At 42.4% G+C, this 144,179-nt stretch overlaps 5 protein-coding genes, 1 long non-coding RNA gene and 2 pseudogenes across 27 annotated transcripts; 5 read left to right on the top strand and 3 right to left on the bottom strand.

Annotated features, from left to right (window-relative positions):
* The window catches only part of LOC111848768 (interferon-inducible GTPase 5-like), a 1,786-nt pseudogene extending 28 nt beyond the window's left edge, over window positions 1–1,758 (top strand).
* A 27,032-nt stretch (window positions 1,759–28,790) lies between these two features.
* Window positions 28,791–34,390, top strand: LOC111855623 (interferon-inducible GTPase 5-like; annotated as a pseudogene).
* A 4,631-nt stretch (window positions 34,391–39,021) lies between these two features.
* Window positions 39,022–115,965, bottom strand: smg9 (SMG9 nonsense mediated mRNA decay factor). Of its 3 annotated transcripts, none has more exons than XM_023834811.2 (15): window positions 115,960–115,965; window positions 52,096–52,129; window positions 51,635–51,784; window positions 48,936–49,061; window positions 48,510–48,741; window positions 48,029–48,126; window positions 47,195–47,307; window positions 46,810–46,921; window positions 45,660–45,755; window positions 43,056–43,141; window positions 42,276–42,382; window positions 42,087–42,194; window positions 41,706–41,831; window positions 41,475–41,619; window positions 39,022–40,887 (listed from the first exon to the last, which is right to left on the bottom strand). In XM_023834811.2, exons 3-15 carry the CDS (start codon window positions 51,776–51,778, stop codon window positions 40,809–40,811), a joined length of 1,572 nt encoding a protein of 523 aa, XP_023690579.1. In that variant the 5' UTR covers window positions 51,779–51,784; window positions 52,096–52,129; window positions 115,960–115,965; the 3' UTR covers window positions 39,022–40,808. The 3 variants fall into 3 exon arrangements, with proteins under 3 accessions (XP_023690579.1, XP_023690581.1, XP_023690580.1); XM_023834813.2 differs by having other exon boundaries at window positions 48,987–49,061; XM_023834812.2 differs by lacking the exon at window positions 115,960–115,965 and having other exon boundaries at window positions 51,635–51,781.
* LOC111855615 (uncharacterized) lies at window positions 58,308–68,398 on the top strand. Of its 8 annotated transcripts, none has more exons than XM_072716601.1 (6): window positions 58,312–58,564; window positions 59,111–59,149; window positions 59,460–59,562; window positions 61,081–61,204; window positions 64,085–64,232; window positions 65,241–68,398. In XM_072716601.1, the coding sequence occupies exons 5-6, from the start codon at window positions 64,098–64,100 to the stop codon at window positions 68,211–68,213; spliced, it is 3,108 nt and encodes a 1,035-aa protein (XP_072572702.1). In that variant the 5' UTR covers window positions 58,312–58,564; window positions 59,111–59,149; window positions 59,460–59,562; window positions 61,081–61,204; window positions 64,085–64,097; the 3' UTR covers window positions 68,214–68,398. The 8 variants fall into 8 exon arrangements, with proteins under 8 accessions (XP_023690573.2, XP_072572702.1, XP_072572701.1 ...); XM_072716600.1 differs by lacking the exon at window positions 61,081–61,204 and adding an exon at window positions 60,188–60,244 and having other exon boundaries at window positions 58,313–58,564; XM_023834805.2 differs by lacking the exon at window positions 61,081–61,204 and having other exon boundaries at window positions 58,308–58,390.
* On the bottom strand, window positions 69,435–92,339 carry kcnn4 (potassium intermediate/small conductance calcium-activated channel, subfamily N, member 4). Of its 2 annotated transcripts, none has more exons than XM_023834810.2 (9): window positions 91,710–92,339; window positions 87,435–87,530; window positions 83,959–84,440; window positions 83,113–83,224; window positions 78,680–78,790; window positions 76,583–76,704; window positions 71,999–72,068; window positions 71,045–71,193; window positions 69,435–70,708 (listed from the first exon to the last, which is right to left on the bottom strand). In XM_023834810.2, the coding sequence occupies exons 1-9, from the start codon at window positions 92,127–92,129 to the stop codon at window positions 70,705–70,707; spliced, it is 1,566 nt and encodes a 521-aa protein (XP_023690578.1). In that variant the 5' UTR covers window positions 92,130–92,339; the 3' UTR covers window positions 69,435–70,704. The 2 variants fall into 2 exon arrangements, with proteins under 2 accessions (XP_023690578.1, XP_023690577.1); XM_023834809.2 differs by having other exon boundaries at window positions 83,089–83,224; window positions 91,710–92,338.
* LOC111855624 (maternal B9.15 protein) lies at window positions 93,600–106,008 on the bottom strand. Of its 2 annotated transcripts, none has more exons than XM_023834819.2 (5): window positions 105,826–106,008; window positions 101,802–101,980; window positions 101,132–101,269; window positions 100,539–100,692; window positions 93,600–95,552 (listed from the first exon to the last, which is right to left on the bottom strand). In XM_023834819.2, exons 2-5 carry the CDS (start codon window positions 101,972–101,974, stop codon window positions 95,358–95,360), a joined length of 660 nt encoding a protein of 219 aa, XP_023690587.1. In that variant the 5' UTR covers window positions 101,975–101,980; window positions 105,826–106,008; the 3' UTR covers window positions 93,600–95,357. The 2 variants fall into 2 exon arrangements, with proteins under 2 accessions (XP_023690587.1, XP_023690586.1); XM_023834818.2 differs by having other exon boundaries at window positions 100,539–100,863; window positions 105,826–106,003.
* On the top strand, window positions 103,963–105,150 carry LOC111855625 (uncharacterized). Its single transcript, XR_002840936.2, has 2 exons — window positions 103,963–104,428; window positions 104,845–105,150. It is a non-coding gene; the product is annotated as an uncharacterized lncRNA (long non-coding RNA).
* LOC140592674 (uncharacterized) lies at window positions 113,879–136,206 on the top strand. Of its 11 annotated transcripts, XR_011993063.1 has the most exons (7): window positions 113,879–114,786; window positions 118,239–118,276; window positions 121,682–121,797; window positions 123,653–123,762; window positions 132,880–132,988; window positions 133,211–133,331; window positions 133,833–136,206. XR_011993063.1 is itself a non-coding variant. In XM_072716606.1 (6 exons), exons 1-6 carry the CDS (start codon window positions 114,535–114,537, stop codon window positions 132,888–132,890), a joined length of 585 nt encoding a protein of 194 aa, XP_072572707.1. In that variant the 5' UTR covers window positions 113,879–114,534; the 3' UTR covers window positions 132,891–133,200. The 11 variants fall into 11 exon arrangements, 6 of the variants coding, with proteins under 6 accessions (XP_072572707.1, XP_072572706.1, XP_072572705.1 ...); XM_072716606.1 differs by lacking the exons at window positions 133,211–133,331; window positions 133,833–136,206 and adding an exon at window positions 132,200–132,257 and having other exon boundaries at window positions 132,880–133,200; XM_072716605.1 differs by lacking the exons at window positions 133,211–133,331; window positions 133,833–136,206 and having other exon boundaries at window positions 132,880–133,200.
* The last annotated feature ends 7,973 nt before the right edge of the window (window positions 136,207–144,179 follow it).

The raw sequence follows: 144,179 nt of genomic DNA, 5'->3' as shown, positions 1-144,179 counted from the left end.
CTGATGAAGAAGTGGAAGATATCAGAGAGGCACTGGAGAAGGGCACCTTGGCTACAGCAGCTGAGAAGATTCAAGAATATTTTAACCAACTGGATAACGTTACTCTGAACATTACTATCACCGGAGAGTCTGGTTCTGGGAAGTCCACCTTTGTTAATGCTTTCCGAGGGATTGGGGATGATGATGAAATCAACTCAGCCCCCACTGGTGTAGTGGAGACTACCATGGAGCCTAAATCTTACCCCCACCCAAAGTATCCCAGTGTCCAGCTGTGGGATCTACCTGGAATCGGAATCCCCAACTTACACTTACCTTCAGGATGTTGAATCTAAACGCTATGATTTCTTCATCATCATTGCATCAGAGCGTTTCAGGTCCAGCAACGTACAGCTGGCCATAGAGATCCAGAAAATGAAGAAGAGGTTCTATTTTGTGCGTTCCAAGATTGATGAGAACATCCGTGCAGATAAAAATAAAGAGAACCTTTGACCATGAAAAGGCATTAAAAAGAATCCGAGATGATTGTATTAAAGGTAAGGTCTATGAAAATCCTTACAGAAAAGTAGGAGAGGATAGAATGAATAATTCATGGAAAATCATGGTAACAGTGATTACAGAGGTTAGGTGTAAAACGTTTTTCTGTTATTTTTTTATTAGAGCTCTACAGAAATTTTAAGCAGTTTGACATATTTCCCCCCTGTCTTTCAGGCCTTCAGAAACAGGGCTTAACTTCCCCCACAGTCTTCCTGATTTCCAGCTTTGAATTGGGAGGCTATGATTTCCCTTTACTTGAAGGGACCATGGAGAAGGAGCTTCCCAAGCACAAGAGGCATGTCTTGCTGTTGTCCCTGCCAAATATGACCCTAGAAATCAATGAGAAAAAGAATCAATGGAAGATAGCCGTACTATCAGGCACAGTGGCTGCCATACCCATCCCAGGCCTATCAGTTGCTGTTGATGTGACTATTTTGGTCAAAGAGATCTCCAGATATTATTTGGCATTTGGCCTAGATGATGATTCTTTGAGAAAGCTCTCTGACAGAACAGATGTACCCTTTGAAGAACTGAAATCGGTTCTCAAATCTCCACTTAATAAGGAAATATCAGCTGATGTGGTCATTAAGCTGCTGACCAAGGCAGCTGGAGGTGGATTAATGGTTGTTGAGTACCTGGTCAGCAATATTCCTGTTTTTGGATCCATGTTAGCTGGTGGGATTTCTTTTGGGACCACCTACTCCATGTTAAACAGCTGCCTGAATGAGCTGGCTCAGGATTCACACAATGTGCTGATGAGGGCTGTACAGACTGAAGTCTAACACATTGTACTCACCCACCAAATTCATTTCCTGCATAGAGTAAATCTAACACACGTTTATGCTACTCCATTATGTGTATGACATTGTTATTGGAAAGAGGGTTTGTATGTATTCGGATATAATAATTTAAAATAATTTTTCCTTGTTTAAAAAGTAATCACTTTACCATTCTGTTGCTTCTTAAAATGCCAATTCATCTGCATCTGACTGCTCTTTTTGGACAGTCATGTGGCTCAGCAGGCTAAGCTTATTTTTATAAGCCTGTGGTCATAAGGTTACTAGTTCAAGCCCAGCTTTGGCAGTATACTCACATGTTTGTGGGCTCTTGAGCAAGGCCCCAATCTCCTGGTCACCCTTAGCTCTGTGAGCCCTGCTGCTGGTGGCTGCCCTTCATTGCCAAGCTTACTGTCATGTACATGTGTGTCATAGAAAGCAAGATGGATTCAGCAAAAATTTTTTTAAAAAATCCCCACAAGGATCAATAAAGTGTCATCATGTTATAAATAACTGGGTATCACTGTATTTGGTCATTTTATGTCTTATTAGTTACCCATCTGGAGAATTATTGTAGGTCGCTTGCCATTTTTTAAATAATTACATTACTGGTAAACATTCAGATTTTGTTATAAAATATCCTGATTGTATCAAGGTGAAATCTAAATAAAATAATTTTATAAAATGACCATGTCCACATTTTGTTATGTTAAAATAAAAATATTAGATTTCTTTCCAGGCGTATGCGCTGTAATATCTGCAGCACAAGATAAGAAGTTCAGTCCATTAGTATTTGAATTATGCTATTTTTCAATATTGTCCGAAATTTCGTCTGAGAGAATCGTTACTGTGACATATGACTGATGTAGGTTTACTGTGACTGTCTGCCATAGCTGTCCACCACACACTTCCATAGAGAGCGTGCTTTTTCTTCTCAAGCACAGTAGAGGTGAGGTTGGGGAGTGCCACGAGAAGAATGTGGCGCTTGTGGCCCTCCAATTCACTCTCCAGTGTGGTGTGCAGCAAAGGGAAGCCAAAGAGATGTGGCTGGAAGCAAGAGATCAAGAACACATGAGGTTTTTGCTCCCTACTCCTCCTCAATGCTGCACTGCTGTCATTCTGTATCTGATTCAGTATGGCAGACGGCTCTGCGCCAGACTGTGGCCTCTAGGTCATTGTCCACTTTGTTGAATACAAAGTATCTATTTTGGAGCCAAAAACAATTGTTTAAGTTTTTCTGGCACATCCATTCATTGATTCATTCAATGCATGTATTCAGTGAATCTAAGGAACGATAGTCACATGGTGACATTGTAATGTAGAGTTGTGTATCATCTGCATACTTATGGTAAGAGTTATTGTAATGTAGCTGTTACGACTGGCGGGCGGGCGAGTAGGGAAGCAGGCGAGAGAAGCCAGATGACCAGGTAAACAGGGTTTAATCGGACTTGGAAGGCAGACACTCACGAAACGCATAACAATACAATGACGGATCTGGGGAAGACTGACTCAGAGGAGGACTAAATACAAAAGACAAGCTAGACATAACAGGACTCAGGTGATCACAATCAGGGCTGAACACGAGGTAACGAGGTGGGCGTGGCACACATCGGGATCGAACGGAGCGGATCGTGACATAACCCACCCCCAAAGGGGAGGTGACGAAGGAGACGAAACCGGGGAAACAGGACCTGGAAAACAAGAACAAAACCATTAACGAGACCAGGGAAACAGGACCGAGACACAAAACAGAAACAGGGACGAGAAGAAGGACAAGACACGACAAAGAACAGGAAACGCGGACAGGCAGACAGAGAAAGGAGACACAGAGGGGACAGAAAACGGAGGAACAACAGGGCGAGGAGTGAACACAGGAGACACCGAGGGACGAGGAGCAAAGACAGGAGGGACAAAGGGACCAGAAGGGAACGGAGGAGACACAGAGGGACGAGGAGCAGAAACAGGCGGGACGGAGGGAAAGGGAGGAGGAACCAGGGGAGCCCGAAGGAACCCAGGCGGGCGACGGGCAGCGGCCGGAGGGGCCGCAGGCGAGAGGGAGGAGGGAGCAGGAGGGGACCACCCAGGGGCCAAGGGAACGGGACGAGGGAGTGACGGAGGGGACACGGAGGGAGCAGGAGGGAACACCGACGCAGGCAGGCAGGAGGGGGAAGCTGCGGTAGGCGGAGGCGCAGCCGGAGCCGGGGAAGGCGCCGTCCGATGCCAAGCCGGAGCAGGGGGGCCCGGAGGCGGCCGACACGGAGCCGGAGGCGGGACCGAGGACCGGCACCGAGGAACCAGGGGGGTACCTGGAGGAGACCGCCGACCCCGAGCCGGAGGACCCGCAGGCAGCCACCGAGCCACAGCCAGGGGCCGAACGGGCGAGCCAGGGGGCAGGGTGGGACCCGGGACCGACGCCTATGTCCCTGTCCCTTACGGGACACTGAAAGGCGGGGTCCCGGGGGGTGTCGGCCTTGTTGGGGCAAGGGCGAGGGAGTCATCACACGGCCAGCAGGGGGCGCCTTGGGGGGCGCCGCCATCACGTGGCCAGCAGGGGGCGCCTCGGGGGGTGTCTCGTAAAGAGCGTCGGCAGCTGCAGCAGGCGGTGCAGCTGGAGCTGCAGGCAGGATGGGAACAGGCAGGTCAGGAGCAGGCGGGTCCGGAGCAGGCTGGACCGACGAGCAGGGCTGGACGGGCAGAGCGGCGGCCCCAGACAGGGCCGCGGGCAGGACAGGAACGGCGGCCTCAGGCAGGGCCGCGGGCAAGACAGGAACGGCGGCCTCAGGCAGGGCCACGGGCAGAGCGGGCATGCGGCCTACAGGGGGCGCCTCCGCAGGCACCTCTGGCGTGCGGCCAGCAGGGGGCGCCTCCGCAGGCACCTCAGGCGTGCGGCCAGCAGGGGGCGCCTTGGCAGAGCCTTGGCAGAGCGGCGGCAGCAGCAGCAGGCGGTGACGCGGGCAGAGTGGCGGCAGCAGCAGCAGGCGGTGCCGCGGGCAGAGCGGCGGCAGCAGCATCTGGTGCTGCAGGCGGTGCCGCGGGCAGAGCGGCGGCAGCAGCAGCAGGCGGTGCCGCGGGCAGAGCGGCGGCAGCAGCAGCAGGCGGTGCCGCGGGCAGAGCGGCGGCAGTAGCAGCTGGTGCTGCAGACACGTCCGGAGCCGTCAGGTCCGCGATAGGCGCCAGGATCGGCGCCGGGCGTACCGGCGCTGCCCCTTTAAGGGCCTTGGGGATCCGGGGAATCGCATCCCAGACGGCCCTGATCCCCTCATATTCCAGTTGGCCACCCTGGAATATGGAGGCTGCTGGTGACGGCGACTGCGTGGCTGCAGAGATCCCCGCTGGCTTCTGTGTCGGGAGGGGTTCCTCCCGATAATCAGCGGGGAGAGAGGCTGAAAGAAGAGAGCAAGCCCCCAAGTAAACGGTTGGGGTCTCCTCCAGTCCTTTCCCCTTGCGCCTCTTCTTTTTTCGCCGGCTTTGGCTGGGTGGTTGCGATGGGGTTGCCCCGGAGAGAACGAGCGGTTGGAGCCGCTTTTCTGTCACCCCCTCTACCAGCTGCCGGAGATTGTCGCGCACGTCGCCGATGACGTGCGCGCCAGTGAGCGCGGTCATCTCCTGAAGGACCATCCCGCTTTTGCTGGCTAGGTCCCTTAGTTCAGGGTCCTCACGGACCTCTGGCAGGTTCAGCCAGTACAATACCTCGCTGAGCAGTTCGAGGTGTTGTTCCTCGATCTGCGGAGGTGAGTCCTCGAGATCCATCATTCTGTTACGACTGGCGGGCGGGCGAGTAGGGAAGCAGGCGAGAGAAGCCAGATGACCGGGTAAACAGGGTTTAATCGGACTTGGAAGGCAAACACTCACGAAACGCATAACAATACAAGGACGGATCTGGGGAAGACTGACTCAGACAAGGACTAAATACAAAAGACAAGCTAGACATAACAGGACTCAGGTGATCACAATCAGGGCTGAACACGAGGTGGCCGTGGCACACATCGGGATCGAATGGAGCGGATCGTGACAGTAGCATAATTTGAGCATGGGGGAGCATGTAGATGTGAAATAATAGTGTCTCGAGAATGGACCCTTGAGGAACTCCACATGTGATTTTTTTTTTTTTTTAGCTCAGAATCATAATTATCTATTGACACAATGCAATCCCTATCTTATAAAAAATATTTAAAACCAGTTTAACAGGACGCCAGATAGACCCACCCACTTTTCTGGTCTTAATAGTATCAAAACTGAGATTTCTGCAGTCCCGGTGCTGTGGAATGGTTGTAATCCAGACTGAAAAGCATTAAAGCAGGGGTGCCCGACCTTTTTTAACTCAAGATCTACTTTTCAAGTGGCCAGTGTGCCGAGATCTACTAGTTCAAATAGCGAGCCATAGCTATTACTCTTTTGCTCTATTATTACTCTAGCTAATGCCTTTCTACATAGTTAACACGCACACAGCAAATCCAGGTAATTCTCCAAATTGAAAAAGTGTAAATAAATGTATTTCTCTACCTTAGTGGGATCGCTGGCACTGGGAAGCTATCGTTGCAGCTTTACTTTTGGTGTTTGGCTACTTTACTTTTGGTAAAAATTGACTGCTGTGCTGTGTGACTTTTCAATTCTTGCACATTTCGGCTGCGTACGGCTGTTTTAGCAGGGAACTCCAGTCTCAGTTTTTGTGCATCGTTTTGAAATGCCACTCCAAATTGCCCTTCTGCCATTTAACTTTCAACTTTTTTCTACAAAGTTTATTTCAACTTTTCAAGTTTTAACATTTAACATGGTTATTCCTATTTAATCATTACCAAATGCTTGGCAAGTTTTAACTACAGTATGGACAAACAAATAAATACAGAACTTAATGACATTATGCATTCAACAATGAAATTAATTACAAGAAGTATCTTTGTGTTGCCGCGTGGCATGAAGCAGAGAAGAACGATCCACGTTGCAGCTCCAATAAGCAAAGCACTACAGTATATTAGCTCAAAAAAACACAAAACAATAGGTACACAAGGGGTCAATACAAAGCAGATAAATGACAAAACTAAGGCAGGGAGCAACACAAGAAATTACACTGGGACAACGGTAGCAAACTTGGGAAACTACCAAAGCTACAAACATGCAGTAAGAACCACACACCTGCCGCTTGTTAGCCTCGTTATCCATGTGTATATATATATATGTCTGTATTAGCCCTCTTTCTTGAGTTGGTCATTGTGTGGTTCTTACTGTGTGTGTCTATAGCTGTTATTGCCATGTGTTTGCTATTATTTGCTATGGTTGTTTCTGTGATGTTCCCTGCCTTAGTTATTGTAGTTTCCCTACTTCCCCACCCGTCATGGTCCCTTTGTTTTCAGGTACTGCCTTTGTGTTCTGTGTCAAAAAAGCGAGTGAATCGTTAGTTAAAATTTTATGATTTAATAAGGTATATTTCTAATAATTAGTAGATCATCAGGAAGTGTCATTCACCTTTAAAATCTAATTTTGGGAGTTTGTAATTTGTTTCTTCATTTGTTTAACTGTAACACATCTTGGCAAGATCAAAAAACAAGTAAGTCTGTGACAGTCTAAGTCTTATAATGGATAATAATATCAGTTTACTAAGATATGTATATACATTTATAAATTCAAAAGAAAACATAGGCTTCAGTTGGTGAGGCTTAAAGTGGGAGGCTAGTGATGATAATAATGTTGTACATCAGGTAAAACAGGAACTGAGAATATAGCACAGGAGTTTATCACATTGAAAAACATAAATCTTGTTATGTGCACAGAATGGCATCAGGATTCCTATGGGCTAGGATGTACGTCAGTGAACGTCAGTAATAATCCTGTGGTATCGGTTTTATGGAAGCATTGTATCTAGACATGTATATGTTCTCACACGATGCGTTAATCAAACAGGTTACACAAGGAAATGCATGGGGGGGATTAGGGCTGCCTGAACACCTGCCCCTTTGCCCGAACAATTGAAAGTCTCCCCTCCCCTCCAGTGCGAGCACCTGCCCCTAAAAATACCTCTGTACAGATCTGATGTTAAAATATTATATTATATTATATTATATTATATTATATTATATTATATTATATTATATTATATTATATTATATTAATGAATCCCAGCTTCTGTTACTTATACACTGCTGGAAAGCAGTTATCAAAAACTTTCAAAATCATGGTACTGTAGTTCCTTCTATATTTTAGTTTTCATAATGATGCTTTAAAAATAAAATGAAAGTGAAATTTGAAAAGATCTATAATGTCTTTAAACTGAATTATTATGTAGCTGTAAGTTAATGTTTTTGAGTTGTGATTGTGTATTCAAGATCATATTATGTTGCTATACTTTTGTGTCTGAATGTCATGTATATTTGAAAAAGTTTTCAAACGTTTGTCTCCCTTGTACCCGGGCCTGGCCTGGCCAGCACCTCCCTCACCACGCTAGAATTTTAAAGGAATTTGGTCTGTTTCACCTTATATTTATCCCCCACTGAAAAAAGGAAGTAATGGTTGACTACTTAAAAGTTCCAAATCAAACCAGAGAAATTAAAAATATAAAATATGACTGGAAATATTCTTCAGTTAGATTTTAATAATATGATTTTGTAGGAGAGGAGAGATGTAAGGAGTGTGTGCTGGTACAGTGCGTTGCTGCATGATAAACCACCTCACAGATGTGAACCCGAGTGCAGCTGTGTGGCAGGTGATGCCTCAGCACCACACTAGTTTGAATGGAGTAGAACAGTGAGAAGTTTTTTTCTGCTGGCTGGAGTGCCAATCCTGCCACCAACCCCCAAAATTTTCACTGGAAGTTGGAGGACTATTTTTGTAGGGGTGCTACTAAAAGTATTTTTTTAATAAAAAATATTTATTTAATGTCTACGTTCTTCTTTCATTAATTTTACTTCATATAAAAAGAGTTTTGTGAATATTTTGAATGAAAGGCCAAGAGGATAAACAGTCATTTTTTTCCAGGCCTATGTTACTTATACATTAAGGGTGCTAAAAATTCTGGGGGGGGGGGGGGGCACTATACATGCAAACTGGTGACCCTGAGAGAAAGTTTGGTTTGTTGGTAACACTTTACTTGAAGGGGCACAAATAATATAGTATTATGCTCTGACTTGTGTATTAATTAACCACAAACTAAGTCTTAGTTACATACTGAACTTGTGTTCGTTCATCATTAATGTCCCATCCCTTTCTTTTATCTCAAGCAATTACTATATTTGTTGCTAGGCTATTTCTGTTAATTCTTTTGTGAACTACTCAAGGAACAAATAATGAATTACAGATGTGAAATTCAGATCTGGCTGGCACAGTGGTGCAGTGGTTAGTACTATTGCCTCGTATATCTGGGACCTGGGTTTGAGTTTCTGCCAGCATTCCATATGTGTGGAGTTTGTATGTTCTCCTCATGTTGGTGTGGGGTTTTCTCCCACAGTCCAAAATCATGCTGAGGTTACTGAATTGTCCAAAGGTGTGTGTGTGTGCCCTGCAATGGGTTGGGGCCCCATCCTGGTTTGTTCCCTGCCTTGCACCTGTAGCCTCCAGGATAGGCTTTGGACCCCCTGTGACCCTGAACTGGGTAAGTGGTTTTAGAAAATGGATGGAAATACAGATCTCATGTTTGTTCATCATTAAAACATCATGCTCATGTTTTATGTCAACCAGTTACTATATTTGTTACTAAATCTAATTCTGTAAACCTTCGTGAACTACTGAAGGAACCACTATGAAATTACTGAAGGAACAAGTAATGAATAACACGTGAAATACTGATCTCATGTTTGTGCATCATTATTAAACCGTGGCACATTTTTTTAAGTAGCTCCTTTATTTGTTCATTTTTTGTACTTCAGTAGCAACTAAGTATCTGTGCCTCCTTATGTAAAGTGTTACGGTTTGTCCAAAAAATCACTAGATTTATCACGAGTTGTTTTTTTAGGGGGGGGAACGTAAAAAACTGAAAGTTCCTAATGTAGCAATTTGATAGTACGCTGCATTAGTCTGCTTCTGAGGTGGCATTTATGCAGTAGCTAGGTATATACGCTAGGTATATACGCTAAAGCCCTGTACATATTAAAAGGTAAGGTCGGGTTATTTCATTATTTAAGAATCAAAAACATATTAATATCGTCATTGTAAAATCTTGTAAACAACATGTAAGGTTGCAAAGTAATTGGGGATGAACCTTGAGCTTAGTAGCTGTCATAAAGAGTGAAGACAACTGATGGAGGGAGTGGTGGGCGGCGAGTGCCACCTTGTGGACTGCGTAGGAACTGTAGTTTTAAGTTTAGCCCGCTGCGCTATCTGTAGTTCGTCATCATAATTAGTGCGGCTTGCTCAGTTCAGGAAGCGTGTGCGTTCAAAGAGCCGTAAGTTTGTGTTTGGTTAACGTTTGTTCCCTTTACTGTAATCCTTTATTATATGTTTATGGTTTAAGTTTTGTATTTTAAGTATGTTTAAATACCTCATTTATGAGGAATGGCATAACATTATGTCGCAAGTCTCGCCTCCGGAGACCCGACAGCCAGATTACTGTAAATACAGGAAAACAAAAGAGAATCGGGAATGTTTCTGCCAGCTCCTCTATATGTATATTTATTGACAAATATTCAGTTTTCAACATGAAGAAACACATAGGGTGTGTCCGAAATCGCGCACTTGCCTCAGTGCACTGAGATGTAGTGCGTAGTGCGCACTTCCTTCTGTAGTGCACACTACCATGGGTAAGTGCTGCCCTAAATGGAACACTAACGTTTTGCACTTACCGGAAGTGACGGACTAGCATTTGATCGCGATTCTCTAGCACGCCAAAATATCTGCCGTGTTTTGTTTACAATGAATTTCCTTGTGGTTTTATTTGCGTGTATATAACCTATCTACTACCGTCTAACCGGCTAAAAAACTTCTAACATTTACGTGTGCAAACTCTTTTATGTCGATATAATCGCAAACTCAAATTATCTATAACTGTCATCAGAGAGTGACAGGCTACACACCGCAGTATACATCAGTAAAATAATTTTATTAACGTTACTTAGATTTATATGAAGCAGTTGCCTCCACCTGGGCTTACGTGTCTGTGTTATTGTCCGCCTTAATTTAACAATGAAAACTTGCCGAAAGTTCCTCCCCTTCCGCTATGTAGTCAAAATGGCGTCCGTTTAGTGCGAGTAGTGTCCATCATTCTGCACTGTGTTTTCTGGCCGTTTTCAGTGCACCATCCGGGTACTTTCAGTGCACTGAATTTTGGATTAGTTGTCAGTGTGAACGCCCTACGCCCTAAAATCGCGCACTAAAAGTGCGCAAGTGCGCGATTTCGGACACACCCTTGTTCTTTTTTTTTCTTCACAACAAAAGAAATAAAGTCTCAGTACTACTTTTCATCGTTTATCTCTTCTATTCATTCTCTTGACCCTGTATTCTCCGCATTTTGTCTACTTTTAACATTAAACAATCTCTCATTCATATCCTTTCTGTTATAGCTAGTATTAGCTTACTCAGATGATGCGCATAAAGGCAAACTTAAACTCTGTTTTACAGTTTAAAACATTTGTGACATTTCACATTTAGTTCCGGTCTTTGACAGGTGACGTCACACTCACTATAGTCGCAGTGTATTGTGGGTCGAATCGCCATTTTGGAGGTATATAACTCAAGAGCATGCGTTTGCGTCCGCCTTTATCCTTCGTAAGATGGGATACTCCTGCTGTGTGAAAGGCTGTCATACTGTCACAAGGCAGAAAGGTGGACCACAACATAAGATTTTTTCTGATTCCCACTTGGAAAAGAGGATATGGACGGCAGGTAGAGGAGGTGTTAAATTATTCCATGTATTATTATTTATTATGCATTTGTAAGGCTGTCTACATGATTACAGTTAACTTCATCATATAATTACTAATAACTTAACTTGAACATAAGAACATAAGAAATTAATTGAAGTAGCCATTTGGCTGCATCCAGACCTGTTAGAATCTAATATGCCTGGACCATGTCCCCCCTTAGTCTCCTTTGTTCGAGGCTGTACAGATTTGTTTGCAACTTGATTACAAACTAGCGTACCTTTGCAGTGACGATTGTGTTGTCGCAGTACTGCGTTAAAATTGTGAACAGATCCTGTACCCAGCCATTGATGAAATGTCAGTGGGCTTCAAGAGATTTATAGTTCTTGAACTGTTCATATGTGTAAGCGCTGATACCATAGACAAGGTAGTTTGTTATATCCAGAGATGAAGTTAGAGGCAACAATGTCGCGTCGGAATTCCATTTTTTTTTGTGTGAGATCATACGGATCTATATTATTGATTGTTGACAATTTAGCCAAATGCCGATCCCTGGCGTCATTCGTAAGTTTTTCTCTGTAAGGATTTTTCTCGTTCTGCTTTTTCTTCTCCATTCCTAGTGTTTGCGTCCGCGAATACCTTAAAAATGGCGAATGGGGATGTGTCAGACAGTGTGTAACGGCCACTAGGGCATTTATGGTAATTTTGTGAATGATTGACAACTGGGCGAGGCATAGTGCGCGTCAGTACAAGGTGACGAGATAACTTGCTCTACCGACAACATTATTTTCTGTACCCTTTCTTTTATTTGGTTCTTTTCTGTTTGTGACCTGAGCGGAGTGTTTATGTACATTCTTTTTCCCCTTCTCCTCACTCGCTCCCCATGTATGTGGACGAGTGTGCCAGCGCTTGAGGCGGTTTATAAAACTCGGGAAAGTACGCCATCTTCTCGTCTCCCGTGCATTATTAGCACCACACTGTTCTCCATCTGGGCTACATAACATTACAAACTCAGTGTTACAAAGTCGCGCCCGAACAGTTTGGATCTACCAAGGTTATCTCTTTTCTCTGTCCCTCCTGACGGCTGCTGGTTATCGGCGATCGTGATCGTGGTACTGCAGGGTAACGTGATTAATTTAAAGAAAGATCGCTAGCAGGCTAGAGAGGCCGCGCGGATCCCGGGAAGGAGCTGTGGATGGTGTTCTGTGGATTTTCTGCTGTTTTTTCGATGACTTGTTCTGGATCGACGGGAGGGAAGCAGTTCGTTGTACTTTGGGGGAAAAAAAAAGAAGGACACACTGAGACAAACTAAGAAGGAAAGGACACTTGGAAGATATTGTTGTTTTTGTCTCTTCTTTCTCTTTGGATTACAAACGGATATTTGTTTTTTGCCAGATTGGACATTTTTGATTCAATGATGTAGTACTGGTTGTGGCGACGTTTTTCAACTCATTTCACGTGGATTGCCATTGGAAAAGGGAACGCGGATTATAGAAGAAAAAAAAAGAAAAAAAATTATAATAATATTTTTTTTCTCTTCTTTTTCAGGTTGTATTTGTTTTTTTGTGCAAATTATCTACTCTAGTTTGTTTGTATTTTAGTATACAGTGGGAAACCTGTACATATTTTAAAGGGAACAAGCAGGGTTATTGTTTATTTTGCTTATTTACTGGTTAACTAATTGTAAATTGGGTATATCTGTGAATAATTTTGTTTTATATTTGTTTTGATATTTCTAAATTGTTCTACTAAAGGGGGGATAAGATGGCCACAAGTCGTGAACTGCTTGATTTACTGACACGTTCTTTGACTAGACAGGATACATCTCCAAGTGGGGATAGAGACTTGCGGTCTCGGGTGCGGCTCCTGCATGATGAGGTTGCTGTACTGCAGCGGTGTCTCCGTGACTCGCTGGACCTGCAAAGGAGTGTGATTGATTGTATGGGTTCTGGTGATGGTACAGTTCCTGTTAGGCCACGACCACAATCTAACCCTTTGGCCACTTCTACGCCGTTTGTTCGAGGACAGCCTCCTCCAGGCGTTACAAGGTCAGGTTCCACAAATTTGCCTAATGTATGTGTGCCCGGGGCGGCTCAAACGGCCTCAGCTGATTTGTCAGTTACGTCTAGGGTCTTGGCTTCTGTCCTTCATCAATCACGCCTTGAAACTCTCATCTTTGATGGTGAAGGAAAGGTGAGTCTAGATGACTGGCTTCAGTCTGTCGAGATATACAGGTCTTCCCTAGATCTTACTGACTCCCAGATTTTACTGGAGCTCCCACGTTTCCTTTCCAAAGAACCAAAGAAATGGTTCGATGTCTTGAGTTCTCATGTTTCCACATGGGCCCAGTTTTGCGATTTTTTTTTTTAAGAAGGTTTTTTTGCCATCTGACAATCAGGAGCGCATTATGAGGGGTATCCTAGGCAGGGTTCAGATGCCGAACGAGCCTCTGCCTACGTTTGTAGCCTATATGCTGGGTGAATTTCGCAAATTGAGAAGTCCACCACCTCAATCAGAGCAAATTGAGCTTATTTGTAAGCACTGTCAGGATTCAAGGTCGGGCGAGCCAGAAAGCAGGCGATCGGAGCCGTCAATACGGACAAACGGGGTTTTATTAAGAGCGGGAAGGCGGACAGGAACACACATCCAAACAATACAATGACGGAACTGGGGACTACTGACTTAGACACGGACTAAATACACAAGACAAGCTAGACTTAATAGGACACAGGCGAGCACAATCAGGATTGAACACGAGGTAATGAGGGGGGCGTGGCACACATCGGGATCGTACGGAGCAGGGTGTGACAGAACCCCCCCCCAAAGGCGCGCACACCGGGCGCGCCAGAGGAGAGGCGACGGACGAGACGAACCGGGAAAACAGGACCTGGAAAACAAAACAGAACGTCAACCAAAACCAGGGAACAGGATGGAGACACAGAAGAAGACCAAGGACGAGAGGAAGGACAAGAGACGACACAGAACAGGGAAGGCAGACAGGCAAACAAGGAAGGGAGACACAGAAGGGGAGACAGGCGGAACAAAAGGGCCAGGAGTGAACGGAGGAGGAACAAAGGGACGAGGAGCAGAGACAGGCCGGACAAACGGAAAGGGAGGAGGAACAAGGGGAGCACGAGGGAGCCCAGGCGGGCGACGGGCAGCGGCCGGAGGGGCCGCAGGCGGGAGGGAGAAGGGAGCTGAAGGGGACCACCCAGGGGCCAAGGGAACGGGACGAGGGAGTGACGGAGGGGACACGGAGGGAGCAGGAGGGAACACCGGTGCAGGCAGGCAAAAGGGGGAAGCCGCGGCAGGCGGAGGCGCAGCCGGAGCCGGCGAAGGCGCCGTCCGACGCCCAGCCGGAGCAGGGGGGCCCGGAGGCGACCGACATGGAGCCGGAGGAGGGACCGAGGACCGGCACCGAGGATCCAGGGGGGGACCCGGCGGCGACCGCCGACCCCGAGCCGGAGGACCCGCAGGCAGCCACCGAGCCACAGCCAGGGGCTGAACGGGCGAGCCAGGGGGCAGGGCGGGCGGGACCCGGGCCCTACGCCTATGTCCCCGTCCCTTGCTGGAGACGGAGAGGCGGGGTCCTGGGGGGCGTTGGCTTTGCCGGGGTAAGGGCGAGGGAGTCAGGAAGGAGGTGCCCGAGGGTGTAGATTCGGGCAGAGCAGGGGGCGTGGCTGCAGGTGATGCAGCCGGGGCCGCGGGCGTGGCCTCAAGCGGGCCGGGCAGGACTGGAGAGGCGGCCTCGGGCAGGGCCGCGGGCAGGTGTCCAGCAGGGGGCGCCGCGGTGGGCGCCACCTCAGGCAGTTCAGGCGAGTGGCCAGCAGGGGGCGCCGCGGGCAGAGCGGCGTCATCCTCCGCTGGCGTGCGGCCAGCAGGGGGCGCCGCGGGCAGAGCGGCGTCATCCTCCGCCGGTGCGACTGCCGGTGAGCAGGGCTGGCCGGACAGGACAGGCGAGACAGGCAGGACAGGAGCCGGCAGGGCAGGCGAGACAGGCAGGACAGGAGCCGGCAGGGCAGGCGAGACAGGCAGGACAGGAGCCGGCAGGGCAGGCGAGACAGGCAGGACAGGAGCCGGCAGGGCAGGCGAGACAGGCAGTTCAGGTGCCGGCAGAACAGGCGAGACAGGCAGTTCAGGTGCTGGTAGGACGGGCGCCGCCGTCACGTGGCCAGCACGGGGCACCTCAGAGGGCACCTCGGGTGTGCGGCCAGCAGGGGGCGCCTCGGCGGGCACCTCATTCGGAGCTGCAGCGGGCACCCTTGGTTCCTGGTCACCAGGGGGTGCCGCCATCACGCGGCCAGCAGGGGGCGCCGTCGTGGGCGCCGCCCTCACGCGGCCAGCAGGGGGCGCCGTCGTGGGCGCCTCCATCACGCGGCCAGCAGGGGGCGCCGTCATCACGCGGCCAGCAGGGGGCGCCGTCATCACGCGGCCAGCAGGGGGCGCCGCCATCACGCGGCCAGCAGGGGGCGCCGCCATCACGCGGCCAGCAGGGGGCGCCGCCATCACGCGGCCAGCAGGGGCCGCCGCAGCGGGCGCCGCCATCACGCGGCCAGCAGGGGGCGCCGCAGCGGGTGCTGCAGCCAGAGTGGTGGCAGCTGCAGGAACTTCAGGCAGGTCAGGCAGGACAAGCGGGTCAGGTGGGTCAAGCAAGACAGGCGAGTCAGGCTGGACAGGCGGGTCAGGCAGTGCCGCGGGCAGAGCGGCGGCATCAGCAGCAGGCGGTGCCGCGGGCAAAGCGGCGGCATCAGCAGCAGGCGGTGCAGCCGCGGGCAGATCGGCGGCGGCAGCAGGCAGCGTAGCCGCGGGCAGATCGGCGGCGGCAGCAGGCAGCGCCGCCGCGGGCAGACCGGCGGCGGCAGCAGCAGGCGTAGTCGCGGGCGGATCGGCGGCGACAGCAGCAGGCTGCACAGCCGCGGGCAGATCGACGGCGGCAGCAGACAGCGCAGCCGCGGGCAGATCGGCGGCGGCGGCAACAGCAGGCGTAGTCGCGGGCAGATCGGCGGCGACAGCAGCAGGCTGCACAGCCGCAGGCAGAGCGGCAGCAGCAGCAGGCGGTGCTGCGGGCAGATCGACGGCGGCAGCAGACAGCGCAGCCGCGGGCAGATCGGCGGCGGCGGCAACAGCAGGCGTAGTCGCGGGCAGATCGGCGGCGACAGCAGCAGGCTGCACAGCCGCAGGCAGAGCCGCAGCAGCAGCAGGCGGTGCTGCGGGCAGAGCGGCGACAGCAGCAGCAGCAGCAGCAGGCGGTGCTGCTGGCAGATCCGGATCAGGCAGTTCCGGAGCAGGCAGGAGGGGTGCCGAGTGCGTTGGCGCTGCCCCTTTAAGGGCTCTCGGGACCCGTGGGATAGCGTCTCTTACGGCTCGGATGCCACCTAGACCCGGGCGCTCCGGCCGATAGACATACGCCTCCAAAGGAGGCGGCTTCTCCGGGCGGAGGCTCACCAAGCGGGCAGCGGCGGTGTCGTCACAGGCAGGGAGAAGAGAGCAGGCGCCGAAGAAGAGCGTCGGGGCGGCTTCTTCCCTCTGTTCTATGCTCCGCTGTTCCCGGTTGCTCTTCAGGAGCTGGTTCAGGCGGCTAAGGCATTTCCGGGCTCTTGTCAGCGGGTACTGCTGTCCGGGAGGGCGATCCTTCGCCAGGAGGTCCACGCCCTGCTGGGCTAGTTGCAGAGCCACGGGGTCCTCCTGGACCGCGGGCTCTGATCGCCAGTACACAAAATCTTGCAGGAGACCGAGCCGGTGGTGCTCGGTCTCCCGCGTTGTGTTGTTGGAGAGTTCCGGCATTCTGTCAGGATTCAAGGTCGGGCGAGCCAGAAAGCAGGCGATCGGAGCCGTCAATACGGACAAACGGGGTTTTATTAAGAGCGGGAAGGCGGACAGGAACACACATCCAAACAATACAATGACGGAACTGGGGACTACTGACTTAGACACGGACTAAATACACAAGACAAGCTAGACTTAATAGGACACAGGCGAGCACAATCAGGATTGAACACGAGGTAATGAGGGGGGCGTGGCACACATCGGGATCGTACGGAGCAGGGTGTGACAAGCACGCTGTTGAAAAATACAGGGTAGCGCTCTATGGTACAGCGGTGACGTCTGTGATGGACCTTCTTTTGCGTGCGCATGAGTTGCATGCCGTGTTGGGTCCATGTGGTAAATATGTGCCCGAGGTTCCACTGGAAAATCCAGTTGCAAGAGAAATTCATTGTTTTAAGTGTATGACGCCAGGGTTCACTCCCCGTAACTGCCCAAACTGCAGGCAGCAGATTAGCCAAAATGTGCACTCTGGGGATTTAACCAATCGTCAGTCTGATCAGACTACCGGAACACCTGGTTCTGTAGTCCTGAGGAACAGATCTCGGAAAGGCCTGGGTGTTTCAGTTAGGCCCAGGTCGAGAAACTTCAGAGGGGGGAGGACTTTTCAGAGGGGCAATCCTTCCCCCCCGAGACAATAATTGTGCCTCACTCACCTGACTCATCCCAGACCACTCAACTTGCTCTTGGCCATGTGGAAGACCGCACATCATCTTCTTATTGGAACACACCTTTTCGTGTTCAGGTCAATTTTCATGGTCAGGTTCTGGACGCTACCCTGGATACGGGGGCTTCTGTTTCGGTCGTGCGTGCTGATGTGTCACGATTTCTTCCAGGGGGGACTTTCAAAACAACAGCGTGGTCTGCTTCGCCATTGCAGCTTGCTGATGGGGGAATGTGTTGTCCAACCGGTTTAGTTTGGTTACAGTTTGGGTTCATGGGTCAACGCTTTTACCATCGCTTTGCAGTCATTCAAAATCTTTCAACCCCGCTTGTTTTGGGCATGGATTTTATGATGAGAGCTTCGGTCGTCATCCAGGTTCCTTCCAGAACTGTTGTTCTGGGTGATGTGCCTGAGGTTGAACTGGAGGGTGTTGATGTATTGACACTGAATCACAGTCTGCTTGGCTTGTAAGATGGTTCTTCTTGTTTGTACATGAAAGTTGATGGAGCTGTTTTGAATGAGGACGTCCTGGCTAGGCTGAGATCTGCTGGCCTGTCAATCAAGTTGGACAAGTGTCAATTCTGTAGAAAGGAACTTACTTTTTTGGGATATTTGGTTACGAAGGATGGTATTCTACCAAATGTGGAGAAGGTGAAGGCTGTGGTAGATTTTACTACTCCAGTAAATGCCAAGCAAGTGAGACAGTTCTTAGGCTTAACCAGCTATTACCGACGTTTCATTCATGATTATGCCCCTCATGCTGAACCTCTTTTTGCTCTAACACATGCCAATGTTCCTTTCGTGTGGACAAAAGACTGCGAAAGTGCTATGGGGGCTCCTTAAGGATAAACTGACATCTGCACCTGTCTTGAGATTTCCGCAGTTTTCACTTCCGTTTTTCATTCACGTAGATGCGTGTGATGTTGGTCTGGGTGCTGCTTTAATGCAAAGGGATGAGCAGGGTAGTCTCTGTTGGAGTATTATCATGATCATCCCATTGCAGGTCACTTGGGTGTGACGAAAACTGTGACAAGACTTAAACAGAGATTTTTCTGGCCCAACATGCTATCAGATGTGTGGAGTTATGTGGGTTCTTGTGTCATCTGCCAATTCACTAAGCCATCGCAGAAAAAGCCTGGTGGTTTCATGGTTCCAATCTGCCCCCAATTTCCCTGGGAGTATGCTGGGGTAGATTTTGTGGGCCCTTTGCCCCAAACACCAAGTGGTAATGCATACATTCTGGTGTTTGTGGATTACTTTTCTAAATGGATTGAGGTGTGTGCAATGCGGGAAGCTACGGCTTTGGTGGCTGCCAGTAAGCTTCTCAGTGAAGTGTTTGCTAGGCATGGTGCTCCCAGGTACTTGATATCTGACAGAGGTTCTGTGTTTATGAGTGATCTGTTCAAACACACGGTTTCTGCTTTGGGTACGGAGCACAGGCTTACAACAGCTTACCACCCGCAGACAAATGCGACAGAGAGAGTTAATCGAACACTGAAAACGGCCATTAGAGCGTATGTGGGAACCAAGCACACTTCCTGGGATCGGTTTCTTCCCCACATTTGTTTTGCCTTGCGGACAGCTCAACATGACAGTACGGTACTGAGTCCATCAATGGTGTTATATGGTCGTGAACTGTACACGCCTTTGGATCTGCTTTCGGAGCCCGATGCTTTTGGCATGGAAGAGCCAGGGGTGACTTCTTTGGATGCCCTGAAGCATTTGCTCCAGGAGGCATCTGATCATGTCAGGAGTTTTCTAGACACAAGTCACTCTAAGAAAAAACACTACTATGACAAGAGGCGTCGGCTTGTTTCTTTTTCCATAAATGATCTGGTGCGGGTCAAAACTCATCCAAGGTCTGATGCCGCTACGAATTACGCTGCCAAGCTTGCGCCTCTATTCACAGGTCCTTACCGTGTCACTCAGAAGTTGTCTGATGTAAATTATAGACTTGCTGATGTGACTACGGGCAAGGACATGGGAGTGTTTCACGTGGTAAACATGGAGAATTTTCGTACGTGGAATTCGGGGAATGTACCAAAAGTGGTGCCTGTGGCTTCACCTCCAGTAATTGGGGAGGATACTTTGTTGGGTGGGGAAAACTCCTGTCATGCAAGTCCTGATGAGGCAGCCAGTGACTGTCCAACTGACAATGTCTGTGATCTCTTGGAAACTGACGCCAAGGTTTCTTTGTCTGATTTATTTGGTGATGTCACTGACGAAGGTGTTAGTGAGGGGGGTGATCCTAACATTTTCTCTGACTCGACAGAGAGTCAGGCCAGTTGTGTGGATCAAGGATATAACCTGCGACCTAGACTTGCACCCAGGATTACTTCAGGTTGGGAGACCAATAAGTGGACCAATCCATTTCACGCTGGTCGTTTGGATTTGAAATGAGTCTGTGACTGGAGTATCTGGTGTGTATATTTCTATAAGTCACCACAATGATATAGCAGTGTTGTGTAATGTTATTGGGTTTTGTTGACTGTTTCTAGGTTAACCAGCACTGTTATGCTTTGTTCGTATAAAAACAAACTGTATCCTGTAAAATGTATTTTACCACGGGTTTTAAAATGCCTATTTTCTTTTCTGTTTGCTTCTACTATTTCCTTTATATATTTTCGAACAAAATGGGTTTGGTCAGGTAAAAACTGTCATGTTTGATGGACTTTCTCATCATGTACCATTGCTTTTCTTTTTGAAGGGAATATTTGCAACTATTCATGTATGAGGTTGTTTATGTCCTAGATTTTCACAATGTTGTCGGCTGAGGACAGCCAGTTTCTTCCAGGGGGGACTTTGTAACGGCCACTAGGGCATTTATGGTAATTTTGTGAATGATTGACAACTGGGCGGGGCATAGTTCGCGTCAGTACAAGGTGACGAGGTGACGAGAAAACTTGCTCTACCGACAACATTATTTTCTGTACCCTTTCTTTTATTTGGTTCTTTTCTGTTTGTGACCTGAGCGGAGTGTTTATGTACATTCTTTTTCCCCTTCTCCTCACTCGCTCCCCATGTATGTGGACGAGTGTGCCAGCGCTTGAGGCGGTTTATAAAACTCGGGAAAGTACGCCATCTTCTCGTCTCCCGTGCATTATTAGCACCACACCGTTCTCCATCTGGGCTACATAACATTACAAACTCAGTGTTACAAAGTGGCGCCCGAACAGTTTGGATCTACGGCGGATGGGCTACAACAGCAGAAGACCCCACCAGGTACCACTCATCTCCACTACAAATAGGAAAAAGAGACTACAATTTGCACGAGCTCAAACTGTCAAATTGGACAGTTGAAGACTGGAAAAATGTTGCCTGGTCTGATGAGTCTCGATTTCTGTTGAGACATTCAAATGGTAGAGTCAGAATTTGGCATAAACAGAATGAGAACATGGATCCATCATGCCTTGTTACCACTGTGCAGGCTGGTGGCGGTGGTGTAATGGTGTGGGGGATGTTTTCTTGGCACACTTTAGGCCTCTTAGTGCCAATTGGGCATCGTTTAAATGCCACGGCCTACCTGAGCATTGTTTCTGACCATGTCCATCCCTTTATGACCACCATGTACCCATCCTCTGATGGCTACTTCCAGCAGGATAATGCACCATGTCACAAAGCTCGAATCATTTCAAATTGGTTTCTTGAACATGACAATGAGTTCACTGTACTACAATGGCCCCCACAGTCACCAGATCTCAACCCAATAGAGCATCTTTGGGATGTGGTGGAACGGGAGCTTCGTGCCCTGGATATGCATCCCACAAATCTCCATCAACTGCAAGATGCCATCCTATCAATATGGGCCAACATTTCTAAAGAATGCTTTCAGCACCTTGTTGAATCAATGCCACGTAGAATTAAGGCAGTTCTGAAGGCGAAAGGGGGTCAAACACTGTATTAGTACGGTGTTCCTAATAATCCTTTAGGTGAGTGTATATAATTGAAGCTGATGTTTTGCAAAGCCTAGCTAAGCTCAAAATAAATAAATCACAGGGCCCTGATGGCATCTTACCTATAGTGTTAAAAGAGATGAGGGATATTATTTGCCGACCCTTAACATTACTGTTTCAAAAATCCTTATCTGAAGGTGTGGTACCTTCTGATTGGAAGCATGCCAACATAACGCCCATTTTCAAAAAAGGGGATAGAAGTAATTTGTCAAACTATAGGCCAATCAGTCTAACTTGTATAACTGGTAAAGTTATGGAGGCTATAATCAAAGAGAAAATGGTAGATTACCTGGACTCAAATAACATTTTGAGGGATAGCCAGCATGGATTTAGGAGAGGTAGATCCTGTTTAACAAATCTGTTGGAGTTTTTTGAGGAAGCTACTCAGGAAGTTGATGATAAGAAGGCCTATGATGTCATCTACTTAGATTTCCAAAAGGCTTTTGATGTTGTTCCCCACAAGAGGCTCTCACTTAAACTCAAAGCAACAGGTATTTTAGGAACTGTAGCGACCTGGATTGATAACTGGTTAACGGATAGGAAGCAGCGAGTAGTTATAAGAGGCTCAATGTCACAGTGGGCCTGCGTTCATAGTGGGGTACCGCAGGGTTCAATTTTAGGACCACTTTTGTTCCTAATTTACATAAATGATATAGACACCAATATATACAGTAACCTGGTGAAATTTGCAGATGACACCAAGGTGGGTGGTGTAGCAGATACTGAACTAGCGGCTCAGCAGCTACAGCGGGATCTTGATTTAATTAGTGACTGGGCTGACACCTGGCAGATGAAATTTAACATAGACAAATGTAAGGTACTCCATGTAGGGAGCAGAAATATAAAGTACAGGTATTTTATGGGACCTACTGAAATAAAGGTAGCTGATTATGAGAAAGACCTTGGTCTGTATGTAGATGCTTCCATGTCTCATTCTCGCCAGTGCGGGGAAGCAATAAAAAAGGCCAATAGGATGTTGGGGTATATCTCCAGGTGTGTGGAGTTTAAGTCAAGGGAGGTAATGCTAAGATTTTACAATTCCTTGGTGAGACCTCACCTAGAATATTGTGTACAGGTTTGGTCACCATATCTTAAAAAGGACATAGCGGCCTTAGAAAAGGTGCAGCGTAGGGCCACAAGAATGATTCCTGGTCTTAGAGGAATGTCATACGAGGAAAGGTTATTTGAGCTAAATATGTTCAGCCTCAAGCAAAGGAGACTGAGGGGGGACATTATCCAGGTCTATAAGATTCTAACAGGTTTGGATGCTGTTCAACCGAATAGTTACTTCAGCATTAGTTCAAATACAAGAACTCGTGGCCATAGGTGGAAATTAGCGGGAGAACATTTCAAACTGGATTTAAGGAAGCACTTCTTTACACAGCGTGTAGTCAGAGTATGGAATAGTCTTCCTGATAACGTAGTGCAAGCTGAATCCTTGGGTTCCTTTAAATCAGAGCTAGATAAGATTTTAACAACTCTGAGCTATTAGTTAAGTTCTCCCCAAGCGAGCTCGATGGGCCGAATGGCCTCCTCTCGTTTGTATAGTTCTTATGTTCTTAAGTATCAGATCCTGTGTGACCACTTGAAGTTTGAGGAAGCTCTCCTGATAGCAGACTCTTATGTCAGCTCCCCATCCCCCTGCACCGACACAATGGCTTCACTGACTAGACAGTATGGCAAACCTCACCAGTTGTTGTTAAGGCGAATATCAGAGTTGATAGATGAGCCCCCCATACGACCAGGTGACATAGCAGGGTTTCATAGGTTTGCCTTACGAGTTAGAGCACTCGTGGGGTTGCTGAAGCAGTTTGGGGAAGATGGATTGATTGAGCTGCAGTGTGGATCTCTGTTTCAAAAATCCTGTCCTCACGTTGCAAGGTTAATGAGGAAGCTGCCACCAGATCTCCGTGCAACCTTCTGTCAATACCTCTGTTGGAGACAAGATGGAGTCCCCTCCCTATTAGACTTTTCTTACTGGTTGGAACAAGAGCTTCTTGTTCAAGAAGGAGGGGACAGCATGGATAGGATAGAGGAGGGAAGACGTAAGGACTACAAACCCAAGAAAGATTATAGCAGGGAGGGAAAGCCCAGCAGGGTTGCCGCAGTTCTCCATGGCACCACAGAGGTCCACCCTGCTGATACTTCCGGCGGACAGACCTCAGAGGTGAAACCCAGAGTATACTGCCCATACTGCTGCAACAACCAACATTTCCTGGATCAGTGTGTCAATTTCAAGCAGCTCTCCAGAGACCAGAGGATAACCTGGGTGAAAACCAAGAATCGATGCTGGCGATGTGGACGCCAGCATCTGACTGCTCAGTGCAAACTGAAATTGCAGTGCAAGATCTGCAGAGGCAAACATCTTGAGTCTTTGCACGTTGTTAATGACAGGACTGCTGCCGAGCAGAAGGATGCCAACCCCACTTCTTCAAAGGGTCCAGATCAGCCCACTGATATCTTGTATCTGGATCGACGTGCTGGCTGCAACCAGGTCCTTCTCAAGATCAGTAAGGTGCTCCTGCGGAGTGGTGATCACTCTTTGGAGACATACGCCATTCTGGACGATGGTTCAGAGAGGACGATTCTACTGCCAGAAGCTACACGGCACCTGAAGCTCCAAGGTCAGCCAGAGAGTCTGACAGTGAGGACAATACGTCACGACGAGAGAACATTGCAGGGCTCATCAGTGACATTTACTATTTCTCCAGTTAATCACCCAGCCAAGACATTCACAGTTGATAAGGCATTCACTGCAGCACAGCTAGGTTTAGCCGATCATACCTACCCAGTAGATGGTTCGAAGAGGAAGTTCAAGCATCTTAAGTCACTTCCGCTTGAGCCTTTTTACAATGCAAAGCCACTCCTTCTGATTGGGTCAGATCACCCCCATCTCATAACACCCATTATGCCAGTATGCCTTGGACCACCGGGTGGCTCTGCAGCAGTGAAAACAAGATTGGGCTGGACTCTTCAGGGGCCTGTAAGTCACATACAGTGCAATAATTCCCAGCAGTGCCTCTTTCTGTCCACATGTTCTCCTATGTCTGAGCTGTACAGCCAAGTGGAGAAACTCTGGCAGTTAGACACACTCCCATTCCAAAATGAGAAGCTGGTGACACGGTCACATAGAGACCAGGAAGCTATAGAGTTGCTGGAAGCTAAGACTCCACGTGTTGAGGTAGATGGTGTTCGTCGTTATGCCACACCTCTGTTGAGGGTTGTAAGTATGCCCACCCTGAGAGCCCCTCCCCAAGCAGTACTGCCCCACCTGCGAGCGATAGAAAAGCGACTCATGAGAGATCAAGTTAAAGCTCAGACCTATAGCACTGAGATCAGGAAGTTGGAAGAATCAGGTTACATACGGAAGATCAGTCCTGAGTCAGAAGCGACAAGTACACAGTCTTGGTTCATTCCCCATCATCTAGTGACACACAATGGTAAGAACCGTGTTGTGTTCAACTGCTCCTTTGAGTATGAGAATCAGAACATCAATAAGCTTCTGCTGCCAGGCCCGAACCTGGGGCCCTCAATCCTTGGTATCCTGTTGCGCTTCCGAGAACACTCCATTGCCATCAGCAGTGACACAAAAGGAATGTTTCATCAGGTGAGACTGCTGCCTGAAGATCGTCCACTTATGCGTTTCCTTTGGCGCGATCTAAAAAGAGACTCCCAGCCTGATATATACGAGTGGCAAGTCCTGCCCTTCGGGACAACGTGCTCACCATGCTGTGCCATCTACGTACTCAGGGTTCCCCCTGGAGTTTGATTTCAATTCTTCACTTTTCTTTGTATTTTTGCTTCTACTAATCAAATTCTTCACTTTTTTTCAGCATCCGTTTTTTTTTGTCACTCTCTCGCCGCTTCTTAATAAATTAATCATTAAACTCACTGAATATACATCTCTTCTGACAATCACACTGTGATCGGTCAACTAACGGCATAGGCGAGTCACGAGTTTACTGAATAAGGTTGGGAGAATCGTGAATACTGTGTAAAAATTTGCGTGCTGGCATGCTGAAAACATGATGTACAGTATAGTACGCATTTCGGAAATAATGTTCTAATTACTATATATATATAAGGTAAGCTAATACTTTCCCGGTGTTTCATAGTACCTTTGAGAGGGACATTCTAAAACACTTAATATGAAAACGCTTAATGTGGTTTAACGTACCAAAATAGCGACCAATAATCACCAAATTTCGCACATACACATCTGGTCATAAAGACTTTCACCTGACAAAAAATCAAAACTGAATGAACTACGGAAGGCTGTGATTTGTCTGCTGACCACGCCTACAGCTAGTATTAACTTACCTGACACACATCAGTACAGCACCTTTAGTGATCTTGTTGCTGAGACCGCACGGTGTTTGCATGGGGCGGCACCAGAGGCAGAGGGCAATCCGATGGCAGAACATTACAGACAGGCGGAACTTAATGTCTTGAGAGCGGTGCAGTTGGAGAGTTTCCCCGATGAGGTCCGGTGCCTAAAGGAGGGAAGGTCGCTCCCCATGAGCAGTCGCCTGTTGACTTTGGCACCAGAATTGGACCATTCTCTGCAGCTGATATGTGTGGGTGGTCGTTTGCGCCGGTGTGATAAGCTGGAAGCAGACACTGTCCATCCAGTGTTATTAGATCCAAAGCACCCAATTACTATGCTCCTTATTCAACAGACAGATAGAGAACTGAAACATCCAGGAGCCGAGCGTCTGTTTGCTGAGCTGAGGAGGAAGTATTGGATCCTGAGAGGCCGAGAGGCAGTAAGGAAGGAACAGCAATGCTGTGCCGAGTGTCAGAAATGGAGGGCACAACCCATTGTACCTAAGATGTCAGACCTGCCTCCTGCTCGTGTCAGACTGTACCAGCCAGAATTTTATTCCACAGGAATTGACTGCTTCAGTCCATTGCAGCTTAAAAGGGGGCATCGCACAGAGAAATGCTGGGGACCGCTTTTTAAATGCTTAACCACAAGAGCAGTCCATATTGAAGTGCTCCTTAGCCTGAGCACTGATTCATTCCTCATGGCCCTGCGAAGATTCATCTCACTCCGTGGGAAACCCATGGAGCTGCTGTCTGACCAGGGGACTAACTTTAAGGGGAGAAACAGGGAGCTCCTGGAAGCCTTTCAAGCCCTACATCCATCCCTGCAGTCACGGTTGGCAGCACAACAGATCCGATTCTCATTCAAGTTACCCTGCGCCCCGCACTTTGGAGGAGCCTGGGAGAGGGAGATAAAGTCAATTAAGTCAGCCCTTAATGCCAGCTTGGGTTCACAGATCGTCACCTCAGAAATTCTGGAGACCACCCTGATAGAGATTGAAGGGATCTTGAATTCTAAGCCAGTAGGCTATGTGTCATCGGACATCGCTGACCCAGACCTGGTCACGCCAAATCTCCTGCTGATGGGGCGGCTAGACCCATCCATGCCTCAGGTGCTATATCATGATTCAGAGGTACGAGGCCACCGACCATGGAGAATGTGCAGGTGTTAGCTGATCGTTTTTGGACACAGTTCCTGCGGCACTACTTACTCACGCTGCAGACCAGGTCGAAATGGCAAGCCGGACAACTTGTCGGATTTAAGGTACCTCAGTTTAAATGGCCTTTATCTTCATTCATTTACAATTAACCCGAACTACCTTAAATCCGACAAATAATTCGACTAATCGTGAAATCCAATTCTAGCCCGGTTAATTGATAACCATTGTTAGTAATATCGCTTGATAACACATTACGCACGGTGCTTCACGTATAAAACTTCGTAGCAACACGTCCACATATAAGTTGGACGGTATAGTGTGTGCGACCGATTTAATGAGCCACAAATGAGAAGTAGTGCTTAAACAGAATAAAACTACAACTTTCCCTTCTGTTGATAAAGGGCGCAGCCATCTTGGATTCTGAACTCGGGATCCTCTGCGTTATCCGAGATATTTCTCGGATCTCCCACCCACCAAGAGTGTCCAGCTGCAGACGCCTGTAGAGTGGAGCTCCACCGGAAATACGTCACCTCCACAGGAAATACGTGATTTTAAGGGGCGTAAAGTGGAGCTCCACAGGAAACACGTGACATGGAATTATTTTTACATGCCTGTGTTGACCAGCGGGGCCTCCGGGTTAATGCTGTCTGTTATGAGAAAGATTAAATTACTGCCACATGAGTGTGTTGATTGATTTTTTTTTTATTTAATTCTGTTTGTTGTTGCTGTCTAAATAAATTTAGCAGTTGATTGAATATAATTGTTACATGTTGATCATCATTTATACAACACATACAGGGCTGCATATAACTGGTACGCAAGTACGCATTCACCTTTAAAAGCGATACGTGCGGCAATCGATTGCTGTGACAGTGCAAATGCTAATGTATTTTATGTGCATTTGCGCTGATATGACAAGAAAATACCGTGCATTTCAACCTATATACCGCAAATGAAGTACGAATTAGCATATACAGGTTAAAATGCACAATAATTTCTTGTCATATCAGCGCAAATGCACATAAAATACGTACGCATTTGCGCTGTTCCAGCAATCGTATATAGTATATGTTTATAACAGTTAAGGCAAGACCAATATATATATTAGTAATGTGTATGGAAAGTAACATAATAGCAATTGCGTATGTATGGCATGTTTATAACTGCTCATCTTATGACCAATATATATATTCCACAAACTAGATCAGACCAGATATATATATATATATGTGTATTATTATTAATAATTTCTCTAGCGTATAAATGAACAAAAACATACTTTTTGAGAATTTTACAACTGAAATTCCGCTGTAACACACAGTTTGGTCACGTGTTTCCTGTGGATCTCCACTTTACGCCCCTTAAAATCACGTATTTCCTGTGGAGGTGACGTATTTCCGGTGGAGCTCCACTCTACAGGCGTCTGCAGCTGGACCCTTCTCCGGATCTCCGAGAAACGGGAGCGCGCATGTCATCACTTCCGACTTCAAAACTCGGAATCTGACTCGGAATCCGAGTTCCGAGGGCAAATGGAATGCAGCAGTATCGTGCGGCTTGCTCAGTTCAGATAGCGTGTGCGTCGAAAGAGCCGTAAGTTTGTGTTTGGTTAACGTTTGTTCCCTTTACTGTAATCCTTTATTATATGTTTATGGTTTAAGTTTTGTATTTTAAGTATGTTTAAATACCTCATTTATGAGGGATGGCGTAACATTACATTCTCAGTGCTTATAGTTATATAGTTAGCCCATGCTAAGATGGCTGCAGAGCTATTGTGCTAACTCGTTTAAATATTGTATAAATATAAAAGAGGACTGTTAATTTGTAATTACGGAATTAGATAATCTCTGTTATTTGGAGGGTGTGTGATATTTACCAGGAGTTCAATTTGTTGCAGAACCACGCATGTATACCCACGAAAGCAAGCGGCTGTTGTTAATAAAGACTGGTGGAACAACGGACTTATGCATTCTGACCGATGCACACTCAGTAACCAGCATTAATATGCAGCAACTCCTTCTTCACAGTAGCCAACAATGTTGTTTGAAAGATGGACGTTTGGTTATTTGTAAACGTGTTACATGTGTGTCGATGTGATTGAATAAGTTTGTTTGAACAGTCAAGTTTACCACAGTAGTTTCATTTCGTTGTAGGTTACGGTACAGTACGATTGCTCGTACGTACGCTGTTTTATTACACTTTATCTTTTTTTCTGATTTATCACATATAATGAGCTACTACTTTAGACATTAATATCAGCAGACTCCCGTCGTTTATCGGGACGGGCGCGCCGTGCTTAGTTTGAGCCTGTCGATCATCGAATTCTGTGACCCTAGAGGCGCTGCTGCACATGTTCGCGAGGTTCCCGTTCACAGCATTCTTCGCATTTTACGGAATGCAATTTAACTGCGTGTTCTTGCAAAATATATAGGAAGCTATATACAGTAAAACACTCGCGGGACCAGCTTAAAAGTGACGACTTAGAGAATTGACGAGATACACCTAAGTCGACACTTCGGCGACTTATGTCTATCTCACCGTTTTGCCGACTAGTAAATATAACACCATACCTCTACTACACCGCACTGTACACGCGAGACTTAAGACCAGGGAGCGACTAGTGCGATAGGTGGGGATTCCCCGTTTCTACATTGCCGTGGTGACAAGCAGGCGGCGGGAATGCAGCGATTGGGGTGTCGACTTACAGGTAGGAAAATCCATTCATTTGTGGTGTTCGGGATTTAGGTGACGACTAAGGGAATTTGACGACTTACAAGCGGCGATTTACACAAGGAATTTTAAAGGAAACATCATTAGGAAAAATCGGGACTTTTGCTTGAGCGTGGACTTGTGCACATTGACGAGTTACAAGCCGGCGACTTAGACCAGTTTTACTGTAGTGGGTATTCCTGAGCTCCGAAACACATCGGCAGTGCTGTGTCTAATTTCCCCGTTTGTTCGGATGAAAGTAAAATACAGTATTTAATTGTATTATGCTTCATTTTGTTTTGTTTTTCTTTTTAAGATATATTTTTAAGAAATTTCAAAGACATAACTGTGAAAAACAACACGATAGACAAAGCAGAGGGATATGGTGCCGAGGTTTTCTGAATAGATTTAGGGTATTTCGAGGGTGCTGAATTAAAAAATCCCATTACTTTGACTGAATTGGTTCTAGTTTTTGAGATAATGGACATCCATGAAAATAATGCATTCCCCCAATGTGACTTGTGTGTGATAACAAATGCAATAGCTTTTGGTCTGTCTATTGACTCTTTAACAGTGTCTTAGGTAATGAAATGAATTATGAAGCATTGAAGGAGAGTCTGAAAATAAAATTAGAGTTAAGTTCACATGTGCGTGTTTGCATGTTCATTTATTGTTGTTGTTAATGTGGCGAAGGAATTTACCCCGAAGGAAGGACATAATGGGAACACCTGTCTGGTAAATGAAGTGACACGTTATTTCCACTCTTCCCAAACTAGGAAGTGAGCAGCTACTATGGCGACACTGCACACAATAAGTGAGGCAGAGATCCAGGACATCAGCAGTAGCATCACATCACGGGTGGTGACAGAGGTGGTGGCACAGCTTCAGGACAGACTTTGAGAGCTGAAATCCACCACACTTGATATTGTGGTGACAGGAGAGTCTGGTTCAGGAAAGTCATCCTTCATCAATGCCTTCTGTGGTGTGGGCGATGAAGATCCAGAAGCAGCGAAGACTGGTGTCACAGAGACTACCAGGGAGGTCATCCCCTACGTGCACCCCAATATGCCCACAGTGCGTCTGTGGGACCTGCCGGGCATCGGGACACTGGCTTTCCAGCCTAAGACCGACCTAGAAGTTGTAGGTCTGTATCAGTATGACTTTTTCATCATTGTAGCTTCTGAGCAATTTCTGGAATATCATGTGACACTGGCTCAGTGTATAGGGCAAGCAGGGAAAAAGTTTTACTTTGTACGCAATAAAGTGGACAACGACCTGGAGGCGTCAGTCCGGCAAGAGGTGGAGAAATATCTGCCATATTGAATCAGATACGGGATGACAGCAGTGCAGCATTGAGGAGGAGTGGGGTGCAACAGCCTCGCGTGTTCTTGATCTCATGCTTCCAGCCACATCTTTTTGACTTCCCTTTGCTGTACACCACACTGGAGAGTGAATTGGAGGGCCACAAGCGCCACATTCTTCTCTTGGCACTCCCCAACCTCACCTCGACTGTGCTCGAGAAGAAGAAGCAGGCTTTCCATGGAAGTGTGTGGCGGACAGCTATGACTGCTTGCCTGGGAGCTATGACACCAGTGTCTGCTGCATCTGGTACTGTTCCCTTGCTCATGAACACACTGCGATCCTACCAGCAAAGCTTTGGGATAGACACCAACTCACTGCACCACTTGGCAAGTCTTACAGGGAAATCTTACCAGGTATGATGTAATCTGGAAAATTCCTTGTTTTTGAATTCCTGACTCCTCATTTTGGTTCATTGCTCAACATGTTTAATCAAAACATATGCACTATTTGTCTTAAACTATCTGTGTACTTTAATATGCTCCAAATCTCCTTTCCTTGTTAGCATATATCAACTCATGCTGGTTGCTTAATCTCTATCAATGGAGTGTTAAATAGCTTCACTTTATTTCCCTTTCACCAGGAGCTTCAAAGAGAAGTGCACTCCACAACCGGCCAAGAGCTCTCTCAGGAGGGCTTGAGAATGATGCTTTCTCAAGCGGCCGTAGGTCAACAGGTTGTTGTGTTGTGGTTTTTCCTTCCCTGCCAAATCAGAAGTCAGAAACCGCTGGTGTACATCCAAATTCTGTCTTTATTGCAAAAATGAAGTTACAACCAAGGCTGGACACAAAGTGTGTCCATTACTGTTTTACACTAATTTTTATACATTTTCTCATTGTGTAACAATACCTCGCCACTTAAGCATAATCATTCCCTCAACCAATCACCATCGTTGTTTTCTCCCTTAATCCACACCCCTATATGATAAGTTTTGTCAATCATCTCTTTTACTGTTTGGTGCCTCGGCTGAACATAAGGGTGACGTGACCATCTCTACTCAGTTTTTTTTAAATGCCCAGCCGTGAACTTTTGGTGAACTCAGGCGAATCCCTTCCTTCAGTAGCAAACCTTGGCAGCTTCTGCTTGTTGCAGATTGTCTGGCCAGGTGGTTGTCCTTCTACATAGTGATAAGCTGCAGCACTAATAAAGTACATATTCATACCCTAGAGCAGTGGTTCTCAACCTGCGGCCCGCGGGCCACATGCGGCCCGTCACAAATGCAAATGCGGCCCGCGATGCTGACCATGTAAAAAAAATTTAAAAAAATAAATTAAAAATAAATAAAATAATAAATGGTTTTACAATTCATTTTTAAAAATGTATTAAACAAATGTATTAAACAAACTTTGAACAATATTTTTGTCACATAAAATCATTTTGGTGATCATGTATTCATATATGCGCAGAACTGACGCAACTATGAACTGATGCAATTACACAGTTAACGCACACAATTACAAGCGCGCGCGCTCTGACAGATTTAAAACAGTCATCAACTAACGATCAAAATGGACAAATTTGTTATTACAGGAGAAAAAAGATGTGAGAACGATTCGTTAAAACTGTCAGTCAAATGCATGAAAAATTCATCTCTCGTTTTTCTGATTTTGAGAAAATAAAATATGCAGCTGCAACTTGGCTGCAACTTTCGGTTTGCCTCGCCGCGCGCTCGAAGATGAACTGATGGATGTTTAGGCAAGAGGACACAGCCAAACCTCGCAGCAGTCATCCTCAGTTGCAGAAATGTGGCGAAACATCTCTGGACAAAACCTCAGATTATTAAGTTCAAAAGTGCTTTCCATATTTGGATCCACATACATTTGCGAACGCACATTTTCAGCAATGACGCGCATCAAGTCACGTTTCCGTGCGCGTCTTACAGACTACAACTTACAGTCACAGCTTCATTGTGCTGTTACTCCTTTTGAGCCGAATTTCACCAAATTGGTCGGCTCCCGACAACATCAGGTGTCCCATTAATGGTAAGTAGAATTATACTCTCTAATGATAATAATACATCTAATTATAATAATTTTAGATACATAATATCTGGTTATTGAGCGTTGCTGACGTCATAAGTAAATAATATGCGGCCCGTGAGACTTGAACTTGGACATAGTGCGGCCCACTGCAAAAAAAGGTTGAGAACCACTGCACTAGAGGCTAACAAAATGACTAACAGATACAGAAACTTCTAACCCAACACATGGTGCTCATTCATACTTTTTTTTTTTTATCACATTGTGCAGAGCAGTAATTGGTCAGCATTCTCTGAAGGTTACAAAGTCACTCTCTACACAGTTTACATCAGCTTCTTAATAGAGTCCTAATGATTACATTCTCTATGCGTTATGAAATGCTAAATAATATTCCATATATTTATGAAGTGCTAAATAATATTCCATATAATTATGAAGTGCTAAATAATATTCCATAGTTGCAAATATGTTGGAGAATCAGGTGCCTGTCCTGGGTACCATTGCCTCTGGTGGTATCTCCTTCCTGGTTTCTTATTACACCCTGAGATCAGCTATTAATGACCTAAGTGAGGATGCTGCACGGGTACTGAACAGAGCTCTGAAGGGGTGCGACCAAGAGCAGGATGATGTGCCAGATACAGGAGATTTCTACTAGGCGTCCTTTTCAGTTGATTGAATTTATTCTCCGTTAGGCTGATTTAATGCTGTATTGAAATGTTATGATATAATTTTCACTATATGGCCAAAAGTATATGGACACCGCTATTAATTAAAGAAATGTTCTCATTACGCCACATCTCTTGCGGACACAGATATATAATTAAGCACACAGTCACATTGTCACGCCCACAGGGGCGGGGCCAGACAGGTGCAATGCATTAGGGAACAATTAACCCCTTTAAAAGAAGAAAAAGCCCAAGAAGCACTCGTGAAGTATTGCGCTTATGTCACAAAGCCTTACTGAACAATTCTCCTGTCTTCCGTTTACCTGCCTGCCCCCGCCTTACCTGCCTGCCCCATGTTCGTTCCTTACCTCTTTGCCTTCCTTCCTCAGTCCAGATCCCGTACCTGTCCCGCCGAGCCCAGCTTCTCCTGTTCATCCCTCCCTGTGTGTTCCAGTCTTGTGCCTCTTCGTCGGATGGATCTTCCTGGTAACGACCTCTGCTTCTGGACTGCGACTACGAGTACTGCACGCCTCTCCCCAGCTTACCTGTCAAACTCCTCGGACGGGGATCCGGGCACCGGGACTAAAGATACAGTGTAGCCAGCTCTTGCCGCTTTAAGTCTGTCCTGTGACAACTCATTAAACTCCTGTTCTCACCGCATTCCTGGATCCCTGTCTCTTCCTGACCAAACGTGACACCCATGATCTCCTGGAACAGACATTAGCTGCAGAAAGAGTGGTTGTACATAACAATGACTTTCCACATGGTACCATCATAGGATGCCATCTTTCCAAGTCAGTTTGCCACATTTCTGCCCTGCCACAGCTGCTCCGGTCAAGCGTAAGTGAAGTGATTGTGAAGGTCAGAATGTCTGGAAACAAACTCAGCTGTGAACTGAGCTCAGAGAAAGGAACCAGAGATCTCATATATAACTGTCTGTCGTGTCCGCACAAAATGGGACCTGAAAGAGGCATATGCTACTTCCCACACAAACGTTACGATCTATAGAACCAAACTTGACAACAGAATGTGCGTATCTGTGCGGGAACTCTGACCCATGCCTACGTACATTTTAGAGAAAGTTCACAGGTGGAGATGGTGAATTGAAACTGGATTGTAGGAAAAATGCGAGTGGCATAATTACACATATACTGATGCATTGTGCTTGTGAGTCATAATTAACTTGTACATTTAATTTCATCTCATAGCCCACATCACATATACTGTATATCTACTTTATTATAGAAAAAAAGTGGTTTTATTTGTGATGGTGAGCCATAATTATTCCCTAAGGACGTTTCAATAGTAAAATACATAAGCAGACTCAAATCTTAAATCATATTACATTTGTAATGTTTCATCAGTACTCTCACGCCACAGTTTTTGAAATGGTACAGTGGTACCTCAGAGCTCGAATGTAATCTGTTCAGAAATCCAGATCGAATTCTAAAAAGTTCGAGTTGTGATCGAATTTTCCCGATAAGAAATAATGGAAAACCATTTAATTGGTTCCTGGCCCCAACAAATTACACCTAAATATGTGTTTTTTAGCATTTAAACACAAAATGAACCAGATAAAACAAGAAGAGCATATACTGTACTAAGCACATCTTAGCACATTTATCAAAACAGTAATTTGAAAAGTAAGAAAATAAATGTATCCAAACAATGTGTCCTGCCCCAATCTTCCGCTCCTTCCGTGTGCCACGCCCCCTCGTTAACCCCGTGTGGAATCCCAGTGTGATCAGCTGTCTCTGCTTGTTGTCATTAGTCCACTGTATTTCGCCCGCGTTTCAGTTTGTTTCCCCAGTCAGGTCATTGTATTGTCCATCTGCGTTTTGCCTGCCATAACTGTAATTAAACCCCGTATTCCCCAATAACCTGACGTCTGTGCCTTTGTCTTCGTTCCGGCTTGGCACAACAATATTATTATAATTAAACATATTAATGGTTTATTATTAACATTAAAATAATTAAGAAATCTTTCATTTTAAATGTATTTTATTATATAATAATAATTATTGTTACTGTCTATCATTGTCTAAATGTATTTTTACTGTCTAAATATATGTATTCAGTTAGTGTAAACATGCACGGTGCTATCACAGCTAATGCTAGGCTGAGACAGAAGCTTTACCCTTTGTTTCTGCTGAGAGACTTGCGGCGTGACTCATTTCCCCAAGCATACAAGTTATCTTAGGTCGGCGTTTACGGTTTGAATTCTGAGATTCAGATCGAGCTCTAGGTAATTTTTTTTTTTCGAACTGGTTGGAAATGACACAGCTTCAGACCAAAACAATCGGCTGCACAAGATCCAGATAGATCATTGTTTGTCCCGCCTACTGACTTTGATGGGTCACACTGACAGATAAAATCAATTCATGATGTGGTGAAAGTGCCAAAATTAAATAAATAGTGAAATAATTGTAAATGACACATGTAATTAATTAATAATGATTTTATTTCTAATGGTAGATATAATTCATGGCACATTTAATTAACGATATTTTTATTTCCCATTTTAAATAATTCATGACACATTTAGGTAATAATTTATCTTTATATTTCTCATTTTAAACAATTCATGACACATTTAATTAATTAATTATTGGTGTATTTATTTATTTAATTTTGGCACTCTTAGCCCTCCATATGACTGGATTATCATGATCATTTGGGCAAAGTGTGAAGCAATCAGTCTGATTGCTGGAAACATATAAATACTGCAGTCACACACTTGCGTAATGCTGCATAACGGATTTTTTTAATCTCACGTACTGTCCTGTTTGCTGCGCTCACAGCGATAACAGGATTTCCAAAGTGTTGCCACTTTTTTGTCACTCTATCGCTTTGACAAACAAAATGTTTTTTCTAGTCTCTACCTCACCCACAAGCACCTCGATTTCTGTTTCAGAGAAGTTTCTTTTCTTGCACTTCCTACCATTTGCCACCATAAGTATATCGGGCTTAAATTGTATACATCAATATTCATGAGGCGTTTTGTATTGACCATTTGTGGTTGGATGTGGGTGTGTAGAGAGCAGAATATGAGGCTAATCTACGTGCACACAATTCCAGGTCGAGTGTGATTTATAAAGACAACATTGCTTGTTGTCTTTCCAAGTGTGTGTACGCACGGTTTTATAAATCTGACTTTTTTGCATACGCCATTTTCAGCTTTTAAAAATAATAATAATAATAATACATTTTATTTTAAAGGCGCCTTTCAGAACACACAAGGACACCATACAGAATTATACAACGAAGAACAATCAGAATAAAAAAAACTAATTACAAAAACTAAAACAGTATAAAAAGCTAAAAGAATTCACAGAGAATAGGCACTTTTAAACAGATGTGTTTTTAGTTTGGATTTAAAAAGAGAAAAGGAATTTATATTATCTTTCGGTAAGGAGTTCCAGAGTCGTGGAGCAGAGCAACAGAATGCCCTGCTCCCCATAGTGAAAAGGCGGGCAGAAGGGACGATGAGAAGAATAGAGGAGGAAGACCTGAGGGAACGAGAGGGAGTAGCAATGTGAATAAGATCAGACAGGTATGGAGGAGCGAGGTTGTGGATGTCCTTTAACGTATAGAGGAGGATTTTGAAATTAATGCATAAATGTACCGGGAGCCAGTGCAGCTGCTGCAGGACAGGGGTGATATGGTGTATAGAAGGGGTTTTAGAAATAATACGAGCAGCAGAATTTTTAAGTAATTGAAGCTTATGGAGGGATTTGTTGGTCAGACCAAACGGAAGGGAATTGCAGTAGTCCAGTCGTGAAGTGACTAAACTGTGAACAAGGATAGCGGTGGTATAGGGGGTGAGGGAAGGACAGAGACGATTAATATTACGGAGATGGAAATATGTGGACCGAGTGATATTGTTAATATGAGATTGAAAGGATAATGTGCTATCGAGAACGACACCCAGACTCAACCTGAGGGGAGGGGGAGACACAAGAGTTATCGATTGTGATTGAAAAAGTGTCAGCTTTAGAAATTGTTGATTTGGTACCAATCAGAAGAAATTCTGCTTTTTCACTGTTAAGTTTGAGGAAATTAGAAGAAAACCAAGATTTTAACTCATCAATGCAATCAGGAAGGGAAGAAGGTGGAAGAGGGAATTGTCTTTTGTGCGTATGTATACTTTCAGTATGAGTCCTACACACTGTTTTATAAATGAGAACACTAGGGGCAATTACAGCAAAATGACAGGACAAAGTTTATAAAGATTCCCTTGATTCCAGAATGAGATATTGGACAAGCTGGTGTCCACATACTTTTGTCCATATAGTATGTGTGTGTAATTAAGACCTTTGTGAACAAGTGTTTGTGAACAACTTTTGGGGGTTTGTGAGAATGAGTTGGTGCTGACAGGAGCAAGAACAGCAAGAAAAGACTTGCTGTTGCTGACAGCCCATAAGGGAGGGTCCATCTCTCCAGAACATTCCATTCCTCATATTAATATAGACACTGCTGTTCATATGGTCACAAATGATGTTGTACAGAATATTAAAAAGGCATTTTCTAGAGGCAAACGATCCCCTAAAATAGATCATTTCTATAAGGCCAAATGAGTACAACACAGTCCCAATCAAAAGTTTGGACATACATACCTTTGTATGAATGAGAATGATAGTGTCGCATCACATGACCTGGCCACCTGACATATACACAGTAGAGATGGTTTTGGAAGAGTTTGACCGGAGAGTGAAGAAATTGAACTGGCAACCTTCTGAGTCCCAACCCACAGAGCTGCGCCCCAAACAAATTAATTTGCATAATTCCATATATGTTATAGTTTTTATGACAAATAAACCTTTCTATGGGTAGTCTGTCCAAACTTTTAACTGGTACTGTAGGTCTCCATACAATAAACTTTATTTCTATAAACAAACTTGATCTCTTTTTTAACATAAGGATATCGTGTAACTAGACATGGAAAAACAACATTGCATAAACTAGAGCAACACAACTGCATTTTGCAGTAAACTGATCTTGGGGTAATAGTGTGAAAGTGCAGGACTGATGGTAATAAAATGAGACATTTCCTTGAATGTAGTGTTGCTTAAGAGAACAAAAACATCACAATGAAGAAACTTTTTGTGCAGACAATATGCTGCAAGTTTCAACACATCTGGGCTGCCAACCTCTGGAGGGACTTTAGTCATTTTGGAGAGGCTACATGCAAATTCATTCTTAAAATTAGTACTTACACAGCAACATTGTATGAAAAATAAAATGAGTTCATTGCCTTTAAAGACATTTGAACACAAAGACTTCTCTTGTAGTTGTGTATTAAATGATTTTATTTATGGTATTTATTTTAACCCTATAACAATCCAGGTAACCACACAATGTATTGAGTTAAGAAGTGACCGTTGTCTCTAGCAAATAAATATTGCGGATGGATTTTAATTGTCTATTTCAAGTCAGAGTGAACTCATTTTTAGCATTCATAACAAATTCATTCTTAGGCTGAGATGCCTCTGAAAATGTAGTAGCAAAGTTCATGGCAAATTTGTGCTGGGTATCTTGGGAAATTTCACAGAGGATCTCAGGCAGGAAACATGTAGCAATTTTCACAATATGCTCAATATTACTTAACTAAAATTGTATCAACATGTCTAAATGCAAATGTAATAATATATATACACAATCTGATCCCGATAACATGTGTGGGGTTCTGTATGGGTTAATATGATTCATCTGGATGATTTTCCTCTTTTAATGGTTTAAATCAGAATACAGGGGTAGGAAGGCAACCTCATAATTATAATTATTCCAAAATCTTATTCTTCTGCCTCAAAGCTTTTACTACGGCTGTAAAAGTTATAGATATATAGTATAGAATAGCATTCTGACTACCCCCCTCCCCTGAATTTGTCTGTAGAGATCATACATTCCTTCCATCAGCATGTGCTGTGACACAATATCCACTGACACAAGTTAGTTAGGACACAGGGGTGTAACGGTGCACAAAATTCAGGGTTCGATACAAAGCTCTGTTTCGGGTTCATAGTTCTGTGTAGTTTCAGTACCGCAGCGAAAGCACAATTTTTTTTTATTTTATTATAACTACCTTAGTTTTTTTCCATCAGGTCTGAATTTCCTGCAAAAAGCTCCTTAAATACCACAGATAAGTATGAACCACCCCGGTTTCTGCCTTGCTCCAGTCATTCCCACACTCAGATAATCAGTATGACTGACCATAGCCAGCATTAGCTGGCATTAGCCACAATTAGCATAATGCTTCCATGCTGAATTTAAGTTCCACATTCCATGTATAGCAAAGTGTTTGTTCATTTTATAGTGCAAGGGACTTTATGGCCAGGTATTTCATAAAAGATGTTGAATTTCGGTGGGGGCTACCCACTTAGTATGAATTTGATTAAACACTGCATGCTCCTTTAGTGAGAGCTCTTTGCTATGTGCAAATGCAATGTGTGTTGCATATACGTTACAGCCAGTAAACAACCTGTACCCACTCGGAAATGTGTGTTGGGGGGGCGGGGGGTCATGGAGACCATGTTGTCCTTGTGCACAAGCAAGACACATAAACGACCTGATCATCATCATCATCTCATCTAAGATACATGGTTCTGTCTGCTGCCCGACCCAAAGGAAACATTAAAAAAAACAAACAACCTTTCCTTTTTATTTACATAGTAAAATGGATGGTCAGTTAAACACTGCTCAGCAAGCTGACTTACACCATGAATACTAGCACTTGTAGCATTTTTTTAAAAGATGTTTTCCCAATCATGACTACCACAATTCAATCCTCACTTTTAGACTAATTGTACCAAGCTTCAACGAAATTATGTACAAACAAACTTTCTTTCTAAGTGAATTTTGTCCTGTATTCATAGAACTTTTCACAAAGCCATATAAAATATTTCCTACACACGGTGCCTAACTTCCATGGCGTCCTGACGCACCAACCGAGCAACGCCTTACGCGGGTCATGCACCGATGCTGGCTGTGCTTTGACCAGTACCCCCATCGGTGAATCCAACCACAGGCGGGAACTTGAATTTTTCAAGACAACATGCCAGGTGACAGTGGAAATTCCCAGCTAGGAAAGAAGGCGGCTGTATTCAGAGAACACTGATGATTTTTTCACTCCATCCCAGATCCGAGCAGCATAGTGGAACCTGGCCAAGCCCAAAACACAAACTGGTTACTCTTCATGCAGTTTAATTTGTTGGTAATTGGTGCAGAGATATCTGTTATGAATACATTGTGATTATTCAAAGTATAGAATCAGTAAGGGATTATCAAAATAACAATATCAGTAAACAAAACATGAGAAAACAAAATCAAGATGTTATATCAGAATGATAAAGACAAAAGCTAATATGTAGCACTTAAGTATTTCTAATAAAGGCATCTAAAAGACAGCATGAAATGAAAGGCAAACCCAGTTTAAATGTGATTTGATGTAATGTCACCTAAGAGCATACCAAGTTCAAAATGAAGCATTTCGAAGAACTTCATCAGTGAGAAAAGTTTTCTGTGAAAGCATGGAGACTTCATGGCCGACCCTGACCTAGCAGTGTAGTTCCAAAACCTAGTCTACATAGGTTCCATCTAATTTCATGTAAATATGTATCAGTGTTACAGTGTCAGTGTAATTTAATTGGATTCACAGTATAAATTAAATTTTGCAAAATTTGTTTTCTTGAAAGTTATTTGGTGCTTTGTCCACTATACTAAAGCTCCTGCAGGAGCTGCATCTTACCAGTTCTTCTCAGTGAGGATGGTGTGAGACAGTTGGCAGCGGGACATGGCCAAGACCTGGCTGCGTAACTTGGAGGACAAGGAGGAGAAGCTGGGGTGTCCCCTGTACCCAGGGAGCAGGGAGAACAGCGGGACGGATGCAGAGCCTGGCAACACGAGCACAGGTACTTCCTGTTAGGCTGTCATCAGTAGCAGCCCATCAGATCTCAAGAAATGGGCAAGATTTGCTGACCTGCTCTGGTCAAAGCGTCCTCTCCCTCAGTTTCCAGCACTGGCAACAGGAACAAGTTGACTTCTGTCTCCAGGTAGTCCCGCCCCAGGCCAGGGAAGATGTTACAGTCCAGCATGGACAGTGTGCCTGAGCAAACAGATCGCCAGCTCATAAATACATCCTACTGGTCACTCAACGCCATGCTTTTCCCAAACAACTTCACGAGAGTGCAGGATTACCCAGCAGCTCCAAACCTCAACCACAATACTCAAAAGGAGAAATTTCAGTATGGCTACCTGAAGACAACCTACCGAGTTCTGCCACTGAACAATCAAGACCAACCACTATAAGTGCAGACACACGTGCATGGAACCGCTCCGGGTACACACTGCTTTACCCCACCTTTATACTTCAGGTGAGAGTGCGCCATCAACTTGTCCACCACAGCGTGCATCTTCTTTAGGTTCTTGGGACAAAATTCCTCCCTCCTGGCCTTGTTCTGCAGGAACACTGCAAAAATCATGAAAAACATAAACAGATACATACATGAAAAGTGCAAACATATATACAGAATATCAACGGCCCACTTACCAATGTGAGGGTAGTACTCCGAGCCCTCGTCGGAGCCTGCAGAGCCGGCACTGTCATGACTGGCGGACGGGGTGGAGGGCTTCAGCATCTCAGCGGTCTGGAGGAACCTGGAGGGGCATCGCACTCAGGTCTACTCGGAGAAACTGCTTTACAAGTGCTTATGTCTCTGACACGTGCTGAGGTTAAGCAGTATTATTTGTATCCTCATGTAAAGTTATTTGCCACATGAACTGCCAGCAACCACAGGGCCATGAGAAAGTATTTGCTCCCAGCTCCCGATTTCCCTGTTTATCGCTTTTCTGTCACACTGAACGGCTCAAGACAAAAGGTAATACTTGATGTAGGGAACCTGCGTAAATGCATAATGTAATGTGTACACTTGTCTATAGAACAAAAGTTATGAAACACATTTAGGAACTTGTCCCTGAAGAGAAGCCTTAAGCGTGTTAGAGATTAGATTAGATTCAACTTTATTGTCATTGTACAGGTACAATGAAATGCAGTTTAGCATTTAACCAGGAAGTTAGATGTTAACCTGATTTATAACCTGAATGGTGCAATTCCCATTACTGTTATCTTTAACATCACACTCTCAAGCGGTAAAACTAACTCATCAAAAATATGTAACTAATTGCAAACACCCAACTGAAATCTAAGAATTTTAGCCAATTAACTAATAAAAATATTTGAATGGATTTTTTTGCCACAAGATTTATGACTCATGAGGTGTCTAAAAAACAATACAGTACTCCTAAGTGTATTGGGTGTTTTGCCAAATACCTGTAGATATTGATATCAGTGAACCAGTCCTGAACCACAATGACAACATGGCACACAGTGAAGAGGAAGGCAGCTACCTGCAAAGACTGAAGATAGAAAAAAAACTGCTATAAGAGGTACAAATTTTGGACTTTGCAGTTGTTTTTTGAATTCAGGAAATACAAAGGCTACCAACAGATCCAGTTAAACAAGTATGTACACACACACTCGCACAGCTGTCCTTGCAAAATACTGTAAACATTTCTTTATCAAACCAAAACAAATTAGCAGTAGCCTTATAAATTTAAATACACCCACCAAATTAAAACATTACCTAATGTGCAAAATGGAACATTCATTTAATGCTTCCAGTTCATAATCTAAAACAAAGGGCACATTGCATTACATTTTGGAATGGGGTGGGGTGTCATTTTTACGTGCCAGCTGCACCCTCCCTGAGACAATACAGGCAGCCAAGTGCGTGTACAGCAGCGGTCTCCAACTCCGGTCCTGGAGAGCTACCGTCCAGTAGGTTTTCTATCCTACCTGGCTTCTGATGAGCCATACCTGTTCTCAGGTAAATACCAGGAACAGGTGTGGCTCATCAGAAGCCAAGTAGGATAGAAAACCTACTGGATAGTAGCTCTCCAGGAGACCCCTGATGTATAGGGATGAACTGCAATGCAACTGAATGGCAAGAAATGAAGCACAAGGGTATGGGAGGTATTTTCTGCAAAAAAAATAAAAAGAAAATGAAAATTATAAAATGAAAATACAATCTCCACTCAGATGTGGAAAAATTCAAAAATAAAATTAAATAACCTTTTTGTCTTAATTTTGCAATTTGACTTTTCGTTTCCTACTTTCCTTTTTCATTTTCAAGTTTATTTGTTAATTGGAGTGGGCAGGGGGTGGAGCCATGGATCACAGCTGTGTTTTCTCAGTGCAGTAGTGGATTCCGTTGTCATTATGTTTCTTGTACATGGTCACCCGTGTCACCCAAACTAATGGCAAAGTCACATACAGCTTAATTTAGCTACTTATTTGCAGCTTTCGATTTATGTAGCTTCTTATTCGCAGTTTTACTAGAAGGGAAGATTTGCGCGGCACCTGCTGCAGTTTTTACGTAAAACATCTTGGAAATACAAAATAACGTATGAATACACGGTTTAAGCTGTAGCACGTGTATTTATCATGTGAATTCCTTCTAAGAATTCCACAAGTTACAAATTAACCCTGTAATTAAAATAGTGGAATTACCCAGGCATAATAGATGATATTTCTGTCATAACATTAAACTGGTCATGTGACATTTTGAGCAAGTGTACACATTGATTTGAATGAGCTACATTTCCAAATGGAATGTGAAGGGCATATTTATCTTGGGTAGGGCAAATATGAAATGCATAGAACACAGCAGGCATGTATGCCACTGTAAGGACACTGAAATTAGCCTGGGCTAGATAGGTGTTATAGGCTACCTGGCTGAAAACATGGCAGTCTGGGCAATTTTAATTTCAGTGTTTCCTTACAATGGCATGCCTGCAAAAATGTGTGTGCTACTGCTTAAAAATTCTATTCATATTTTCAAAATGTCTTAAATATAAACTGTGTAGCATGTGCAAACACTCCCCTCTAGGGAACCTGGGAATAACTTAAGCTGTGAACCACGCTACGAATAAGAAGCCAAATCAATCAGAAGCTGCAAATGAGTAGCTAAGTTAAGCCACGTGTGACTTTACCATTAGCTGGGGTGACATGGGCAACCGTGCGCAAGGAACACAAGGACAACAGAATCCATAAACACACTGAGAAAACACAGCTGTTATCCATAGCTCTACCCACTGCCCGCTCCAATCAACATATATTAGCATGTTATGAACTTGAAAATGAAAAAGCAAAGTAGGAAATGAAAAGTCAAATTGGAAAATGAAAGGCTATTTTATTTTTCACATCTGACTCATGCATGAGTGGAAAATTAAAATGCAAATGGTGCCATTTCATTTTATTTTTAATTCTGGCAGGATTTTTGTGCATAGACTTGTGCATTGTGAAAACTAAATGGCAAAGTGGAGATTGTATTTTCATTTTATTTTTTACAGAAAATACCTCCCATACGAGGGAAGGTCTGAACATCAAAACGGCCCAGAGAGGGAAAGCTGGCGTGATGCTCCACCACATCTCTCCCAAAAGTGCTGAACACGTTTCATGCTCTCTTGGAGGCAAACAACTCTGCCCGCCCAGACAGCTGCATGCCGCCAATGACCTCTCCACGCTGTCAGTCTCCGTGGATGAAGTGCGCAACAAGCTACAACGAGAAAATCCTCACCAGGCTACTGGCCTGGACAGCATCCCTGGGCAGGGTCGCAGAGTGTGCTTGGATCGGCTGGTGGTAATGTTCACAGACTCCCTCACCCAGTCTGCTGTCCCTGCTTACTTCAAGATATCCACCATTGTCCCTGTACAAAGCCACCCCAGCCACGCTCTGCTCAACTTGCTACTGCCCCATGCAGGCCGCATACACCAGACAGTGCTGGAGAAAACCCCCTAAAATCATCAGGGAGTGCAGTCACCCAGCCATGCTCTGTTCACTCTGCTACTGCCCCCTGCTGGTGAAGCACTGACCTGCATTTCCACATAAGTGTGAGGGAGGTTGTACTCAGGTGGTAGCTTGCGGTCGTTGTTAATGAGATGATCCAAAATAGAAGGACTCAAAATAGGCTGTAGGCAAAAGGCAGTCCAAGTTAATTAAATTATGATACTGGTACAGGTTTGGGTATTTATAATTAGATTTATTAAGCACAAGGCACAAAAAAAAGTATTCAGAGCACAATGGGTCAGAGTGTAAAGTCAGCCAGCATCCAGTAACCCTAGAGCAGGTAGGGTTACTCAAGGATCTGAGATTTTAATTAATGAATGAATGAATGTTACCTTCGTATGGCGCTTTTCAAGATACCCAAAGCACTTTACAGAACCAATGAGGAGTCACTTCAACCACCACTGTGTATCATCTACATGGATGATACGACGGGAGCCATTCTGCACCAGTATGCTCACCACACAGTAGCTAGGGTGGTGAAGGGGCAGGGGAGAATTCATCGATCAGAGAGGGGATGATTAGGTCGTCAGATCTGATAGGGCCACAGTGGGCAATTTTAGCCAGGACAGGAGGGTACCCGCCCTACTCTTTCAAAAGATACCCTAGGATCATTTATGACCTCAGAGAAACCCAGCTTTCCTAGTTGGTCTCCCATCTAAATACAGACCAGGCCCAAACCTGCTTAACTTCAGGAGGATTACCTAGTCTGAACTGCAGGAGGTATGGCCACTGATATTGGCCTTGGGATTTGAACCCATATCCCTTTGGACACAGGCTCACTAACCTACTGAGTGGGGTGATGTGTGGGTCAGGGGGTTAGTCTTCAGTTCCTGTGATATGAAGGTTGCCTGTTTGAGCCTTGGCAGAACAGTTTCCATTGGGTCCCTGAGCAAAGCTTGAAACTCCCAGAAAGGCTCCCAGGCGACGGATAAATGGCCTGACTTTGTACTCGGAAACCAGGCATCACTCACAACTGTATCAGTGTGTGTGTGTGTGTGTGTGTGTGTGTGTGCGCCTCTCATAGGTCAACAAGATGATATATATATAAAAAGAAGCATTCCAATGTACCTGTACTCATACTTGTGCAAATGGCCTATAAAGGATCACTATATTTCAGCTACACAATGTCCCCATGAAACAGACAAGAGACAACTGTTGCTGTAGATAGCTTCGAACCTGTGTGTCCAGGAAGATCACGCTCTCCTGGGTGATGTAGAAGTCAATCCCACTGCTCTGGTTGCCTCCCCTTTCTTTGATCTCCTGACTCTGTGCCCTGAATACATATGCCCTAAAAACAACATTACAACTTTATGTTTGTATTGTACTATCTACACTTAACACACAGTATCATGAAAAAACACTCTCCAAAACGACACTTGTGGAATCGTGTGCTTCCATAGTGCTGTGGCATCCTGATTAATTAACCAGTGTCCTATCATGCTTCAGGACACGTATAACAATGCTACATGAGCCTTGTTACTCTTTTTTCCTAAGGTGGCATGAAGTACAGATCGGAACAGGAGGACAGACCACGGAACTACCCAATTGTAGACAGAATTACCTTGGATCATCTTCAGGTAAGTTGGCAGAGAGCAGCGACATGACTGTGGATTTGCCGGTTCCCTGGAGCCCGATAACACCCACCACCAGCATGTCTGTCTGGTCCCGCAGATACTGTGGAGCAGACGCCATAAAAAGTTACCCCACCTACATGAATCATTAACCGAATGCATAACACAGGGCACACACGAGATTTTCAGCTACTTAAAGCTTATGTACAACTTAAGCAGGTAGGTATGATGCTTAATTCAGTATATACTCATTTTAAAACAGCTTTTTGGTAAAAACTATATCTTTTACAGTTTCAGAATATAATTAACTTCTAATCTGCTTAATTAGTCAAAAGCATTTAGTAGGCCATTAAACTGTACTGTGAAAACAGCATTATTACTTCAGAAGGTATGACTTTCATCCATTCATTTTCCATACCTGCTTGTTGTAGGGCATCCGGAGCCTATCCCAGAAGCTACAGGCGCAAGGCAGGGTATAACCCAGGATGGGGCACCAACCCATTGAAGGGCACACTCACACACCATTCACTCACACACAGACATAGGCAATGTGGTAACTCTGATCACCCTCAGCATGTTTTTGGACAGTGGGGGGAAACCAGAGTATCCGGAGGAAACCCCATGGCGACACATGGAGCCATGGTGGAGACTCGAACCCTGGCCTCAGATGTGTGAGGAAACGGTGCTGATCACTGCACCACTATACTATTTCATATGTATCTGGGTAGCATATGAGATAAACATCACATTTCTTACCAAGTCGACCATGTCACTAAAAACTATTATCAGCATAAGCAGCAGACTCAGTTAGCATGTTCCTTTACCTCCATAGCACTGTCACACCAGTTCATCTGATCATCCACAAGCTTAATACTGTGCTTCATTTTCTCTGGCGGCAGAAGCTTGGTTTGACCAATCACAGCTGTTTTTTAAAAGAAATAACAATTCAAGGTCTTACACCGTCATTTGTTACTTTAGCAATTATGGACATTGTCAAGAAAATGACTAATATGCAGAACAATTTAAAGAAACATTCATTATTCAAAACACAAACCTAAGTCACTAAGTTATAATTATTTATAGGAGTAATTCAAGTTAGGCAGCTTGTCCAAGAAATATTGCACATGTTTTTAAACATTATGGAACCCCATACTTCAGGTAATTTATATAGCTTCATTTACAGAGCCTTTACCAAAGTAATTCCAAAAGAAAATGGATGCACAGTGTGCAGGATGTTACAGTCTGGGATGTTTAATAAACAACAACTTAAAAATGCCATAAATATCAGTTATCGTAGAAACTCACGGTCTACTACACTACTGGAAGCAGCTGGTCCCATGCCTCGATTCTGGATTTGGTATACAGGCTGGGTGGGTCTCTGTCCCTCTCTCTCCAATTTAACGGCTCCTAGGCCAGGAGCTGAGGGGACCAAATCAGGGGATGTTCCCGGTTTTCCTCCATCATCCCGTGTCTTAATCAGCATGATAGGCTTCTCTAAAGATGGAGGGCCGCCGGGGGCAGTTGGCGTCGGCTTAGTCTGAAACAAAAGCAAGCACTGAAATAGCAGCTGTGTGCTCATCCATGCAAAATTCTCTGTACACCAATCAGTTTTTGCATCATAATTTACTCTGGTGCCTTGTGTTAGAATAGAAATCACCTGTCAATGACTCACTGTTAAGAGTATTACTGAGACTATTACTGCTGATGGTCAATGAAATTAAATTACCAAACCTTTTCACAATCACTGAAAGCAAGTGCATGGTTAGAGATTGCCCACTTTACCCTCTCCCCTGGAGGTTTTGCTAGGATAATAGGAGTCTTTTGCAGAAGAGGACCAGGTGGCTCCACACTACCATCCTGCAGAGAATAAAATAAACACTTTATTATTACATTACCTATTAGGTAAACATTGAAGCAGGGGTACCCTTACCAAAACCGATCGATCTTAGTAACGAACAGGATAACGAATGATGTAGGTAAAGAACCAGTAAGACCCGCAAGTATTTCCCGAAACCCTTTATTATTCCAGAATTAACAAACAAACTTTAAGTAGTACTTTGTTGGCTTCTCCTCTGCCTTCATTTAAGAAAAGCACAGACTGTCGATAACAGAAACATCGATCCCACATATTTCAATGGTGAAATATATGTTACATGATTGTCCTACCACAACTTTGCAAATGTTTAAAAAAATCATAAACTAATCAAAAATGCACCAAAGCAACCAAAATTTAGACCAAAATATAAAATATTTGAAAATATAAAATGTGATGCTGCTTCCTTGTACAAAAAAGTGCAATGGCAAGCAGCAATAGGAAAAGGAAGGAACACTTCTCAAAAGAAGCCTTAAAACAACTTATGAAGGAGGTGGCCAAAAATATAGTTTAATAAAATAATTACTGCAGTGTTATGCAGCATAGCACACACAACAAAAAATGCATAGCAGCATTCATGGGAAAATCTTACAGCTCCCAAGGAATTGTGTAGGCACCAGGATCACATCTTCCACATGCTCAAAGCACCCTCTACAGCAGGGTGTGTCTTTGGTGTGTGGTGTTATATCTCTCCTCAGCCACGGTTTGGGGATTCAACACTGGAATTAGCAGGTATTCGCTAAGATGATATCTGCTGTCTCCCAATAACCAGCCACCAGCAAACACACGATCCTTTGCCATCACACACACTTCAAAGCTGATATAAGCATCATATGTACTCCTTGGTAACAATGTCTGTCAAAAGTCCTTGATGGCTAGACATCACCTGGACTTTTATGCGTAGTGCCAAGAACCCCTTTCAGCAGGTGCAGATGGGATTCAAGAGGCTGTGAGTATGAATGGGGTGGAGGGTTCCAATCCACTGCACCTACAATACCAAGTATGCCTACAATGGCATGAAAGCCAATTTTAGTGTCATGCAAGGCATCCCCTCCTGTTGGACATTGTATGTAGTTGTGCACATGGCATTACTTACTCATAGGAGTAGAAAAGCGCTATATAAATGCAGTCCATTTAGCATTAGAGAAGTGTAATCAATGCACAGATGCAGGACACAGCAGCCTTGCTGAGGCCATGTGCATCTGTAGGTCTGCAGGAACCCACCAGTAGCATAGAAAGAGAGAGCTGTCAGAAGCTGCACGGTGCATTGAGGGCAAAATTCCGTTGCGTTCCTTTTATCAATTTATCCTGCACCAGACCAAGGAGGCTCATTATTTCACCCCAAGCCAGTCTGTACTTCTCTAAGAATTGTTCATTACTGAGATGGTCCAAGGGGTTCATGGCCACCTGCAAAACAGCACTTAAGACAAGCAGCTTGGCTTCCTGGACGGTGCTGTCTCAAACGCTGTCTTCAATTGACTTGCACAGCAGACTCATGAATTGCTGGTCACAAGGGGTGATTTACCTTCCCAGTTCAAAGAATGTGACTGAACACATAGCAAGTGTGATTGGTCAGCTCATTATTTAGCCTACCGGCGTGGTTCAGAATTTATTAATTGTGCCCCATTACATTCATGAACTGGAATTTAAACTGAACTGGCTATACCCTCGAAGATGTTGAATTGGAATGCCAGTATGAATAATTTAATTAATTTCTTTTTAAAGCAATTCATTGCAATCACGCAACACAGCAATGTCATTTAATCTAGTAAAACAAATAATTACATAACAGATTTACTTTCAATATGGTAGATGTACATATTAACTTTATGTATACCTAGTGAGTGAAGTGAACTTTGTATTTGCATGATTGTAAGATAAAAATTGTGTAATTTAGCCTATTCTAACTATATAGGACCAGAATTCAGTGTGTGCTGTTTATGTTAACATGCTATGTAATTCATACTGAAATATTAAGCTGTATTGTTACAGGTGCACCTACACTGTATATGAATTACATTTTAATTCTACTTTATATTCAAATTAATTTTTCAAATCTGCACGGTGTTTTCAACCAATTGTTTTAACTTAATTTTATTTTCAAGGTCATTCTCAAGTTAATTCTAAATGGTACACAACCCTGTTATGTACTCCAACTGCATACAGGTGTTATACTAACGAGACCATTTTGCGCTAATTTATAGTCTACTTTAGTTTATATTGTAATATTGATCTCTTATCACATTATCAGCATTATTAGTTATTACGTTATCTAAATCAAATCGTCATGTTTTGCCATGAATTTCGGGCGATCTCTGTGTATGTGTGACAGGACATCAGGCAAAAGTTAAAATAATGAGCGACATAGAAAATAACGAGTTGTGGCAGTATTACTAACTACTTAAGCTACGAATGGTTTCAAGAAAAACTCGCTAATTAACGATTAATCTTAAGTGCTAGATACCGAACTACTTTGATTTACGAAGCTTTAGGGAAACGCACACCGGATCAGTAATTAACACTACAGGCAGAGGGGTCGGACAGTGCTTTTACATACCCTTCGCTCCCTGGGGACATACTCCCGCTCTCTACCTGGACCAGATAAATTCTGTCCTGGGGGTCCAGCCTCTCTGTCACGGCGTCGCCTTCTTCTCCGTCCCTGTCCGTAGATACCAGGCTGACTATGTCCGGACTCGGACATTATCTCCTCCACAGACAAAAAGAGAAATATACCTCGGTTAAAAAAACAAAGGCTATTAAATTTCTACAATATATCTAGAAACTGGACTGCGTGATATTTTATATCAATACTGTCTAAGTACGCACAACAGATGTCAATAAAATGTAAATAATTTTGTATAACTAATGAACTACATAACTCAGAGAAACGCGTTATTTCAATGTTCAATTACTATAATACATGCGGTATGAGAAACAAAATACAATTGGTAAGAAGACACTGTTTTTCAATATTTTATATTAGATAAAACTATCAAAGTATCACGTGCTCTCCATTACCTTCGCACTGTGATCTGAATTAACGTTTGTTTTATTCTTCTCTGCTGAAAAAAACGAACGCCTTCCGTAAACGGTGCGCCACAATTTACTTCCGGATGGAAACAGAGGCTTCTCCTCCAAAGGGACTTCACAGCTGTTACACAATCATAAAATCTTTTAAAATGTCTAAAAAGTCGGGTCGTGGAACCAAAAGTCGAATTTGCGGATTTCCTGTATGTCAATGCAATTCCTGTTATCAATGCATAGGATCCAGATCAATAAATATAACGGTTCAAAATGCACATACTGTTAAAATGCACCGGTAAAACGATTTCAGAGATTCAAGGTAAACATACTCACGTGTATATTTAATATTTATTGTTAAATATAGTACTTTAAAATAATATCAAATATAAGTTATTGCTATTCTGTAATATTTATTACATACAACAGTATTAATGAGGACGTTTCAGAAATTAAATTGTACAATTGTTTTGGTAATGAAGATGCAAATCTTTTACTCAATGTATCCTTTTCTTAAATGTAATGGCAATAAGGAAAGCGAGCACAGCCTAAGTAGTTTTAGAAATGTTTAGAAACTACATACCAGTATAATAGAAATAGTAATAATACCAGTATATTATAATTACATTCTAAATGCTGACTTGGTTAGCTTGAAATAGCATTAATTGATTATAGGCAACTGTTTCACCACAATCCCTGCTGAAAAAAACAGCATAGACCTACATACCTGGTTGCCAGCATCACCAGCATATAATGCATATTGATTTTATCAGCATATGCTGTGTTTTGATACTGGTGGACCAGCATCATTAATAAGATATTGCTGGTGGACCAGCACAGCTATGTTGGTCAATGCTGTTTTTTTCAGCAGGGATGACCCCACACTGCATACAGATCTCTTCTACAGATATTCATACCTCATCTGAGCCAACCAAACATCAGTTCTTTGGCTGCTCAACTCACCTTAGGCTGCAGAACACTGGGAAAACTCCACTAGGAGGACTCCACTGTTGGACCGAAATCACGGGACCTCTACTGTAGGGCCAGAAATCACATGACCTCCACATGATGCGATTGAAGAGAACTGTAGAAGAGTAGGCTGAACATGTGGATGGATAGCACCTTGTTTCCTTTAAAATTATGAAGATGGATATTTCTCATGGGTGCTGCTGCTCATAGGAAAAAGGTCCTGGTTTCGGTCCCTGGGCCGGGCATAAGACCTTTCTGTATGGAGTTCGTGTAGGCTTCCGCTGGGGGCTCCAGTTTCCTTCCACACTCCAAAAGTGTGTGCATTAGGTTAATTGGCAAATCTAAGTTGGCCCTGTGAGTGTGTGTGCCCTGCGGTGTCTTGGCGACTGCCCAGGGTTGGTTTCTGCCTGCATCCGATGTTCCCGGGATAGGCTCTGGTCCCCCTCGCGACCCCGGTTGGGATTAATCGGTTATAGTGATGGATGGATATTTCTCATAATATCTTACATAGAGCTGAGAATTTCGTACTGAAATAGCACAATTAAAATAGACTATTGACATCAAGCCATTCCCGATGTTGCATTAATATTACTGGCATAACAAATATATATTTTAAAAGATACGATTAAAGCCAGTTCCCAATGTTGCACTAACGTCATATCCAGCACTATTGTGAAGGTTGTGTGATTTTGAGCCTCCTAGTGGAGGTACCACTTCCATTCCTGAAGTTTGCATAATGTCATGTCTGGGCAAGGTATGGAGGTCATGTAACTTCTGGCCCCACAGTGGAGGTTGTCCAGTGTGCGGCAGCCAGATCCCCTTGGGGAGCATCTAGGCAGAAGCATGGGATAACAACAAATATGGGACAAACTATATTTAGCATTTGCAAACAAGCTCAAATAATAGACTTTTATCCTTTTCATCACGTTAAAATGTTGGTTAATATTGAGTTTTCCAACAAAAGACAAACCCATTTGGATATGCCTACTTATTTGCGAAAATTTTCTTGCTGCTGACATACATCATATATACATACTGTAGATCACAACTAAATGTCGAGGATCTCCAAGTGGCCGTCTCAAAAATCAAAGCCAGTCTGGACTTGTGCTGGAGTCACAGTGCCCTCCCATTTTACTTGGTAAGTTTAACGTTATTTAAATGCCAGGCCATTATAAAATTCTTTAACTATGGTTGTTAAACTATTGTGTTCTTTTAAGTTATCAAAGCGATGCATCCATTTATAACTTGGCCTACTGGTGCATATATTTGCCAAAATTTGCATGCTTCAACCACTCAGAGGGAGTTGCGAACCTCTGGCACTGTTATTTTGTTGGTCATAGGCTGAAAAGTTTGGGGTTCATACTTGAACTGGGTAGGTGTTCTTGTCAGTGTAACTGCACTCCAGTAGTGATGTTGAGGAGTCAAGTTTTATAGCCTGCCTCCTGGCTTTGGGATACTCCTCAAAACCTGAATATTCTTGGATGATTTTTTCAGAGAACCTGTTGCCTGCAAAAATCTACTTTCAGCAACAGGCTGGAGTTTTTGGGGTTCGGGAAAACTGAACTGTTTACATAGGGGATGGAGGTAACACCAACTGCTCAACCTGGGAGGCACTAGTGGTTTCTCCTTTTGAAATTCCTAAACGTACAGAAGTATGTGACTCTGTGGGCCACTGGGGAGGGCTGAATCCCTCATTGGGGCAATGCAGCTGCAAGCACAAATGGGATGACTGTGGGAGGGGGGCCATGACAGTCTTGGGGCGCTTTTCCACCGCACCAAATACCGTACTTTCGGTACTTCCATAAAGTACCAAAAGTATGGTACTTCTTTCGTGTTGGTTTTCCACTGGCGTAAAAACTGGTACCGGCGCCAAATGACATCATCAGTGACCGCCCCTGACTGACATCATCACAAAGAATGGCACGGTATTTCTTATTATGATCCTTCACTTTCCTGTAGTCCTGCTTAAGTTTTTTGATTTTCAAGTGGCATTGTTCTGTGTTTCGCGTGTGCCCCATTTCTTCCAAGTGGCTTGCTATTACGGCAAATACTTTTTTATTTCGAGTCGTGCCATTCAAGTCCCGCTTGATCTGTTCATCCGACCATATGGCGATTAAAGCATGTGTTTCCAGTTTGTCCATCCTTCCATTTTTCTTTTTTTATATTTTTGTTTCTACTGCTTTTTATTTTGTTTCTCGCTGTTCGCTGTGTGTTTCAAAAGATGGAGGTTGTATTTTGTGTTTCAGCGGCAGGCTATTTGCATAACCAATCGACAGCAAATACGTTTGCAAGTCCTACCCCAAAGTACCGAAGTACCAAAGAAGTACCCCAGCTGGTTTGGCACTTTCGGTACTGGAACTTTCGGTACTGGTACTCGACCGGAAGTCAATGGAAAAGAGAAAGTACAGAAAGTACCGTACTGAAAGTACCATACTTTGTGCGGTGGAAAAGTGCCCTTGAAAGGCAGTCCAGAGACCAGGCTGGTATGCTCTACCTAATTTTAATCTTTTTTTTCCCACAACCTTGAAAGTATGAAGTTAATTTTGCACCAAAAGTATTAATCAAAATTTTGAAAACCGCAAGCAAATTATTAAGTATCAGAATGAAAATATGTATTCCAAATATCAAAAAAGTCGAACAAAATCATTTTTTCCTTCTCTAATTCGTTTTGCTTCTGGAATGCTTTTCTTTGCTTTTGAATTTTTTTTTGCTTTTGGAATGCTTTTTTGCTTCTGACTTTTGGCGGACGGGCCTTAGCAGCTTACACGTCTATTGGTCAGCTGGAATTTGGAGTGAACACGCCTTTAACCATCTGAGCTCGCCCACTCCGTGACGCTTCAGAACATCGCAACATGGCCGGAAGCTCCGGAGCCAGTTTACAGCGTGTAATTGCATTTTTGTAGTTCTATAATAGTGTACTTTTCGAAAGTCAAAAAAGCATTTCCTGTACGTCTGATACATTTAATTTTGTTTACTATAGGAAGAGCAGGGCAGTTTCATTTTTCTGTTTTGTTGGCAACAAAGTTGGTATTCTGGCAAATGAAGTCCTCCTGAGACAAGGAAATTAACACAGTATGAACTGTGCTTCAGCTAATCAATATCTGACTATTGATTAGCTCAGTAATGTGTTGATGCTGGGCTAGAATAAAATAGCAATCATGTGCAGGTTTTGTAAGCAGTAACAGTCAAACCAACCCCTTGCTATAACTGGTCACCTAGGCTACATTCACACTGCAGGCCTTAATGCTAAATTCTGATTTTCTGCTCAGATCGGATTTTTTGTTTGCCTGTTCACAATTACTGTTTTTAATGTGGTCAATATCAGATTTCAATGTGAACGGTTCACTATATTGAACTGGCCCGTGTGCGCACAAAACAACAAAGAGGGAATGACGCGCGTGCGCAAAAACAAAGGCGTCACTTGATTTGAAAAGTGCCCGGTTATGATATGAGCCTTCCAGTTTTTCCTGAACAGATTTATCTCTCCAAATACTTATTAAATCCAGCACCTCACTGTCCCTCCACTGGCCAGCTTCTGTGCTCTCCTCCATGTTTGGCACTCTGACGGAGACATATGGTGACTTCCGCGTGTGCAGAATTGTGACGAACGTTGATTGAGAGTGACATATAAGTTGCATGAATTCTGATTTCTCTGAACAGACTGAGGTCGCATTGCAAAAAATTAGACCTGTATCCGATTTATAACCACATACTGAAGTGGTCTAAATCAGAATTGAAAAAATCGGATTCTATGTGACTTGTGCTGTTCACATTGTTATGAAAAAATGTGATCTGAGTCACATATGAGCAAAAAATCGGATTTGGGCCACATTTGTCCTGCAGTGTGAACGTAGCCCCAGGCTGCCATCTTCTGAGGGGTCCTCAACCTCCTCAGCCTCCCCCACCCCCCGGCAATCTTGCCTAGGGCACCACATAGGTTTCAACCAGCTGACTGTAATCTGTTAACAAATTCACTTTTTTATTAGTCATCAATAGGAATGCAATTCTCTGTGTTACGTAAATGTATGTTTTGTAGTTTTTCAGTGCTGTGTGATGGTTTGGTATCCCATCCAAGGTGAACCCCAGGCTTCAGGCCCCCCTTTCCAATATAAGAGGCTGGAAAATTGATGGTTGCAGTTTGGCAGCCTTTGGTACAGGTTTACATAGCTAGAAGCAAGAATCCACATGTGATATTTTGACTTTCGTTTTGGGGGGGGGGGGGGGGGGGGTGTGGTTCCAAACCATATGTATTCCCTGTCCCAGGAATATAATAAGTGGTGTTTTTTGACAGATGACACTAAGCTTTTAGAGAAAGGTCTTTTAAATCCATATGGGCACAAGTGCTCCAGAATAGGTAGCATAGATAGCTTATTAAACATTTTATTTCAATTCATTTAAATTTTATTTGTACGGCACATTTTCACAACATTACATTGTCTCAAAGCGTTTTGCATTATCCCTACCCAAGGCCCCCAGTGAGCAAACCAGAGGTGACAGTGGCAAGGAAAAACTCCCTAAAATGAAGAAACCTTTGGAGGAACCAGACTCAGGGGGGAGCCCGTCCTCCAGGGGGTGGCAGAGGAAGTCAAATGAGCAAGATGGCCAAGTCCCAATTCACACTGTCCCAATTTTAAAATTTGAGTCTCAAAGCGGAGGGCGGGCAGGCAGGTAACTGTCTTGTGCCCTGGGCTGCCAGGGATAGGCTCTGGATTCCCTGGCAACCCTCTCTAGGATAAGTAGATGGATGGATGGATGGATGGATTGAAATAATTACTATCATCATACACTTAAACTTATGTTGCAAATGAATTTATTTTCTTCCTCATATAATAACTACTTTTGCTTTTAAGACTATAGAGTAGATGAAGCAGAGCACTCTGGCATTTTCCATCAGGGTTCAACCTGTTGAACATTTCAGCAACTTTTACGTCACCATCATGCAGCACACTAACTGTTGTTACTGTCATTAGCTTCAAGCAACAAATTTGAAGTTAGCAATTTAGTGCTCTGGAAAGGAAATATCTGTAGACCATTTATTATACCACATATATTTAAACTAATTAAAATTCAAGTATTTATATTTGGTCCTAAAATACCAATATAAATAAGCATTCACTTGGTGGGGGTGGAACTTAGGAAGACAAAAGTACTGGATTGGCTGCTACCGTCCTATCATAAAGTAAAGAAAACGTCTGCCTTGGAACGCTGGGAATTGTATGCTTCCAGATGACTCCGCCTCTTCCTCTTGCACCGGAAGAGGAGGAGAGAACAGGAAGATTAAAAAAACAATAAGTCTTTGACGTCTATTTTTAAAATTCCCGAGGTAATGTTTTGATCAAGAATGATTTATTTTGAACAGTTATGAGGAAATATCGCCAAGGACACACTAGAACCGATAATTTAGTAAAATGTTTTCTAAATGTATCAGACCAGTACCATTCATTTGCCGCACGCCGTACCAACGCTGCCCCACGTCAATGAACGCAAAAAGCGTAAGGTCTGTTTAAGAAAGATCAACCTTCGCGACATGTCATTGAATTTCCCGTGTCCTGCCCGTGGACGTGTGTTTTTATGTTTATTGTGGTACAGATGCGTGTGCCTTGACTAAACAACGTGCAGTTTAGAATCGGATTACCTTGACACTGGCTTCTTGGCGGTATGGCACAAGCATGGTACGATCACTTAACGTGATTACTTTTGCTAGTACTAGTTGGGGGCACAATTCGCTAGATTCTGATCAAATTAATCCTCTCCTTGGATTCAGTTTTAAATTTGGATTCATGCAGTACTATGCGGCACAGTCGACTGACTCTGGTATCTGGTGTTTGTAGGAGGCGCGTTACGGAGTTGAACGTTTTCCTGGCTAGTTGCATTCGGCTAAGAAAATAGTTATAAGGGCAATTTTATATAACTTATTCTAAGGGAGAAATGCAATTTTATCAATAAATAATCTGGTTCGATGTTGGACATTTTGTTTTAGCACTGTTTAGTGGTGGTTTTTAATAATGTAGATGTTTCTTGCTGTATTTCTTGTCTTGTGCAGGAGTGTGTATGTCACAAGTGGAAATGCGAAACCCTGCAGGTAAATCATACGAATGCGCTGTAATATAGAGTAATGCGTTCAGAACACGCTTATACTATAGTCATGCGTATCTATACACAAGTCAAATGACATGAAACCATAAAATGTTTCTTATTTAATATTTGATTTTTCTCAGTTCAGTGTCCTCCCCTAATTTGTCCTTTAGATTCTTGCATAATGCCAGTGTGTGCTTCAGTGAGGATGCCTACATATATGTTTCAGTGATACTCAGGAGAGCGCTACCATATTACCAAAATGTAATATTACAATATTACATTTTAATGCAAATACCTTTTGTGTCCAATGACAGTTTTCCGTGCACTACCGTAATTGGATATGGAGGAGGAAAAGGACCGTACGTCATAAGGAGAGAAATAGAAGAATTACCCTTTTTGCTTGACTAGAACACACTGGTAAGGTTATATTTTGCATGTCAGATATACACTCACCTAAAGGATTATTAGGAACACCATACTAATACGGTGTTTGACCCCCTTTCGCCTTCAGAACTGCCTTAATTCTACGTGGCATTGATTCAACAAGGTGCTGAAAGCATTCTTTAAAAATGTTGGCCCATATTGATAGGATAGCATCTTGCAGTTGATGGAGATTTGTGGGATGTACATCCAGGGCACGAAGCTCCCGTTCCACCACATCCCAAAGATGCTCTATTGGGTTGAGATCTGGTGACTGTGGGGGCCATTGTAGTACAGTGAACTCATTGTCAAGTTCAAGAAACCAATTTGAAATGATTCGAGCTTTGTGACATGGTGCATTATCCTGCTGGAAGTAGCCATCAGGGGATGGGTACATGGTGGTCATAAAGGGATGGACATGGTCAGAAACAATGCTCAGGTAGGCCGTGGCATTTAAACGATGCCCAGTTGGCACTAAGGGGCCTAAAGTGTGCCAAGAAAACATCCCCCACACCATTACACCACCACCACCAGCCTGCACAGTGGTAACAAGGCATGATGGATCCATGTTCTCATTCTGTTTACGCCAAATTCTGACTCTACCATTTGAATGTCTCAACAGAAATCGAGACTCATCAGACCAGGCAACATTTTTCCAGTCTTCAACTGTCCAATTTTGGTGAGCTCGTGCAAATTGTAGCCTCTTTTTCCTATTTGTAGTGGAGATGAGTGGTACCTGGTGGGGTCTTCTGCTGTTGTAGCCCATCCGCCTCAAGGTTGTGTGTGTTGTGGCTTCACATGCTTTGCTGCATACCTCGGTTGTAACGAATGGTTATTTCAGTCAAAGTTGCTCTTCTATCAGCTTGAATCAGTCGGCCCATTCTCCTCTGACCTCTAGCACCAACAAGGCATTTTCGCCCACAGGACTGCCACATACTGGATGTTTTTCCCTTTGCACACCATTCTTTGTAAACCCTAGAAATGGTTGTGCGTGAAAATCCCAGTAACTGAGCAAATTGTGAAACACTCAGACCGGCCCGTCTGGCACCAACAACCATGCCACGCTCAAAATTGCTTAAATCACCTTTCTTTCCCATTCTGACATTCAGTTTGGAGTTCAGGAGATTGTCTTGACCAGGACCCCACCCCTAAATGCATTGAAGCAACTGCCTTGTGATTGGTTGATTAGATAATTGCATTAATGAGAAATTGAACAGGTGTTCCTAATAATACTTTAGGTGAGTGTAATGTTTAACTGCTGGTCTCAAGGGACTGTGAAAATCACCAAAACAAACTTGTTTACTGTGCAGATTAAGAATATATTTACAATTTGTTGATAGTGCTGTGGTTTTATTTCATAGCTGGTTGGAGGGAGGTAATCTGGGCACAAATGCCAAATACACAAATACCCAGTACAATCAACTGAAAATATTTTCTTTCCTGAGTCACTTCTTTGAATTTTATATTTTTTTCCTCATTACTGAGCTCTTTCTTCTTTGATGTAATGATGGACAGGTTGACAGGCGAGATCAGAGAGGAGTCCCTGTGGACTGTGATGTTTGCAGATGACACTGGGACCAGCTATGCTATATGAGCTGGAGATGGTGGACTGACAAAAAGACAGGAGGCAGAGCTGGAGGTGGCAGAGTTCAAGATATTAAGTTTTGCGTTGGGAGTGATGAGGATGGACAGGATTAAGAATAAGTATGTTAGAGAGACAGCTCAGGTTGGACAGTTTGGAGACAATGCCAGAGAGGTGAGATTGCGTTGGTTTGGACATGTACAGAGGAGATATATTGGGTATGTGGGGAGAATGCTGCAGACAGAGCTGCCAGGCAAGGAAAAGAGGAAGGACTAAGAGGAGGTTTATGGATGTGGTGAGAGAGGACATGCAGGCAGCTGGTGTGAAAGAGGAAGGCCTAAGAGGAGGGTTATGGATGTGGTGAGAGAGGACATGCAGGTGGCTGGTGTGAAAGAGGAAGGCCTAAGAGGAGGGTTATGGATGTGGTGAGAGAGGACATGCAGGTGTTTGGTGTGAAAGAGGGAGGCCTAAGAGGAGGGTTATGGATGTGGTGAGAGAGGACATGCAGGCAGCTGGTGTGAAAGAGGAAGGCCTAAGAGGAGGGTTATGGATGTGGTGAGAGAGGACATGCAGGTGTTTGGTGTGAAAGAGGAAGGCCTAAGAGGAGGGTTATGGGTGTGGTGAGAGAGGACATGCAGGCAGCTGGTGTGAAAGAGGAAGGCCTAAGAGGAGGGTTATGGATGTGGTGAGAGAGGACATGCAGGTGTTTGGTGTGAAAGAGGAAGGCCTAAGAGGAGGGTTATGGATGTGGTGAGAGAGGACATGCAGGTGTTTGGTGTGAAAGAGGAAGGCCTAAGAGGAGGGTTATGGGTGTGGTGAGAGAGGACATGCAGGCAGCTGGTGTGAAAGAGGAAGGCCTAAGAGGAGGGTTATGGATGTGGTGAGAGAGGACATGCAGGTGTTTGGTGTGAAAGAGGAAGGCCTAAGAGGAGGGTTATGGATGTGGTGAGAGAGGACATGCAGGTGGCTGGTGTGAAAGAGGAAGGCCTAAGAGGAGGGTTATGGATGTGGTGAGAGAGGACATGCAGGTGTTTGGTGTGAAAGAGGAAGGCCTAAGAGGAGGGTTATGGATGTGGTGAGAGAGGACATGCAGGTGTTTGGTGTGAAAGAGGGAGGCCTAAGAGGAGGGTTATGGATGTGGTGAGAGAGGACATGCAGGTGGCTGGTGTGAAAGAGGAAGGCCTAAGAGGAGGGTTATGGATGTGGTGAGAGAGGACATGCAGGTGTTTGGTGTGAAAGAGGAAGGCCTAAGAGGAGGGTTATGGATGTGGTGAGAGAGGACATGCAGGTGTTTGGTGTGAAAGAGGAAGGCCTAAGAGGAGGGTTATGGATGTGGTGAGAGAGGACATGCAGGTGTTTGGTGTGAAAGAGGAAGGCCTAAGAGGAGGGTTATGGATGTGGTGAGAGAGGACATGCAGGCAGCTGGTGTGAAAGAGGAAGGCCTAAGAGGAGGGTTATGGATGTGGTGAGAGAGGACATGCAGGTGATTGGTGTGAAAGAGGGAGGCCTAAGAGGAGGGTTATGGATGTGGTGAGAGAGGACATGCAGGTGGCTGGTGTGAAAGAGGAAGGCCTAAGAGGAGGTTCTGGAATGTGGTGAGAGAGGACATGCAGGTGGCTGGTGTGAAAGAGGAAGGCCTAAGAGGAGGTTCTGGAATGTGGTGAGAGAGGACATGCAGGTGGCTGGTGTCCAGTGGTGGAATGTAACAAAGTATTTGTACTTCGTTACTGTACTTAAGTACATTTTTACGTATCTGTACTTTACTTAAGTAAAAATAATAATGCATACTTTTTATTTTACTCCATTACATTTTGCGGCAATTATCTGTACTTTCTACTCCACTACATTTCTACAATTTATTCCGTTAGTCGTTACATTTTATGAACACAATTTCCTCAAAATCTTGCATGAAAAAATAGCCTATTGCGTTCTGGCGTTGTTTGCCATTTCCTACCAATCAGGTGACTTAATTAGTTCCAATGATGGCAGAGCGCGCGTCAATTAGCAGCACGAGCTGGTAGACTGGCTTGATTTCAAGAAGACGAGAGATTCAACATGGCGCCACACCACCACTAGTGTTTGGTTACTGTTGTGTTTCCCTTTTACTGCTCTTAACAGATGTGTTGAACAGTTTTGCAAGTACATAAATGATTTAAAGATATATCATGTCCTGATTGGTTTATCTTAATGGTATATAAGTGGGTAATACCTAGTAGATAACTTGTCATCCACATAATTCTAAGTTAGAGTACACACAGTATTGCAGAGTACACGCACAATAAGCACACCAAACTTTCCAATACACATATACTGTATAGTTGCTTGTAATAATTATGAGCAATGACATCGGTAGGGGCGTAAGTCAGTATATCTACTATTCTTTTACAAAATGGCACACCCCAGACGTTGAGACAAACCATTGTGTGAGTACTTTTACTTAAAAAAATACTTTAAAGTAAATTTAAAAGTAAGTACTTAGTACTTTCACTTAAGTAAGATTGTTGATGTAGCACTTCTACTTTTACTTGAGTACATATTTTGCGGGATACTTGTACTTTTACTTAAGTACTAAGCTTCAGTACTTCCTCCACCACTGCTGGTGTCTAAGAGGAAGATGCAGAGCACAGGAATAAGTGGAAACAGAGGATCTACTGTGGCGACCCCTAACGGGAGCAGCCAAAAGAAGATGATTTTTTTTCCCTCATTGCTAAATTATTGTAAAAGTACAAGTTCATGGAGTAAGTTATTTCTTATAAGATTGGGAAATATAAAGACGATAATTAAATGGGGGAAAAAAAGACAAAGATGGCTTTTGGAGTGCACACTGATGATTATTCAGTGTGGAATACTTTGGAAAGTGAAAAACCATTGAGGTGCCTGATTTGTGTTTTTCTGTGCCTGTCTTCATTGATTGTCATTTTTCTCTGTAAATGGTAGGACAGAGAAGGAAATGGAGGTGATTTCTGACCCCGAGGTTTTCCTGGACATGGACGTGGCAGCAGAGGAGGTGGTGATGGAGGATGAGGTTGGAGCTGAGGTGGTGCTCCAGGCCAGTGTGGATGATGTGAACAGGGTGCGTTCTCTGGTGAGTGGCCACAGAGTCCCCTCACCTTGAATGCAGATGAGTACTGCAGTCACATGTTGTGGTTTTGCCCATTCACAGGGTTCTCCTAAAACACAGAAGCTTCTCTTCCTAATTATTATTATTATTATTATTATTATTATTATTATTGTGACGATTGTTGTTGTTTTAAACTTAATGACTAATCATGTGAGAAGGAAATGCTTTCATTTTTGCTCAGGCTTTGAGTTTTTCCCTGAAGCGCCGATAACCTGATGTTTGCTAACAGCAGGGTGCAGTAGGGGCGTGGATCCCCTGGCAGGTTAGGGGGGCCAGCACTTCTCAGGGGCCTTTGAAAACGTAAAATTCATAAAATTGGGCGAGGGGCGGGGCAAGGTGACAATTTGTCGGGGACCCCAGAATTTCTAGCTATACCCGACTGCCAGTGATGATGATATATATTAAATATAATATAGGTGTGGATTTGATGTACACTTTGCCTTGTTCTATAAAAATACAAGTAAGGTTTTTGGCCTTACTTCAGTATTGTGCAACTGTAATGAATTGATAATTTCCCTGGAAACTATTTACAGCCAATAACTGTGTTCATCATAGGTTGTTACAGTTTTTTTAGTTGAGTTGGAGTTAGTGGCTACAGATACTTCATGGCGTGGGTGAAAAACCAACCTCTGTCTAGGAAATAATTTTACATATGAATATTGAATAAGCAGCACCCAGATACTGTAGTAAAATCTACTAATATGCTTGGTAACAAGCTACTCTTTTGAAACTCTACACTTCATACTTTGATTTTGCATGAGTGGCTGAGATTTTGAATGGATATGTATAAATAAGGTATAGCTTATAAACAGTGTAATGTTGAATAGAACTTTGTGGAAATTCTCATGTGTTCTAGAGCTCTTTGCATCCAAACTTTGTTCAAAAGTCCAACTACCATGTCACTCTGTGTTCCATATTTGAGCATCAGTGTGGAGAAGTTGCACTTCTAGTTGCATTTTATCTCTGTCACAGGACTTGCTCAGTGCATCAAATCTTGAGCAATTATGGTACCCTGAGGACTCCAGCGAGGATGAACATGGCTTTGAAGAACACAGGCTGGCTCAGAGTGAAAAGGACAACATGGGTGCAAGCTGCTACCAGGACGGCTGTCTATGCTGGGAGTGCGGCAAGTGCTTCCAGTCTTTGCAAATGTTGATGCAGCATTTCCGCACACATAAGGCGCAGGTGCGCTGCAACATGTGCTGTGTGACTTTCCGACGGATGGTGTCACTTAGCTTGCACCTAGAGAATGTCCACAACAACATCGTTCTCTACTGCACTGCCTGTCACCTGGCTTTTAAAAGCAAGTGGGAGTTCAACAAGCACCTTGAGAAGCATAGTGGTTTCGAGTTGACTCCAGTGGTGGTGGGATCTCTTCCAAAGTCATACACAAGTTCAGAGATTAGCGAAGAGATCAAGTCCGAGCTTGGGGGCTTAGCCACCAAATTGGAAAATTGTGAGACCGACTCATTCAGTATTCCACCTGGGGAGAATCTGAGAAACTCTATCCAGGAGTCTAGTTCGCTGCCTGCTTTAGTGGCTAAAGACCATGCATACGATAACAGAACAGACAATGGAACAGTTACCACCAGCTATGCGCTACGTGTGCGCCATACGAAAACTGTCACCATGGTCTTTCCTCGTGAAAGTTTGCCTGAGAGTGCCCACCAGAAGAAGGTACAGTTCTTTGTGTTTCGCAACGTGGACCGGGACCAGGAGGGGACTGAGGAGGGAGGACTAGATGAGAGGGAGGAAATGTTGCAGGAAGAAGGGGAGGAAAAGGATGTTAAACCAGATCCCTCTTCTTTAATTCCCCCACTTCCTGAGACCTTAGCATCCACTGGCTGTAAAAACCCAAATAGCCAAGTCAAGCAGGAAGGTGTGATGTCTGACAGTAGAGCCTTGATGTGGGAGGGAGCTCCAGTGGAGGAGGAGGATGAGTTGCTGGATGAGAACCATAGTGATGGAGGTCAGTCTGTGCATTCCCAAATTTCAGACTCAGATTCTGTGGAGGACTCAGACACGTCTGAATCAATCAGTAGTGGTAACTCCAGCGGTTCCTCCTACCATCCTCCCCAGAGTAGGGTGAGAAAATGCAACAAGAAGGTTGCCGTTTGTTCCATCTGTAATGCCTTCTTTCCTGACAACAATGCCTTGATCGATCACAATGTCAGGGCCCACCCTTCTATCAAGCCCTCCCGCATGTATGTCTGTGACTCCTGCCGTGAGGTCTTCCCACAGCAGGATATCTACAGGAGCCATCAGTGCTCCATGAAGACTATCACCAAAAACCAAACACCGCTATCTGTGCCTGCATCGACCGCAAATTTTTTTCCTGATCCTGCTTCTACCCCCACCACTACAAGTGGCCCAAATGCATCTTCTTGGAAAGACATCACATCCATCCCTGTGATGACCTCTCATTTGAGACCAGCTGTTACATCAACAGCGATGAGCATTAACTTGGTGACGTCTTCTAGCAGCCTTGTCTCCATCCCCAGCTCTAATCAAGGATCCTGCGATGTTGCAGTTCGAGAGCCCGTGCGCTTGTCTGTTCCCTGCCCTCTTCAGAACCCCACGTTAGTCTGTCCCGTCTCAATGTCAAGTGGCTCTGGTCTTCAGTTGCCAGGCATTATGCTGCCAAGCTCTGCACCATCCTCTCAGTCAACCTCTATGCCTGTTATGGCCACTGTCGTTCTTAGTGGCAGCAATGCTGTGGGCAGAGTGGCACGGGTTGTCCTGCAATCTCAAGGTCTTGCTTTTCCAACACCAACTTTGACACAAACAGTATCCCCGAAACAGCCTGTAAGGTTTTCTTCTGTGCCCAGTCAGGTTAAGACTGTAAGCCAGACTCAAGCTTTGCCATCAGTGCAACTTGCTAACCTTTCACTGAGAGGTGCGATTCAGCCCCACACACTCATCAGATCATCCCAGTCACCTGGTCCAGCTGCCACTCCTCTCTCCCGTCCACTCACTGTTTCTGTTCGTCTCCCTAACCCAGCCAAAATTCCCATGTCCCTCCCTAGTCCAGTCCCAGATTCTGTCCCTCTTCGTAACCCAGCTCCAGTCTCTGTCACTTTTTCTAATTCGGCCCCAGTTTCTGTCCCTCTTCGTAACCCAGCACCAGTCTCTGTCACTTTCTCTAATTCGGCCCCAGTTTCTGTCCCTCTTCGTAACCCAGCTCCAGTCTCTGTCACCTTCTCTAATACAGCCCCAGTTTCTGTCCCTCTTCGTACCCCAGCTCCGGTCTCTGTCACTTTCTCTAATTCAGCTCCAGTTCCTCTTCGTAACCCAGCCGCAGTGTCAGTCACTTTCTCTAATTCGGCCCAAGGTCCTGTCCCTCTTCACCCAGTTCCTGCCTCACTCCCATTCTCTAACTCTAACTCAGCTCCAGTCACAGTCCGATTAAACATGCTTGCACCTGCTACCATTCCGCTTGCAGCCTCCATACCTTCACAGGCGGCTCCTGGTGCTACAGAGCCCCTGAAAATCTTGGGCCTTTATGTCAACTGCAGCCAGGAACTGGCTCTGCAGCAACGTCTTAACAAAAGCTGGCGATCCAAGGGTGTTTTCTTCTGCCGCCAATGCGGCGCCGTCTCACGGCAGCCATCTCTGGGTGTGCGGCATCGCTACCTTCACCGCGGCTCTCGTCGACACCGCTGCCACTGTGGCCGGACTTTCCTGCGCCGGCTCCATCTCCTCCGCCACCACATCCAACACGCTGAAGCCACCAGATTTGTCTGTGCCCCGTGTGGGCGGACGTTCGCTGGTGCTCGCTGCCTGGCCCGACATAAGCAGGGTCGAGGAGATAGGGGTAGGAAGCGGAAGAGGGTAAGAAAAGACTGCCAGACCCCGTTCTCCTGTGACTGTGGCCAGCTCTTCCAAAGACCAACAGCTTTTCTGTGGCACAAACTAAAGAATCATAAAAGTCTAAAGTGGAATTAGACTACAGAGCCACTAGATATCTGTGGATTTAGCGATATCATGTGCAGCTGGTAGAAGTCTTCTGAGATTTGTAGCATTTCTTTCAGTAAGAATAATCAGTAACAATAGACATTAATTGTTTCTCTTTTTTATGGCATACTTTGCTTTTTGTTTTTTGATTCCAACAATAAAAGTGTTACTTTTCATTTCACAAAAATCATTATTTTGGGTTTCACATATTACTGTGTCAGAGCAATTTAAAATCGTTATGCTCAACTGAAGTCTTTTTGTTAGTAGCTTTTTCAGTATCACTGCGATCGAAAATAACGTGTAGGAGATGTGTGATAAGAAAAAGCCAAATGGATGGTTATAATACTCTTTGGTGGACTCTTAGGGGTGGTGCTTCCATGACATGCTTTCACACCAAAGTTTTGCAAGAATTCCCATTAAGTAAGGAAGAAGCCCTTCATTAATGAGATACAAGAACCAGGCTGTAGTTTACAGAAAAATATGTATTATTCACAGATATACACCCATGAATTGAGAAATGAAATGCGCCAACTAGGCTTCCCCCTTCATGTGAGATAATATTATAGTGCTTTGCAGACCGAGGTATTGCGGTAAAAAGTGAGAAGGCTCTTTTATTTAGTTATAAGGACCAACATGGGCACCAAACAAACACTGAACCACATATAACGGGGAAAAGCAGGGAGGCTGGACAGTAAGGCACACACAATTTATATACATGACACAGGCAAGCATACACACCACAATAGGAAATGCAATTAGTATTTATAACTATACAAACAAGGAGCCTAATTACAATGTCCCAGCATGTTCGGCGAGCTTGCTGGGCTCCGGTATGTGGAGCCATCTCACCGGTGCTACAGTATGATGATGTTTTCAATATGATGTGTACAGTTAATGTGGAGAAAATGTGATGTGGAGTCCTTACTATGGCCTGAATGGTCCCTATTGGTAACCTTCCAATGGAAAAGGGTGTCATTAAAAAGTGCCCTCTATGGCACCCCTACATGGGGTGTGGGTGCCCTTTCCAGTAGAGGAAATGGCATGCAGTGCACTAAAGATTCTGTGAAAGCACAGTTACTTTCTTCCGATACACACTTGGCATCTGTGATGTATTGCAATAAAACAAGTACAAGGAGTACTTTTCTAAGTAAATATAGATGGGTGCACACAATACCATTTACCCAAAAAAAATAATCACCGAGGAGAAATAGCTATTGCAGAGTAATGATTTAATTTTTTGCAAAAGTTATGCTGTAAACGTTTTTATTGCAGCTTTGCAGGATCACCTACCCCAACAGAATACATGCATATATCCCCATATATACATGATCTATTTATATATTTGTACAAATGGCAAATAGCCAAAGCTAACAATGTCCTTGCTGCACTCCAGTTTTTGTTTAAAAAAAGGTCAAGGCAACTGTGAATGAGTTTGCTATACAGTCAAACAGTCCCATGTTTATTTGAATGCATTATTTGATTAACCATCGTTTTAATCTAAATGACGTCCACTAGCAACATCTTCAATTAAAAAAGACAAAAAACTAACAAAACACCCTACAAAGAATGTCATTCAACAGATGTTCTTGGACCAATTAATTGTAAACTGTAAAATTAATTTGAGAAAAGATTAAACATTTAGTGGTCTGAAAACTTTTAAATGCAATCCGGGTAAATAGCATTTTACTGCCACAAGTTGTATCAAAACTTAGATGGTTATACGACGCAAAACTGAAAGATTGAATTCTGTAAGTATAATTTCGTTTTCTCCACAAGGGGGAGCTATTATTCCACCTGCGTTAGTGTGCTGCATCTCCAGCTTGGAAGAATCACATTCATCACTTAGAGGAAGTGTGTCACACTGCGGGAAGCAATTTACACAATGCTGCAAGCTTGTTTTTATGGCTTGTTTTTATGTGATTAAAAAATTATAAATTATTTTTATACATCCCTAAGTGTATAGCCTGCATACACTTATATTGAATCATTTTTAAGACATAGTTGTTTTAAGTAAATGCTTTTGCAAAAGCGTTTTGTTAAGCAAATGTATCTCCACCAAGATCTGACAGGATGAAGGAACAAAAATTCTAAATTGCACACTGTTCTTATAATCTTTGACCCCTGAGAGAAATCATAGCAAGAGTCCGGAGTATACACGTGATTGTGTTCAAGCATTAAATTGAGCTGTTCAAAGAAAATGCAGCCAGATGTGGCGAGTAGCAGTACGTTTAACATACCTATAAATAAAGCTGATAAATATTTTGTTAGTCCATGTTCATGGAAATATGTCACCTTTCTGTGTTTGGTAACTTCATGTGCACCTACTGCAATAGCCATTTGCACTGGAGACGATGCATTGCTGTCATCCACGTCCTCCCGCAGGGTATGGTGTGCTAAGTGCACTTTTCGAGCAACTCCAGGCATTACTGGGACAATGTTCACATGAAGAGCGTCCACAGTCTTGTAGCCTTTTAGGTGCAAGTCACCTGTTGAGGAAATACAGAAAAAAATCTGAGTAAAAATGATACAGTGGTCTAACTGTTCTTTTAGATGAACTTTTCCTATTTTTCAACATACAAATACTGATCCATCTTTCATAACCATTTAGCTGGGACTGGATGGCAGTGATTTCTGAGTCTAACCCAGGAAATACAGGTTAAGAGGCAGGGGATTCCCAGCATGGGATGCCAGTCTGTTACAAGCACATGCTCCCAAACACATGATACATTATTTAAATATTAAATGTTAACAACAATGCAAGTGTATATGGATAACTCTGAAATGTTTTAATATAACAGACTAAAGCTTAGATGTACAGCAACCTGTTGTCTGTGTCACTGTGGCACTCGCACGGCCGATGGAAGCTGCGGCCCAGCTCATCCAGTTTGCGCTCCATAGAGATGATGCGCTGCTCCAGTTCCCGATACGAATTGTTCCAGTTGGCACTCAAGTCACACATGATCATCTGCATCTGCGCAGGTGAAAATGGGGGAAGACCGACACTGGATCTTAGTGCCCGTGATTTGGTTCAACTTGTACCAATAAAGCAATATAAAGGCACATTGCTGTGGTATAAAGGTACAGTATTTCTGAAGAAACTGAAACCAATACATGCAAAAATCATAGGCTGACAAAGAAAATTATGTTTAAAACAAGGTGTGTTAGCTTAGCCATTTCAAAACCTCTCAAAGTCTCGCCTAGTATTGGCAGTTTAACAAGGAATTCAGAGTCAAACAGGGAACTCAGAGTCTAATGGGGGATCGGAGTCTAACAGGGAACTCTGGGGAACGGGGAAGTCTAACAGGGAAATCAGAGTCTAATAGGGTATTCAGAGTCTAACAGGTAACTCAGAGTCTAATGGGGGATCAGAGTCTAACAGGGAACTCAGGGGAACGGGGAAGTCTAACAGGGAAATCAGAGTCTAATAGGGTATTCAGAGTCTAACAGGTAACTCAGAGTCTAATGGGGGATTCAGAGTCTAACAGGGAACTCAGAGTCTAATGGGGGATTCAGAGTCAAACAGGGAACTCAGAGTCTAATGGGGGATCAGAGTCTAACAGGGAACTCAGGGGAACGGGGAAGTCTAACAGGGAAATCAGAGTCTAATAGGGTATTCAGAGTCTATCAGGTAACTCAGAGTCTAATGGGGGATTCAGAGTCTAACAGGTAACTCAGAGTCTAATGGGGGATTCAGAGTCTAACAGAGAACTCAGGGGAACAGGGAATTCAGAGTAAAATAGTCTAATAGGGACCTCAGTCTAATAGTAAATTTTTACCTTGGGAAGGTCCACCATTTCATTAGCATTGTCCCTCAGTTTTCTCTGTTTCAGTCGTAAGTATCGAAATCTGTCAAAGTGAAGGAGGAAGTGGGCAAAAATAATTCTTGAAATCTGTGAACATACAATAAATCTGTGTGATACCACCAAAACAATAAAAGCCAAACTATGAATCTAACTATACATTTAACTATGAAGAAATTGCATTGGCATGCTGTAGCAAATCAAACAAACTCAGAGCATGAATAAATAAAACCAATTAACTAACCTTTATGCAATAATAATTATTAAAAAACAAGGAAAACCAACAATTTCAACCTTATTCTTACAATTATGAAACAAATTTATGTACATTTCAGTCCATTTATGGACAATTATCCCCATCTGCTCCAGGGGGCGCTATCCTGGAGCACATTTAGCTATCGTCTTATTCCACCACAGTGTGCTAAAAACCACTCCTGCAGATGGATCCTGCCTGCTGCTGTCAGACTCCACCATGCCTTGTCCCACGTGCCCCCCCCCCCCCCCGTCATAACACATCAGCCTGACATCTGTTAAAATACAATACATTGATTTCTGTTCTAATTGCACATTATTTATTTGCACATACTTTATTTTTCTTTTCTTTAAATATTTATTTGTATTATTACAATGTTCTGTTTTTCAGAATATTTTATTACAGTGTACTTTTTAAATTTGATTGTTTACATCTTCTGCATGATGAGTACTGTCTTTGCACTTTCTTGGTTTGACACTATATGAATGCTCATCTGTGCACTGTCTGCCTGCTCCTGGACACGCCAGAATTTCCCCTTGGAATCAATGAAGTCCATCTTTGTCTTAATCTTTATCAAATTTGGAAATTTGTAGACAAACCATTCCAAACGGTTATGGCACAGGTAACAGGGCACTGTCGATGGAAAACTGGTTTGTGTAAATGAAGGCTCACTTTTATTTCGCCTGGCAGTGAGCTAGACTCTCCTCCCTCCAAGTTCTCACTTGATTTCACATCATCTTGTGTATTGAGTATTGTGTATATTCATAGATACCAAGCTTCTGTAATGCCCATGTGCAGGGTCCTGCTTCAGTGTGATGAACGAGGTTTAACGTATTTAAACATCTGCATTTCCTGCTGCCCCCCCCCCGCCCCCCCACTTCCTACCCTCATTTCCGCTGGAAAGGTAGAATCAAGTACTGTAAACAGCAGTGCCAGAAATCATCCTGCATCACATGGGAAATAATCTGTGTTTATTAATCTGTTTCAGCTGCTTGCCTGCCTGGGCTTTTGAGCCAACTTAGGAAAAAAATGCTACCTGCTCATTTTTTAAACGCATGCAAGTTGTCAAATATTCAGCAGTGACTAAATTTTGCAGATTAAATCATACTTCATAGATTAAACACTCTGTCCTCTAAACATACATCCTTACAGGTAAATATGTGTTTGGCCAACAAAGCATGTTTATAGCAAAAGCTAAACTGAGAATGACAGTAATACATAATCAAAACAGCATATCATATATTATATAACATTATACATAATATATAATGTGGAGAGGAGGTTCACCTTTGCCTTAAACATTACATGAATCTATCAAAAACATAATAAGTATGAAATAAATATGCACTATTACTTGTGATACAATATTAGATAGATAGATAGATAATAGTAAATTAATGTAAAATGTCCAAATTACTAATAAATACAACAAGGAGTCCCTCTTCTGGTTAGTTTTCATTAGGTATTATAAGAATCAAGGAGTGTTATAAGCTGAATTATACCATAGTGTTGATAAATACTGTTTTATTATTGGTTCAGGGATGTCACGTGGGTGTTCATTATTTTCATGTAACCTCACAAGTAGTTCCGGCAGCCTAACAACAGTTCAATATTAATGCGTTTTAATCTTTTATTAAACGTGTCAAGATAAAAACCTGTGTGACTTTTTAACTCATAAATCAGTCATGATCTACATAATTTTCCTTGGTTTCCAAACACACGCATCAGTCTGTTGAAGGTTTCTATGATAACTTGCTGCTTCCAGTGAACAGCCTAAAAAGACATTCTCTCCTTACAAGGACTATATTTTTAAGAGCACATTTGAAAATTAATAAATGCAAATTGAAATAACTTTCTGTTGAAATATTAACTGTGACTAATTTATTCTATTATGTTTTGTTTGTTAGCTGTGGTATAAAGAGGATAAACCACTTTGGAGTGTGGCTATACGAAAATAATCAACTAAACTCAAAATAAATAAATTGCAAGGCCCTGATGGCATCTTACCTATAGTTTTAAAAGAGATGAGGGATATATTAGCCAACCTTTAACTTTAATATTCCGGAAATCGTTATCTGCGGGTGTGGTACCTTCAGATTGGAAGCATGCTAATATAACACCCATATTCAAAAAAGGGGATAGAAGTAATCCAGCAAACTATAGGCCAATCAGTTTAACTAGCATTACTGGAAAAATAATGGAAGCTATAATCCAAGTGAAAATAGTAGATTACCTGGATGCATTTGAAAATTAATAAATGCAAATTGAAATAACTTTCTGTTGAAATATTAACTGTGACTAATTTATTCTATTATGTTTTGTTTGTTAGCTGTGGTATAAAGAGGATAAACCACTTTGGAGTGTGGCTATACGAAAATAATCAACTAAACTCAAAATAAATAAATTGCAAGGCCCTGATGGCATCTTACCTATAGTTTTAAAAGAGATGAGGGATATTATTAGCCAACCTTTAACTTTAATATTCCGGAAATCGTTATCTGCGGGTGTGGTACCTTCAGATTGGAAGCATGCTAATATAACACCCATATTCAAAAAAGGGGATAGAAGTAATCCAGCAAACTATAGGCCAATCAGTTTAACTAGCATTACTGGAAAAATAATGGAAGCTATAATTCAAGTGAAAATGGTTGATTACCTGGATGCAAATAACATTCTGAGGGATAGCCAACATGGATTCAGGAGAGGTAGATCATGTTTAACGAATTTACTTGAGTTCTTTGAGGAAGGTACAAGTGAAATTGATCACAAAAAGGCCTATGATGTGATCTACTTAGATTTCCAGAAGGCCTTTGATGTTGTCCCCCACAAACAGCTCTTGCTAAAGCTCAAAGCTGCAGGGATTTTAGGAACTGTGGCAGCTTGGATCGAAAACTGGTTAACTGACAGGAAGCAACGAGTAGTTATTAGAGGCACAATGTCACAGTGGGCCTGCGTTCATAGTGGGGTACCGCAGAGTTCAATTTTAGGACCACTATTGCTCCTAATTTACATTAATGATATTGACACCAATACATACAGTAAACTGGTTAAATGTGCAGACGACACCAAGGTGGGTGGTGTAGCAGATACTGATCTAGCAGCAGAGAGGCTACAACGGGATCTTGATTTAATTAGCGATTGGGCTGATACTTGGCAGATGAAATTTAACACAGATAAATGTAAGGTAATCCATGCAGGGAGCAGAAATATAAAGTACAGATATTTTATGGGTTCCACTGAAATAAAGGTAGCTGATTATGAGAAAGATCTCGGTGTGTATGTTGATGCTTCCATGTCCCACTCTCGCCAGTGTGGGGAAGCAATAAAAAAGGCCAATAGAATGTTGGGTTATACAGTATCTCTAGGTCTGTGGAGTTTAAGTGAAGGGAGGTGATGTTACATTTATATAATTCCTTGGTAAGACCCCACCTAGAATATTGTGTGCAGGTTTGGTCACCATACCTTAAGAAGGACATTGCTGCCTTAGAAAAAGTGCAACGGAGGGCTACGAGAATGATTCCTGGTCTGAGAGGAATGTCTTATGAGGAGAGGTTAGCTGAGCTGAATCTGTTTAGCCTTGAGCAAAGGAGACTAAGGGGGGACATGATCCAGGTCTATAAGGTTCTAATGGGTCTGGATGCTGTTCAGCCAAATGGCTATTTCAATATTAGTTTAAATACTCGGGGCCATAAGTGGAAATTAGCGGGAGAACATTTTAAAACAAATTTGAGGAAGCACTTCTTTACACAGCGTGTAGTTAGAGTATGGAATAGTCTTCCTGCTAGTGTAGCGGAAGCTAAAACCCTGGGTTCCTTTAAATCAGAGCTAGATAAGATTTTAACAACTCTGAGCTATTAGTTAATTTCTCCCCAAACGAGCTTGATGGGCCGAATGGCCCCCTCTCGTTTATAAATTTCTTATGTTCTTATGTTCTTAACTCCAACCCGATTAGCGTAGGTTACCTTGGATAGCATTACACCAATTTGTTGTTGTTGATTATTTTCATAACTGCACACCTCGTCATGGTTTATCCCTTACGTTTCAGTGATGTCACTGACCATACCTGTAAACTTGTAAATAACCTTTACTGACAGACTGGTTTAGTTTTAATCCAGCACTTAAAAACATCTGTAGCTACAAGAATATGTACTGGCACTAAGCGTTGACCTTAACAACGGGCAGTTTTCAGTTAATCTGTCAACAGGGATCAACTGTAATTCTTGGAATTCTGAGCCTTAGGGGGAAGCTGTAGAAGTTCCCGGAGTCGGTCTGCTGCACGGTAAGAACAGCGTCTCTGTGGGACTCACACTCGGATGGCCTCCAGCAGATGGCGCTGTTGCTGGCGGCGCTCGCCGCTGGCCTTCCTGCGGGTGTCAGCGCGATGCAGCAGCCAGCACTCCCGCAGCACATTGGCAGCTGCATGGCGAATCTGCACAGAGAGACACGAGTCAGCATCAGCGCCATCACTCACAATAAAGGTAAATATGAATGGAGTTGGGGATTCAGGCTCGTGTTTGGAAGGTTATGGGTCGAATTCCAAAGGATGTAGGCTGATCCCTGACTTTGCTCACTCTGGACAAATGTGTCTGCTAAATTAAAAAAAATATCATTCATACCGGTGTAACAGTGAACCAGAATAATGAAATTGTTCAGTTTGGAATGATTGTGTATAATTTTCATTACAGGGGGTTGTATGTAATGTGCGATTTGTCTCACTTGTACATCTCTCTAGACAAAAGCATCTGCTCAATAAAGTAAAGCTAATATATCTTGCACCATTTTATGCTTCTGCCTCTTTTGGTTTAGTTCTATTAATGTATCAGCCTAAGTATCTGCTGCCCTCTGGAAACCAAAGTTACTCTAACGGTGTGGGTGTGAGTATGAGTGTTATGATGTGGGCCAAGGGAACCACCTCCAGATGTGTACTCTAATTCCCATCAGTGTGAATCAGTGAGAGAGGTAGAGCCCCCGCCACCCCCCCCCCCCCCCCCACGAGGATGTGCCCAGTGGCAGGATGTGACTGAGCTCAGGGAGGAAATGCTGCATCATGACTGTCACCCCCCCGCAGGCATCAAAGAGACACACGGCAGCAATAAAATGTGAGGACATATTTCTAAGATCTATCCTATTGCTACACCACCGCTCTGTCACATGGATGTGACTTGGGACACCCTACAGAGAACAGTGCATTTGTGGTTTTCGCCGGCACAGTGGGTCTGCCTGTCTGACTGGGCTGTGCCCTCTGCTGCCAGGGTTCATCTCCACCCCATGTACACAGATTTTACACATTCACACATCTGAACCTCCCACTTTCCGCGACCCAACCCACCCCACCCCCAAATCCAGGCCAAATCCAAAATAAACAATGTAAACCATGTTTGCGTAAGTAGACTGAGAGTAGATTGCGAGAACTGGTTGGAATTGTCTTTGACTTCTGTAACTTGGCGTCGCATTGCGTCAGCGCCTGAGCCGTTACCTGAGCATCACAGGTGTCCTTATCTGCCCTACAATCTCTATTTCAGATCTCCAGTCACACCCTTATGGAATAGATAATAGTTGTTTGGACCAGTGGGCTTTTTCCTGTATAACCTGGAAACACCCTCCCCCCATATCTCTTTTCATAAATGGAAAATATGATGGCATCTTCCACATCGCACGTCTATTTCCATCCGTCTGCTTCTCTTTCCTCAAGATAAGCAAACAGATGGATCCTGTTCGAGAGCGCCCCCACCCCTTCTCCACTGACAACTGCACGGCAGGCCACGCGCACACACCGCCACACTGATGGCTCTGCTTTCCTGAAGCCAGCTCAGTCTGATATTGACGCGCTTCTTTTTTCCTGACATGGACACCATTGTTTGCCCTTTTTTGTGCCCAAACCAGAGCTGCCCCCCACCATTTTCCCACACCAGTCTGCCTTTTCGATGGCCATATTCTACGAGAAAAAAATATATTATAAAAAGACTCCTCACAGTCACATGCATGTCATGCAAAGTTACAGCATATGCTTGCCCTCTTCCTTTCATTCACTAACAAGCGGCTTTTCTGTGGGGAGACACTTTACTTTGATGGCTGCTTTCATGACAGCTGTAGCATTTCTGGGCTTTTGTCTGGGCTCATTGGCTGTAATCATTTTTATGTTTGAGCAGAGGTGGCTTAATGGTTAGGGATGCACACTTGTGACTGAAAGGTTGCTAGTTTAAATCCCCAACCAGCAAGGTACCACTGAGGTACCCTGAGCATGGTACTACTCCCAGGGCATTAAATTAGCTGCCCCCTGCTATGTCACATATGGATTAAATGCAAAGGATACATTTCATTGCTGTAATATGTTAAAAATGACAGTTTTTCATTTCAAATGTGCCTTAAAAATGTCTCTCAAAGATGAGCGAGATGCATCTTACCCGTTTGGAGATCTGAATATCCATCATAAAGTAATGCACATGCTTTTCGCCTTTGTTCAGCGCCAGTTTCTTGGTCATGACAGCCACCAGCATGGCAGTACAGGCCACTCCCTTAAGACAAATACGCAGAAAAACCCTTCAGTCAGAACAAGCACAGCACACATTTTATTGGTTCAAATTCACCTCTGATCACACTGGGAGGGTAACAAAACTCTAACACCTAATCTCTAAGTTTCCAGCTACAATGGCATCTCATTAGGTCACATTTCATAATATCCAGCCATCCATTTTCTCAAACCATTTGTCCTATTTAGGGTCACAGGGCATCAGGAATGTATCCCAGAGGCTACAGGCTCAAGGCAGGGAACCACGCATCACAGGGCACACTCATACATACCTACAAGGAATCTTTTTGGACTGTGGAGGGGGAAACTGGAGTACCCAGAGAAAACCCCACAATGACACAGGGTGAATATGCAAACTCCACATACATGGAGCCATGTTGGAGACTCAAACCCTGGCCCCAGATGTGTGAGGAAACAGTGCTGATCACTGCGCCACCATGCCACCCTTAATGTCCCCTCAATCATTATTAAAATAATACAATTTATATGCAAATAAGTATTTATACTTAATACATTTTTGTTCATATTATCTCATATATAAATAATATTCAGATTTACACTTAATTATTTTTAAATAGTAATGCATTGATTAAAAAGACACTTAAAAGAAGCCTCCGGATCTTTCACTTTCATTACCATTTCGATACGATATAAAAAATATTGTTTCTCAGTTGTTTTGTGGCTACCATGTGGGGATGTGCAGAAAGGCGCCCCCTAGCTGCTCATAAAGGCCACTGACTATTTATAGTCTTGAATGACTTGCAGCTGTACAATTAATGCTGTGTGATAAGTTATATTTGTCTTTTAAATGTATATATCATACAGCTGCTTCATGTGCTTACAATACCAAGCATAAGCAGTTAAGCTTGGCTCTAACAAAAATAGTGAATGCTTCCCTTTTTCTCAAGCAGTCTCACCCTGTATAATCTTAGTATTTTCTTCCCAAAAGTAGAAGAACAGATGAAATGCTGATTTTGAGCAAAAACTCAAACTTTAGCAGTTTTGTGAAAAACACGTTACAATGAAGCCAGAATTTCATAAACACCAATGGCCTCAATGAATCAGATACATTTTTTCGAACTACAGTGGTACCTCGGTATATGTCCACTTTGGAATAAGTCCAACTTGGTATATGTCCTGTTTGGACGCAAAAATTTTGCTTGGTATACAACCTTTGTATGGAATACGACTCACATGCTAGAACTTGTATGGGTTAAAATGAGTCACGACATCGTGCGCTACCCTTGTTTACCTCTCTTGAGACAACGCCACGACTGCCCACGAGCGTCAGTATGCCAGTTGGTACCATTCAGTGAACAACCCGTGCTATAACTCTCTTTTCATTTATTTCATCTAATTGCTTTATGTATTTTAGTATTAAGCAGTGTTTAAATTATTTTATACAACCCCTTCAATGTATAATATGCCAATAACAATATTATTAGCTCATATAAAGCAACTTTGGTTTGCTTAAACACAAATGTACAGTCTTCTGCATACATGGGAAAGATTGGTGCAATACCTCAACACTATACTGGTTACTTGACTCCGCTCCAGTACTTACACCAGGGGCGGCCAAAATTGTGGAAACATATTAAATTTTTATAGACTGCAGAACTTCTCTCAACTGTTGCTCTAGTTTCTTGTTTAATAGTCCAATGTTTGATATTTGTAATATTCTTTGATTGTTTATAAACATTACCGCCAATATTTCTGTAGTAATATTTAAATGTCAAAAATGCTAGGTGTTTCCACAATTTTGCCGACTAGTGTATGCAGTCATAAAGCATATATTTGAACACATAGCAGTTCATATAAATGACATCTAATTCATAGAATATCCCTCCATCCATCTATCCATTTTTTATAACTGCTTATCCAGTACAGGGTCATGGAGAGTCTGAAACCCATTCCAGGAAGCACATGGCACAAAGCAATGGATATCCCTCCCTCCCTCCCTCCCTCCCTCCCTCCCTCCATCCATCCATCCATCCATCCATCCCCTTCCTGTTAGACTTATCAAATTCACTGTCACAGTAATTCTGGAGGCTAACCAGGGCTCTAAGTGTGTCTTTGTTTTCTGTGTATGGCTCCGCAATGGAATGCCATCTGGCCCAAAACATAACCTGCTAGATGCTTGCACTTTCTGGATAAGAAAATTATTTCATCAATTATGGTGAAACTGAATAAACAGCACCAACATTTGTTTTCATGAAACTCAAGCACTGAGTGTGCCAGAGATGTTGGATTGCCTCTAAACCCACATACAGTATTTTCACATCCTTCTAAATAGTGCTTATCACTGTGAGAAAATGGTTGAATTGAATTTCTGAATCCTGGTTTATAACAATATGGGTGGCATGCAGAGGAACTAAACTGGAAGATTACCTGCATTCCTTTTTTGCTTGAATGAGCAAAAGAGAAAAAGAGAAAGAATAAGGCGTGATTAACAACTGGCTCCCCAGCCCCGATCAGAACTGCTACCTTCTTTTTCTAGTTTTTGTTTCCACAAATCAATGCAGTTAAATTATTTTCATTTCAATGGTTAAATTGTTACTGGAAAAACTCCCTGTATGTCACAGGAAACGGTGAAAGACACATTTGGAATCACAGATGGCATCTCAGCACCAAAACCGGAAGGAAATATTTCACTATTCATAGACCCCTAGTCACACATGACGAAGGACACAAAATGTTGAATGGACAATTTTTGGACTGTAGTATTTTAAATAAAACTAGCCAAATCATGCAGGAAATCATGCATAATTTGTTGGGGTACAGATGCTGTAACAGGAAGTGTGATTTAGTTGCTAACTAGAAAACTCAAAAATCTGTGACGGTGAGCAGATTCAGCGGGGAATTGGGCTTTTCGTGGCACAGGTTGGCACATCGTCATTTTGAGGCAGTGCCAAGTGCCATAAAGCTCCTAAAAATGGAAATGGTGGAAAGTTTTCTCTTAAAAATAGGGGGAAAGCTTATAAAAACAGAAGGAGTGAAAGTGGAGTGTAGGCGTATTTTCCACTGTGTCACTAAGGTATCTCTGCCCGGCTTTCTCCCTTTGTGATATTGTGACTTGCGCAGGTTATCAGTTCTAATTAGAAGCTGACAGGGCAGAGGTGAGGCTGGGATCTAGCCAACAAAATGCTAATAAGCGCCTAAATTCATCCCCCCCTCACACCCACTCCCAAAACAATCCCCCCCACAAGCTGGGGTATAGATCTGAAACCTTTGCAGGACTAAGCCTGCTGCCTGGCACTTTCCCTAATCTCCACAAGCAGCCTGTAAAGTGTTGATGACCTTCCTGAGCCTAACAGCCTTATGTTCCATGGCAGCTCCCTTCTTTGTCTGCTCTTTATTTTGGAGATCTTGACAAAGGGCAGGTGGAGTTCACAGGAAAGCGGTTATTAAAATTAAATACTGTATCCTAAAACACGTCAGGAGCAATTACTCAACATAATTCTCTGTGCTATTTTCTGTTTTCTTTTGGGAAATGTTGGTTAAAATATTTTCTTTTGTTATTTAATCAGTTTTTTCCTTATAATAAAAGGAATAAATTCCATGAGATAAATCCCGTCAGTTCTGCTGCAGACTCTATGCAGCCTCTTAGCTTGACTAAAACATATACTGAAAAGGCTTTATCCACTCACATTTGATAACCACTTTCATATCGCTCCACTGCAGTCACTGAGACAAGCGTCTACTGCAGTGTTTCCCAACTCAGTCCTCGGGGGAACCCCGGTCAGTCCATGTTTTTGCTCCCTCCCAGCTCCCAGCCAATCAGGAACACTGAATACTTGGTACAGGTGCGCTGGGAGCTGAAAGGAAGCAAAAATGTGGACTGTCTGGGATTCCCCAAGAACTGGGTTGGGAAACACTGGTATGTGTGTATCAGAGCGACTGCCACCCTAATAGACGAGTTCCTGCTTTTTTGGGAAAAAACTTTCCTTGGAAACATCTCACACACTTTTTTAATGTCACAACCCTCTGCTCCCAGACACCATGATTATGTATCTTCATCCCCATCATTATCACCATTTTCCTCATCACTATCAATATCATCATAATCATCATCATCACCATCGCCATCATCACTAACATCGCCATCATGTCACAACCCTCTGCTCCCAGACATCATCATTATGTATCTTCATCCTCCTTCTCATCATCATCATCATCATCATCATCATCCCAGACATCATGATTATTCATTCTCATCATTATCATCACCCGGTTACACACATTATCATCATCATCACCATCATCGCCACCAAACCAGCCAATTACCATGACTCCGGCGAAAAGGCACACCATTTTCCCACAGGTGGTTTGCGGGGAAACATCTCCGTACCCCACGGTGAGGAACGTGATAGCGATGAGCCAGAGGGCAGTGTCCATGCTGCCAGTGGGAGCCTGGATCTGCCTGTGGGGTTGGTGACAGATGGGATTATCTCACTGACTGACCCCTTCTTGTACCTGCAAGCATTAATCAAACTAGTATAGTAAGGCTATAGCAGGATCTTGGAGATAAGCACAATGAGTCTTTAAAGTTGTTGTATTATAAACATAAATAACAGGGGCATGAAGTATAAAGAAACCAGAAGTCGCTGAATGGGATATTTTTTGAGTTATGACTTTGATGGTGCTTATCTTCCATCAGATATGGACTTACACCTTAATTCTAATTCCCAGCTAGATCCCATCTGACCACAGCCACCCCCCTACCCCGATTCATCTACCTCTTCACATATATTCATGGGTAATTATATACTGCTGTTTATCGATAACATTTCTGAATCAACAGCATTACCCAACTGCATTCTTCACAAATGAATCAGATATTTCCCCAAAAGGTTCTCCTAAAATTACCTTTCACAATGCTTTGTGCTATATCAAATTAGATTGGTAAATTCTTACAAAAAAACTTAAACCTCTGGCATTTGCATATTAAGCTTGGTTAAAAATGCATGGACATGCCAAATGGGCATAGCAAATAACAGACAGCTGATAGGCAGACCCACACTACACAGCTGCTGGTTCATACAAGGAATTCAATGAATACAACAGAGAAGTGAAACATTTACTTTTCAAAGTGTGGGGCCTCATTGGCTTACATTTTTTTAGACAAATAATACTGAACTTGACTTCTGCTTGTACCTCTCGCAAAGTGTGAGCAGCCAGGATGCCGTCAGCCAGAAAAACAGGATGAAAAAGAGCAGCGTTCGCCCTGGATATTTGTTCATGAGCACCTTGAGAACAAAGCGGAACGTGAAGTTGATGTTGTTCAGCGAGCCGATGCTCCTGTAGGAGGCACTCAAGAGCACCTTGCTGTGCAGCAGGATGGCCCTGTGCACCAGGTACAGCCGTAGGAACATCAGGGATGACAGCAGCACCTCTGAGTCCAAGAGAGCTCCTTTGTGCTGTGCTGAAGAGCAAAGACGAGAGGAGAAGTTGCTGCTTGTCCCCTGATGACTTCCTCCATTCTCATCGATGGCTTTCATGGAGGCATCCACGCTGGACAGCCAGTAGGTGGCGACAGGGTGGATAGCACATACCACCAGCTCCAAGGAGATGCCCAGCACTCGCTGAGTCGTCATGGCGATTCGCCAGTCCACCTGGTAGTGGTCAATCGTAAATAGCTGCAGAAGGTCAGGGAAGCAGAGAACAGGGATCAGGGATCAGTCTTGGCAGGATGGTGAAGAAAGTTCGACAGTGTTCGACACAAGTTTATTTTCACAGCCCACCACAGATACAAACTATACTGAAATCAGACTCATAGCTTTGATAACAGCATTTCAAAAATACTCTTAAACGTTAAGAAAACTGTATTATATGAACCTTGACCAGAACTTCCCTGATTTATGAGGACTATGAAATAAGGAAGTATTGTGTTTCTATATGTGTACATTTCTCAATAATCATATGATACTACAGTTGAGACTGTTATGAACAGCAGAACTGGACTTGGGTGAAGGGTGCTGCACATATATAGATTCTGAGTAATGGGGTTCATGGGACGAAGTGGGACAGGGTTTCAGCCAGGGAATGTCACACCCCAGGGACAGTGGCGATAAATTTTGCCTGGGGGAGGGGGGGGGGGTACAATAAAATTTGTTGAACAGTGGGAGGTGGACTGGTATAGGACAGCCCACTAAGAATTCCTCAGATTCTGAAATTGATTGATTTTATGAAAAATTGTACTGGGGCATTTCTTATAGGAAGCAAGAAAACTACAGTGTACCATGTTTATATCTGGAGAATTTAAATTTAAGGAACTGCAGCAGCTTGGATGGAAAACTGCTTAACAGACAGGAAGCAGCAAGTAGTTATTAGAGATGATATATGAGGTCTGCGTTCATAGTGGGGTACCGCAGGGTTCAATTTTAGGACCACAATTGTATACAACTTACATTCATGACATTAACACCAATATATACAGACACCAAGATGGGTGGTGTAGCAGATACTGAACTAGTAGCTCAGAGGCTACAACGGGATCTTGATTTAATAAGTGACTTGGCTGAAACCTGGCAGATGAAATTTAATTTAAAGTAAATCCATAAATGTAAAGTAATCCATGCAGGGAGCAGAAATATAAAGTACAGATATTTTATGAGTTCCACTGAAATAAAGGTAGCTGATTATGAGAAAGACCTTGGTGTGTATGTTGATACTTGATGTCCTACTCTCACCAGTGTGGGGAAGCAATTAAAAATGCCAATAGGATGTTGGGTTACATCTCTGGGTGTGTGGAGTTTAGGTCAAGGGAGGTGATGCTAAGATTATACAATTCTTTGGAAAGACCCCACCTAGAATATTGTGTGCAGATTTGGCTACCATACCTTAAAAAGGATATTGCTGCCTTGGAAAGGGTTCAACGTAGGCCTACAAGAATGATTTCTCGTCTTAGAGGAATGTCTTATGAGGAGAGGTTAGCTGAGCTGAATCTGTTCAGCGACAAGCAAAGGAGACTAAGGGGGGACAAGATCCAGATATATAAGGTTCTAACAGGTCTAGATGTTGTTCAGCCAAATAGTTACTTCAATATTAGTTTAAATGCTAGAACTCATGGCCATAGGTGGAAATTAGCGGGAGAACATTTTAAAATGGATTTCAGAAAGCACTTCTTTACACAGCATGTAGTTAGCGTATGAAATAGTCTTCCTGTTAGTGTAGTGCAAGCTAAAACCCTGGGGTCCTTTAAATCAGAGCTAGATAAGATTTTAACAACTCTGAGCTATTAGTTGAGTTCTCCCCAAATGAGCTTGATGGGCCGATAGCCTCCTCTCGTTTGTAAATTTCTTATGTTCATACGAATGACAAATGAAACTGTCTCAGGAACTATTAAACGAGAACCTAGAATTTATGCCTCTGAAAACTGAAGAAAGAAAAGTTTTTATCATCACAATATCAGCACCAAGATGGCGGTGCATGTGTGCGTGGCCTGGTTCCTGTTTGGTGTCAGTCCTAGTTTTGTTGAGCATTTAGTATAAAATAACAATAAAGCTTCTATTTTATTCACCTGCTTCACATATTTGGGTAATTTTTAACAATATCACATACCTGGGTCATAATATTTTCATTATTTTCCTTACAATTTTATAATCTATAATCTTGCATTTCCACTTGTGCATTTTTTTTGAGTTGCTTTTAAAACCAGGACAAATCCATCTAGGCTGGTGCTCTTGTATGCCGAGTTTCAGAAGCAGGGAGGGGGCCCAGTGTCACAGCAGATGGGACAATGGCAGCCTCTGTTCCGAAGAAGATGAAACTCAAGAGGCGTGTGACAACCATGCCTTACGACACTGGGAGGTTAAGTTTATGGCACTTATCTAAACAGACAGAACACACTGTGAATTCTTCCTTTCAGCTCATCGGATTGTGACTCGGGTGGCGCGCCCTTGCTAACTTAAGAGGAAAAAAAGAGGACGTTTCTTCTTCTTCAGAATTCACGTTGTGTCCAAACATGACGAACCTGCCAGCTGCACCATGGTACTTAACTCTTTGCAGAACCCTTCTTCGCTCTGCCCCCTTCCACGCTTCCTGATTCTGTGGCCTCCTGGACCTCGCAGCAGCATCCCACTCACAGCTACAGCCACAGTCTCCCACGAGGAGCAGCGGCGACCATTTCAGCAATTGCTGCAATGGCTGCTACCCACCCCAGATCCATGTTTCTGGAGTCTTCATTTTTTTTTTTATTTACTATGAAAGTGATTTATAACTGCATTTATGGTGTGACCTGTAGAATATTACATGCCCATGCTTGGCACTGGGTCTTACTTAGGAGCAAATAATTATACAAGATCCATTTCAGAGCTTAGCCTTCTCTACGTGTTGGGGAATTAGCGTAGCAATGTCCGAGCCGAAAGGGGGCAGGGGGGCAGGTGTCTTCATATTCTCAGCGAATTTGCAGACCTAGAACCTGGTAAGATCACACATCACACGTCCTTGTGTGTCCTTGTGCACCGAGTGCAAACCCACCTCAGCCCGAAGTAAGAGACACATGACCAAAGGAATCACCCTTCCTTTTGTTCGAACTGCCTTCATGAAATCCCAAGGACAACAGTGAAGCCTTTTAAGGTGGAGTGTCCCCAGACATTTGATCAGCTACAAATAAATCTATGGAGACTCACCCTGATGTCCTTAATGTGGAAGGCCACGATGAGAATCAGCAGGCAGCCGGTGGACAAGCTGATCAAGCCGTTGATGATAAAGGCATAGATTGAGGTCTGTACAGAAAACCAAGAAAACAACAAAACAAAAAGAAAAAGAGCTTTAAAATATTCTGACAAGTTTTTATTCGGTTATGATTCTCCCATATCTGTACCTTGTGCGCGCTGAAATGTCAAACAGGCAAATTGCACTTCATTGACACCCTTAACTAGAATAAATGACCAAATAGGTAAACAGTGACCTGAAGGCTTACGAAACCGCTGAGTATGAGCATGTAGCCTCGGGTCTGTTTTAAGCCACCAAAAAAAATGAAAAAGAGACTCTTCATAAATCATTTATACAGAATTATATCACAAGAGTACACAGTAGACAGGCATTTATATTAACTAAATAATAGCTAAATAAAAGGCATTTTATTTTTCATATGGATTAATGCAGTCATTAATTTTGATAGGTAATTTGTAGTATATTTACAATTCAATATGACTCGAAAAACTACAAACACAAACTTTAATTTTTCATACTTTTATCTGCAATTTGCTACTAACTATAACTACTAAATTAGTCTACATCAACATTTTTATCCACGTGTATGTTTCAAACCTGTGCAAATTCTTGAATGCAAAGCATATGGTAAATAACTCAAGGAAAGCAGTGTATAGTTTTTATGATAATGTGAGTAAGAAACAGGAATGCCTGGGGTAATTTGTATTCTCAGTCCATGCAAATGAATACACTGATAAAGCCACAACACACAGTAAATATTAACTTGGTGGGATGAAGAGGTTATGCATTTTAAATGAAGTGGGGCAAAGGTCAAATTATCACCAATTTAAGCTACATTTTATGAGTGACATTTCTCTGTATGTTAAACATACCAGCCATCTGCAAGTCTATAGGCAGAGGAAGATCTACAGACAAAGATCCGGAAATATAACACAGCTCGGAAAGTAGTGTGGATAGAAAAAAACAACATGGGTCTTTTTTACCCAAATGCCTGGTGTCTGTTTGTGCCACTGATGTTACAGCAGGGCCAGTTTAACAGGGGACAAACTAATGTCTGTTTTTTGCATTTTACAGTTTCAAGAAATAATTGGTAAGCGTCAGACACAACCTTAAGGGGAATTTTAACACAGTGAAGTTCGGCTATTCTGGTATTATGTGACGTATCTTGGCAACATATAGCATTTTCCACAATTTCACTATTAGTATCTACATCATGGCTATTTTTATCCAACTGTAATTAACCTTCACATAAATGTAATGCTAATTTGAAACTACGTTATATCACACTGGCTGTACACCACATTGATTCCTTTTGTATTCTGTGTTGTCCTTCCTTCCCTTTCCGATATACTATTTGTCTGAAACTGGCCTTAACTTGTTGCACCTGTGTGACACCAAAGCTGTTTACCCAGGCTTATCTAGTAGGCGCATGACAGTCTCCTCTGCACCACCCAAAAGCTGAAACGCTTATTCCTTCTCAGTGCCTCTGCTGAAGTCAAAATTTGGTCAGATGTCAGACGGAAGGACATTTTTTTAGATGTTTTTTTCCATTACTTAGGTGGTACGTTAGGCAGGCTAACCTGAATGCCCCAAGACATTACTAATATGCATTTAGTAATAATTAAACTATGCTGGAATCCCTGTGATAATAAATGTAACATCACAGAACAACTACCATATTGTTTTTTTTTCCAGAAAGGCTCAACACGCTGAAGTGTTATCAGAAAACTATAGAAACACATCCTCTTGGCAAGCTGTTACTTCTGACATGATGCAAGCCAGGAAACCGGTGTTGATTACTCGATAGCGACAAAAATAACCCTGATCTCCATCTATATATATTTCAGCAGATTAAACTTACATACTATCACAGGACAGTGCCGTCGGGCAAATAAAACTAGCCTATATCACTGGAAATGAGCAGAGAACCCTGCTTAACTGATCCGGATACAAATTAACATACACATTGTTTTTGGGGGTAAGTGAACTCTCACACCACAGAGACGCGGCACTTTCACATCATTAGAGGTCAAGACGCTAGTGCCTCATTCAAAACAAACAGCACTTATACACCAAATGGTGTGGAAAGATACAATATGACCTTGGGCATTCCACCTAGGAAGAATAATAAAGTGTGGAAAAACAGCCTTAAAGAGCCCATTTCCATCATGACCTGCCATTTAAAGAATGGCTTTTCCAGGAGAATGTTACGCTTAGATACACCGGCATGCTGCTGCCCAGTTCGCAGAGTGATCACCTATTAGCAAACTAAATAAAGTCAGCGAATTGCCAGGATAATATATAAACACTTCATAATATGTCATCACTTTCAAATGAATCTATGAAGGATATCACTCATATATTTTACAGCAAGTACATATGAAACTGCGGCATGCAGAGAATGTGACTTGGTGTTTCGTTTGCAATGAGGAAGTTTTAAATTACTCTTGGGTTAAGGGGTCACTTAAGCACAGGAGCGTCACTGGGGATTTAAGAAAATGGAGCTTTTCTAAGGGGATTTGATTTTAATGAAAATGAATGAGTACACGCTATTTAAACTGATGAGTGCACATTTACTGGGGTGGGAGGTCCTGCATAAGCCCATTACAGACACACAAAGAAACACAACCTTTACGAAAGGTGTATTATTGAGATATCAGCGTTACATGGGAATGCATCTTTGTAAGGTGGCTTGACCCTCTGCCCACTGCAAATTACAGTATCTCATTTAATAACTCCAGAATATGATATGCTGACCCAAATGTTTTATGTTAAATATGATAAAATATCACTTATTGTCTGTTTACTTATCTATGTAAATAAGTTACTAAACCGGTGGTACACCTAGTACTTGAATCATTCATTTCTTAGCATGTTATTGTGTTTTCGCTGTAATTGGTTTGATTTTTATGCATTATTTTGGATTTTGCTATCCCTCTGTGTACCACAGGACTATACTGCATTTTCATTACCATATGATAAATGATAAACTTTTACATCTAAACAATTTTTATCCAACGGTTTGCAGCCTACGTATTTCTTTTATAATGAGACTTGCGTATTAGCTTTAAAGCTAGAAAGCTTCCAATTTAAGGGGGGGAAGGGAAAACGACAGGGCCACGCGACTGTTATAAATGGTAGGCCTGCTTACTGGTTTTGGCAATTCGTCGTGGCTGTTATCTGGCGAATTGCTGGCTGTGAGCTGATGTGCATGTCTGACAGATGAAAAACGCTGATCCGTGAGGACTACCGGTGGAGATTACTCAGCATTACAAAGCAGAGATAACGCCATGCAACTGAGAACAGTGTATGTTCTAGAAGCAACTGCAGTTTTAATACAGAATTAGCTTGTTCTCTAAATATACGGGTACATTATCTTAATTCCCATAATCTGCACTGCAGAAAATCTGTCATAAATAATGTCTGGCTCACATTCTATGCTGTGACTTCAGTCAATGGGAGTGAATATTACCGAACAGGCCGCTAACGCGACATATCACCATACATACGTTACCACGAAAGCCACTCCGTTTTATTAGTTGATGTTTAATAAAAATGAATATTATTAACCTAAAATAATTAACATAGCGCACTATAAGCATCATGAACATGCGCATTTTTTAATTTATAAGGAGCACCGGCTTCTTCTGGTTTAGTTTTCAGTGTAAGAGCTCGAAGACAGTTAACATACAATTACAGTATGCGAACTGTAGGATATCCAGACCTTACGCCATGTGCTTCTCTGTACAAATAAAGATATGAATCTGTCAGCACATTAAATTTTGTCTTTTTTACTCTGATAATATATCTAGCATGATACACTGTAATTCGGACTGGAACGCTACACGCTTACTTAATTTACTATATGCTAAGGTTGAGTAAACCCCTGAATATAATAATATATAATAAAATACTTAATAAAATACTTCACATCATTACTGCTTTGGAAATACTGTCAGATCAAGTATGCCTATACACAGCATTTCCTCTCCGTCCCGTCACGCAAACTTGTAGGCAGCAGCAGGTGGACACCGAGCACAAGTTCTGAGGAGATAAGCTGTTACACTCAGTAAATAGGCCTAATCGGGGATCTGTAATAAAGCCTTTGTTGAAAAGATAGGGCTTTTTGCCTGACCGGTTAGATTGCATTAAGATATTTCGAAGCTTCTAAAATTGCAGGCTTACACTTTAATTGTTTGTGAAGGTCTATCAATTCAAATTTAACCTACCGGTCGGTATATGACAGGGCAAAGCTCGGCGTGCAGTATCATAAGCAGGATTCCCAGGATCGCAGTGCCCAGTGCCCAAGCACATAGGCGCTTTTTGTCCTCCAGTAAAAACTTTCTGTCCCGTAGTCTGTACAAATTATCCCCTTCAATGGGAGTTATTCTCTTTCCTGGTTGAGACAAGGGCACTCTAATCTCCGTCATATCGCCGCCGTTACTGTTAAGCAACCCATCGTAATTTTTGTTGTCCTGTTTATAATCAGCGTACAGGTTGCGGGCCGTCATCTCCATAGCGCGTTCGCATCGGCTTCTCTTTCCACCTTTCGATTCTTCTTTTTCTTCGCCGTCGTCTTCTGCTGCTTCGTCCTCTCCTTGTCCGCCCTCCCCTCCAACCGAACTCTCCCCCGGGTTGAGGGTAGGCATAGCACGATAAGCGACTCTCTACCACACCTTCTTCTCCTCTCCGCAGGTCACCAAAGAGTTGAGTTTGGAGAAAGACCGAGCGCTTGCCTGCAGACCCGGAGTCGGCGTTTTAAGAGCGCGCACATCTGGCACAGCTGTGCGGCTCCTCTCATTTGCATAGGTCGCACATGGGAGAGAGCGCCTATCTGCCGCCTCTTCTTACTTCTCTTTGCACGGATACTCACAGAAATAAATTGTTCTGCATGAAATGACAGCAGAGCGTTTTCCTTGTATGTGTTTATGAACTTGTTTCTACACCAGTGACAGTAGATGGTTTGGATTGGTGTCTTATGTGTAAATGATCCCCCAAAACACACACGCACAATTAATATTTTAATTCTAATTAATACTTTTTGTAGTGCATATTAATTTTTATCGCTGTCGGTGTTTGATAATTTCCATTTTTATCACATGGACTCTTCGTTATCTGCATCGCCATATTTTTAAAACGCGTAGAAATGCTATTCTCCGTATCTCTTTAATTTGGTTGAGTCTAATGTGCAAATGGAACATGGCGACATATTACTTCTTCCTAGGGGTTTAAGAAATGGGGGGACGTGTACCCTCCAATATTTCATTATTTAATTTGGATTCATACTCATTCATCCCACCCGCCCCCAATAAATAAACCTTCGTATATAAAATTAATGTATCTATATATAATGCTTTTTTTTTGTTAAACATGAATTATTACAGTTAATTTGAATATCTATCAGTTCTTAATTACAGTAATTACAAACTACCAAATATAGTCGGTTGAATCAGTTAATAATGTAACGTCCAGTGAGTGAGTGACATCTGGTGGTGAAAAGTGTCACTGCCTTAAGGGAATTTCGGTCGCCTGAGATAAAACGTGCATTTTCGTAGTTACAGCCATTTGTGTTTTGCATCAAATAACATATTTTTCTTATTTTGTGCTGTTCTACTGTAAGATGATATCCTTTGTAGGCAGGTTGAGGGTGGCGCTAACCTTAGGAAGCTTGAAAACCGAACAATGAGGACAAGTCCTGTGCTGGAGTCAGGAAACGAGTACTGTGAATGTCACACACGCGCATGCCACAGAAGCATCTTGGCCATTTACACACTATTTACCTTTGTACTGAGATCATGCAGCTGTAAGAAGAGAGTTGACTTCAGCAGGGGAGAAATTTTAAACTCGATCTGGAAGTTGTATACTGATTCCAAACAACCAAAAAAAAGACCAAAACAGTTCTTAAATTTCCTGCAGAGTATTTTTAGTGCCTGTACTTTCGTTAACTGTGTTGGTATTAAAAATCCAGAATCCTTTACCCCTTATTCCACCTTAAAGCAGATGCCTGATCTGAATGGAAAAAACAGCGAGGTTAATAGAATTACAGAATAAGAGGTGCGTCATACATCCAAACATTACTAATGGATGTTACACAATGAAATCAACATGATCAAATACACTTTTTTACATTTACACTCATGCCATTTAATAATGCAAAAATGACAAGAGTACAAAAGAGGCATTCTCCAAGTTTGCATGGCTAGCAAACATATTTCATAAAATGCACAAAAATAAAGGTTTGATAACAAAGGTTCAACAAAGGCCACATTACTATGCAGTACATAAAAGTAGGCTATCAAATGTATAACATAATTGCAAAACTGCTTTTTGGAATCCAGTGTTTCACTTATTACAAGATATAAAGTGCCCTTAAAATATGTTGTACCTGTCAGCATTTTACAAATTGCAGATTCTCATCATCATTTTATGCTTGTGAAAGTATGAGAAAATACACAGTACTGCAAAGAGAGTAATTTTACAATAAAAGCATGGCACAAATGATTGAACCACACCGATAAAAGAAATTCTCTCTTAAAATACAAAAATAAAATACATTTTATATGCGTAAAAACATTAAATATAGTAAGTGCACATAATAGAACAATCACACAACTGAAAAATAAAATTCAGCAATTTTGTTTTTCATGAAGGCAATTAAATAAGTTACAACCATAAAAATATGCATTGACGCTGCAGTATGAAGCATTGAAATTTAGAACATCAGTTTGCTTCAAGTTTGTCAAATTTGCACATGAACCATTTTGCATATTACTACAAGTCAGAGGTATCATTAAGAATACAAATATATAAATGTGTACAAAGATACAATATACATAACTACAAGCAAAAGACCAAAAAATAATTTCTAGTGAGAAAAAGCTCATAGTCAAGGCATAGCGACCAGTCTGAATAGAAAAAGAAAAATATAACTATTCTGGTGAAACAATGTCAGTAAAAACAATTAGAAAAATACTGGCCCCCAAAACTGAATCAAATAATGAATTCTAGATAATTCTACAGCAATTTCAGGCACATTTTGTAGAAGTATCACAATGTATCTCATAAAAGGAGCTGGCTGACAAGGACATGTTTTAGATATGCATTTGGCTGAGCACACAACTGCCACAAATGACAGAAGGCATGACCCACATCTCACTAGGCTTTCACTGTGCATTTAGGGGGAAAAAATGTTTTCCATGAGGGTACGGAGTAGCAGTGCTGGCCAAATGAGGCCAAGGCGAGTCAGGATTTCATTTTTGTCGTTTCTCATTACATATTATTTAATCTAGATACCGTGGCTAATACCGACATGGCAGTAACAGCTAATTTTATATTCAAAATTTATAATAAATATTGAAGCTTACTTAATAGAAAACTGGTCATAAAAAATCCAGGGAACCGTAAAGTGTAAGTTAAACGTTAAATGCTTGATTAGTTGCTCTAGTGCCAGCTAACGTGTAGCATTCAAAGAGCACACCATGAAAAGGAGAAAGCGCAAAAGACAAAGGCCGAAGAGAATTAAACATCATGGCACAGTTATGGGTAGTCTGCACTGTGAGCTGTCCTCAGCTTAAAAGCAGTTTATAAAGATATAACAAATAAAGATAAATGGACCACAAACACTATTCTATTCAATGACACACAAAACATTCTTTAAAACTTTTGACATCTCTTGACTGCACTTGACCAATCACAGAATGATACGCTAACAAGCCATTGCTGAAACCTGATGGTGTTTGGTTATGATATATATATTTTTTTAAATGACATGGTTTTCTTTTTTTTAAAAAGGCAAAACACCGATGTAAAATATCGAGAAATGAGAAGTTCACAGCTTGTCCTGTTATAAAACAGTGGTGAAAAACAGCAAAACAGATCTATTCCTTTGTGCATGTCACGGGCTGCAGTGTGGCTTGGGGTATGATGAACTGAGGAGCTGGCTTTTGGAGGACGTAGTACCTCAGCATCGGCGCCGAGGATGTTGGGACAACTGCTGTGAGGAAGATGGGGCTCTTCTTCTTATACTGTGACCACACAGGTGCTACATGGTAGAAGCATGGGAGGCTGGCAGCCTAAGGACAGAGAGAAACAGCATGGGATGGGTTCAGCATCGGTTGAGTATTGGTGGCACACATCGAGCAATGATATGCTGAATTGATGATTGTGGCATCAATTACACAGCATAAATTTCTGCCCGACAACAAAGAAAATAATTTCCATTGATCCTCTGACACACAAAGAGGTTACTGAGAGTTTTAACCCAGGACTTAATTTCTCATTGCACTTCTTGGTATCTTAAAACCCATCCCCAAATAAAGCGCTGCCTCTCTTCCTCCCATCCGCACATCACTGGAATCCATTTCACCACTGAAGTGTGGGCGACACTTTCCTCTGGCGAATTGGGATTGATGAATGGGGAGATGTAGGGAGCCAGACTCATGTTATTCATACAATCCCAAGGGATTTGGGGGGGGGGGGGGCAGGAAATGACTAGGATAAGCAGGTCTATCACTGATGGCTTTTTGGAAAAAAATTCAGATAAAAAACAAACCAACAATAAAAATCCCTACACTGTTTGGTTTATGCCAACCAAAAATGTTTTATACTGAAATTTGTCTTAAATCGAATCAAGAATCAGTGCAGTCTGATGCTTGGCATTAAGCAGTTTTCAGGGTAAGATTATATGAAACAAATCTTTGTTATTGTAGTGCTGTTTTACAGGTAAAATAAATATGGGTTTAATATTTTATACAAGTTTTATGTGCTTGATGTGTGTTTCCCTTCATTATTTCCACTTTATTTTCTATATATACACATACACATATATATATACACACACACATACATACACACACACACACACACACACACATTTCTGGAATTTTAATTTACTGGGTGTGCAAGTAAAGTTTAACAGCAATTTGGTTTGATGAAAATGGAGAATATATGTTTTGCACCTTTCCCAACATTTATTAAGGTTATGTTTATGTTTTGCACATTTTAAAATGATATTTATTGAAATGAAATATCAGAACAGAAGTTATGGCTTGTTTTGGCCTGACGGTGATTATGAATTCTTCAAGCAAAATAAAATATTCTCACTATGAAGATCAAAAGGTGTTTCACCTTCAAGCCAAATTCAGTGATAATTAGTGATTTTATAGTGGATAATAGGATTGACCTGCTATTTTTAACCCGTGCATGTGCCCAGAAGGTTGTGGGTTCAAATATCATGGCCAATAATGTTAATATATCACCACTGGGCCCTTGAGGAAGGCCCTTAACCCCCCCGACCACTGATCACTGGCTTACCCTGCTCTCACTGCTTGATTTCTAAAGGCCGTTAACTCTGGTTCTTCTTCAATTCTCACCCTGTTTATGTTTTAACAAAATGTGGAAATCATATAACAGCTTCAAGTAACCTTTGTTGTATATGTTGAAGTTGAAATCTTTAAAAAGAATGAATAGATTGAATAAACAGAACTGCAATCAGATTTGGAATCGATAAAATCGAGAGGAAGCTACTCAGGAAGTTGGTGATAAGAAGGCCTAAGATGTCATCTACTTAGATTTCCAAAAGGCTTTTGTTAAGTAAGAGGCTCTTACTTAAACTCAAAGCGACAGGTATTTTAGGAACTGTAGCGACCTGGACTGATAACTGGTTAACAGATAGGAAGCAGCGAGTAGTTATAAGAGGCACAATGTCACAGTGGGCCTGCATTCATACTGGGGTACCATAGAGTTCAATTTTAGGACCACTATCGTTCCTAATTTACATAAATGATATAGACACCAATACATACAGTAAACTGGTGAAATTTGCAAGTGACACCAAGGTGGGTGGTGTAGCAGATACTGAACTAGCGGCTCAGCAGCTACAGCGGGATCTTGATTTAATTAGTGACTGGGCCGATACCTGGCAGATTAAATTTAACATAGACAAATGTAAGGTATTCCATGTAGGGAGCAGAAATATAAAGTACAGGTATTTTATGGGACCTACTGAAATAAAGGTAGCTGATTACGAGAAAGACCTTGGTGTGTATGTTGATGCTTCCATGTCTCATTCTTGCCAGTGTGGGGAAGCAATAAAAAAGGCCAATAGGATGTTGGGGTATACTGTATCTCCAGGTGTGTGGAGTTTAAGTCAAGGGAGGTAATGCTAAGATTATACAATTCCTTGGTGAGACCTCACCTAGAATATTGTGTGCAGGTTTGGTCACCATATCTTAAAAAGGACATTGCGGCCTTAGAAAAGGTGCAGCGTAGGGCCACAAGAATGATTCCTGGTCTTAGAGGAATGTCATACGAGGAAAGGTTAGTTGAGCTAAATCTGTTCAGCCTCAAGCAAAGGAGACTGAGGGGGGACATGATCCAGGTCTATAAGATTCTAACAGGTTTGGATGCTGTTCAACCAAATAGTTACTTCAGCATTAGTTCAAATACAAGAACTTGTGGCCATAGGTGGAAATTAGCGGGAGAACATTTCAAACTGGATTTAAGGAAGCACTTCTTTACACAGCGTGTAGTCAGAGTATGGAATAGTCTTCCTGATAACGTAGTGCAAGCTGAATCCTTGGGTTCCTTTAAATCAGAGCTAGATAAGATTTTAACAACTCTGAGCTATTAGTTAAGTTCTCCCCAAGCGAGCTCGATAGGCCGAATGGCCTCATCTCGTTTGTATAGTTCTTATGTTCTTATGAGAGCTGTTAATATTTTATATTAAGAAAATTACCTTAATGATTTCTAAAACGCTTCAATGTATTATGACAATAACTTTCCTCTGATATTACTAAGTTATTATAGGAGTAGTTTAAATTATCATCAACAAAAAGGTGGTTTTACATTGTGCAAAGTTTTGATGGAATAACACAGTAGCACTACGCTGTTCACGAACAACAGAAGTGGGAACAGACCAGCCGCATTCTAGATGATGGACCACAAGAGTAGGCAAAATTACTGTGTTGTCTATTCATGTTTATTATATTACCATTAGTACGGAGAGCTTTAATATCTTTCGTCCTTCTAGCTGCTAAATATACTCATTATTAAAGCCATAAAGTTGTCTACCTGATACCTTTGTATCTCCATTGAATAAATGTTTAAGAAAACGCTTCGGCCAGAATCTGGGCTTATTCCACGGTGCCATTGTGTGTCGTGTGCAATGGACATTTTGGGACCAGTGTTATTATCATTAACTAAAACTGAGATGAAAATGGGCACTGAATTAAAGAAAATATTTTGTGAATTGAAATAAAAATGTCAGACTTCAGTCAGAAAAAAGTCCACACCACCATCTATTTACCTTATTTATGCACAATATCTCCTATTTTAAAAGATGTTGTGGTTGCTAAGTTGTCCCTTTCTTCATTGCCACTTCACTGCTTGCTTCCATTAACCACTAACCGAACTTAATAAGCATAAAGATACACCGAATTTATACAGATTACTAGCATTTGGGCATCACAATACCCATCTCATTAATATTTTAGACATACAATGGTATCTCAGGTCTCGAACTCATTACAGTATAACTCGAATTTTTTAAAAGTCGAACCAACCAATTCGAAAAAAAAATACCTATAACTCGATCTGAATCTCGGAAGTCGAACTGTGAACACTGACCTACTGTAAGATAACTTGTTCACGCGGGTAAATGAGTCACGTGGCACGTCTCGGAAACAAAGGGTAATGCTTCAGTCTCAGCCTCGCATTCGCTGTGATAGCATCGTGCATGTTTACACTAGCTGAATACATATATTTAGACAGTAAAAATACATTTAGACAATGATAGACAGTAACAGTAATTATTATTATATAATAAAATACATTTTAAAATTAAGATTTATTATTATTTTAATATTAATAATAAACTATTAATACATTTAATTATAATAATATCGTCGTGCCCAGCGGGGACGGAACGGAGACAAAGGCGCAGACGTCAGGGTACTGGGGAATACGGGGTTTAATTACAGGTAAGGCAGGCAAAACGCAGATGGACATTACAATGAACGGACTGGGGAAACAAACTGAAACGCGGACGAAATACAGAGGACTAATGACAACAACCAATAACAGCTGATCACACGGGGATTCCACACGGGGTTAACGAGGGGGCGTAGCACATGGAAGGAGCGGACGATCGATCGGGGCATAACATTGTTTTTTTTAACTTTACATATTGTTTGGATACATTTATTTTCTTACTTTAAAAATGAGTGTTTTGATAAATAAATGTTTAGTACAGTATACGCTTTTCTTGTTTTGTCCGGTTCATTTTGCGTTTAAATGCTAAAAAAAAAAAAAATAAAAAAATACTTCGGTGTCATTTTTTGGGGCCGGGAACCAATTAATTGGTTTTCCATTATTTCTTATGGGGGAAATTCGATCAGAACTCGAACTTTTTAGGATTCGGTCCGGAGTTCTGAACAGATTAATTTCGAGTTCTGAGGTACCACTGTACTACTAATCTGCTTATCGAATTGTTGCCGAAAATAATGACCAAAAAGTCAGCATCCATTATGTAAAACCCTGTAATAACACAGTTTGTTGTTGTCAAAATAAAATGAACTGAAATGGTAAATTCGATTTTCTGGAGGAAAATGAACCATTCAGATTAATCAACCAATCGGTAAAAAGTCTATAGATTAATTCATAGAAAAATAATTGTTAGTGACAGCCCTAATAAAATCTAAATGACACTCAAGCATATTAGTTTGTGTGTGTGTGAGGGAGACAAAGAGGTATTAAAGTGAAGAGCAAACACTAGGATGTTGTCGTCATCATGACAATGCGGTTTGGGGACAACTTTGTGCAGGATGTCATCTACCTGTGTCCGGTCCATAAGTGCTCTCGCTCGGCCCTTTAGTGACAAAGAAATAACCCTTGGTGTTTATGTTTAAAAAAAGGTCCATTCAAATTTTGTGCTTGTACTCCGACAATTTCAGTAAAGGGTACCAGTGCTGCTAGTAAAAAAAGTTAGTCAGGAGTCATGCATTATATACACCGGCTAACAAGGTCCGACACTGGTCACCGCCGCTATCTAAGCAATTTACCTGTGATATTCTGGCCTTTGGTTCCCGGGGCGCCCTGATTCTAGGCCTCATGGCGATTCCCAAGGGTTTAACTGTTGTGTTCCCATCCATCTTCGTATCCTTCTCATCCTTTTCACCTTTCATTTCTCTCTCTTTGCCTTCTTCTTCATTGTCACTGGAGGTAGAGGATCCACAGTCAGAGGAACTGGCAGAATGATAGTCGGAGGTCTCTGGACTGCCCTTGTCCATTTTGGCTATTCCTTTGTCTTCTTGCACTTTATTCTCCTCCCATTCCTTCTCTTCCTCAAAATGGGCTACAGTGAAGCACGGGGATCCCTCCCCCAAGCTAAAAAAAAAATGTTTACAACATGTAATGTGATGAGTTATGAACGGTATGAGCAAAAGGTGGTGTCAGCAAACCCCACCCCCACACACACTTCCTCTATAAAAATTAACATTAAGCTTAGCAATTAAGTTGTTTTCATCATCATTTCAAATACTCTTTCACTTGTCCTGTTCCTCATTCCTATCACCAGATCAAACAAACTGCAGAAATGAATCACTTCCTGTGTGTCTCAGTTCTTTTGGTGGAGTCGCATTAAAGAGTGACTCACCGGGCACACACCTCCCCAGGATCGATCCACATGCTGAATTCAAGGGGCAAGCCCAGTTCTGCCGACTTCAGTGCACATTCTTCACAGGCCTGCTGCAATAATTCATCACAGGGACCAAATCTGTTTATCCTGATACACCTAGAAACACAACACAGGGATATCAGTTCAACACCAATCAAGGCTAACAATCAAGGCTACAGTGTTTTCACAATGTTTCATACTGTATTCTTGTGTATTACTGAATTTAGCTGCAACACAGAGGAAAGCCTGACAAACATTAATAATGACCATTCTTACTGCAATCATCTGGAAGTTGATGGTATAAAATTTGAAAAACAGTAGTGATGTTGATCTGGATTGTCAAGGGTAAGTGGACCAAAGTAATTATGAACAGTAAGTGATGGTGTTATGGTCAGTATACTGTAGCACTGCTTTGTTTCCATAAGGTTGTGTTTCTTGGAAGATACAAGGAAACAAATTCCTTAGTTTCTTGTAAAGCCATTAGGTTTAATGGTGTTTCTGCATGGCAAGCTTAAGGAAAACAGTAAACTTTACTATTTGGAAAAATAACAGAATCTACCTATGTTATTGTTTCCCCACAACCAACCCCTCAGCATTTGGAGATGGAAGGAGATTCCCAGTTTCGTTCAAGATTCCCAGGTTTTATTACCTGAAAGCCTGCCCCCTGCTGGGGTTCTCTGGGTACCAGTGGCCAGCGAACTTGCTGCACAGGAGTTCTTTGAGTCTGGTTGAAAAGTGAGCAAGCCTGTTTTTATCGACGCCACCCCGGTGCTGGGCAAGGCGCTTCAGGAAGTCCACCGCCGAGCTTACTTCCCTCCTCATTGCCCGCTGTGGAGAGAGACGCCACCATTTGGCTGACTGTTTTCCTAATACTGTATTAATAATAATGCAAACTGTATGGTTGCATTTTCTCTAGCATATGATTGGAGCTAAATGAAAAACCAAAACAATTTCCAATAGTTTGTCAAAATACAGCATACCTACAAATGATTCATTTCTGAATATTTAGTAGTATCTTTATTACTGCCCAAATGATATACTGGGCAAAGACTTGTGTTCTGCACTTGAGTTCAAGAGCTTTCAATACAATTATAAATACACAAATAAATAATATTGTACAATTATATCTAAATATTTCTACCAAAACTTCACTATACACGAGAAAACCTTCCCTGTAACTACAAACTCTTAAAGTACTGTTTCGGTTCCCGTTCACTGTGTACTGGAGACACCAAGGTCGGAACAAACGGGCAAACACCATAAAATGATATCACTTCAGCTGTTAAATGGAAACAGCTTTGCAAGATTATGCATTTTCCACCTCAGAAACCACAGCACAGGGCTCAGCCTCTTCCTGGAAATGACTTTTAGACTAGGTTACTTGTTTCAGCTGTTCCAGAAATTAAGGCCATAAAAGTGTGAGCCTATAAAATCGTATGTCAGTCCATGCTTAGTTGGGACAGAGTGTTTAATGTAAACAGCGTTCTGATTTGCTTCTTGAATCAAATGACAACTTGGTTGAATAAGCATTAACTAGCATGTTACCTGTTAAATAACAGGTCCCACTGCTGACCCACTCAGAATTGAGAGGGCAACACATATAACTGTAAACATCCGCCTAGGCACAAAGGAAACATTTGCATCTACTGCAGTTTGTCACCTTTAATGGTATTTTCCATGTTAGGCTGCATACTGGACATATACAGGCTAAATTATGGTTATAGGACTCACTATATGATGCTCTCCATGATTTATCTATTATTTATGTCTATGATTAAGTGTGCAGATTTATTCCCCTGCAATGGAGCACCAAGTCCATTTTGTGCTTCTCCCACTAGCATAATGAAATTTAGGGATAGCCCATGGTGATTAGAATTTGGTGATCATTGTTGACACTCCACAGCACACAACAACAAAATGTGGCCTCTGCATTTAACCCATATGTGACATAGCAGGGGACAGCTAATTCAGCACACGGGGAGCAGTGCTTGTAATCTTTCAATTACAAGTGCGCATCCCTAACCATTAGGCCACCACTACCCCATACTTACACAGATGAAGGCACAGTGCACTGAAGTATGATAAAGTGCTGATATAAAGATTCAAGACAGGAAGTTTAGCAAAGTATATTCTCTACTGAAACAATGGGTTTCTCTCTCAAATCGCAGAATCACACTGCTTGTACAATATACTGTTACAATTTTATATTAACATATCTATTAAATGAACACGACCAACATCTGCTCTCCATCACTAAAAGTGTTTGCTTTGTTCTCAACACGTCACCCTTATCATGGTAAAAAAAAAAAAGACGTCATAGACGACTTCTGGCAGAAGCTAACAGGGGCGGAATGGGAAGCAGCGCAGGAATTTGCTGTCAAAGGGCATCAATGCGATCTTTTGCCGTGGACTGGTTGCCCACCAATTACATACAACATTATCTATTAATTATCTCCGTGATCAAACTAAAAAACACACGGCGAGATTGACTGGAATGTCTGGCACCCCAGTATATAGGATATTGTGGTAGAAAAATCCATGGTTATGCAAATTCAATGCAAATTCAATCAGTAATTAATAATGATAACACTGTTGATTCAACTACAATGATAAAATTAACTTCTGCCTTGAAACATTTAATATACTAAACATTCAATGCAATAATGCAAGCTTGCTTAAGTAATAGGTTTTCATTTTTAGATAAGAGGAACTAACATATTTTGGTATGATAGCTATTATTCTGCAAAAAGTAACGGTACAGACCTGACCCGAGAAGCAAGGCTGCTGCAGAAACCAATACAAGAAATGCATGTATGTTAGGGGTCAAGGTAATGTGGAAAGAGAAAACATATGGAACATATGGGGAAGTGAGATGAAGAACTCAACTTGTTTAGACAGGGTAATGAAACCACAGGAATGATCACGAATAGGTCGACCCTGCCTTAAACTGGCGTGTTTTTGGCTATAAAAGATGCATGTACTTGTTGAACGCAAGACACGAGAAACTGCCGAGTGCCTGTTTCCCCAAAGCTTTGCGGTACAATAAAGTTTTGTCAGACTCTTACTTGACTTGAAATTTCTACAACAATATACAATACCAGGGCTTGGGGAGAAAGACCGGACAACTGGGAAAATTCACAACTTGCCCAATGGCAGCTCACACCTAGGAAGCCAATTTCACTGGCAGATCACGCGAGAGGTATGGAAATGGGAGGAAGCAAGGTGCTGGCTTTCAGCATAACATTGCCTGCACTGGTTGTATCTGTGCATCTTACTGTAAGTAAAAGATTTTCTCCTTGGAATCATATATCATCATCCCTCAACCCTACCCAGGATAAGTGGTTGGATGACCTGACATATTGTTCATGTCAGGAAAACATAGGATCCTATATAAAAATGTTTTTGCATAAAAATATAATTAACATAGTTATGTTTTCTATTGCTGTTGTGATGAAAATCTCCCAACAATGCAACATGTGAACCAAGTTTGTTACAGACAATGCAGTTCAATGTTAGTCACTTGTTGAATGTGGTCATGTCTAATTTCAAGAGTAAAGAGATTGCCCTTTTGCAGACAGAGCTTGTGTTTCTGCAAACTAGGACTTCAGAATTACATTTCTTAGGTACGGAATCATTTTTGTTAAGATATATCTGTTTATACCTGTGACACATCTAATGGTGTATTTTTGTAGGTGGAATGGTGGCTCACAGGTTCACATTGCTGCCTCCATGCTTCCAGTGCTGGTCATCTTAACCCCACCTTCAACCCCCCCCCCCCCTCATGGGGGTTTCCTCTGCGTTCTCTGGTTTCCACCTGCATAGCCTGACACCTGGAAATTGTTGTGCAGCTCTTCATCCTGCACTGCTTACACTTGTACCTGGGCATTCCTTGGAAGCTCAGCCTCGACAGGTGTATGTTTATAATGTGCTATTTGCCTCACCTGTAAGTCAATTTGGTTAAAATCATGTGCTAAGTAAAATAAATGTAAATCTATAAATTGCCTGTAGTGAATGACTGTGTGCAAGTGCCCGGTATGGGCTGACATCCCACGTCTGAGGTGTACTCTACCCCTGCGCCCAGACTCCAGACCACCTGTCCAGAAGTGGTTAGAAGCAAATGATGGCTATTTTGTGGAAGTGCTAAGCCTGATATATATCACGAAAATCACATTTACAGTAAGCCAAAGTTATCCTCTCAGCATTTAGGTGAAGTGAAAGCAGAGCTTTATTATAATAAAAGAGTGCTTTCTTAAAAAAAAAATTATATATATATATAAAATTATTTATATATATATATATAAAGTTTAGCGAAGCTGCTAATAAAGCTGAAAACGTCTCAGCTGACACAGGCGGAAATTGAGCGGTTTTGGTACAACAAAAAAGTCCTACAATTCAGCGCGATGATCACACTACTTTAACTCATTTGTGAGAAGCGAGACCATAACTTTCATTATAGATGTATTTCAAATATATCACTTTAAAAAATTCATACCATGTTCATGGTAACACATTCTATACATCTTAAGGAAAAACAAGCCAAAAGTTGTCCTTTTCAGCACTACCCTACACCAGCGGATTCAGAGCTATTTAAACTATATGTAACAAAAACCAATCAAAAAAGAAGGAAAGGTACAGATAATTAAATGTCCATTATTAAATAAATAGGTTCTTACCAATAATCAACAGGTAAATAAGAGCCCAGTGTAAATGAGGCTTGTCTGTGGCTGTTCTTTCTGGTTCTTTGCTACAGTCCAGACATATATCACCCCCACCAACGCACTCTTTCGGAAGCCCACGCCGTCCCGCAGAATAACAGCACTTGCATGCGCTCTGAGACACGTACTGTGCAGAACACGTGACTCACTTCCCTACGCCACCGCGTGACTCACACACGCCCTTCGACCGATGGCATGTCACGTATTCTCTCGTCACGCATATATGGAGCCGACCGGAACCGCGCGAGACGCCTGTTACCGTATTACTACGAATATAGGGAATTTTGTTTTAATATGCAGTAACAGTAGATATCGAAATAATATTAGCGCTTACACTTGTGATGAAAACACTAAGTATCTCCAGTTATTTATGCGATTTAAAATTATTTATTCACGCGATTTACGTTTGAACTATGTCGCAGGCTTCCAACATTTACGGGATGTTACGTATTTGACGCGTAGTCCTGCCTCCGCGTTTAAGAAATGTCGTTATTGTGTGGTAGTGATGCAATCTCAAGTAAGAGAATGGTACTGCTGTTAATCACTTCAGACGTATTTGCTGTTTAGCAAGTGATTTGCGACTAAGATACTTTTGACGCTAATAGCTATTCCAACTACTGTTGCATACTGGGATTATTCCAATAACCTATTTTACCTATCTTATATGAACACTAATGGTGTTCTTCTGTGTAACCTTTGTTTTTTGTTTGTTTGTTTGTTCTGTCTTAAACTCTTCCTGTACTTAAGCTACAGTATATGTGTACTGTGTAATATATGTTTGTAATTGATGTTTGCTGTTTTATTTTTTGTTAGCTGCTGTAACGAATTTCCCAGCCAGTGTCGGCAGTTTCAGTCTTCGTCTGTCTGTCTGTCTGTCTGTCTATCTATCTATCTATCTATCTATCTATCTATCTATCTGTGTCCTTCAGAAGAAGACACATCGCTAATCCTGTTGAGTATTACAATATGGGGTGTTTTGATTTTAACAATGGAATAGACAGACATGTAAAACTACTACTGCTTATACTACTGTCATCATGATCCTCATTTTCATGTTTATATTTTTTGTTGTTTACTGACAATCGTTGCTATATCAAATGTTTGCAAAGTTTACAGTTATGAAAATACACTTGATTACTCGGCTGAAATTTCAGCTCCAGTGTGTTCCTGGCAGAGATTTTTGTTGGTTTGACAGTTCATTAGAAAGGCTTGGGGAATCTTTTTATTGAAACGAAACATATATTAAATGCTATGGAAGAGTTTCCGTAACTTAAAAAATTCTTCATATTTACATGAAGTACACTTGTAAATAAAATTTATTTGCAAACCTGTAAAGCAGTAACTTGAAGCTGAGAAACTGTATAAATATCCATCCTTCATCAATAATCACCTGTGCCGTGTACCTTGCATCTAACCCAAGAAGCAGGGCAAATTAAAAACACCAGTACCTTTAAACATATTTTCTTTTTTTTTCCAATTGCCAGGTTCAACCCACACAGACATCAGGAAAGAGCTCAAAATTACATGTGTACAAAACCTGGTGGGACTCAAACCAACACCCTGGGAGAGAGGGGCTTCGGCACTACTGATCTGCAGGAATGTATTGAAAGTATTTTCATATATTGTAAATTAATGTTGGATAACAGTACTGGGCAAAAGTCTTAGGCAGTCAGAAGAAATGTTTAAAGCTATTAGTAGTAGAAAGTGCACATTTGCTCAGAACAAAGCACATAATTTAACATTAAAACATATGCAAATTAAGAGTAATACAATAAAAAGTATGATTTTTTTAACTTGCTGGACAGTTAGAAGAACACCGCTTCAGTCCCCAGACCTCTCTTCAGGGGCACCTCAGCCTTTCCATGCCTTTATTACATTTCAGCACCAGCTCACTTAAATAATTAACTTATTTAAAAAAGCCAATGACATATTGATTAGCTATATGAGTTGTGCCAAGTCAAAAAAATACATGTGTGTATTGTATGGTTGCTGGAAATAATGGGGTGATTTTAGCAGAAGTTTTGAAATGGCTAAGCTAACACACTTTGACAGGCATAATAGCATAGTCTCACACCAACATAAAGATAATTTAAATATAATTTTTTTTGGCTGCCTAATACTTTTGCACAGTACTGTATGTAGAAACTGACACCTGCACCAGCACTCTATAAATGTGATAAATATTTGTAAAAGAAAACTGTAAAAGGCAAATATCTCCTAGGGATGTTTGTTTATTGTCTCGCTGCACTTTACTTTTCTGAGTGTTGTACTCTGGCAGCCCAAGAGAGGAAGACTGGGTTTTATTTAACAAGAGACAGAAAAGTAAATGAGATAGCCACTTGTTTGCTTCCTCATTTAGTATTTTTAAAATAACAAAGAAAACTTCTCCATGGGATGGATATTGGGTATTATCAGAAGATTATATAAATCTAATCTGAACATAGTTACAAAATAGATATGTGCAGTGAAAGGGAAACATCATCGGGGTATGAAAAATACAGCTAATTAACTCTGTAATTGGTTATTTTGTAAAAGCCTCAATTTCCTTTGCACACAGTATAGTTTCTGATCAGGTTGATTTTGATGGGTTAATACTTTCTCTTCAGAAAGATTGCTGTGGTCCTTCATGATACAAAATATTAAATTCAAAATGAAGTTACCCAAAGCTGGACTGATTTTTTCCTCATTCTAAATAATACTATTTTTAAATTACCTTGTCCAGCATAATTAATTGCAAGATGTAAGGATGGATGGATGGAAAATTACTTTCAGGTCAATGACAATGACTAGTAATGACCAGCAGGTGGCACAATATTTGTTTTTATATCCCTCGTACAGTATGGCTTGCTTTGCTTCCTTTGTTTCTCCCTGCCTTTGATTTCTGCACCTCAAATCTATGTACCTAATGCAATTTCTCTGTCTCCTTGCTTTTGATTAAAAAAACGAACAGTCAAAGGCCAGCAAAGTATTTGCAAATCTATGAAAAATAAATCCACAAATTTTGACTAAGCCTTGTACTATATAGACTTTTTCAGACTTTTATTAGGAAACACTGCAGTGCCATGACAAGGTGACATTAGGTTGTACTTAAGCTGGCAAAAGAAAAGTGCATTAGAACATTTAGGCATCCCTCTCATCCTGCACCCTCCCCCTCTGCTACCCAGTCACATCACAGTATCTGTCCCAGGAAATTACTGTAAAGTTAATGTGTGTGTGAAAGTAAGCAAGAGAGAGCAAGAGAATTTCCATATTCAGCTGAATTGTAGTTACCACACAGACATTAACATTCAGCTGTTTGTTGTCACATTGTATAATCATTTTTTTTTTAAATACCAAATACATCTTCAACAACTACAATATCTGACTGTAGGGAAAAATAAATCTGCTGAAAGTGTGAAAACTGATTGTTTTTACATTTCCCATGCCTAGTTAATCTCTCTCCTACTTAAAGCCGGTCCTTGTCTTAGCAGGTAAAAATAAACAGGTAATTCAGTATCTTAGGTTGCCCTGGTATTCTAAAAGACTGAAGTAAAGGTTTGGAAGGTACTGTAGGTACATGTCCCAGTTTGCCTCAAAAGCACAAAAGGGGGAAACTACAGCAGGTTCTTTGTTATATCAAATGCAGAAATGCTAAATGTAGTGAAAAGGTCTAGGTTACAAATAAAACCATAAAACTTGTCAGTTTGCTTTAGAGGATCAATCAGTGCTAAAGACCGGAAAGAGGTCTAGCTATGCTTAAGCACATTTAGTCATTTTCAGCTTTCTCATATAGCAACACTGCTGTTTTCAGTCAGCCTTGTATCAATACAGCCTGCATGCACACACTCCACACATCCAGCTTTGCCTTTAAATTGCATTGATTTCTCTGTTTCACAGCAAGCCTAATGCAATCAATACCCCTGGCTTCTCAAGATCAGTTGCCGTTGAGCATCTCTTCTCCCCAAACCCATATAGCTATTTTTCTCCTCTCTCAAGCACATGTAATGATTGTCCTTGGGCAGGAGATTAGTTTATCTGCGTTAGGAGTGAAATGTTTTTAATGGGATTGTTCACTCTAGTCGTCGTATGGTTATGTATGTAGGTGGCTTGATTATTTAACCAAGGTGAAAGAGATCTCTGCACGCCTTTTCTCTGACCTTTAATATCCATCAATACACACACACTGTGTCAATAATGGTTTGTATTAGCACAAAAAAATTTGGCAAAGAATTACTGTTGCTTTGTGACACAAAGCTGAGAAATTGGCACAGTTTTGGAAGGAGTTTCTGGAATCCTATGGAAGATCCAATATACAGCTCTGGAAAAATGAAGAGAACACAGCAATTTATTTAGTTTCATTCATTTCTCAATGTATTACTATGCTTCTGTGTAAAATATGCATTTTTGTAAACTCCAACCTGGCTCTTCTATGTTTCTCACTGATGAAGGGCTTCTTCCTTGCTTTATGAGACTTTAGTCCTGCTTCTAGGAGCCTGTTACGAATTGTCTTAGCAGTGCACTTCACATCACTTAATGTTTCCCATTCTTTTTGAAGGTCACTTGACATCATCTTCCAATTCATGCGGCATTGTTGGATAAGTTGATGATCATCTCTGGCATTAGAAAGTCGCTTCCCCCCACTACCTGGCTAGTTTTTGGTTGCTCCCAGTGTCTCCTGCTTCACATTGTTCTTGTTTACTGTGATCTTATAAATTTTGAGCCTGGTTGCAACCTGTCACTCAGTGTATCCTTCTGCCAGCGGAAAAGGATTAAACCAGGGTTTAACAATGCTGATATTTAAAAAATATAGAGTGGTCTCTTCATTTTTTCCCGGGCTGTCTCTGTAAAGGGTAGCAGGAATATAGATTCAATTCCCATCTCTGGTTTTGTGTGTGCTTTTCGTAAGTTCTCCTACAGTTTAAAAATCTGCAGTTACCCTAATTGATGCCTCTAATTGGCATTTGGTCATGTGTGTGATAGACTTCATGGTTACTGGTAAGTATTTATGGATTATGGATTTATGCTTGGATATATATGCAAACTACAAAGAATGTGGTAGGCTTCCTTGTTTCTCCATGGTTCACGCATGTAGATCTTTACTCGTCAATGTGGAAGCTGCACTGAAGTGCTGCGATAATTCTTTATTTCTGTTGCGTACTTCTTCACACCTCTTTTGCTGCTGAGAGCTGTGATTGCCGCATGCCAAGCAGGTCAGGCCAGACCTCCCATGCTGAAGGCCACAGACTCGTCCTAGTTGGTAGAGGCCATCTCTTCGGCATGTACTGGGCCTTCCCTGGGGGCCCTGTCCAGTTGGACTGTCTCCCATGGGAGTCAAGCATGCAGTTGGCATCCTTATAACATGACCTTAAAATGGCTCCTCTCCATCCAAAGGAGCATCAGTTCTATTTCGAGGTCCTTCAGGACCAAATTCCAAAGTCCTCACCCTGTTGGAAAGAGTGAGTCTGGCACCCCTGTGGAGAAACCTCATTTTAGCCACTTGTACTCACAATTGGGTTCTTTTGGTCATTATCCACAGCTTAGGATCATAAGTGAAGGAAAACAGGGGACACAGACTGATTAATAAACCGTGACCTTCCTCCAGTGATTTAGTTCATGCCTCACCGCCATGGTCCATCCCATTAGGACCAGTCCTGGTTGCCCCCCCAACCCCCCAGTGCAACAGAAAACAATTTTTGTCAATTCATTTACACTGCATGCACAAAAGTATTGGGACACACCTCTTAATTATTGCATTCGTATGTTTCATTCAGACCCATTGCCACAGGCGAATAAAATCAAGCACCTAGCCATGCAGTCAGGTTTACAAACATTTGTGAAAGAATGGGTCGTACTGAAGAGCTCAGTGAATTCAAGCGTGATATTGTCATAGGCTGCCATCTTTGCAATCAGTCAGTTGGTGAAATTTCTTCTCTGCTAGATATTCCACAGTCGACTGTAAGTGGTATTTTTGCAAAGTGGAAGTGTTCAGGAACAACAGAAATTGAGCCACAAAGTGGTAGACCAGGTAAAGTAACAATGGGGTCACTGAGTACTGAGGTGCATAGTGCATAAAAGTTGCAAGCCTCACATCACCAAGCACAATGCGAAGCATCCGATAGAGTGGTGTAAAGCAGTGGAAACGTGTTCTGTGGAGTGATGTGTCATACTTCTCTGTCTGGCAGTCTGATTGACGACTCTGGGTTTGGCAGATGCCAGAAGGTCGTTACCTATCGATATCTATCTATCTATCTATCTAATCACAAGAAAACAGAACTCTTGGTCAAGAACTTCCAGACTTCCAGGGCTGTCACAAGTTGTTGTCACATTGTCTTTTCAAATCCACCATATTGGATGTTATTAAACATCTTGTCTAAAATAAAACCCTTTACTTGACAAAGGATCTTGCTAGTCATATAAATATTCAAAAGATTGTTGTTCGGAAATCATAGTGAGATAATGGTATAGTTATGATGAACCAATTTTTTTTTTTTTTTTTTTTTTTTTAAAGTAAAAAAAAAATTGTTCCCTTAAATATGTGGAGATCATTAAATGGCTGATTCAAGTTATTTAAAACAGTTCTTATTTAAAACATTTGCTCTTATAACGGCCGAGTCCCTTCCTGTCTTCAAACGTCGTCTGAAGACACACCTCTTCAAGGTTACCACCCTCACTGTCCACTCTCTCCATTCCAAAAAAAATCCACTAACAATCTTTGCCTATGCATTCTTTTTTCTAACAAGGTTTTTTATACGTTCTTAGCAGTTGTTTGATCTTGATGACAGTTGTTGATTTTAGGTCTAGCTTATAGATCGAAGAACAGTCATGGACTACAAAGCACTGGTTGTAAGTCGCTCTGGAAAAGAGCATCTGCTAAATGCTGTAAATGTAATGTAAATGTAAAAACTTGCTGGGCCTCATTCCTTTCCCCATCCATTTCTTTTGTCAACAGATGCAGTTCCAACACAACCTCCTTCAACATCCACCCCCCTCCCCACACACACACATACTGTACACACACCAGCTTAAATACCCAGCCACTGCTGTTTGTGACCTGACACTACCTCCAGTCTGGGCGCTTGTGCCAATGTGAGGCTATTGCTGTTGGGAGTGACTGGAAAGGCTACACACAGGTGTGCTTGGTGGCTTTGCTTATCACAAGGCAAACCAGGACAGTCTCAGGCGTCTCATTTTGGCTCCTCACCAAATGAAGAATCACATTTGTCAGATTTCCTTTTTTAAAAAAAAATAAATAAATACCACATTTCCGGTAATCAACTGCATTAGGTCAGAAGTTCAGCAGTAGGTCAGAGGTTTACGTATCACAAATTCAGGGAATTATGACTATTTGAAAAAAAATCTGTGCTATAACAATCTAGAAAAATACAGCAGTCGTAACAGGACATTCCACTCTTACATGTGTGAAATCACTCACACAGTGTTTGGATACTAATTTGCTCTTACAGCCACTATATTTAAACATGACATACATTTATAAATGTATAATAAAACATTTTTGCAGAATAACTTGAATCATGTTTTGTCAGTGAAATAACCAAAATATAGTATATTTAAAACATTATTACATATCTAAGCCCATGGCTATATAATATGTGCAATAATTTACAGTTTTAAATAGGTAACAACAGCTGAAGAGGACCCTTATTTTAAGAGAAATAAAAGGAAAATTCAGATAGGACTGTAAGAGAGTCAAGAAAATATTTGGCCAGCACTTGGGGGGGGTATTAAAATGGGGGATTGGTGACAACCTAACTCCCACCTCAACCTTGAACCAACCAAAAGTCTTTCCCTTCCCCCATCCTAGTATCTCTCCCCCCTTTTTGTCCCCCTCTTTCCCTTCGTCTCCCTCCCTCTTTATGCCTTTTGCTCTCTCTCTCTCTCTCTCTCTCTCTCTTCCTCTCCCTGGTAGCCTGCTAGCGCTGTTTCATGTCTGCAATAGTTCAAGGGGGTGAGAGACTGGAATAGGGAGTGAAAGGGGGTGGGAACGAAGGAACGGGGGAGGGAGAGCCAGGAGAGAGCATTTCGAGTTCAAGTGCATGTGTAGGTTATTGTTGGAGCTGAAATGTTCTCACAAACAAAGGGGAGATGCGACACACAGCAGCAGTGGAATTAACTGAAAGACACCATTTCTCAGACAAAGGGGATGTAAAATGGGGGGAAATAATACAACCGGAAGCCAGGAGAAAAGAATCTATCACCCCCCCCCCCATACATACTCCTCCTCTTTCACTCCCTCTAAGATATTCCTTCATGAACCACTCACCCTCCCCCCGTCTCCTCCCTTGCTACCCTGCGCATACACGCACACACACAGACGCACACACACACACAGACGCACACACACACAGACACACACACACTTGCTGACTGCCTCCCTCGCTACCTTGCTCTCTGCTCTCAGACACCACACCAGACTCAGACTTTTTTGTAATTCCTTTTGCTCTCGAGTGTGTTTGCTAGTGCACAGAGAGACTGCTCTGCACTGCTCCTGTGTAGGGTTGCCCAGGCACCAAGGCAGGCCCGTGTTCCTCCTCTTTAGGCACTGATGCCTGCACATCCAGCCCCAGCAATTAAATATTTTTTTCCAGAAATTTTCATTTCAGATTTCCTGATATTTTTTTTTCCCAAATATTTTCTTCTACCCAGCTAAACCCTTCCCCTCGTCCCCAGATGCCGAAGGGAGGGAAGAGCACAGGGACAGTGTCGGTGGACAAGAGGAGATGTGGGAAGCAGAAAACGGAGGAGGAAGGCAAGAGCGTGAACAGAGTGAGGACTGGCACTGGGCTGCGAGACGAAGAGGGAGAGACGAGAAGAGCGAGAGGGAGGGAGAGAGACGGAGCGGGAGATGGCCAAATGGGAATCAGTCAAAATCGCGGGAAAGGAAACAAGAAAAAAATGTCTAGACTCATCCAACCTACTCTGGTATTTTGCCTCTTTCATTTTCTTATTTGACCGTCATTCATTTACGAATGTTCCTCACCCTTCTCTTCTAAACATCTGTTTCCTACATTCGTTCACCTCATTCTACTTTCCTCCTGTGTTTAACTTCCTTCTGCTATGTTTCCATAATTTGTGAAAAACAGGATATTCTGCATTTGCCTACTTCGTAATATAAACGTTCTTGAATATTTTCTATATCTTTTCTCCTGTTCTCATTTACACATTGTGTGTTTGCATTCACGTATCTCCTTCTGGATTCAAATGTTCCGCATTGGAGAATTATAAACTTACTGCATTTTTTATGGCTTATTTTTTTTTTCTCCCTATGGAGAATTTTGTCACGTGAGAGAGAGATTGTATCTGTGTGCACTCTAACATGAGCCCCAATCCTGGGGCCCCGAAGTGGGAAGCTTTAAAGGGCGAGAAATAGGGTGGGGGGCTAATTTTTCCTCATTTCATTACTGAACTCCACACTCGTTTGTTTGTGTGTGTGCGTCAGTGTGTGTATGTTACATGTGGGAAGGCAGGCAGGTTCATATATAGTATTACTGCTGATGTGGACTCATTCATGCAGTTTTCCTGTTGTTTAAAAAAAAAGGGAGAGACATTGCACACAAAATGTAGCCCCGTTCTTGGGGTGTCCCCCCTTCCTTCTGTCCATAAGACGCTCCTCCTCTCATCTGTCGCTTACCCATCCATCTCCTTATAGATTTAATAGATCGGCATTACAAAACAACAAGAACTGATCATCTCCAGTGAAATGTCATGTATATGTGTATATCTATGTAAACATACATATTATGCAGCCTCCAGATAAGGTGTTCTCTCTACAGAATCCCTCTGCCTTGTCTTTATCTTGCCTTGCGTTGTTTGATTTATATGCCCATAGATTCCTGATCATCTTTATCCTTAACCTCCTGTACTAGGGGCACACATGCGTTGTTGCTGCGGCATTCCTCAGGCCCACGTACGCCGCTCGCCTGCATACGCTCGGAAGCTTTGTGTCGTCTGAAGGCACGCTGGCACACAAAGGCCATGCCGGGTATCGCGTCGCAAGCGCATGCCGCCCACCAGAGGCGGAGGACCACGCTGCGGTGATTCCCCCAACAGTGCGAGTCACTGTGCCGTAAAAAAAAAATCCTTTGGAACAGAGATCTCAGAGATTCTATGCCTCCAGATGCATAGGTGATGAGACTGGGGAAAGTAGAGTACAGTTTCAGTAGAGGTGAAAAGTAGATGACTACCCTTCAGTCAGCCCTGTGCTGTAGCTGTTTTGGTTTGGTTATGGATTTTAGTGAACAGCAGCTTGTAATGGTCAGCCTGCACCATTCTGTGGTGTACAGTTCATATGAATGTGCCTACAAGGCATGTTAAACTACGTAAAGCTGCTCTCTGCTGAGCTCTCGCTTGCTACGAAGGGTTTAACTCATCTGAAGCTAATACTACATGAAGACAACTTAACTTAGTTCAATGCTCATCAACATAGTGTGTGAAAGTAATTGTATTTAGCACATAAGACTTAAAGATTTTCCTATTTTCCTATTTTTTTTAAGTGAAATTGCTGCATCTGAATTGGTATATGGCCAGAAGAAAGTGAGAGATCATCTTTGTGTTTTGAATGTCTTTTTCTAGGGAGTACATTTGGTCAATAATCACTAATGTCATGTACAAAAGAGTAAATTACATCGGCTATTGAAATAAATACCTAAAATGGGTTAGGGAAGAAGATTCTCTCTGTAGGTCATGTGCTTCCTAATCCATCCATCTTCCATTGGCTTACCCTGAGCTGGGTCACAGGCTCTGGAGTCTATCCCAGGCAGCACAGGGCACATGGCGGGAGCACATCCCAGATGCTCCCTAATCTCAAGTTTAGATCAGAAATAACATGACAATTCACAAGTAACAAAATGCATGGTGAGCCATATGAATCCGCTCTGTGTGGAGCAAATTTTCACAAAAAGAGTCTTCCCAATGTGCTAAAACAAAGTGCCCAACCATTTTGATTGCAATGGGATCGATATGGCTAATGTGTTTCACTTTATGAAACATTACTCAGCAGGTCTATGAATTATGCAGCACTCCGGGGGTTACTCGCCACAGGCTATGAAGCACAGTGCAGGGGAAGCATGTGATCATCTCCCATAGACTCTGGTCCTCATGGTCCATGTTAAGCAAATCCCACTGGAGTCGATGTTCCAGACTGTGTCAGTGTCGGGCCACCTGCAGTCCGCTGTCATTAAATAGTCCGGGATCACAGAGTACAGTACCCCCTCCCCCCCTCACAAGGGCACCCTGCAACGCGTCCTCTGCTGTAAGTGTTGCCCGAGTAATGTACACTCGTTGACACTCTTAAAACTTTTTAAAAGTCTAAAAAATCAAAAAGTACGGTTCTTACTTTTTTTTACCACTTCTACTTCACACTGTTCAATATATGCTGCGACACAGCAATATCAGATGGTCCTAACTTTTGGTGTTACAAAATTGCATTGTTATACCCAAGTACTTTTCCAGGGGCTCTGGGTTCCCTCCTGCATTCAAACACATTTCCTGTCTTGACTGAAGATATTAACCTGCAAATGTTTCATACGTGTGTTTCCGCTATGGAGAGAGGCTGTAGGTCTTAATGTGCAGTATGACTAGCTTCAGACAAGTGCAGGGGGAATAACAAATGGAATGCATATGTCGGATGGTTTGCAGGTTTCGAGCCAAAGAAGCAGATGATTCTATAGGCTAAACAGCTGGGTCTATCTTGAAGTGGATGCTCCAGTAGGCCAAATGGCCAGGTCTATCTTGAAGTGGATGCTCTTATAGACTGGATGTCTAGGTCTATCTTGAATCGAGTGCTCCGATATGCTGAACAGCCAGGTCTATCTTGAAGCAGGTACTCCTATAGACTGAACAGGTGGGTCTGTCTTGAAGTGGTTGCTTTTATATACTGGACATCTGGGTCTATCTTGAAGTGGATCCACCTATAGGCCAATGAGTTGGGTCTATCTTGAATCAAGTGCTCCTATAGGCCGAAGAGTCTGGTCTATCTTGAATCGAGTGCTCCGATAGGCTGAACAGTCAGGTCTGTCTTGAAGCAGGTACTCCTATTGGCAGAACAGCTGGGTCAGACTTGAAGCGGATGCTTTTATATACTGGACATTTGGGACTATCTTGAAGTGGATGCACCTGTAGGCCGAAGAGTTGGATCTATCTTGAATCGAATGCTCCTATAGGCCAAACAGCCAGGTCTATCTTGAAGCAGGTGCTCATTTAGGCTGAATAGCCAGGTCTGCCTTGAAGCGGTTACTCCTGTAGGCTGAAGAGCTGGGTATATCTTGAAGCGGATGCTCCTACTGGCCAAACAACCGGGTCTATCTAGAAATGAATGCTTCTATAGGCAGAACAACTGGGTCTATCTTGAGATGTTTCCCTTGTTTGTCTTTCAGGACAAGTTTCTTTCCAATTTGCCCATCATCTCCTACTGGTCAGTGACAGCAACCAAAGGTCAATTTAAATTTCTTGCTCTATAGATTCCTTTTAGGCAAGGACTTACTAATATTACAAAGTGGTGCTTATTATCAAAGTACAAAGTAACAAAGCATTGTTTAGTCTATATGAAACTATTATTAAGGTTTTATATCATCAAACAAATAGGCATGCAAATACATGTACTCTTTGGTTTGGTTATGGATTTTAGTGAACAGTTCTTAATAATACATTTCGTAAATAAATGCTGCCAGTTGCAAGTTGCAATATCTTCAGATGGAATAATGTTGCCTCATTTATATTGTAATTTTGTCCTTCTATGAAAAGTTTTATATTATTTCCCTTCTTTGATAACTGGATTGTCAGTATGGTTCCCATGCAATCTAAGACCAAGAAAAGTCTTAACAATATAGCTTAGCATTTATTTACCGTTTGTGTTTTATACATATGTCCTTGCTAATCTAGCTTCTCACTTGTCTAGCTCAGTGTTGTGGCATTCAGTACAAACCTGCCTATAACAGTTTAGCCTGCGGTCAACAATAGGCACACTGTAATGCTTTGCAGTCCTGAGTCTTGCAGGAGATTATGTTTGCATGTCTCTAAGTGTCTTGTGTTTCGGTCCCATTATATGATGAAGCATGAGATTGTTTGCATAGCATTACAAGGAGAAAGGGTCTCCCATGGTCTGGCACGACACTGTGGCAATGTGTGGGTTAATGTCTGCAGGCCCTAGGAATGTGTTCAGGTCGGCAGTGAGAATTCCTCAGCCCTGCGTTAGTAGGTCACAGCACTGACACGAGGCTGGCTCTTATTTTAGTGTGCTGTCTTGCTGTCTCCCTTTTCCCTCCTTCCTGCTTGTCTGTTCTCTTCCTACCATCGCCCTATATGTCTCTTTTCTCCCCCATTTCTTTCTCCGTGCCTGTTCTGTATAGAAGCTCCTTTCCCAACTCTTGGAGCCTGGGGTGCTGGGGGTTGGGTAGGAGAGGGAAAAACAAGAGGGCCCGTGTGTCCTTATAATGCGGTGCAGTCCATGTCTTGCCAAAGCTTTTAGGGATGCTGATCTCACACATTGCATGGAGTCTGCTTGGTTCCTGTCATTTGGGAAGTTATCCAAGCACTCAGCCACCTATTCAACTCTTTCCAACTTGAAAATCTGGTCTCAATAGTTCACACCTGACACCTAATGTTCCAGTTGTACATTAGTGTAAATGATCTAATGCTTTAACCAACAGACATACAGTATCAAATAATAAACTGACAGGCACACCAGCTGTCTGACACTGTCAGTAATGTACTTGCTGGTTGACTGTAAAGGCAAGATGGACTCACTAACTAAAGGTCTCGCTCATGGTAAATAACAAGATAAGCACCGTGAAGTTTATATGCGTTGTGTGTGTTGCCCTTGCTGATTGGCAGCTGCTTGTACTGACATGTCCAGCTGCCTGCTATTGGGGCTGCCTCCCTGCGTGCCAATGCCAGCCAGCCAAACAGAGAGCACTAAGGGGGGGAGGGGGGGTCAGGCTGTCGATGGCAGGAGCTGCAGAGCATCATGCCAAGCTTCTGAGCTCCCCCGAGGAGCATCGGGAGAGGGAGAAAGGAATGTGAAGCTTGAGGGTGGCCAAAGAGAGCTATCACCAAAGCTTGGCCATGTTTCCCACTTACCTTTCATAGACATTCAAACTTAAGGAACCATAGTGTCCCCCAGCATAAGCCAGTCTGAAATCACCAAGCTACATGTAGCTTAATCAAGGTCTTGTTCGACAATTGAACTCTGCCATGACATCTACTGAACTGATAGATAGGCACTGAAATCCACAAACACGATCTCTAAGACCACTTGCGGCATCCCGTCAGTCCTGACCCAGACATAACTTTCTGCAAGAGGCTACTGTGAACCTCTCTGCAGACTGCTTCACTCCAGTCCAGACGTAGTACTAGGAATCAGGAAACATTTGTGAAATGAAAGCGGCTTCAGTGGCTTAAACTTCAAAAAGTAGTTAACAATAAAATAGTGGCGGGTAGGCCTAGCATAAACACTACTCCGGTATTGTTCAAATCTACAGTCAAGCTGAATGCCACCGGTGAATTAATCTCTTAAGCTGTGGGTAATAGTAACAATGCAGCGACAATGATTTAGAAGAATGGCATCATTATACATGAACTAAATCCCTTTTTCAGATTCTGGCATGTATATATGACACAATAATTGGACAGTAATAGACCGGCTGTATGAATGGAAATTATACCCTTGCAGGTTAAGTGATAATAATTTGAAGGAAATCTTAGGAAAGGCCCGATATAATCAAAAGTAAAAATGTTCAAACTGCATTCCTGACTTTAAAATTAAAATAATCCAGTTCGAGTAGGATCCATAACATATGAAGTGTAGAAAAGGGTTTCCTTCATCTGGAGCAAACTGTATCAGGGAAGCATTTTCAGTAAGGGCTAAAATGTTTCCAGATCTTTGCATGGATATCTTCAGAGATGGAAAACAGTAAACCACTAAGCACTTGCTGTTTGATCTTGCTAGAATAGTAAGTTTAATTTATAAGCACATGGAGTAACAGAGTGAGGATATTTCTATAGATTTAAGCCTTTCTTACATGTAGCCTTCATTGGGGGCTGGTGTATTGTCTCAAGAAGTGCACTAATGAACTCTTTGTGGCAATACGAGGGGCTTGAGACTGAAAAGTTGGTGCATAGTTCGCTTGGCGGGGGATAGGCTGGGCAGGTGAAGGTCGCTTGGCGGGGTGGGGGAGGGGTGGGGGCCTAGCCGTGTGCTCAGGGTCAAAGGTGAATCTGTGCTCAGATGCAGTCTGTCTGGCCTCCGCAGACAATGTGGAAGGTTGCAGCCAAAAGGTCAGAGGTCAAGGGTAGGGAAACACAACACTTCCCCCTCCCCACAGTCCTGTTCGCTTTCATTTTTCAGTATGTCTGTCTTAAACCTTTACTTTGCATGTACAATATCTCATTTCTAAGTGTTATTATTGTTTATACTTATAGCAATTTATTAATTCAATGAAAGACGCACCCTGTAAAAATCACGTACAGCCATCCAGCTATCAGGCATTAACTTGTGATTTTATCCTGCTACCTGTGGCGATGCGGCTGTGAATTTTGTCTCTTAATTTGTAGCCCATTTGCAGATACTAATTTAATAGATAATCAATAACATAACCAAGAATGTCATTCTTTTTTATTTTTTAGTGTTAATCCAGCAGTATGGCGCTGTTGGGCTCATTCAGTTTGTGTTTATGCAGACAGCTACCCCCTGAGAAGCCAGACCACCACACACATACACACACACACACTTTCCCCCCTTTCTTGCTCACTCTATCCCATTTGGGCTCAGTATTGATCCGAATACATTTGCGTCCCATTGATCTGCTAAACTCTCCACCAGCCCCTCTGCTGCATCAAAAGAACAGAACCGGTATGCAGAAGAGCTGGAATGGGCCCCGCGCGGACGCACAAGTGGCTCGGACCCCGGTGCAAATGGCCCTGTGAACTCGCTACAAGGTCGGCACATGACACAGACGGCAAGCATCTGCAAGGATGCGAGATGGCTCTGCCTCACTTCATACAGCTGTGAAACAGACAGGCGCTACGTGCACAAACAAACACAGGAAGAACAGCAGAGCTCTGTCACCAAGTACAATCACAGAATGCTTGGGCTGAACATATACTGTAACCCACGTATGTGTGCATTCTTATCTTTATTATCTTACTCAGTTTCCCATCATATAAAGCAGTGTTTTCCAATCCGGTCCTCAGGGACCCACGGTCACTCCTTGTTTTTTCTCTCTCCGTACTCCCTGCCCAGCAGTCCGCATTTTTACTCCCTCCTGGTTCCCAGTAGAAAAAACGTGGACTATCTGTGGGACCCTGAGGACCAGATTTGGAAACATTGATATAAAGAATAGTTTTGCTTAAAAGGGTATCACCCTACCTAGAAATACCCCTAATTCAGCTGACTGTAAATTTTTGGCTATGCTCTGCTTATTTTCCATTATAGGACTAAATGAAGACAAAATAGAGAACACTTTTAAATAACCTTCTTTTAACTGTATCTAAAATCTATCAAAATCTATTTTGAAAGTAACAATGGTTCTTTCATGTCTTATGTCAATTTTTGTGCATTATGTTTTTCATATGCATTGATTTTCATCAAGCAGGATTTCACTGCTATAGTTACTCTGGTTTTTGGGTATGTTGATGGCACAGCCACACAGACAGCTGTGTGTTATGTGAGGAAAGACATTTCATGGATTCTGATTCTGGTTCTTGGATGCAGCTGTTCTTGAAATGCTGCATAAAATTATCATTGCGAATAGTAAAATGATCTGTCAAATAAAATAATCACCTTTGCAATTTTCATATATCAGAAATACACTGAAATAAACTGAAAATTGTAGTTAAATGACTGGCCATTGAAGTGAAGTGCTGATGTATGTGAAAAGTAACATGTTAACAGATAACAGCTTTAGCAATCTCTTGATCAGATTTACTTTCATGGACATGCACTTTTTTATATGTTTACACTTTAGGCTTGTGGTCAAAAAAATAATGAAGGTGCATGAAATGGAAAGAATGAATGGACCTATAATTCTTATTCTGCCCAGGAGACCGCAAGCTGGTTTGGGAATGCAGGTGCACATCGACCTTCTCCCATGCCTTTTGTAACTCTGAAGTGGGACTGAAAAGATTTGATTGACATCTTGCCTGTACCCCGCCCCCTCTTTCCCATTCTCTTTGGTGGTGGCTGTGTTTCCATGACACCAGACTGTTTAGTCTGCCCTTTGACCCCTTTGAGGGGTTCTGTGGTCAATCAGGCATTGCAAGCAAGGGGCTAATGGGGGGGGGGGGCGGGGGGTGCACTCTCGCTATATAAAACTAAGCAAGAATGGTACTTATTTACATAGGCAACATGAGACATAAAACTGCAGGCTAATTTTAAATAAAAAATAGCAGCACTAAATATTTAAACAGAACATGTGCTTAGGAAAACTAATTAGTCAGCTAAAAAAGAAGCGGCACTGCTCATAACCGGGGGAACATTTCCACTGGAGCTCTTAACTCAGGGGCACAGATTACATTATTACCTTATTTTGTAGTAAATAAAATAACATAGCATGTTAGCTGATAACTTAGCATATTCACAAAGTATTAGGATAAATGCATATTGGCTCATGAGTCATGGAATCTTTGCAATTCTCCTAATTTCTCATTATTTTTCACACAAATGCAGTGTGTCTGAGGCATCTGTAAAAGGCTTGCACTTTCCAAGCAGTGTGTTTTTTGGAATGCGCTGTCGCCCACCCTCAAATCTCACTTATCTTTTGTTAAACTAACCTTGCCCCCTCCCTCCTGACAGCATCCCTTCTCCAAGACTCTAACTGCAGCCTCTCCTTCTCTGTGCTCCCGTCTCCCTGCGTTGCTGAAGGACTCCAGGACAGCTCCAGTGAAGGGGGCCCTGGCAGCCAGGTAGCGATGTGACATGTTTGCATGTTTACAGCCTCACTCACCCGCAGTGGTGAAGAGGCCCGCACTGTAGCCATTGCAACACTATGACCCTTAAGTACTTCCTCTTACAAACAGAAAAAAACCTGGTCTGACTATGAGGAATCCTCCCATTCGGGAATGTACTGTCTGCTGTTGGACAAGTATCCTTGCAAAATGTAACATGGGTGTTGCTGCTGGAGATGAAGCCTTTCTGGGAAGTGATAATATCAAGCATTGATCATTTTTGATAATACCCATTGGCAATAGGTTGTCTGAACGGACTTCATGCTGCTAAATTGAAAAGGGGGTTAATAAGGAGTATTATTTACGGCTACCAAAATTTCTGCACCTGCTTTGCCACTGCTTCTTTGTTATTTTCTTTATTAATGTTCATTATATTGCTAGTTACTTTAACTGATATTTTGGATTCATTGGATTTAAGTAAATGTTTATAGGTGTGATAAATGCCTGAAGTGGGTTTGCTTTTACGGTTTGCCATCAACATAAATCTACCCTTTAGCTAGAAATAATGATAATAAAAAAAACCCTAATGAAACACGAGGGAACTGCACGAGTTTTTTGACATCTATAGTAAATGGAATGTATTTTGTTATTCTTATTTTGAACCTTCTGCCAGCATCAGTCTGAAATGAATCCCTGGTCATGTGTCATTTAATCTCTGAATATTTTTTCACTTAAAGCATATTATACGAAATAGGTGTCATCCAAGGATAAGTCTTTAGTATATAAGTCTTTATCTGGCAAGATAAAGCTGGAATGAATCTGCTGCACACTGCCATTTATTCATCAGATGATGCATCAAATTATACCTTCTTTTGTAATACATAATGAAAATGTATATGATCCTATGTCTGTACAATATACCACCTTACGGCTGGTTTAGAAAATGGCAGTGACTACCATCAGTGTCATAGTCATTGTTACTATAGTTTCATTTTTTTTAGTTTTTATTTTTATATTATTTTCAATTTTCATTCGAAATCCAGTTTAGTTTCAATTATTTTTCAGATTCAGATTTCAGATTTAATTTAAAAAAAATATATTTCTATTTTTTTTTTTGTATATTAAGTTTTAGTGTATATTTTAGAATTTTTATTTTTAGGGATACACTGAATGTTGTAGAGCTATTTTATGTGTCCAGAGAATTCTACATTTATATACAGTGCACATAATGTACTAATGTTTTATAAATGGGCAAAACATATTCCAGGTATTATTAATGGTAATTAAAGATAAGTAAATCATTACTTTAGCTAAACAGTGTCAAAAACAGTAAGGGAACGTATTTGACATTTGGTGTTATTTTATTTAAAAGTCTGAAGCGGTATTAGTGTCAGAAGCGGTATTTGTAGTTTTTGTTTAGTTGGTTTGGTTTATTTTCATACGTTATTTTATTTAAGTTTACTAAAATGTTTTCTTAGAGCTTTAGCTTTCGTTAATGAGAATAATCCTGGTCCTAGAAGTATTTGTGTGTTTGCTTGTTTGTTTGTGTGTTTAATCTGGGAGATTTATGAGGAATCTGGTTCCTTTAGTGTCATTTTGCCTCTGTAAAGGAGAGTTAGATCGGAGGATAAGGAAAAGGCTTTAGGAGTCACTGTTGTCCTCTTAGATGATAAGTAAAGCACATATTTTGTAAGAAACAATCTGTTTTCAAAATTGCTTCTATTTAAAGCCATAGGCAAACACAAAAGTATACTATTTACGAATATAGTGAAGTGAAATATCACATTTAGTCTACATTGGTATTCCCAAAAAAGTATAGCAAGCAAGCCAAGACTCCCAGTTTTATCAAAATTATTTTAAGCTACTTTTTGTTTTTCCCTCACCTAATGATCAGTAATATGCAGAATGGGGAAAAATGAGTACTCATTTCAGCCAATCAAACCAATTCCATGTAGAACATAAATGCATGTTTATTTCCTTGATTAAAAGGTCACTATTTAAACTTTATTGTAATCCAAGTATTAAACACATGTACTAAATGCAAGCCATATTTATTTCCAACAAGTATTAGATGGATCGTACCATTTGGCAAGTAAATCTAAATAAGTAAATAAACAATAGTGTATTAACATAAAAAAAATCCAATAAATGTTATAATAATATGCTTTAAATATCAAGAGAGTAATCAATGAGATATTTATACTCCAAAAAATAGTGTTATTTTAGATTATATTGCAGGTATATGTAATAAGTATGAAATTAACTTTGTTTGCTTTATTTTTATATTGAATCTTCTGTAAATATTTCCTGTTAGAAAATGGTTGCATGAATTATAATTGTTTGATGAACTCCAGATGGCCGTTTAGATGCACAATCTGCTAGCTTTAGGTTTAGAGATACCACCAATCAGACAACTAAAAGAGAACACCTAAATCAAAGGTGTTTCCCATTGATGTTGTGAGACGTGTCAGGTCCCCACCCTTGCGCAGCAGCAGATTTCACGGCATGGGCATCGACTAGCTCTCACATTCATGTTATCACTGAGCTGGCATAAATGGATATTTCCCAAGATTACCAGCAGACTGATTACCTGGCAAGATAAACTGAAACTCAGAGCAGGCTTGCTGGCAGCGATGGTTTGTTCCGAGCTGGGAGCACGCGTGGATAGACTGGCAGAGAGACGCGTGGGCAGATTGGCAGAGAGACACGCAGGTAGACTGGCAGAGAGACGCACGGGTAGACTGGCAGGGAGACACGCGGGCAGATTGGCAGAAAGACATGCGGGTAGACTAGCAGGGAGATACGCGGGCAGATTGGCAGAGAGACAAGCAGGTAGACTGGCAGAGAGACGCGCGGCTAGACTGGCAAGGAGACACACAGGCAGACTGGCAGGGAGACACGCGGGTAGACTGGCAGAGAGATGCGCGGGCAGACTGGCAACGAGACACGTGGGCAGACTGGCTGGGAGATGCGCAGGTAGACTGGCAGCGAGACACGTGGGAAGACTGGCAGGGAGATGCGCTGCCATAGGTACGATCCTGCTGCATTTCTGCGTGAAGGGGCTACAATAGGAGCGCGATAAGATGGAGGGAATCAGAAGGAAGACTGAAACATGTGAAAGGAAGGTGACCAAAAGATAATGGATAATGGAATAAAGAGATGTTAATGGAAAAAGGAGAGAAAAGCAGGAAAAGACAGGAGCATAAGTCTGGAAAACGCGAGAAGGCCTGTTATGAAGGGCAGAGAGTAGGGGAGAGGGTACCACCTATGGAAGTGCAGTGATATTAAGCTTGGAAGTACTGGAAAGATGCTGTTGGCATCACCATGGTAACCAGCTGCTCCCTTGTTTCTGAGTACCTGGGGTGGTCTGCCACCCAGCATCTTGACACATGGCTTCACCTACTGTACAAGGACTCAAGATTCACAGATTCAGAGATGGAGAAAGTATTTCTGCTGCTTGTTCACTTAACTAGTGCTGAAATTATTTGATTTCATTGGCCTCTGCCCCTTTTTTGAAATAATTTATGTAATGCAGTAATTACCCTGAGGGTGTTATGTGCGGCCTGCAGTCCTTTACATCAGGGGTGTCAAACTCCAGTCCTGGAGGGCCGGAGCCCTGTGTAGCTTAGCTCTTTCCCTGTTCCACTATAAATGATTCAGCCCAAGAGCTGTGTGGTAATTAGCACAAGGAGTTGAATCAGGTGTGTTAAATGAGGGGAAACCAAAAACTGCGCAGGACTCTGGCCCTCCAGGACTGGAGTTTGACACCCTTGCTATTGGTCACAGCTGAAATGATGAAATACATATCAGAGCGATCAGTCGTTGCGTTTTTTTTTTTGGTTATGTCTTGGTTGATATAAAATACCTTCTACAACTTGGTGAACTCTAAAATTTAATGTAAGCTAATGCTTTGTGAAGGCTTGCCACACCAATCCAGTGTTTTGTGCAGGGACACTGCAGTACAGCATTATTAAACTGTATTGTGTGTGTGTGTGTGTGTGTGTGTGTGTGCGCATGGACAAAAGTGTTCCCAGTCAATGACCACAGTTCTCAGCGTCAAGCACAACAGTGCCCCCCAATGGTAATAAAACCAACTTTCTGATTGTGCCAGGAGAGTGCTGGAAACTCCACTGCTGATATCACGTAGCTTAGCAAGGTGTCTGGGTGACAAGGAAAGTTGCGCAGTGAATCATGAAAATTGATTGACCTTGATTATCAGCCCACTTGGGATAATCCCAGTTTTCGAGGCAGTGCAGAATTGGACAGATAGGAAACGGATGGCATGCGCCAACATTTCAGCAGATAGATTAGATCAATATTTCAGGCAGTTTTTTTTTTTTCAAATTTAAGTAAGGAAATGGGTCAATATGCACAGAAATGGAAAAGGCAGAGGAAGACTGGTGCTGTGAAAGAAAGGGTGAAGGACAGGGATGAGCCAGAGTGTGAAGGAAAGGGTGAAGGATGGGGACTGGCCAGAGTGTGAAGGAAAGCATGAAGTGTGAGGACAGGCCAGAGTGTCAAGGAAAGTGTGAAGGACGGGGACTGGCCAGAGTGTGAAGTAAAGCATGAAGTCTGAGAACTGGCCAGAGCGTGAAGGAAAGTGTGAAGTATGAGGACTGGCCACAGTGTGAAGGAAAGTGTGAAGGATGGGGACTGGCTAGAGCCAGGATGGTGTCGGGGGAAAAAGATGTACATGTGTTTTGTCCAGTGACCAACAGAGGGCAACAGCAACTAAGAAATTGAAGGTGATTAAAAAATTAGTTTTATTTGAGATTCAATCCCCTTCTTAAGCGTCTCCCTCTTCAAATAAGCCCAAATATATAACTGTCATCTATGGAACAAACTGATTCAGGTGTTTAGGGATGAATCTTCTTTCAGTGTAAGAAATAGCCATGTTAATTTGCCCACAGATGTGCTCAGAGCTAAAGCATGCACCCCTGCAAAGACGAGCTGCATTTCACCCAGAGACTGTCAGTGCGGCATAATAAGGTGGAGGGAATGTTCTGCAGAAGAAACAGTGCAGCCTGTCTTTTGTACTTTCAGAACAATGTTAGCCTGTTTAAAAACAATACAATTTCTTTATGTCCGTTACATAAAAACAACGTTTGTTAGCAGCTCGTCAACAGGCAGGCAATAAAATGGTGTAATGGGTAAAGCTCTTGATGTAGAACATTAGAAATGAGGGTGGGACTGATGGATAGACGGATGGATGTACAGACATAAGGATGCACAGCTGGATAGACAAATACCAACAAAGGCATTGCTGGCCCCCAGAGAGGCCTATACTGGGTGGAGGGGAGGGGCAGGGGGGAGGGGGCGGAGCAACATGAGTGCACTGCAGCGTGAGGTAGTTGGTTGTATGGTTTCGCATAATAATAAGCTCGGAGATAACTGTACAACCTTCTAGCTTTCCTTGCGGTGTCACCAACACCAGCAGCCTGACAGAGAAAGGCACTCCCCAACCCCTCAGCCTAGTGGACGGTAAGGGGCGGGTCCCCAACCCCTTAGCATAGTGGACGGTAAGGGGCGGGTCCCCAACCCCTCGGCCTAGTGGACGGTAAGTAAGGCACGGGTCCCCAACCCCTCGGCCTAGTGGACGGTAAGGGGCGGGTCCCCAACCCCTCAGCCTAGTGGACGGTAAGGGGCGGGTCCCCAACCCCTCAGCATAGTGGACGGTAAGGGGCAGGTCCCTAACCCCTCAGCCTAGTGGACGGTAAGGCGCGGGTCCCCAACCCCTCGGCCTAGTGGACGGTAAGGGGCAGGTCCCTAACCCCTCAGCCTAGTGGACGGTAAGGCGCGGGTCCCCAACCCCTCGGCCTAGTGGACGGTAAGGGGCGGGTCCCCAACCCCTCAGCATAGTGGATGGTAAGTAAGGCGCGGGTCCCCAACCCCTCAGCCTAGTGGACGGATGGTAAGGGGCGGGTCCCCAACCCCTCAGCTTAGTGGACGGTAAGGGGCGGGTCCCCAACCCCTCAGCATAGTGGATGGTAAGTAAGGCGCGGGTCCCCAACCCCTCAGCCTAGTGGACGGATGGTAAGGGGCAGGTCCTCAACCCCTCAGCCTAGCGGATGGTAAGGGGCGGGTCCCCAACCCCTCAGCATAGTGGACGGTAAGGGGCGGGTCCCCAACCCCTCAGCATAGTGGAAGGTAAGGGGCGGGTCCCCAACCCCTCAGCATAGTGGATGGTAAGTAAGGCGCGGGTCCCCAACCCCTCAGCCTAGTGGATGGTAAGTGGTGGGTCCCCAAGCCCTCAGCCTAGTAGAAGGATAAGTAAGGGACGGGTCCCCAACCCCTCAGCTTAGTGGACGGTAAGTAAGGGGCAACTCTTGTCATTACATTGCCATGGCATTTGGATGTGGTCTAAAGGGTAGCATATGAGCTGTGAGGTCACACCTGGGACACTTTCACAGCCTGAGTTTCTGTGTATTGTCTGGGAGCATCAGGCTATAGGAGTAGACACTGTCTGCCTGTGCTATTTCCACTTCCCCATGATTTCTACATGAAAAAGATTAAACAAAAAGACACCCAATACTGTGTTTTTTTTTCAATTATTCCTTGAATTGTTTGATATGTTTTTCTTGTCCTAATATGTAGTCTCTAGTCCCTCATATATAGTTGTATGCCCTGAGGGTATATTTGTCATTTTATTTAATTCATGTTAATATTATGGGTGCCTATTCAATTAAAAAAATGTGCTTTTTAATGCATACAGAGACTGCCACATAAAACCTCAGATCTATCTGCCTTCTTATTTAAATGCCCGCTGTTGTTCTTATGTTTCGATTTCTGGACTTTTCTGATCAGTGATGAAAGGGGACTCACCCGGGTTGCTTAACCACAATGGCTTACCATCAAGAACTAATCTTTTGCATTATATAGCCTCAGATAATACACTCCCATTCAGCTGTATGCCGTACCTCGTCTTAAGTATGTGCATTGTACCCGAGTGTCTGTTGTGATTGTGTGTGTGTGTCCTCCCTCCAACCACCTCCCCACAAGTCCCCCAGCGTGTCTGGCTAGTGGCTCAGACAGCCAGTATCCGCATTGCGTTGTACCTCTCCTGTAAGAAAAAAGGGCTCATATCAGCATTCTGCGCTACTCTCTAGTCTACACAGGCAGAAAATCTCTCCGCTCCCTGGTGAAAACAGGGCACCCCTTGTCTGATTTTAAGAAGCCGTGTCGTAATATTTTAGCGTTGGGCTTTTTGTCTTGTCGATGTTAAACATTTGATGTATAGCAGTTTTACACAATGCCCCAATCAGGTGTGGTGTATTTGTGGTGTCAAACCATGTGCAACCGATGTTTTCCTACCCTGACGTCATTTTAGTCGCCAATTAGTGTCACCGCGCTAATACAATGGGAAGGTTGGCGAGTTGAGTAAGTAAGCGAAACTTCTTAGAAGCAGCAGCATCAGGACTAATGACATCAATGGTTGATTGAGCTGCGCCTCAAACCTGGGTCTCACATGTTGCCGCAGGTGCTGACAGTTCAGACTGATGGTCAAAGGTTGCAGTCATACTGCTGTGTACTTGAGTGCTTCCCATACAGGTCACAGCAAGCTGCCTCGAGAATACCACCTCATAAACAGGATGGTTCACATGGAGGTTACATACAGAAGACCCCCATTTTAACTTAGGATACCCCGCCAGGAATTGCATAGGTAAATAATGTGACTAATTATAATAATTACTGAAGACAGGCGTAGCCCATTTTGTGGCATTACGGCATCCCTTTCCCTTTTGCAATATTTTTTCAATATTTTCAAGTGAGTGTAAAGTTAACTGAAACCAGATGCATTCACCATTGTTTTTATTGAGATTACACTGAAATTGGAAGCCATCTCAACAAATTTACAAATGACATATTGTCTACATCATTGCCAGCCAAACAAAATGAACGGTAGAAAGGGAGATCTTTCCCTGCAAAATGTCACCCAACTTATGTAATATAACCGACATAATCGTATTATATTGATTACTGAGGCAGCTGCAAACATTCACCTTTACACCATGCCTCAGTCTATGTCAGCCCACATTCAGATTGGTAGCATTTCTAGACAGGCATTTTAAGGTAAAGGGTAATTCTACTGAATGTAGGGGGACACAACTATGGTACTCAGAAAGGAAGAAGTTGGTTCCAAAGTAACGACTGGTCAAAGGATTCTTTGATTGCATTTGGGAACTATAGCCAATTTCTTTAGCTAACACTGACTGCAATCTGCTACCCATCAACTGGACTCCAACCATAGAAGCCCTATGTTTAGCATTGTGGGCACTAAACATTTTAATGAAGGGGCAGCGCTAATGCAAACTCAGGTGGTGGTATTCGATGAGATATTTTTGTCACTTCTGGCCTTGACGTACTTCTTATTCTCAATGAGACAGTGACCCTCCAACACCCCCCCCCCCCCCCCACCACCTCACTTTCTGTTTCTCTCACACATTTCCTTTTGCAGACACATGCAGGCAGCAAAAAGGGGAGCGAGGGAGACGGAGACGTGATGCCTGAAAAATGTGAGGGGAGCGAGAGAGAAAGGAAGAGGGGGAGAGCGGGTGGATGAAACAGCGTAAGAGCAGGAGAGGATGGAAATAAATAAATGGAGATTGGGAGCACTGAATACGAAAGGTGGAGAGAAGATGAACATGGAGGGAAGAGATGCTGAAAAGGAGCAGGAATTGTGGCGAGAAATGTGGACAGAGAGTATGTGTGAGAACGAATATGCTGATAGCTCATTTCTCTGTGTGTGCATGCTTTTATCAGTGACACAGACTGACACGAGAGGACAGTGAGAGACCGGACATCCGTAGGGCTGAGGAAGGCAGGCAGGCAGGTTAGCACCAAATGATGGAATCAATAGCCTTGTCTGCACTGAACCAGCTGTTTAGCTCACTGTCTGGTGAAACTCTAATTGCTTGTAGCCATCCAGCCTGGCGGGGAGAGAGCCTCACAGAGACAGAGGCGGGGAGGCACAGAGGAGCAGGGGAGAGAGCAGGGCACAGTCTGTGTTTTTCTCCACTATTTACAGCCTCAAGAAATGAAGATAAGGAAGACTGGGGCAAAACAAAACCTTAGTTCTGTTTCGTTTTTTGGACTAATGGGGTGATTATTGTGTTTTTTTTTTTGTTTTTTTTTAAGACTGCAGCTAATATCACCGAGACAGCAGCAGCCAGGGAATGGAGAGAGAGAGAGACAGAGACAGAGAGATAGAGAGAAAAGGAGGAGAAGAGAATCAGTTTCCTTTTTTGTGTGTATATCTGTCTGGGTGTGTGTGCGTGTGTGTGTTAAAAGAACAATTTCATTTGTGTATCAGCAAATACTGGTGAGTGTGCATGTTACCTGATGAAGAGTAAGCATGTCCTTCTGGTTATTCCTGTGCATAATCTAATTTAATCTAACCCTTTAAATCATTCTTATTTTCCATCCTTGAAAAAATTTTTTTTCTCTCTGTCTAAATGATTTACTTCAGATTTCCTGCTCCTGCAGTAGTCCTTATAGCCGATGAAGAACAAGAAGTTGAATGAACAGGGAAATGTTTCAATGAATGCTGGAAATAATTAAGCGGAGAATTAAATTCCACAAAAAAAAATGTATGTGTTGCATGCATGTCCTATTGTGCATTATGGTTTGGCATGTGCGCACATGTGCTCATCTATGTGGCAAGCTATTACATGTGCTGGTCATGGAGGTGGAGGATATGACGGTGTCCCTGTATTGTACTGAGTCTAAAAAATAAAATACAACATAAAAAATACAGTATTCCTTATATATAATATAATTAATGTGGTGCCTAAAGAAAAGGGAAAGATATTTGAAATAATCCTTTTATTATATGTAAATGTATTGTATTTGTACCTAAGCTATTTGTATTTAATCTTATGGACAACACTGCTCTTCTTGCATACTAAGAAAGTGAAAAATCAAAATTAATTTGTACGCACCATTGCAGGACCACAAGAGTATCAGTCTGAGAGTCGACTGCTAGGTGGCGCTAACTCACTTTGTGACTTCCAGGGAAAACGTTCATATGTGCTTTTTTCCCGACTTTTTGGATTCTGAGGGTTTTCTCTGTTTTTCTGTGTTTTCTGCAGGTGATATTCCTGTGAGGCTGACAGACATATTGGAAGTCTTTTATTGTGAATCATCAAAATGGAACCACGAGAAGCTTCTCAAATGTCTATAGAGCGCCCCCCCCCCCCCATCTCCCAGTTCCCCCCGCCTCACATAAAACCCATACCAGTATCCTCACAGCGCACTGTAAGTGGAAGGATAATATGTATATGTTCATGTCTGAGCTGTGACGTGTCTTTCACAGGTGAATGAACAGGGCTCAGACACAGTATATTACATGAGGTTAAAACCATGCTATAATGAAACTCTGGCAAAAAAAAGATTTTACTTGTCAGCAAAGAAGGGAGACACAAAAGCTATAAGTACCAAACAGCAGTATAAAAATGATCATTCTTCTGAGTGTTGCAGAAAGTTGACTGGCTTTTTTTGGTAGAAGAGATAGTATAAAAACATTAAATACTGTTCTGTCATTTACATCTGTGCTCCATATAATAAGACATGAAATGTATTCACTTACTGTATATTTATACATTTAGTTTGATTTAAGCAATACAAGTGAGAGGTGTACAAATTTGCACTGCTCAATTTAGCTATTTGCAACTTTATACTACAAACTACAGAAAATTTCACAACTGGTGAGAGTATGAAAGATTGATGCTGACTGACAAAAGTACCACATTTCTCAGGTTGTGATATGTGACATTAAGTTTGTATTCTGTCCAAACTTAATGAGATTCTTGCCACCATAGATGTCAGATCTGAATCCAGCTACAACTATTCCAGGCTGGAATCTGCAAGTTACCCGCAGAGCACTAGAGGCGCCACACGTGCCTGGCTGTCCCTGAGACCCTTAACCTGTGAGGTGACTTAAGATCACAGGTGAGGGCCTCGGGAACAGGGCTGCATGTGCTCGCTCCGCAGTGGGATGTAAGCACCAACTCCAGCACCAGTTTTGGAACATATCAAAGGGTGGTGACTTTTCATAATGCCTTATTTTCCAGGCATAAAAATGTTTTGACCTTTTGATGCTCGACTTGCTTTTTAATCATTTGACTAAGATAAATAAAGAACATATTTGACTTACTGTTAAATCAGCAGGAACATCACAGATTGATTATTGTATTGTGATCCATCCATCCATCCATCCATCCAGAGCCAGCTCTACCTTTTCAGGAGTCCTAGACAAAGCTTTACTTGGGAGGCCCTCTTGCCCAGAAGATTGATGATAATTTCACTTCCTCCACAACGCAGGCAATTCAGGGGCCCAAGGCAACTTCCTGTTCTGCTCATAGCTAAAGCCAGCCTCATGTCCATCCATCCATCCGTCTGTCTGTTCATTCACCCATCCATCTACCATAATCATTAACTATAAAATTGTATGCATTTCAGAGACTGCTATGAACTGATCTAACTATTTCTTCACTTAATATGCAGCAAATATGGATGTCTATGGAGTCAGCTTAAAAAAATATGAAAATGAACACTGAATCTCACTTGGCGGTCCTTCCTGGGAAGTCGGTTGCACTGTCACCAAAGTGATCGTAGATGAGAGGTTTGTGCTTGCTGGGTGGCCTTGCATTCAGCCCAATGAAACACCAAAGCAGCCACTCTGCCACACACACATTACTTTGCAGCTTCAAAGTAAATAAATGAAACTATCATTTGCATCTCGATCTTGTTTACTGATGGCTAATGGCTGCCTATTGGAAGCAATAAAACTATAAACTCACATTGAATCTGTACTGAATTTAAAAAGGTATCTGAAGGTAACAGACATTAGTGAGGGATATGACTGCCAGTAGACTGTAAAACATTCACTCTGTACATATGTAGTATGATTCCTAAACACACAACACTAAGTACATAATTACCTATTGTTAAATAATGGGCAGCTTTGTTTCTTTATCTAAATCACAAAAAAATCATTGTTTCTGAGCTATTTTAAGATTTCATGACCTATAACCTTTGTTGTCTATTGAACAAGTATGTGGGGGTCACACCTGGGCATTACATACAGGTCACATGACACAAACATGAACACATTACTCACGGACAGCACAGACACGGACAAGCAAGGGATAGCTGTAATAGTTCAGTGCATATGTACACTTACAGGATGGTAGCATAGTAGCGAAAGATACCAAAATATATACATGGATGAAGAGGAAACATTACTGAAGTGTGTGATTTACTGAAGTGCATTTGAAGAATCATAATTCACCTAAGGAAATAATCAAGAGACATTTCTGTTAAAACTGGTTATAATATAGTATGAATGTTGGACTGTCACATATAATAGTAGGTAATTATTAAATTACACAACAATCTATAAATTCCATTGTAATCCTACATGGTTATTTATCCAAACATAAATAAAAGTCATATAGAACACAATTCACAAACTGTGCCCTGTATTTATTTATTTCTTCAGCATGCAGAGTGACCTTAGTGTGTCCCAACACCTGTCCTCATACATGTGGTGCTTGCGGTACCCAGGAACAGTCTGGAGACTAGTATTGATTGGCTCGTCTGTGTGGAGACAAACGAATGCATTAGTACCCAACTCAGCCACCCTCTGAAAATATATTAACTCCGTGTATTAGGCACTCTGTCTGGTTACCATGGTGACACACAGAAGGGGGAGGAGCTGCAGAATGGGTTGAGGCAGTGGGTTTGATAGGTAGTCTGTCCCCAACCCGTTATTGTCTCTCACCTTTCTCTTGCTTTCTTCCTGTCTTTCTTCGTCCTTCCTCCTACCGCGATCTTCTCTTTATTTAAAAGCTTATCTTCTCTTCCATGGCTGCCCCACATTTCCAGATCCCTTCTTTTTCTTAATTGTTCAGATGTTTCCCTGTCCATTTCACTTCCTCCTCCCCCCAATTTCATTAGAGTGGTTTTCTTTTGTTCGATAACTCTGCCCTACTTTTCTGCCTCTCTCTCCTCCACTGAAGTCCTGTCCTCTAGCCTCATACTTAGCTCTCTGCTCAGCTCTCTCATTTTTATCTCTTTCATGGGCTGCATCCTTTGCCCCCCCCCCCCCCCACTCCAATTCTGCATTCTGCAGCAAAATACTGGTGCATTGTGGGAGAAATGCGGGAGCAAGACAATGAAAGCAAAGGAGGGAAATGAGGGTGAGGGGTGTTCTTTCACTTTTTTTTCTACCTTGTTAAGGAACAAGGAGAGAGAAAATAGCAACTTAAAAAATATATATATATATATATATATATATTATAATTTGGAATGCATCTCTCATGTAAAATTCCTCAAAAAGTACTGCATACAAATTTGCATTTACTTGTTAAGCTGTTAAGCTTTTACTGTTAATCAGCTTACAGCTTTTCCCCATTTACACTGCAGGCTAAGTAGCTTGCTCATGACAAGTACATTAGAGGGACACGTGACCCCACCCAGACTGGGGAGACCAGGCCCCCACCCTGAAGCCAGACCTGGGGAGGGAGTTTGTGGGTGAGCGCCTGGTTGCCGGCCCAGTTCCCAAGGGGCCCGGCCTGGCAGAGCCGAAAAAGGTTACAGGGATCCACCTTTCTATTAGGCCTGACCCCCTGCAGGAGGGGCCGTGGGGGTTGGGTGCAGTGTAGATCGAGTGGCAGTCAAAGTCAGGTGCCTAGGTGGACTGAGTAAAGTCAGCACTGCATGGAGGTTGGAGACTACGTTTGGACTGGGAGACTGGGGTGAGTGTTACAATTTCAGGGGAATCACACTCCTCAGCCTCCCTGGGAAGTTCTATGCCAAGGTACTGGAGAAGAGGGTCCATCCGTTGGTTGAACCCTGGATCCAGGAGGAATAATGCAGATTTCGTCCTGGTCATGGAATGTTGAACCAGATCTTCACCCTCACAAGGATACTGGAGGGGTCAATTGAGTTTACCAAAGCAGTCTTCTTCTGTTTTGTGTTTTGTGATCATGTCCCTTTGGGGGTCCTGTGTGAGGTGCTTCGGGAGCATGGGGTACGGGGTCTGCTGTTGCAGACAATCAGGCCCCTGTATAAACAGTGTGAGAGTTTGGATCGCATCGCCAGCAGTAAATCAGACTCATTCCTGCTGGATGTTGGACTCTTTCAGGACTGCACTTTGTCAATGATTCTGTTCATAACTTTTATGGACAGAATTTCTAGTTAAAACCAAGCGGTGGAGGGAGTCCAGGTTGCTGGCCACAGGATCACATCTTTGCTATTTGCAGATGATGTCGTCTTATTGGCTACATTGGGCTGTGACTTGTTGCATGCATTCTGACAATTTGTAGCTGAGTGTGAGGCAGCCGGGATAACGATCAGCACCTTAAAGTCTGAGGCCATGGTTCTCAATTGGAAAAGGGTGGATTGCCCTCTCCTGGTAGGGGATGAGTTACTACCTCAAGTGGAAGAGTTTACATATCTTGGGGAAGGAGGAAGGGTGAGATCGACAGGCAGATCGGTGTAGCGTCTACAGTAATGTGGACACTGTAATTTTCTGTTGTGATAGAGAACTGAACCAGAAGGCAAAGCTTTTGATGTACAATCCTACCCTCACCTATGGTCACAAGCTTTGGGTAGTGATCAAAAGAATGAGATCGCAGATACAAGTGGCAGAAATGAGTTTCCTTCGCAGGGTGTCTGGGCTCAGCCTTAATGACAGGTGGAGGAGCTTGGACATTTGGGAGGAGCTCAAAGTGGAGCCACTGCTCCTGCGCATTGAAAAGAGTCAGTTGAGCTGATTCAGGCATCTATGTAGGATGTCTCCTGGATGCCTTCCTAGCGAGGTGTTTCTGGCATGTCCAACTAAGAGGAAACCCTGGGGTAGACCCAGGACATGTTAGAGAGATTATATGTCTTGGCTGGCCTGGGAACACCTTGAAATTCCCCCCATGGTGGTGGAGGAGGTGGCTGCATCAGCGCATGCTCCCCTACCTGACCTGACCTGATTTTACTTGAGGGAACACAAATAATGTAGTTTTAAGCTATTATTTATGTATTAATTAACCACAAATCCAGTATTAGCTACAAATTGATCTCATGATTGTTTATCATTAATGAATAGTGACGCATCTTTCATCTCAAGCTAGTACTGTATTCGTCACTGTATCTGTTAATTATGTAAATCTTTATGAAGTACTGAAGGAACCACTGAAGGAAGTACTGTAGGAAAAAATAATGAATAATATGTAAAATACTGATCTCATGTTTGTTCATTAATGAAGTGTGACGCATCATTTATCCAAGCAGTTACTATATTTGTTACTATATCTAATTCTGTATATATTAGTGAACTACTGAAGTAACTACTGTACTGAAGGAATAACCTAAGTGAAATGCTGATGTCATGTTTGTTTAATCTTAAGTAGCGACTATATTTGTTCATGATTTGTTCATGATTTGTACTTTAGTAGTAACTGACTTACTACTAGGCATTTGTGTCCCCTCAAGTAGACTGTCACCCAGTTTTGTGTTGAATGGCGAAACAGGAGGCAGGGATTTCTTGTATAAAGTGTTTCACTTTTTTAATGGAAAGGAATGGCTCACAGCGTAGCAGATATGAAGATCAACTCAATGGGTCTCATTCCACACATGCATACTCATAACATCAGACGTTAAACAAAATATACATCCCCTTTCATTAGTTCTGTTGGTTTCTCTAAGAAGAAAATCAATGTCAATTATACAGTACAGTGGTACCTCAGAACTCCAACTTAATCTGTTCAGAACTCGGATTCGAATCCTAAAAAGTTCGAATTCTGATCGAATTTTCCACATAAGAAATAATGGAACACCAATTAATTGGTTCCCGGCCCCAAAAAATTACACCTAAATATGTTTTTTTTTTTTGCATTTAAACACAAAATGAACAGGATAAAACAAGAAGAGCATATACTGTACATGTGTTATGGTGTAATCACATCTAAGCACATTTATCAAAACAGTAATTTAATAAGAAAATAAATGTCTCCAAATAATGTGTAAAGTTAAAAAAAAAAAAAAAACAGTGTGTCCTACCCCAATCGTCCGCGCCTTCCGTGTGCCACGCCCCCTCATTAACCCCGTGTGGGATCCCCATGTGGATGTTTCTGGTTGTTGTCATTAGTCCTCTGTATTTAGTCCGCGTTTCAGTTTGTTTCCCCAGTCCAGTCATTGTATTGTCCGTCTGTGTTTTGCCTGCCTTACCTGTAATTAAACCCCGTATTCCCTGATACCCTGACGTCTGCGCCTTTGTCTCCGACAATATTATAATTAAATGTATTAATGGTTTATTATTAATGATATTGAAATAATTAATAAGAAATCTTTATTTTAAAATTAATTTTATTATATAATAATAATTACTGTTACTGTCTATCATTGTCTAAATGTATTTTTACTGTCTAAATACAGTATATGTATTCAGTTAGTGTAAACATGAACGATGCTATCACAGCGATTGCGAGGCTGAGACTGAAGCGTTACCCTTTGCTTCCACTGAGAGATGTGCCCTGTGACTCATTTCCCCGAGCGTACAAGTTATCTTAGGTCACATTCATGGTTCGACTTCTGAGATTCAGATCGGGTTCTAGGTCATTTATTTTTTCGAACTGGTTGGTTCGACTCTTAAGAAATTTGAGTTCTAATGAGTTCAACAATTGAGGTACCACTGTATTATTATTAGTTCAATACTACAATGTTGCCGACTCTTGCATCTGGCATGACACTCACGCTTTCTGACTCATGCTCATGCAAGAAATCTTACGGCAATTCTATATTATTCTATTATAAACTTAAAATTGGCTAGTACTGGGGTAGTTTGCAAACCCTACAGACTATTTACAAGGTAATAAAACTATCACAATAATAAAACATACCCTGCAGTAATACTACAACTCTCAACTGCTGCCTTTCTCAGAAGCAATAATTTATGTCATGTGCAATATTCCACTTATACTTTTATACTGTGTATTTGTAATTGCTACATGCTATTTATTTTTTATTTATTTTCCGTCAATTTTGTTTAGCTTGTACAGTTTTTATTGAGGCCTCTGCAGGTGGATCCAAATGTCATCTCGTTGCACTTGTACAGTGACAATGAAGATATCTTGTATCTTGCAAATTCCACTGAGCGCTATGACACTTCTCTCTTTCCCCTGTGTTTGTAAGACTTTGTATATGAGGACAGATTACAGATGGCTGCAGACAATTTTATCATGGAGGCCTCCAGACTGCCTGGAGGTGACTGGCCCTCGTTTTCATTTCTCTTTCGTTTTTCTGTACATTATATACAACTCTCATGACTTTTGATATGCTCCACCGGTTGTTTTCCCTGGAGTGGGTTGCAGGAATCATAGTTCACCTGCTCCCGCATCAAATCCTGCAAGATTTCACTTTCAATGGATGGTTGCTGGCTTTTTATGCCTTGGTCAGCATTGTGCCTACAGATGAGACCATTATTTTTTTTACTGAGAATTTAATTCCACACTCTGCTGAATGGGACTCATTTGTTACACATTAGCGCCATTTTGCTATGTATTTTTATTTAAGCAAACAAGTCCTATCCACAACCTGGCTATCTCTTTTTATCATTCATTCTGTCTTTCCCCCATGTTGTGAGTTTAACTTCCTTCTAAAGCCATGATTCCCTTTTCTCACAGTGTAACTCGTTCGTTATCAGCTCTATTATTGATCCCTCTCTCCTTGTAACAAAAATAAATTGGGGGATCGGTCACTGCACTAGCTACTGTATATAGATTATAGTTACATTACATTTGATAAAGCAGCAGAGACACATGAACAGAAATCTGAAAGCTTCACTAAAATTAAAACTAAATAAAAGAAGTGAGAGATTTAAAACTATTTTACTGCTTTTGGTTAATATAATATATATCTGACACCAGTTAACTTAACTGCATGTCCTTGGACTGTGGGTGACAAACAGTGCAAATGCACGTTATGTGTGGAGAGCTTGCAAACTGCACAGACATACAGAAAGCAGAGGCAGGATCCAAGCCCCCCAATGACAGTTTGCCACTGAGACACCGTGCTGTCCCAGACTATTATATAATATTAATATGATGTAATGATACTGTAAGCTTATGTTAATTATATATCTAAAATTTTAATTACTTTACTAAACAAATTATCAAATTTTCATTTCATTTACTTCCTCAGTATTTTGAACTTTTAAGATAGGGAGAAGTAATTCTCATACTGTATATTTACTCATACTGTATATATACATACTCTTATTTCAAGCATAGACATTTAACAGATTTCTACATGCTTTACTCCAGTTACAGGTTTCCAGCAACTGTGTATGATTGCATCACCTGTGAATATCCAAGTCCTATGGACTGTCCAGGTGTGTTTTGAAGGTAATTAAGTCAAACACCTATTTGAATATACAGGACTGTCACAGAAAATTAGAATATTGTGATAAAGTTCTTTATTGTCCGTAATGCAATTAAAAAAACAAAAATGTCATACATTCTGGATTCATTACACATCAACTGAAATATTGCAAGCCTTTTATTGTTTTAATAGTGCTGATTATGCCATACAGCTTAGGAAAACTCAAAAATCCCATCTCAGAAAATTAGAATATTTCCTCAGTCCAAGTAAAAAAATAAGATTTGTAACAGCAAAACAAAATCAAACATTTGAAAATGTCAATTAATGCACTCAGTACTTGGTTGGGAATCCTTTTGCACGGATTACTGCATCAATTCGGCGTGGCATGGAGGCAATCAACCTGTGGCATTGCTGATGTGTTATGGATGCCCAGGATGCTTCAATAGCGGCCTTTAGCTCAACTGCATTATTGGGTCTGGTGTGTTTCAGCTTCCTCTTCACAATACCCCACAAATTCTCTATAGGGTTCAGGTCAGGGGAGTTGGCAGGCCAATCGAGGACAGTGATGCCATGGTCAATACACCAGTTACTGGTGGTTTTGGCACTGTGGGCAGGTGCCAGATCATGCTGGAAAATGAAATCATTATCTCCATAGAGCTGTTCAACAGATGGAAGCATGTAGTGCTCCAAAATCTCTTGGTACACAGCTGCATTGACTCTGGACTTGATGAAACACAACGGACCAACACCAGCAGCTGACACAGCTCCCCAAACCATTGCTGACTGTGGGAACTTCACACTGGATTTCAAGCAACTTGGATTTTGCTCCTCTCCAGCCTTCCTCCAGACTCTAGCGCCTTGACTTCCAAATGAAATACAAAACTTGCTTTCATCTGAAAACAGGACTCTGGACCACTCTGCAACTGTCCAGTGCTTCTTTTCCATAGCCCAGGTCAGACGCTTCTTCCGTTGTCTTGAGTTCAGGAGTGGCTTGACCATGGGAATACGGCTATTGTAGCCCATTTCCCGGACACGTCTGTGAACAGTGGCTTTTGATACCTGAACTCCGGCTTCAGTCCACTGTCTTTGAAGCTCACCCAAATTCTGGAAGCGGCTCTTCTTCACAATGCTGTTAAGTCTGCGGTCCTCTCTCTTGGTTGTGCAGCGTTTCCTGCCACATTTCTTCCTTCCAACAGACTTTTTGTGAATGTGCTTTGAAACTGCACTCTGTGAACAGCCTGCTCTTTTGGAGATTTCTTTTTGTGTCTTACCCTCCTGATGGAGAGTGTCAATGATGGTCCTCTGGACAGCAGTCAGGTCAGCAGTCTTCCCCATACTTGTGATTTAGTTTACTGAACCAAGCTGACTGTTTTTAAAGGCTCAGGGAAACCCTTGCAGGTGTTTCGAGTTAATTAGACGATTCAAGTGATTAGTTAAATAGCCTGCTAGTATAGTTTTTCATGATATTCTAATTTTTTGACATAGGATTTTTGAGTTTTCCTAAGCTGTATGGCATAATCAGCACTATTAAAACAATAAAAGGCTTGCAATATTTCAGTTGATGTGTAATGAATCCAGAATGTATGACATTTTTGTTTTTTTAATTGCATTACGGACAATAAAGAACTTTATCACAATATTCTAATTTTCTGTGACAGTCCTGTATCTACAAGATGACTTTAATGTACATACGTTTCATAACAGAGTGTATTAAAGGTATAATATCCCTTTTACACTGAAAATCCCAAGATGCTCTTTACAACCTAGAAATTTTCTTACTTCCCAAACATATCTATTCATTTTCCATTCATTGTGGGCAAATTAATGCATCATTCTTCAGCTCTCAGAGGCTGTTATTAAGTGATCTAGTTGCAACAAAGTGGAAAGCCTTTGTTATTGATGATTCTCCAGAAGAAAACATTGAATCAGGCAGGCTTCATGTGATACCCGTGCTGTGAGACTGTGTCATATCAGCGCTGGTGAAAACAACCAGGTTTGAGAGCTATTTAATTAGATGGAAATAATGTGAAATTATTCTGACAGTGCAACCCGCCCTCGGAATA

The sequence above is a fragment of the Paramormyrops kingsleyae genome, chromosome 9 (assembly GCF_048594095.1).
Source record: "Paramormyrops kingsleyae isolate MSU_618 chromosome 9, PKINGS_0.4, whole genome shotgun sequence".
NCBI classification, from domain to species: Eukaryota; Metazoa; Chordata; class Actinopteri; order Osteoglossiformes; family Mormyridae; genus Paramormyrops; species Paramormyrops kingsleyae.
The sequence above is the reverse complement of the archived record's forward strand: the minus strand, read 5'-3'. Positions and strand labels throughout refer to the sequence as shown.

Bases quoted from the DNA above. Each gene is read 5' to 3' on its own strand.
- LOC111855624 (XM_023834818.2), bottom strand. From the start codon at position 101,974: ATGAGGAGGGAAGTAAGCTCGGCGGTGGACTTCCTGAAGCGCCTTGCC. The intron at 101,270-101,801 runs GTAATAAAACCT...TTGTGTTTCTAG, and splicing joins AGCAGGGGGCAGGCTTTCAG to GTGTATCAGGATAAACAGAT. The intron at 95,553-100,538 runs GTAAATTGCTTA...CTCTGTCCTTAG, and splicing joins CAAAGGCCAGAATATCACAG to GCTGCCAGCCTCCCATGCTT.
- smg9 (XM_023834811.2), bottom strand. From the start codon at position 51,778: ATGTCCGAGTCCGGACATAGTCAGCCTGGTATCTACGGACAGGGACGG. The intron at 42,195-42,275 runs GTAAGTGGGCCG...TGATTTTTGCAG, and splicing joins GGAGTACTACCCTCACATTG to TGTTCCTGCAGAACAAGGCC. The intron at 41,832-42,086 runs GTGGGGTAAAGC...CTGTTTGCTCAG, and splicing joins CTCTCACCTGAAGTATAAAG to GCACACTGTCCATGCTGGAC.
- LOC140592674 (XM_072716604.1), top strand. From the start codon at position 114,535: ATGCCGAAGGGAGGGAAGAGCACAGGGACAGTGTCGGTGGACAAGAGG. The intron at 114,787-118,238 runs GTATTTTGCCTC...TTTGTCTTTCAG, and splicing joins GACTCATCCAACCTACTCTG to GACAAGTTTCTTTCCAATTT. The intron at 118,277-121,681 runs GTCAGTGACAGC...ACTCTCCACCAG, and splicing joins TTGCCCATCATCTCCTACTG to CCCCTCTGCTGCATCAAAAG.
- LOC111855615 (XM_072716597.1), top strand. From the start codon at position 61,272: ATGTTAGAGAGACAGCTCAGGTTGGACAGTTTGGAGACAATGCCAGAG. The intron at 61,322-64,084 runs GTGAGATTGCGT...TGTAAATGGTAG, and splicing joins TTGGAGACAATGCCAGAGAG to GACAGAGAAGGAAATGGAGG. The intron at 64,233-65,240 runs GTGAGTGGCCAC...TCTCTGTCACAG, and splicing joins TGAACAGGGTGCGTTCTCTG to GACTTGCTCAGTGCATCAAA.
- kcnn4 (XM_023834809.2), bottom strand. From the start codon at position 92,129: ATGCCTACCCTCAACCCGGGGGAGAGTTCGGTTGGAGGGGAGGGCGGA. The intron at 83,225-83,958 runs GTACAAGCAGAA...CCAACCCCACAG, and splicing joins CTGCTCACACTTTGCGAGAG to GCAGATCCAGGCTCCCACTG. The intron at 71,194-71,998 runs GTAAAAATTTAC...TCACCTGCGCAG, and splicing joins AAATGGTGGACCTTCCCAAG to ATGCAGATGATCATGTGTGA.